Here is a 144179-nt window from a genome sequence, read left to right as displayed (position 1 = left end):
ACTCCTGGTTCCTGCACCTTTCAGGGGAGTGGAAGGAGTCTAGGGGGAGTACCTCCCCACAGTCTGGAGAAGGGAGTATGTGTCCAGGGGAAAGGAAAGGACAGGCTCCTTGTCTTTCCTGTCTGGCTGTGTGAAATCAGTGGGCACACAGAAATGGGAGACTATCTTTGAATACTGGTGGATCTAGAGCTTAGTCGTTTGCTACTGTTATGGTTTAGATATTAGGTGTCCCCCGAAGGCTCATGTGTGAGACAATCCAAGAAGGTTAGAGCTGAAATGATTGGGTTATGAGAGTATTAACCCCATCAGTGAATTAATCCCCTGATAGGATTAATTAAGTGGTGACTGAAGGTGGGTAGGATGTGGCTGGAGGAGGTGAGTTATTAGGAGTGTGTATTGGGGGAATATATTTTGTATATGGCAAGAGGAGTCCCTCTCCCTCTCTCTCCTTTCTGATCATCATGTGAGCTGCTTTGCTCCACCACACTCTTCTATCCTCATGTTCAGCTTCACTTTGAGCCCTCAGGAATGGAGCTGGCTGGTCTGTGGGCTGAGCCCTTTGAAACCATGGGCCTCAATGTAAACATTTCTTCCACTAATTGTTCTTGTCAGGTCTTTTAGTCACAGCAGTGAAAGAGCTAAAACAGAAATTATTGTCAGGAGTGGGGTCATTACTCTGACTAACGTGACCATGTGATTCAGAAGCTTTGGAGCTCTTTGGAATTGTTGGAGGAACTTTGAGATGTTTAGCAGTGCAAGCTGGAAATGCTTTAGATTGTTGTCAGTAGAGTTTAATGAGCAATTGTGTTGGGAGCTCAGAAGACCTGAATGTAAATAAGACCATGGACAGTGAAGACAGGACTCAGAAGGATTCATAGCAGAAGGATGACTGTATTGGAAACTGGACTAGAGGACATTCATGTCATGTTCTGGCTGAGAAGGTGTCTTTTGCCCACGTTCTGAGACTTTCTGTGAGGCTGGTTTTAAAAGCAATGGATTTCTTAATCTGACCAAAGAAATTTCTAGGCAGCATAGTATTCAGGAAGTGACATCGGATATTGCTGTTGGCTTTTAGCCAAGTTTATGGTGACATTCAAGACCAAAAAAGAGCAGAAAAGTTTGAAAAACTTTGACTTGAAATGGGAGTAAACCTGGGGCAAAGGACGTTGGAGTTGTTGAAGACATTATCATCACTAAAGAAATTGTAAGACTTTATCTAGAGACAATAATGGCTTGAGAGCATCTCAGGAATTGGCAAGACCACATCCAACTCAGGTTCAAGGGAGTAAAAGTAAACTATAGGACTTGTCTGCCTAGCTGGATTTCAGTCTTGCTTTGATCCAATCCCTTCTTTCTATGCCCCTATTTTTCTGAATGAAATTTTTTTTCCTGTATCTTTATATATTGGATATTTGTAAGTTGCCTTTGATTTTTACAGGTGCTCACAATATGATATTGCCTTGAGTCTCAGAAGACAATTTGGACTTGAACTTTTGGGCAATCTTAGAACTGTTGAGACTGTTGGGAACTCTTGAAAATGAACTAAATGTATTTTGCATTGTGAGATGGTGATACCAGTCTTGGAAATCAGAATCAGGTCCTCCTTCTCCAGGTGTTGAAGATTAAACATTTCAGAAACACTGATGCACGCATAGAAAGCAGGCTTTCCATTTATTTGTTTGTTTGTTTAAGAGACAGTACAGAGATAGCAGATATCTCTGGAGAGAAGCTGAAACCCGGAGCTGATGCCCAATGGAAAGGGTGTGTCTTTTCTTTCTTTCTTTCTTTCTTTCTTTCTTTCTTTCTTTCTTTCTTTCTTTCTTTCTTTCTTTCTTTCTTTCTTTATTTCTTTTTTTAAAGACACCCACCATCTCTTTCTTTCCTGCTTCTGTGTCAAAAGGCTGGAAAGAGCATCCTCAGGGGGTAATTGCTTATGTTGGAAAGTCCAATCCCCCTTCCTTCTGCAGTGGTAGCAACTGGTTGAGTGGGGAATTGTGAGATGGAGGTGTTAGCAACACATTTCCTTTTCTTTGATAATTACTCCTCTTCTTTCTGACCCAGTAATGTATTATATACACAGACTACCTGTTCCTTGCCGGTGTCTCAATGGTCATGAGCTTGTGGGGGCTAGGGGCAGAATGTTTTGGTTTAGATATTAGCTGTCCCTCATAAAGTCATGTGCGAGACAATGCAAGAAGATTAGAAGTTAAATGATTGGGTTACAAAGCCCATCCTCTGATGGATTGACTGAGGGATAACTGAAGGTGGGTAGGGTGTGGCTGGAGGACATGGGGTGAACCTTTGGGGAATATATTTTGTATCTGGCAAGTGGAATCTCCTTCACTCTGCTTTTTGATCATCATGTGTTCTGCTTCTCTCTACCACATTCTTCTGCCATGGGCCCTGAGGAATGAAGCCAGCTATCTATGGACTGAGACCTCTGAAACCATGAGCCCTCCAGTAAACTTTTCCTCCTCTAAAATTATTCTTGTTGGTTTTCTAATCACGGCAGTGAAAAAGCTGACTAAAACAGCAACTGGTGAGTTTTGGATAGTCTCAACACTGGTTGCCTATTAGAATCACCCAAAATGCTTTAAGAATAATCATGCATAAGCTAGTTCCCATCCCAGAGATTCTAATTAAATTGCTTTGGGTTAGGTGGAACATGAACATTTTGCTCTAAGCTTCCAGATGATTGCAATGTGCAATTGAAAACTCTTGCTAGCTCTTGACATGTGGTTCTGGGAATAGTGGCTCCCCGTACCTGGGAACTTGGTGGAAATGCAAATTTCTGTGCTCAACAGAATCAGAAAATTTGGGGCATGAGGCCAGTCATCTCTGTTTTTCAAAACTCCTCATGTGATTCTGGTGTGTTCAGTTGAGCATCACTGATGTAGTTGCATAAAAAAGTTCATGGAAAGAGAAAAGCATGAAGCTTAAGGAGATAGAACAATTGACAAGAACTCTCTAAATAATAATAATAATAATAATAATAATAATAATAATAATAATAATAATAATAAAACCAACAACAAGAAGAACTTTTGACACTAACATTTCCCTATTCGCTCACAGAATCTCTGGATGGCACTTTTATTGTTAGAAGTGATGCTGTCTCAGCAACTCTTAAAAGAACCAGCTGCTGGATTTGGAGCTTACATTGGGAAGGGACCACACAGGAAAGACTAAAGGTTTTTTGATGCCCAGCATTAGGATCCCTATGTACATCATGGCCAAAAAGAAGGCATAAGGGAATGGTTATTCTGTAGAACTTGATTCAATGCGGAACTTGATTCAATTTCTCCTTCTGGGATTCAGACAAAAAAAAAAAAATACTTGAAGAGGAGAGGATTACAGTCACAGCCTCCAGAAGAGTCAGGTGGGAAAATAGTACATCATAAATCTCCTTGAGAAAGCTTCCCTAAATTGGGGATCCTTGCTACTCAGGAATGTATTAATTTCATGGGTACCTTGGGGGACAGCTGCACCTTGCCTGAGGGCATGTTTTAAAATCTGCTGCTCTGTACAAGTATAATCATCATGTAAATATCCACAACTTTTGGCATGGAAGACATTTACATCTTCCAATGCAGCAGAGCTCAACTCTCCCTAGATTTAATGTCACTTAGGGCTGGTTGATAGAGCTTGCAGGGCTCCATCCCAGACTTTATAATTTACTTGGTCTTGAGCTGGGGCCTGAGCATATGCATTTCTTACAAGTTCCCTGGAGTTTCTAGAGCTGCTAAAACAGAGACTTGTAACATCACCCTTGTGTGTCTCCTTGTGTCTTTTGTCAATCCTATCAGTGCTATTGTGGTCTAATGCTGGTGTGGCCTATAAATTTTTATTTTAACCAATTTTGTCCCATTGTCCAGATGCAGAACCCCTGTAAAAGCTTAAATTGAGCATCAGATTTACCACTTGTGGCACTTGTAAAATAATAATTTTTAGAGATCTATTCTTTTGAGAAAAGTTATAGGTGAATAATTAGAACATTTGAAAGTATTTTTAAATTCATTGTAAAAATGGCATAAATTTTGCTTAAAAGTTACTTCTACTAAATGTTCAACTGAATGCAATATTACATACATAACTGATGTAATATAAAATTAATTTTCTTATACATCTTATATATGTAAACATTTTCTAGAGCTAGGTTGCCATTTCATTTTGAGAAAGGCACTGCATTTCAAATTATCTATCAATGGTGGAAAGTAGTTGCTCTGTAAATAGGACAATGGGATAATGCATACTGCAAAATAATGTGCAGTGTACTGCTTGGATGTTCTGGGCTGCAGAAATGATGTCGACCTGCCCTCATTACTCTCTGTTTATATATAGAAATGCATCTTTGCCTCTCTCTAGCCTGCTTTGAATTCTGTGAGACTGACCTCTACGGGCCATATTAACAGGGCTATGTATTCCTTTTGTTTCCCATTGGATTTGCCCAATGGAAGTCTCTGCCAGAAAAGAGACGTGAGGTCAGCACATGTATTCTCCATGATTCTCAGGGCATTGGATGAACATTGCTGAGGCTGAATGTCTACCCAGAGTCACAGCTCTGCTGCTTCAGTGCTCACCAGTTTTGCTAGAGGTTGATGATGATAATAAGGTATGTAATAACTACCATCTTCTGTAGAAATCCTTGGAACTAGCAGAATCTGGTTAGCTCCCATAATTCTGTCTATACCTTTGGAAAGACTTCCATATTTACACACCCTGGATGTGAATAAAATGATAATCATATAATAGGGAAACAATCCACTGAAACCACTGAATGAGGAAAGCACCCAAGATTTAGTTATAAATTCTGGGCAGTGGGGGTTGAGGGTTTGATACATGCATATGAGGAGGACACGATTCAGCTCATAACACCTGCCTCACATCTGTACCTCCTGTAACTTGAGCCAACAAGTCCCCTTTGTTCAAAACACGTTATTTCCTGTTATATAAATTCCCAGCCAGGTGTGGTGGCTGTAATCCCAGCTGCTTGGAAGGCTGAGGCAGGAGGATCACAAGTTCAGAGCCAGCCTCAGCAACTTAGCAAGGCCCTAAGCAATTTAGCGAGACTTTGTCTCTAAATAAAATACAAAAAGGGATAGGGGTATGATTCAGTGGTTAAGCACCCCTGGGTTCAATCCCCAATACATTAATTAATTAATTAATTAATTTTCAACTGATATAAAGACACCAAAGATCACACAAAGCTGATCTAGTTACACCTTCAAGGCCTCCCAATGGGCACCAGACAAGTAAAACCTCTTACCACTTCTACCAGAAATGGAGCTGGCTCCCCTCCCAAGTCCACCCACCAAGAACTCGGGGCAGTGTCCCTCTCAAAAGGCAGTCACATGCAGCCTCCCCATCCAGAGTCAACTGAGAAGGGAGTAATGGCACCAAATCCCCTTCTGTCCCCCTCCATAGCAACCTCAGAAACAAGGAAGATGTTGGCAATGACACACAAAAGTTATAAGCCCTTTTCAGGACAAACTTTTACAGCAATTGTTTGAAAATCAGTAAAGTAAAGAGTCCAACAATGATGGAGGAGGGCTCACATCACAAAGGTTCTGTGCCTCCTGCTGGAAATGCAGACCAACTTCCACAAAATACACTGGCAAGAAGAATAATACATATCAAACCTATATCTAATCAAACCACCATTTTACAAGTACTATAAAGTACTATAAAGGAGAGAAGAACAGGTTGCAAAATACAACAGGAATGCAAGGAACTATTGCTAATTTTCTTTGGTTGCAATATGGTTTTGTGGGTAGTGTTTTTTTAATGGACCCTAATCTATTTTTTTTTTTTTTGTACTAGAGATTGAATCCAGAGGTACATACCCACAGAGCCACATCCAAAGCCCTTTTTATGTTTTATTTTAAGGTAGGGGGCTGGGGATGTGGCTCAAGCAGTAGCGTGCTTACCTGGCATGCGTGCGGCCCAGGTTCGATCCTCAGCACCACATACAAACAAAGATATTGTGTCCGCCAATAACTAAAAAATAAATATTAAAAAATTCTCTCTCTCTCTCTCTCTTTCTCTCTCTGTCTCTCTCTCTTTAAAAAAAAATAAATATTTTAAGGTAGGGTGTCACTAAGTTGACTAGGGCCTCTCTAAGTTGCTGTGGCTAGCCTTGAACTCGCAATCCTCCTGCCTCAGCCTCCTGAGCAACTGATATTACAGGTGTGTGCCACCAGCTCCTGATCTTTTAAAGACAGGCAGTTGCTCCTCAACCTAGAATCACAATACATACTGATATATTAATTGCAAATTGAAAATATCCTGAGTCAAAAATGCATTTGCGGGCTGGGTATATAGCTCAGTTGGTAAAGCGCTTGCCTCACATGCACAAGGCCCTGGGTTCACTCCCCAGCACCACCAAAAAAAAAAAAAAAAAAAAAAAAAAAAAGCATTTGCTACACCTAATCTACTGAACATCATGGCTTAGCAACACAGTACACTATGGTGTTGGTTATTTACCCTGGTGATCAAATGGCTGACTCAGAGGTGTGGGTCTGAGTCATCACAGCATAGAATCATACTGCATATTCTAGTCCAAGAAAAGATCAGAATTCAAAATTCAAAGTATGATTTCTACTGTATATGTATCATTTTTACACCTTTCAAAAATTGTAAGTCAAACCAACATAAATCCAGGACTGTCTATATAGGAAAATATTTGCAGATGATGAGCTACAGTGTCAGTTTTGCTTCAAAATAATCTGAGCTACGGAAATGATAAAGATGGAAGGAACTGGTCATGTGAGGTTCGTTGTTGGAGCAGGTAAGCTTCATGAGGTACATATTCTAGTCCCTCACTTTTATGGGTGTGTGTGTGTGTGTCTTTGGAAGATTTGGTAATAAAAAAGGGGGGGTGTGCTGGGATTGTGGCTCTGGTAGGTAGAGCACTTGCCTAGCACACGTGAGGCACTGGGTTCGATTCTCAGCACCACATAAAATAAATAAATAAAATAAAGATGTTGTGTCCATCTAACACTAAAAATATTTTTTTTTAAATAAGGTTTTCTTTAGTGAATGGAAAGGACCCAAAGGTGAAAAAAAGTCTAAATTCTTTGCCAAAGTCCTAATGTCTTTTCCAGGATAGTCTGTTTACCAAGTAACACTTTTTATATAAATTTCCCCATTTGACTTCATAGAACATGTCCACTTGACACATCCTCTATTCAAACGTTATTGGGAATTTCTAAAACATAGGATACATATTCTGTCCACAAGTTGAATAAAAAAGTTTAGTTCACAGAAAGTTCCATAGAAATTCACAGAAAACATTAACAGATGACCAATGTATAATATATTTGTATTTGTTGCTTATACAACCCGAGCCTTTAAAATTTTATTCATCCTAATTTCTATAACCTTAATAGAGGAAGGCCGTTCTCTGCCTGACGTGAAAGATAAAAACCACAATGACAGATAAGCTACATAAGGATATAAAAAAAATGGTTTTATTTTTGGTACTAGGGATTGAACCCAAGGGGGCTTTATCACTGAATCACATCCCCAGACCTTTTAATTTTTTAAAAGTTGAGACAGGTTCTTGCTAAGTTGCTTAGGGCCTTGCTAAGTTGCTGAGGCTGGCCTTGAACTTGCAATCGTCCTACCTCAGCCTCTGAAGTTGCTGGAATGATAGGCATGTGCCACCATTCCTGGCAAGGATGTAGAATTTTAATAGATTAAACTATTATCTTTTTATATGACATAAGAAAGGAATCTTTCAGAAATGACAGAAAAACAGATTAATATCTTTAATATTTAATAAAAACTATACCCCTATTTTTTTAAATTAGCAAAAACTCTGGGTAAATAATTCACAAAAGAAACGAAACTAATGTAGGCTTGTTGGTTATACTAGAGGATATCCAATTAAATTTGAATTTCAGATAAATGACAAAAAATTTGTTTTTGGGTCATACTTAAATTAAACATTATTTGTTGTTCATGTATAGTTCAAATTTAGCTGGGCATCTTCAATTTGTATTTACCAACTCTGAAAATGCTAAACTAATGGCTCATAACTTTGAGAAAATAATGAATTGCAAGGCATGGTGGTTCACACCTGCAATCCAGCAGTTTGTTAGGCTGAGGCAGGAGGATAGCAAGTTCAAAGCCAACCTGAGCAATTAGTGATATCCTATCACAAAATAAAAAATTAAAAGGGCTAGGGATGTAGCTCTGTGGTTAAATGCCCCTGGGTGCAATCCCCAGTGCAAAAATTAAATAAATAAATACATTACCATTTCAAAAAAAATAATTCTGGGCATTGTGTGGAGTATTGTAATATTGTTATAACTTTGACTTGTATTGTGGGAAGAGTGCTTGAAAGCAACTGAACAATGATCTTTTCCTTGGGAGTAAGGTAGTTCTGCAAATGCTTCATTTAAGTGGTAGAGAATCCACAATCACACTCTGTTTTGTTTGACAGTCATTCACTGGTTATGACTTGTTAGCACATCTCTGAACTATTGGATTCCATGCTTACAGGTACCGTGAGGGAAAACAGAATGAACAAGTGTCTTCTAAAATCAACAACATGGATGAAAAAACAAGCAAAAAGAGTTTACAATTATGAATTCAACACAAATAATGAAACTGCCATTGTAAAATTGATGGATAATAAATGTGTCATTTTTGGTATGAACTACTACTTACTACACAGTGGAACCACTTGGCAAAGTCCAATGATGGAAAAAAATAAAGAGTAGAGCTGATGTGCCCCCAACCAAAGATAGTGGGTGTCTGTAACAATTTCAGGGGTCGAGTGGATAAACATAATTGTGTGGTTCCCAAATATTCCACTTCTATTAGAGGTACAGAATGGACTTTGTTCCCTAAAATAACACATTTGTGAACCAAGACAGGAGAAACCTCAAAACTTTGTTGGCCTTTAAAAGAGACATTTGCTTAGCATACCTAAAATGAGGCAATGACAACCCAATGGAGGAAGACAGTATAATACTCTCAGACCTACAACTTTTCAAAATGATGTCAAGTTTTTCATTTTAAGGGCAAGAATGTCAAGGATGTCAAAACAAGATACTACATGAAAAACCACACATATTGTCAAAAATGTAACATAACCTTTGTTTGAAGTGCTTTGCTCCTTTCCACCAATGACAATTAATGAACGGGTCATGAAAACTCTTTTCTTTGTATATTATGTAAAATGTGTCCACTGTTCTAATTATAGGATGGTATGTGTGTCTGCGTGCACGCACATGCATGTATGTATGATTCTAAGCTACAGGTACCAGGAGGAAAACCAGAATAAACAAGAGTCCTCTGAAATCAACAACACTGATGAAAAATCAAGCAAGAGGTTCATATAATTAGCAATTGAATACAAATAATGAAATTATGAAATGCTACATTGTCCCATTACCCCCTTATAGGACTCCCTGCATTTTGTTTTCACTGAAAATAAAATGATAGTTGAGGTATAGATTATTCTATGATTTCCAAACTATTTTAATGCACTTATGCTGCTGAACTATTCTCAGAATTGAAAGCTTGGGACTTAATAAGCTAAGAAATACTCAGGAAATTCTCTTGCAGGTTGGTTATGGACACATTTTGAAAAAAAACACTGTGAAATGTGCAAGTTAAACAAGGCAGTCAGGGATGGGCAATCATGGAGAGGGAGCAAAGTGCATTCAGAGCACATGGCTCTTGGGACTGGAGGGACAGATGCAACAGCAGAAGCAGGTGGGAGAGGAGGCAAGAGAAGAAAAGCTCCTGAGGTCCTGTACAGTTCTTTCCCTCCAGCAAGCTCACCTGGTCTTTATTAATTGCCTCTTCTCACCCTGCAGTTCTAGCTGTCCCATTTGCAGCAGACTTCTGACACTGTACTCAACTCCAGATGTCCTAAGGCTTCTTTTCCTTCCCATGGAGGAGGGGGTGACGTGATATCAGCCCATTCCCTTAGGGTGCTATTGGAGTCCCTTTCAAAGCAGAACCTGCAGATTGCAGCCAAACTCCCAAAAATCAGGGCCAGGAGAAGAAGGAATTAACAAAGAGTACAACTTAGTATCATCCCTTAAAAAGTCCAGAGAGAATTTACATATAAGTATCCAGCTGTAAAATGATATTATACATACACTTGCATAACTGGGTGAGACTAAAAAAGTGAACTTGCATCTTCTCTGAGGGTCTTGGTTCTCCATGGGGCCTGTTAACCTGTTTAGTATCTCCCCACTATTTGGAGCTGGTACTAGTTCTCATCTCAAGAATATATGTAAGCCACCAGGAGTGGTGGCACACGCCTGTAATCACAGTGGCTTGGGAGGCTGAGGCAGGAGGATTGCAAGTTCAAAGCAATGGTGAGGCATTAAGCGACTCAGTGAGATCCTGTCTCTAAATCACATAATAAATAGGGCTAGGGATATGGCTCAATGGTTGAGCGCCCTCTGAGTTCAATCCCAGGTATTCCCCGCCTCCAACAAAAAAAGAATATATGTAAGCCTCTTATAAATATAGGAAGTGGAGGGGAGGGTCCACATATATCAAAGATTGGTACAGAGGTGGAGTCATCTTTCAATAATAAGTACACCTACAAGGCTCAGCATATGAAAGTATCATCTTATTCTGTCATCATAACAATTTTATGAGATATATACTATTACTAGCATTCTATAATATGTGATCATGCAATACTTAAAGTAAAGTTAAATAACTGGTACAAGGTGTGTAGCTAATAAATTTGGAACTGGGATTCAAACCAATCTTCTTCTGATGCATGTTTGTGTTATTAACCTCTGTGGCCTTCTTGTTACATTTGTCACTTGAAAAGATTGCAGCTCCTGTGAAGTAGGACCTTATGCTACTCACGCTTACTCATGGTTTTTGGCTTCCAGATAGAGTGGTTTCTAGTACTGCCTTTCCAATATGGTAGCCAGTACCCAGTAGCCACTAGCCACTTAATGCTCCTAACCACTTGAAATATGGACAGTCTGAATTGATATGAATGTATGCTTAAACAATGGATTTAGAATTAGCATTTAAAACTTTATTACTATTTTTTAAAATTTATTCTTTTTGTGGTGATGAGAATGCAACCCAGGGCCTTATGCAAGGTGGGCAAGTACTCTACCACTGAGCTACTTCCTTGGTTCTTATTACTATTTTTAATATTTTTGCATTTTGGACATATTTGACTAAAAATAATTTTTAAAAATTAACTGGCGTTGTTTCCTTTTGCTTTACCTATGTGACTCCTGAAATATTATATATATGACTCACATTATATCTCTATCAAATGGCACTGTTCTAAGAGGAGCTGAACCAATTCATTTGCAGTAAGTCCTTCCTTAAGAATTTGAATTACAAGACTGCCAATAGTTGCAGCTGAGAAAAAAAAAAAAAACACATAATTTAGGTGAGAGAAAGAGAGAACAGAACTAGAAAAAGTGTATGACATCAACTTAGGGAGAGAAGGTGGCAGCTGGGAATCGATCCCCCTCTCTTGCCATGTGCTCAGCGACCTTGTGAGTCATAGGAAACCAGGTGGTGAGTAATGGAGCCGTGGGGATATGGATCACACTTGCTGCTGGATCATGCCAGTCCCTGGCAGGTCATAGACACACAGGGTTGAGCTCTCTAACCCTCTTTTCCCCAGTTTTCTAGTCATTGAAGCCTATGAGTGTTAGATGATTTCAGTTTGTCCTCCTGAAAAGGCTGAGGACTAGGAAGTCTCCCTTGTCAGTGTCAGGAAATGGGGCAGAAATGAGATGCAAATCCAAATGTAATCAACTCACCTATCAGAAGTCCTGCAATAGTAACCTTGAAATCCCCTTCTCTGTTTTTGGGCAATCAGTGTGAGCCAATGTCTGGTATGAGCACCATTTGATTGGGAGCTCATTGAACCTACCTGCACAGCACTGAATTCGTCTTAAAACCTAAAGGGACATTAGTGCTTTCTGTCAAACAATAACAAAAAATGTTTCTGCTTGACCAGATAGTTTAGAAAAATGTTTACTGGTCCCTCAAAATGTCAGCAGCCACCCCCCTACTGCCCACGGTCTAAGCAAGAATATATCAAGAGATTTTTTTTTTTTTTTTTTTTTTTGCCTCAGAATTGGAAAGCAGAACCACTCGGGCTGAAGTTCTGACTTTTGTGTCTTTCTTTATTTCATTTCCATTTCTTTATGCCAAGAACATAGGCTTGTTATCAAGTTGCCTCACTAATGGTGCTGCTTGGTAGCAGGGAGGCTTTTGTGAGACCTGAGGAGATATACTAGAACACAAGCTATTCATTGTGAAGCATTTTGAGAGTTTCGAAGGGGCAAAGATTAGAGAAGTGGACTGGGACATTTGTTTCCTCTCCTCCATCATGCCAGACTAGGTACAAGGTCCTTTGCCTTGAGCATCTTATGTCTCATTGCAGCCTTGGCATGATTATTATAAGTGCAGTTATCTCTATCTCTTCATTCAGGAAATCAGCATTTCCTTTGTTTATATAACATACCAATGCCACCAATTTGCCAAAGTCTCACAGCTTGGTTCATTCCAGAATACGGGTTGAGGGCTCCAACTTCCTGCTGAACCCTAAGCAGCAGAGAGGAGGAGGAGACCAGCCCTATCCTAATTTCTGACACATTGGACAAACAAGTAGCTTATCTGTGGGAAATAATTATTTTCCATATGGGATCCTCACGGACGGGAAAGGCAGGGAAAACTAAGGGCTTAACAGTATTCTTAAAAATTCTGCACTCGGGGCTGGGGATGTGGCTCAAGCGGTAGCGCGCTCGCCTGGCATGCGTGCGGCCCGGGTTCGATCCTCAGCACCACATACCAACAACGATGTTGTGTCCGCCGAGAACTAAAAAAAAAAAAAAAAAAAAAAAAAAAAAAAAAAAAAAAAAAAAAAAAAAAATTAAAAAAAATTCTCTCTCTCTCTCTCTCTCTCTCTCTCTCTCTCTCTCCTCTCTCACTCTCTCTTTAAAAAAAAAATTCTGCACTCAACAAACAAAAGGCTTGTGTGAGCTCATAGATCTCCAGTTTGAAGATTGTAGGGCAACTTTGAATTTGAATTACAGTAAATAGGACTTTGAAATCTAAATCCAAGATCTGCTTCATGGAACTGGGCAAGAGAGGGAAGAGATCCTATTACTTCATTTTACTCTGAGCCAACTGTCATTTAGTATGGCAAAATGGGAATACTTTTGGCAATGCCTGTTTCAGAAAACCAGAACGCTGGGCTGTTTCAGCCTGGCTAACCTGTCTCATTTCTCTCCTCCTATCACCTCAAACTCAAGGTAAATAGGGTAGGTTATGGGTACCACAGAACACTTACTGTTCCTATGCTCAAACTTCCTAGCTTCAACTCTCACCCCAAACCACATGCACTATGTGAACTCCAGGACTTCTGCTCACAAAGCCATATCAGGAAAGCAAATATGTTCTGACATTCTCCCAGCCTTTCTAGAAGAGGAAATTGAGGCACAATCCCATGGCACCTGCAATTATGTATGAGTTCAGACCTTTCCTCACAGAGCGGCAAAGGGCAGGGGATGACAGAGGAATCTGCCATTCACTGTAGACACTGAGTTAACTCAGACAACAAGGGTATGCCTGACTGCAGATAGATAATACAAAGGCAGACAATTCCTCAGCCACTTAAAATGTATAAGTAAGTATACTTGAGAGTAAAAGATAATCCCTTTGAGGAACCAGTAATCTCTTATGGGTTGTCAGAATTCTGAGAATGAAAGTGAACCCTCTACAATAGTGATTTTCTCCACACATTTCCTCCTGCTCTCTGGGCAGTTCAACTGGAGAAACTTGGGTGCTTCGCACAGCTTCAATATCTTTCCAGATTCTGCCTCTTGCTATTGTCTCCTTGACAACTGGGAAAGCAGCACCATTCAGACTGATGACATCCAAACAAGGAAGAAATGTCCCATAGGCTGAAGGTCGAAGGAATGGAAACAACCAAATTACCCCCCATAGTGGTCTGGGAAAAGAAATATGGCAGTTTTTTAGGATTGGATAAGAAATATTCCTTAAGATCTGTTGTCAAAATAATGATCATGAGGCAGCTGAGAGTGTAAAGAATGTTTTCATTTAAAGCAATAAGAGATTTATATCTCTTCATGCAGTCATGTGATGGTTGGGACTCAGATCAGTTAGTGAGATGTACATTCCACTATTTATTCTCTGCATTTTTTTTTCATTTTGTACTGTGCGGACACCTATAGAAAAGAAACTAGAAATATTCTGTCTTTGCTTTTGTTAATCTTGGTGCTCATTGGCTGATTTTTCTTAGAAAGTTGGGGAGTGGAGGGATTGGGGGAAGAGGTAGAATTGGTGTTAGTTCATTAGTTTATGGCTTGGATGACAAAGAGGCAAACTAAAATATAACCTCTTGCTGAACCAGATGATATAATTTAGGGTATCATAAGCAGAATTGGTCCAATGAATTTGAATGCTGTTAAAATGCCACCGTTAAAACAGCAAAGTTGGTACACCCAAGAGTTATAGGAGCCCTTACTCTCACAATAATTTGGAATAAATTTTTCAAGATCAATCGAGTCGTTTTGACAAGCCACCACATTTATTCTCATTGAGTATTTGAGCTAGGAGGGAATTATTTAAATACGAGATAAAAGAGAGAAGGAAGTTGGAAGTGAGATTCAGCATGAATAAAGTACAATGCTGAATGAACTCATGGACAATGGAAGCTGATTGTTCATGAGAAAAAGCTCCTGAAATAGAACTGGGAAGGATCTGTCTTTCTTTGCAAAATAAAGTTAATTTTCTTTTTCATTTCTTCTGTGTTTAACAGAACAAATTACTTCTTCTATAACCTCTGCACTGAACACTTCCAATATCCACTCACCACTTAAAATTTTCTTAATGTATTAATACATTAATGTGAATCTCTATGAAGTCCAGAGCATGACTGTGGCAAATGGCTTTTCCAAAAAATGGCCATGAGCCATATATCTGAGACAACATGTTCTTTTTTTTTTTTGGTTTTGTTTCCCTCTTTATTTTATTTATTTTTCTTTTTTTATTGTTGGCCATTCAAAACATTACATAGTTCTTGATATATCATATTTCACAGTTTGATTGAAGTGGGTTATGAACTCCCATTTTTACCCCCTATACAGATTGCTGAATCACATCATTTACACTTCCATTGATTTACACATTGCCATTCTAGTGTCTGTTGTATTCTGCTGCCTTTCCTATCCTCTACTATCCCCCTCCCCTCCCCTCCCCTCCCCTCTTCTCTCTCTACCCCCTCTACTGTAAATCATTTCTTCCACTTGTATTATTCTTCCCTTACCCCTCACTTCGTCTTGTATGTAATTTTGTATAACCCTGAGGATCACCTTCCATTTCCATGCAATTTCCCTTCTCTCTCCCTTTCCCTCCCACCTCTCATCCCTGTTTAATGTTAATCTTCTTCTCATGCTCTTCATCCCTACTCTGTCCTTATTTACTCCCCTTATATCAAAGAAGACATTTGGCATTTGTTTTTTAGGGATTGGCTAGCTTCACTTAGCATAATCTGCTCTAATGCCATCCATTTCCCTCCAAATTCTATGATTTTGTCATTTTTTAATACAGAGTAATACTCCATTTTGTATAAATGCCACATTTTTTTTTATCCATTCATCTATTGAAGGGCATCTAGGTTGGTTCCACAATCTTGCTACCGTGAATTGTGCTGCTATGAACATCGATGTAGCAGTGTCCCTGTAGCATGCTCTTTTTAGGTCTTTAGGGAATAGAAGGGGAGTAGCTGGGTCAAATGGTGGTTCCATTCCCAGCTTTCCAAGAAATCTCCATACTGCTTTCCAAATTGGCTGCACCAATTTGCAGTCCCACCAACAATGACCAAGTGTACCCTTTTCCCCACATCCTCGCCAGCACTTGTTGTTGTTTGACTTCATAATGGCTGCCAATCTTACTGGAGTGAGATGGTATCTTAGGGTGGTTTTGATTTGCATTTCTCTGACTGCTAGTGATGGTGAGCATTTTTTCATGTACTTGTTGATTGATTGTATGTCCTCCTCTGAGAAGTGTCTGTTCAGGTCCTTGGCCCATTTGTTGATTGGGTTATTTGTTATCTTATTGTCTAATTTTTTGAGTTCTTAGTATATTCTGGATATTAGGGCTCTATCTGAAGTGTGTGGAGTGAAGATTTGTTCCCAGGATGTAGGCTCCCTATTTACCTCTCTTATTGTTTCTTTGGCTGAGAAAAAACTTTTTAGTTTGAGTAAGTCCCGTTTGTTGATTCTAGTTATTAACTCTTGCGCTATGGGTGTCCTATTGAGGAATTTGGAGCCCGACCCCACAGTATGTAGATCATAGCCAACTTTTTCTTCTATCAGACACAGAGTCTCTGATTTGATATCAAGCTCCTTGATCCATTTTGAGTTAACTTTTGTGCATGGCGAGAGAAAGGGACTCAGTTTCATTTTGATGCAAATAGATTTCCAGTTTTCCCAGCACCATTTGTTGAAGATGCTATCCTTCCTCCATTGCATGCTTTTAGCCCCTTTATCAAATATAAGATAGTTGTAGTTTTGTGGGATGGTTTCTGTGTCCTCTATTCTGTAACATTGGTCCACCCGCCAGTTTTGGTACCAGTACCATGCTGTTTTTGTTACTATTGCTCTGTAGTATAGTTTGAAGTCTGGTATCGCTATACTGCCTGATTCACACTTCCTGCTTAGCATTGTTTTTGCTATTCTGGGTCTTTTATTTTTCCATATGAATTTCATGATTGCTTTATCTATTTCTACAAGAAATGCCGTTGGGATTTTGATTGACATTGCATTGAATTTATAGAGAACTTTTGGTAATATCGCCATTTTGATGATGTTAGTTCTGCCTATCCATGAACAGGGTACATTTCTCCATCTTCTAAGAACTTCTTCCATATCTCTCTTTAGGGTTCTGTAGTTTTCATTGTATAAGTCTTTCACCTCTTTTGTTAAGGTTAATTCCCAAGTATTTTATTTTTTTTGAGGATATTGTGAATGGAGTAGTTGTCCTCATTTCCATTTCAGAGGATTTGTCGCTGATATACAGGAATGCATTTGATTTACGCGTGTTGATTTTATATCCTGCCACTTTGCTGAATTCATTTATTAGCTCTAATAGTTTCTTTGTAGACCCTTTTGGGTCTGCTAGGTATAAAATCATGTCATCTGCAAATAGTGATAATTTAAGTTCTTCTTTTCCTATTTTTATGCCTTTAATTTCTTTCGTCTAATTGCTCTGGCCAGTGTTTCGAGGACTATGTTGAACAGAAGTGGTGAGAGAGGGCATCCCTGTCTTGTTCCAGATTTTAGAGGGAATGCCTTCAATTTTTTTCCATTCAGAATGATGCTGGCCTGTGGCTTAGCATAGATTGCTTTTACAATGTTGAGGTATGATCCTGTTATCCCTAATTTTTCTAGAGTTTTGAACACAAAGGGATACTGTACTTTGTCGAATGCTTTTTCTGCATCTATCGTGATGATCATATGGTTCTTATTTTTAAGTCTATTGATATGGTGAATAACATTTATTGATTTCTGTATATTGAACCAACCTTGCATCCCAGGGATGAATCCTACTTGATCATGGTGCACAATTTTTTTGATATGTTTTTGAATCCGAATCACCAGAATTTTATTGAGGATGTTTGCATCTAGGTTCATTAGAGATATTGGTCTGTAGTTTTCTTTCTTTGAAGTGTCTTTGTCTGGTTTAGGCATTGGGGTGATGTTGGCCTCATAGAATGAATTTGGAAGTTCTCCCTCTTTTTCTATTTCCTGAAATAGCTTGAAAAGTATTGGTATTAGTTCCTCTTTAAAGGTTTTGTAAAACTCTGCTGTATACCCATCCGGTCCTGGGCTTTTCTTAGTTGGTAGTCTTTTGATGGTTTCTTCTATCTCCTCAATTGTTATTGGTCTGTTTAGGTTGTCTATATCCTCCTGACTCAATCTGGGCAGATCATATGACTTAAGAAATTTATCTATGCCTTCACTATCTTCTATTTTATTGGAGTATAAGGATTCAAAATAATTTCTGATTATCTTCTGTATTTCTGAAGTGTCTGTTGTGATATTGCCTTTTTCATCCCGTATGTTAGTAATTTGAGTTCTCTCTCTTCTTCTCTTTGTTAGCATGGCTAAGGGTCTGTCGATTTTATTTATTTTTTCAAAGAACCAACTTTTAGTTTTGTCAATTTTTTCAATTGTTTCTTTTGTTTTGATATCATTAATTTCAGCTCTGATTATAATTATTTCTTGCCTTCTACTTCTTTTGCTGTTGTTTTGCTCTTCTTTTTCTAGGATTTTGAGATGAAGTATGAGATCATTTATTTGTTGGTTTTTTTCTTTTTTTAAGGAATGAACTCCAAGCAATGAATTTTCCTCTTAGAACTGCTTTCAATGTGTCCCATAGATTCCGATATGTTGTGTCTGTGTTTTCATTTAACTCTAAGAATTTTTTAATTTCCTCCTTGATGTCTTCTAAACCCCATTGATCATTCAGTAACCTATTGTTCATTCTCCAAGTGATGCCTGATTTTTCCTTCCTTCTTTTATCGTTGATTTTCAGTTTCATTCCATTATGATCAGATAAGATGCATGGTATTATCTCTACTCCTTTATATTGTCTACGAGTTGCCCTGTGACATAATATATGTTCTATTTTTGAGAAGGATCCATGTGCTTCTGAGAAAAAAGTGTAACTGCTTGATGTTGGGTGGTATATTCTATATATGTCAATTAAGTCTAGGTTGTTAATTGTGTTATTGAGTTCTATAGTTTCCTTATTCAACTTTTGTTCGGAAGATCTGTCCAGTGGTGAGAGAGGTGTGTTGAAGTCTCCCATGATTATTGTATGGTGGTCTATTAGACTCTTGAACTTGAGAACAGTTTGCTTGATGAACATAGCTGCTCCATTGTTTGGGGCATATATATTTATGATTGTTATGTCTTGTTGGTGTATGGTTCCCTTGAGCAGTATGTAGTGTCCCTCTTTATCCCTTTTGATTAACTTTGGCTTGAAATCTATTTTATTAGATATGAGTATGGACACTCCTGCTTGTTTCCGCAGTCCATATGAGTGATATGATTTTTCCCAACCTTTCACCTTCAGTCTATGTATATCTTTTCCTATCAAATGCGTTTCCTGTAGGCAGCATATTGTTGGGTCTTGTTTTGTGATCCATTCAACTAGCCTGTGTCTCTTAATTGGTGAGTTTAAGCCATTAACATTTAGGGTTATTATTGAGATATGGTTTGTTCTTCCAGCCATATTTGTTTATTAATGTTACTAAACCTGATTTGTTTTCTTCTTTGATTATTTTCCCCCCTTTACTGTCCTACCTCCCACTGTTGGTTTTCATTGTTATTTTCCATTTCCTCTTCCTGTAATGTTTTGCCAAGGATTTTTTGAAGAGATGGTTTTCTAGCTGCAAATTCTTTTAACTTGTGTTTATCATGGAAGGTTTTAATTTCATCTTCCATCCTGAAGCTTAATTTCGCCGGATACACGATTCTTGGTTGGAACCCATTGTCTTTCATTGTTTGAAATATGTTATTCCAGGATCTTCTAGCTTTCAGAGTCTGTGTTGAGAGATCAGCTCTTATCCTGATTGGTTTACCCCTAAATGTAATCTTCTTCCTTTCTCTTGTAGCTTTTAAAATTCTCTCCTTATTCTGTATGCTGGGCATCTTCATTATAATGTGTCTAGGTGTGGATCTCTTATGATTTTGCACATTCGGCGTCCTGTAGGCTTCTAGGATTTGGGATTCTGTCTCATTCTTCAAGTCTGGGAAGTTTTCTCATATTATTTCATTGAATAGATTGTTTATTCCTTTGGTTTGGACCTCTATGCCTTCCTGTATCCCAATGACTCTTAAGTTTGGTCTCTTTATGTTATCCCATATCTCTTGGATGTTCTGCTCATGGTTTCTTAACAGTCTTGCTGAGCTGTCTATGTTCTTTTCAAGTTGAAATACTTTGTCTTCATTGTCTGATGTTCTATCTTCTAAGTGTTCTACTCTGCTGGTAGTATTCTCAATTGAGTTTTTAAGTTGGTTTATTGCTTCCTGCATTTCTAGGATTTCTATTTGTTTGTTTTTTATTACCTCTATCTCCCTGAGTAATTGATCTTTTGCTTCCTGGATTTGTTTATGTAGTTCCTTGTCAAAGTGATCTTTCATTGTCTGATTTTGCTGTCTCATGTCTTCCTTGAGACTCCAGATCATCTGACGCATGTATATCCTGAACTCTTTATCTGACATTCCATCTGTTGCAGCTATTACCTCTTCTAAAGTTGAGTTGACCTGCATTGCTTGTGGTCCTTTCTTGCCTTGTCTTTTCATACTGCTCGCGTTTCTTTCTGCTTGGTAAAACTGTTGTGTTTTTGAAAATTTCCCCCTATTTATTTATATTGCTCTTGTATAGTTGAAAAATCTCCTTTGCAGGGCGGGTAGTGGCTCTGCTCCTCCTCCAATTGGGGTGATCTGTCTACCATGCTGGTGGGCCGCTAGGCCTGTTCTGCTGGTGGGTCGCAGGTCTGCCCACCCTGCGGGCGTGGGTGGCGGCTCTGCTCTGCCCCCACTTCAATTGTGGTGACATGACTACCACGCCCTCGGGTCGGTGGGCCTGATCCGGATGTGGGCGGCAGCTCTGCTCGGCCCCTACTCCAATTGGTGTGACGTGTCTACCATGCTGGCAGGCCTCTGGGCCTGTTCTGCCGGTGGGTTGCAGGTCCGCCTACCTTGCGGGCTCGGGTGGCAGCTCTGCTCGGCCCCCACTCCAAATGGGGCTACCTGACTGCAACTCCGGCAGGTCGCTGGGCCTTTTCCGGACACCGGCGGCGGCTCTGCTCCGCCCCCACTCCAACCAGTGTGACGTATCTGCCTCGCCAGTCGGCCGCTGGGCCCGTTCCGCCGGTGGGCCGCCAGTCAGCATACCTTGCGAGCTTGGGCGGCGGCTCTGCTCAGCCCCCACTCCAAATGGGGTGACTTGACTGCCACGCTGGTGGGTCGCTGGGCCTTTTCCGGGCACAGGCAAGGGCCCCGCTCAGCCCCCACTCCAATCAGTGCAACGTGTCCACCACGCTGGCAGGCCACTGGGCCTGTCCTGCCAGTGGGTCGCAGGTCTGCCTACCTTGCAGGCTCGGGCGGCGGCTCTGCTCGGCCCCTACTCCAAATGGGGTTACTTGACTACCATGCCATCGGGTTGCTGGTCCTTTTCCAGGCGTGGGCAGCTACTCTCTTCAGCCCTAGCTGCAGTTGGGGTGACGTGATACCACGCCGGTGGGTCGCTTGGCCTGTTCTGGGCACAGGCGGCAGCTCCACTGTGCCCCTCTGGCCCCCACAGCACCCAGCAGGACCCGGACTGAGAAGCAGTTTCCGCGGGTTCCCCAGCCCTGGGCCAAAGCAGCTCCGGGAGCCAGAACCCGGCCCCTCCGAGCTCGGTGAACGGTCTGCTAGGAGCAGGCTCGAAGAAGCAGTCTCCGCGGGTTCCCCAGCCCTGGGCCAAAGTAAATCCGGGAGCCAGAACCCGGCCGCTCAGAGCTCGGTGCACGCTCTGCTAGGAGCAAGCTCCAAGAAGCAGTCTCCGCAGGTTCTCTAGCCCTGAGCCTGAGCTATCTGTCTGCGAGACGCAGGCAAATAACAGCCTGAAATCACCTGTTCCGTAGCTGAATGCTGGGACAACATGTTCTTCCAGAAGATTGTGCTTTACCCTTAAGAACAAGAGGCAATTTTCCCTTGAATCTGAGTGGGTTGATGTCTACTTTAACCAAGAAGGTGCATGGAAGGATGCAGAATGACATCTGAGTCTGGGTTCAGGTTTCTCCTGTTTCTCTTTCTGTGTCTCTCTGTCCCTTTCTCTTTTTCTCTGTCCCTGTCTCTGTCTCTCTTCCCAGGCATCTCTCTCAATCTCTGTCTGTCTCTATCTCTATTTCTATCTCTTTTGAGACCTTCACCCTCAGAATCTGGCTGTCATGTGGTGATTAAGCGGAAGCCACATGAGAGGCCATGGACAGCTCTTCCCACCAATAGTCCTGGCTGAGTTGACCGTGCCAACAGCCTGAAGGAACTGCCAAACATTTGAATGAGGAATCTCTAGATGGTCCCAACTCAGTCTTCAAACATCCTAGGGACACTGAATGGAGCAGAGATGCCCTGTCTTCCAGTCTTGCTGAAAAGGTGGACTCATAAACAATAGCAATGTTTTGCTTTGACTTCATGTTCTGGGGTATGGTGTTCCACAGTGTCATCACCTTTCTCCAGCTCTCCTGCTGCTGTGTCTGCATCAGCTTTACCACCTCACCTAATCTTGCTCTAGTCACCGAACTGATGTTGGAAGCTGTATTAGTTTGTTAGGGCTGCCGTAGCAAAGTACCACAGATGGGGTGGTTTAAGTAACAGAAAACAATTGTATTGCAGCTCAGGATGCTGCAGGTCAGAGATCAAGATGCTGGCAGGGCTGCAGCCCCTCTGAAAGTGCTAGGGAAGCACCTGTTTCATGCCTCGTCCTTGGCTGTTGGTACTCCTTTGTTACTCCAGTCTACACAGTACACAGTTTTCTCCCTGTGTACATGTCGGTCTCCAAATTTCCCCTTTTCATAAGGACACCATTCATATTGAATTAAGGGCCGCCTTAGTTCTGTATGACTTCATCTTAACTAACTGTATTTGCAATAACCTAATTTCCAAATAAGGTCACATTATGATACACTGGAGGTTAGGACTTCAACATAAGAATATCTGAGGGACAAAAGTCAAACAAAACACTTCCTTTGAGAACCCATAGGTCCCCATTGTTTCCGAGCCCTGAAACTCTAGTTCCCATATGTCTCTCACCTTATCCATGTCCCTGGCACAAACTAGGAGGCTCCTGGTCATTTTGGCCTTATTTCTTGCCCTCAGCTTCGTCCTTCTTCTTGTTCTATTTCATAGTAACCTTTCCAGATTCCCTGCAAGGTGGGTGCACCTGTTCCAAAATGAAGCCTGCTTAAGATTTGATAGTAGCTCAGCACCACTGGGCATTGGTGTGTCAGCCTCCTGCTGACTGGACCTCAAAATATAGGCTCTTGCTGGATGAGAGTCACTGCTGAACTGCTTACTCCCTAACTCTGAACCACCAACTCCAAAGGTGGATCATCACTTTTGGGTGTCAGTGTAGGGACCACTGTGACAGGGCTTGTGCCTCCTCTGCATGGCAAGTCTAGTGCTAGCCCTGCTTAGCTCAGGCTTCCCCAGCTAGGACAAAGGCAGTGTCAGACTGAGATCTGTGCTGCAGGACAGATACTTCTGCTGATGTATGTCTGGCCTCTCGAGGTTAAAGGCAGCTAAGTGGCTTCATTCATCATGCTAAACCTTTTTGCATCTATCTTTTATAGAAGGTTCCACTTGTAGGACATGCAGACATGTTGGAAGAACATAAAGTCATAGATTATTTAAATTGTCTTTGTTTACTGAGTGCCCGCCTGAGTCAGGCTGTGTCGAGCATTATCCCTTCATTGATGTACTCAATCCTTTGTGAGATGATGTTTTCCACATTCCCCAGGAGGAAACTCTCCAGGGCCAGATAGAAATGACTGCTCTGTGGTATCTGATGCCTGAGGATTTATCCCCAATCTGCACACTCACCCTCTCCTGTTCATGTTGATTTACCTTCCACACAAAAATCTTACTCCCTTCTCCCAATGTAGAGATCATGATAAAAGTTTCCCTATCCGAATTGGTGGATGCTCTCCTGTGTTCCTCACTCTCCAGGGCCGGTATTACTCCAAAGATCCAGTCCAGCCCCCAGGCAGAGGAGGCTGAGGAGAAAGCAGCAGGCTGACAATCCACTCAGGAGCCTGCTCTTGGGAACTCCTGCCCCTAGGTGGCAGTGCAGCACTGTCCTGGTCCCCTCTAGGCTAGAGCTGGGAGCTGAATTCAATTCTCTTCCCCCAAATCTCCAGGGCTTTCCCACTAGCCTGAAGTCAGAACTGATTCTGACCACTAAGTATTAAATTCCTGTCAGAGTATAACAGAAAATTTATTTTGAATATTGGGAGGCTGGCATAGCCTAAAAAAACACTAGAGCAAGAACAACTGTGCAATCAATAATCACCATGGTGGGCAATGAGAGACAGGATGGGAGAGAGGTACAGGGTGAAAGCTGTCATCAAGAATGTGTGTCCAGCACTGAAGCTGTAGCAGAGGTCAAAAGTGGGGACCAGTGTGTCTGAGGTGACACCAAATGGCTTCATGTCCAGGTCTGGTTCTATAGGGCAATGGACAGATCCAGAAAGCTCAATCAGCAAGAGGAGCCATAGGTTCTACTACTAATTCAGTTATAATAATGAGGAAACTGAATATCAAGAAATTAAATTAAAGGAACAGGTGGAGAGAATATAAGATACAAACAGGAAATAAAAACCATCTTCTGCAACATGGTGATAATACTCAGGAGATCTCAGGGCTTGGGGACCACATGCCTCCCTTCCACGGGAGATTCTGTTTGCTTCAGGGATGCACCAGCAAGACAGTTTTCAAGTAGTTTAAATGAAAGTAGGAAGTCAAGGTTAAAACCACCTATTGGCATAGCTCTTTCCTCCTGGCTGTGCACCTTTACCAGGGGAAAAAAAAAAAAAAAAAAAACTTCCCATGATGAGTTAGAACATCAAACACAGTCATCTTGACTGTAGGCCCTAAGTGAGAACTAGACTTACCTTGACTTGTAAGATGTGGTGCTTTTCTTTTGGGTATGCTAAGAAGAAGGGAAAAAGCAAAACAAAAAGTCTACAAAACAAAAAAAAAATAGCTAAAAAACCCTGAAAAAAGCTAATAAAGTATGGTTTTCTAGAATATTCCTTTGTAATTAGTGTGGGCTTCAGGGTATGCAGATAACTTATGGAAACATTTACTTCTGACATTTAGGTACACAGAATCATTATCTCATCCTTGAACCCAGATATGAGCTTCTTGGGTCTGAAATCGCCATGGATAGGGAAGGTGTTCTTCCATTTGGCCACTGGAGGGATGATTAAAAAACAGAACCAACTGTATGAAAAGAAAACGACCGATTTAAATTCATGCTAAGGTGAGAGTGAGTATTCTGAGAGTCCAACCTACAAATGGGGTTTGGCTCAAAAGTGCTTGGTGGCAGAAGGGCCTGGATAAGAGTTAGACCAGAAAGGCTGGGTGCACAGCAGGGGTGGTCTTGCTGGCCACATCTGATTTTATCCACCAGCCCCTGCTCAGACATCTCTGAATCATGCCAAGTCCCTGTGGGCGGCGATTACCAAGTTCTAATGCCTTTGTCCTGACATCAGCTCCCACACATGGTCTGACAAATGGGCCACATCACCTTCTTGCCCCTCCTTCTTCCTCCTCATCCAAGGCTGCTAAAAACCATAATGCTTCTCAGTTTGTTTTTTTGTTATTTCCTTTGTCTGTCTTCGTCCTTAGCAGTTTATTTTCTTTTGTTAGAACCTTTGGATTTTTCAGAGCACACCCGCCAAATGTCTTGAGATGCTATAAGCCAGTGATTTTGCATTGGCACGGCTCTGCTCCCAGCCCGTTAGCTACAGTTGCTAGGCTGGCTTCTGCCGCATGTCACAAAGAACTCTGCAAAAGCCTCGGTAAACACTATTAAGCCCTAAACGGATGATGATAGTGAAATCGGCTCTAAGCTGTGGCTAATGGAATGATATATTCATTGTTCTGTATAAGAACAAGGACAAAGAACTGGACACATGCCATGTTTCATAAGCAAATGGAGTTATGCAAAAACTGTGTGAGGAAACAAATGGCTTTTGCTGGCCTACAAACTGTCTGTGTACAGGGCAGGGCCCAGGTGGTCCTGCCACCTTAGCCGTGCAGGCTGACTGGAAGTGGTAGTACTCAGCTGCCTTGAGTTTGTCCTTCTGAAGCAAGAATTAGTTACGATAGAGGAGATAAAAATTGATTTGGGTCTGGAAAGTTGGAGACTGCCTCTAGGGGGTTGAAATGCTAATCTCCCCAGAGTACTTCTTCCACCAAGATTTCCTACCTATCCTACCTATACTGTTCCTCCCAAAAGGATACTATTGAAACACTTCCTAAGTGGCTCATTTGGGTAGACAGGAAACTCCTGGGCTGCTGCTCCCTTCCTGCCTAGGATCACTCCACCTTTGGCCTCTTTTTCCCATCTGCTTCTCACCTCATGGCCATCCCATCAGCATCTCCTGGGCCTAACCTATGCAGGATGGAAAAAGGAAAGGGAGAGATAAGTGGGGAAGACGGCAGGAGAACAAAGAAAATCTAAGATGGATAAAAAGGGAAGGATGCTCCCACTTCTTGGGGTACTGCGTTACCATCTATGCCCCTATTTCTTCCTCCCAGAAGAAGTCTGTGATACTATTATTTAAATAAAACCTGCTTTCTATGTTTGCCTCTGCGCTTTGGTGTTCAAACTTCAACATTTGGGGAAGCAGAACTCATGAAACCAGTGGTAAAACTTCTGACAGCTTCCTACACCTGCTCTGGAATTTGGAGTTGTCAAACGCTCATGGAGAGTAAAGGAGAGTCCTTTGGAAGTAGGCTAACTGGAACCTGAGTCTACGGTGGGAATTTCTGAGATCTCCCAGTGGAGACAAGATTCCAAGGAGCACCCCAGTTTCAGGGGAATTACAGACTCTGCTTCTGTTTCCTCAGCATGAAAGGAATGGCTGAATTTAAAATCTCTTAAAATGTTGATGATTTAAAAAAAGAGACAAGAGTAGTATTTCAATCAGGTGTATAAGGAAAACATTTTCTTATTTTTCCCTGAATGAGTTTGGTAGGCATTTTAGAACATGCTGAGGAATCCCTCCAAATGTGCAGAAATTAGAGTCAGATCTTGACACTTACTTTAAATTTTCTCCATTGAGGCTCCTTCTTTTATGGTAGTGTTTAGAATTACATTACTTCTCACAGGAAAAGAAAACCTCAAGGTTCACTAAGTAGGAGTACCAGGTTATTACTACATTTCTATTAAGTGGTCACAGCCCCTGCTTGAATATAACCATGATGAACTCACTGCCTTCTCAGGTCACATGGTCTAACTTTTGGCTTTTTTACATGCTTTTTACATTCAACATAAATGTGTTCTCTTATGACTTCCACTCAGTGATCCTAGTCTTAGCTCAGTAGGTAGTATAGATCAAGTTAAGATAATTGCAATGGTTAATCTTGGTTGTCAATTTGACTGGATTGTGAGACACTTGTAAAAACTGGTAAAGCACCTTCTGGGTATATCTGTGAGATGGTTTCCAGAGACAATTGGGAAAGACCTACCTTGAACATGGGCAGCACTGTCCGATAGGCTGGGGGCCTGAATGGAACAAAAAGAGGAAGCTTGCACATGTTTGCATACTGGACACCTCTTGGCATTTCTTAATGCTTCTGTCACCTCTGGACATCACACTCCAGATTCCTTAGCAGACTTGCACCAGTGGCTGCCCAGGGATTTTCTAGGACTTCAGTCTCAGATTGGGGCTGCATCATTAGTCTCTCTTGCTCTAAGGCTGCTTCCAGTTTCTTGGAATGAGAAGCCACTGGTTTCCCCAGCTCTCCAGCCTGCAGGTGCCATTTAGAACTATTTAGTCTCTGATTGTGTAATACAATCTAAAAACTATAAATACATGCATATATTTCTAATTCATATATATATATATATATATATATATATATATATATATATAATTTATAATTTAAATGCATGCACACACACACATACATATATATCCTATTGGTTCTGTTCCTCTAGAGAATTCTGACTATAATACTCTAATATTCCTTCTTTTACATTATCTGTGCATTATATAATATTATGTATTTATATAAGTGTTATGCATAATCATATATAATATTTATGTATTTATCATATACAAATATGCATAAGCATATATAATATGTATACACACACATATATATGTATATATATATATATTTATCTGCCTTAGACTTGTTCATTTGGAGGTCAAATTAAAATGAGAGAATATGGAATAAAATCAACTGCCATTTCTGTGACCTGACACAGGTACCTCTGCAGACAGGTCAGTTTCCTTTAGGTCACAGGCTACCATAATGTCAACACATGGATTCTTGGATATTGTCAAAATTTTTCATTGGTCATGGGCCCTTGATTCAAGAATCTCTCCAGTTCTTAGAACCCCTGGGCTTTCGAGTCAGGGAGATAGCAGCTGTAGTTCTCTTGGGTGCACAGCTGAGGGAATGGCTTCCAAAGTCCTCCATCAAATCCATAGTGCATTGTTAAAGAACATGGTCAATGTAGACCTGTGGGAAAATACCGATCTCTTATGACTTCTCTATCAAATAAAACTCTTGAAGACAATGATCAAATAATTTCCTGAATCTTTATTTTTCTTGCCTCCTTAGAAAAAAATAATCCTTCAACTCTTTCACATGTAGCACGACTGGAATTTCCTCTTCCTGTAGTGTTTCCTCTGAATTGGTTCCAGCATGTCTAGATATTACCAAGTGTAGAATTTGATAGCGAATGAAAGAACAGTCCAAGCAGGGTGGGGCGGGGAGCATGGTTAGGAAGTCCTGAAGTTTTGCTTAAGGCTTCTTTCACTGGTATAGTGTTGCAGTCAAACACGTTAAACTAGGATATTTCCATATTGCAAGGCACAGAGTAGCTGATCCAAAGGAGATAACATATAAGTCTAGAAAGTTCACACCAGGAAATTACTATGTGAGAAATAACACTTAAGAGAACACTGGTGGGAGCCAAATGGATGTTAGTGAAGTCCCGTGAAGGTGCTACCCATGGGAGTGATGGGAATTCATGTTTGTGAGTTACCAACCTCCTTTAAGCACTGGGCTCTGTCCCTTCGGCCCTTAGTTTACATATGTACTTACCCTTGGCATGAGTGGCTATATATGGCTAGCTCCAATTTACAAAGCTGTGGAGTTCAGAAAAGAAAATGAACTTTTCCAAACTTACAGCCCAGATTCACACTCTCTTGCTTTGAAACAAAGCTTTCTTGAAACTTTCCTAACACACATACACCTTTTTCAGAAATAAACATCTGCAAAGACAAAATAATAACTACAACAATTATAGATCTGAGTAGTCCAAATGTGGATTTCTGCCATTCTTTTGGATTCTCCATGCTTTATAATTCTTTAATGAATATTTATTGCTTTTGTTTCAATGAAAAAGAGAGAAAAAAGGAAGTATTATTTTTAGTTTAAAAAGAAATCATGTAAAAGTGTTCCTGTTTCAAGGGACCTGAGCCAGAAATCATCTTTCTTACCTTGCTGTTCATTGCTGGCTCTTCTGACCTCAAAGCATTCCACATTTCAATCTTCTTCCTTTTAATGTGTGTGGAGAGTAATCTAGTAGGGGGTCTGATAAAAGAATTTGAAAATGGGCTTTTTATATGTGAAACCTGACATACTCAGAACAGAATCGTGGCCGTGCAGCTAGTAATTGCTCTCAACCTCAGAGAAGAAGAGACTTCCCCACTCCGAAAGATGAAGGTCTCACCAATTGTAAAATCTGCTCCAATAACTGATTAGTGTTTAGAACTGCTACTTCTTTCCCCCTTCTCTTTAACCTAACTAACTCCTGTGTGAGTTCATAACCCCTAGCTTAATACTCAGTAGAAGATAACAGTGGCTTGTCATTTGGGGCTTTTAAGATCAGATGCACCTGATTCATGTTTCTGGCCACTCAGCTTGCGCTCCAAGGCTTGCCAAAACACCCCTGGACCTGGACCCAAGGTTCAGATTGACCCTTAGAAGACCTCTCAGGCCCCTTTGAGGCAATCCTGCCAGGCCATTGTTAGATTTTTGCCATATATTTTTATATCCAGCATGTAGCTGTTGCATGGTTCTCTCCTCTCTATGCAGTCTTTTGTATATGGAGTTTATGTTGTGTCTCTTTACCTCTGAACTGGGAGGCAACATGAGCAAACCAGAAAGATATGCAGAGAAGCATAGTATGTAAGTCAGCTTTGTCTTGCTGTGACCAAAATACCTGACATGAACAACTTAGAGAAGAAAAGTTTTATTTTGGCTCATGATTTCAGAGGTCTTAGGCTATGGTTTGCTGGCTCCATTGCATTGGGCTTGAGGGGAGGCAGAACATCATGGTGGAGGAAAGCTGGTCAACTCATGGCAGCCAGATGAGGGGAGAGAGAGAGGTGGAGAGGAAGGGACCAGGGGCAAGGTGTAGTCCGCAAGGGCATGTACCCAGTGACCTATTTCATTCATCCATGCCCTACCTGCCTGCCCCTTTCACCTTATGCCAGTAGTCTATTCAAATTATTAATCTATTCCACTGGATTAATCCACAGATGAGATTAGAGCTCTTATAAGTCAACTGTTTCTTAAAAGCCCCACCTCTGAACATTGCTGCATTGAGGACCGAGTCTTCAACCCATAAGATTTTGGGGTACATTGCAGACTGAAATCATAACACAAAAGGACTAGAATTCAACTTTGGCTCAATTACCATATAACCAGTGAATGCTAACCATGCAGAGCTGTGATGTACTCATATTTAATATAACCTTATGGCTGTTATGAAAGGTGCACAGCATATTGATTACACATACAATAAAAGCAGGTAGTATTTGCTATCATTCAATCAGTTTTCCCCCAAGGAGTTTGATGTGAAATTGAACTGTCAGTTTTTCCTATTTTGGAATAACTTTGATAGATCACCTGCCTTGGGGTGTTATTGGAGATATACTATTGAATCCTATCTTCTTGCTCCTGCCTTTACAAACCTATGTAGGTTCCATAAGGAGGAGATTGATGTTGGGCCATTTATTTTTTTTTTACAAGTTGACCATGGGGATCTGTGAACACCTAAGGAAATTTTGAGGCTGATTGCACCTAGGATCTAGTAAAAAAAAAAGTAGTTTCTTCCTCTTTTATTTTCAAGATTAAATGTAATAAAAATGCCATTGATTCTTTGTGAAGAAATAAAAATAGTTTTAATTGTTATGAAATGAAAAATATATCTTCCCACATATTTCAACCAGTAAATTTTATCTCCCCATAGGGAAGGCCATGTGAAATGTCATGTCCTGGTTGGAAAGTATTGCAGTAAGAATTATATTATTTCTTAATGCACTGGCCCAGGCATTAGTTAATTTTGTCAGAAAGTCATTACAAGAAAATATCTTCTTTATGAAACGAGGCTAGTTTTTATACAACGCTTTTTATTGCTTGCTTCTTCTTAATCATGCTAAGAAAGTCTTTAAACATTTTCATTTTCAAATATAAAGCATAATATATGGAATATATGCAGTATGGTAATATATAGCATTTATTTTTAAAATTTGATACTTTCCCTGGTAGCGGCAGAAGTTTTTAAACTTTGTTCAAAGCGGCTTCAAATTTCTCCTAGGAAATCATACTCAAAATTAAGGTAGAGCTGCCTAGAGGCATCTGCAGAGATCACAAGACTGCATGTATTTCCAAGGGAATTATTGTGAAAAATACTCTAAATCAAGCTATCTGTAGTTGTACAACTGGGGAAATTCTTGTAGCGCCCTTAATTACTGTTCTCGCCACATTTCAGGTCATCATTTTCCTTATCTGGTGCACAGAATAAAACATCAGAAAATAAAGTATACTAGTTTGAGAAGTTCACTCAAAATGACTCAGTGTGCTTTCATTTAAAGAAAGGGTAGCACATGGTTGAATATTAGACTGGCAAAGAATCTTAGAGATCATCTAAAATTCATCTCCTATACACATCTTCAGCCTACATAGGTGTCTTGTTTACAAGTGAGGGCGGGGGAACCTACTGCTGATGGTCCACTTTGTCTGTAGGTCTCCATCTGGTATGTGTGCTTTCCCTGATTCCTCTACTAATTTTTTTAAAATTAAAATTGAGATTAATTTCCTGCAGATATTTGTAACAAAGAATCCTCTGTCAGATGAGTAGCTAGAAAATATTTTTCTCCCCTTCTGTAGGCTGTCTCTTTCTGCTCTTAAATGTTTCTTTTGCTGTGCAAAAGTTCTTAAATTTGATGCTATCTCATCTATTACTACTTGGTTTAATTTCCTGAGCTTTAGGAGTCCTATTGAGGGAGTTATTGCCTGCACCTGTGTGCTGGAGTGTTTTTCCTGTTAGTTGCAAAAGTTTTGATCTAATTCTAAGGTCTTTGATCCACATTGAGTTAACCTTTGTTTCTGGTAAGAGATAAAGATCTTCTTTCATTCTTTTACATGTGGATATCCAATCTCCCTGGCACTATTTGTTAAATAGGCTTTCCTCCAACATATGTTTTTGGCACCTTTCTTAAGGATCAGATGACTGCATCTCATGGGTTTGTCTCTGAATCTTCTATTTTATTTGATTGGTTAGTGTGTCTGTTTTTATGCCAGTACCTTGTAGTTTTGATAGTAGGGACTTGCACTATAGTTTGAAGTTGGGTGTTGTAATGCCTCCAGTATTACTCTTCTTTTTGCTCAGAATTGCTTTTGGCTATTCTGGGTCTTTTATTCTTCCTTATGAGTTTTAGGATTGCTTGTTTTCTAATTCTGTGAAGAAGAATGTTATTGGTATTTTGAAGGGGATTCCTTCACTTTTGGTAATATGGCCATTTTAACAATATTAATTCTACCCATCCATAAACATGGAAGGTCTACATCTTGTAGTGTCTTCTTCCATTTCTTTTTTTCAGTTTTCTGTAATTTTCAAGGTAGAGGTCTTTCATCTCTTTGATTAGACTCATTCTCAAGTATTTTATGTTATTTTATTTTTTTGAAAGCTACTGTCAATGGAATTGTTTTTCTGATTTCTTTTTCAGCAGATTTGCTATTGGTGAATAAAAAAGCTATTAATTTTTGTATGTTGATTTTGTATCCTGCTATTCTGCTGAATTTGTTTATCAGCTCTAGAAATCTTATGGTGGGGCTTTTTGCACTATTTAAGTGTAAAATCATATCATCTGCAAAACAATTTGAATTTTTACTTTCCTGTTTGAATCCTTTTTATTTCCTTCTCTTGCCTGATTTCTCCGACTAGAATTTTAAGTACTATATTGAATAGGAATGGTGAGAGTGTTTTTTTCCCCATTCAGTAAGATGTTGACTTTTGAATTGTTATATGTATAACCTTTATAAAATTGAAGTAAGTTCCTTGTATTCTTACTTTCTCTAATGTTTTTAGAATGGGTGCTAAATTTTATCAGAGTTTTTTTCTGCATCTATTAAGATGGTCATATGATTTTTGTCCTTGATTCTATTTATGTGATGAATTACACTTATTGACTTGCATATGTTGAAACACTCTGCATCCCTGGAAGGAAACCAACTTCATCATGATGTATAATCCTCTTAATGCCTTGTTGAATATGGTTTGTGATTTTTTTTTTTTTGGTGGAGAATTTTTGTTGTTGGAACTGGGGATAGAACCCAGGGCTTCATGTATGCGAGGCCAGTGCTTTGCTACCAAGCTACATACCAGCCTGGTTTTCTAATATTTTATTAAGGATTTTTGCATTTGTGTCCATTGAGGATATTGGTCTGTAGTTAGCTTTCTTGATGTGTCCTTGTCTGGTTTTGGTACCAGGGTGATAAGAGCTTTATAGAATAAATTTGAACATGCTCCTCTTTTCCTCCTTCCTATTTCTTGGAGTAATTTGAGGTGCATTATATTCTTCTGTAAAGATTTGGTGAAATTCAGCTTACAATTCATCTGGATCTGGTTCTGGGCTTTTCTATGTTGGAAAGCATTTTATTTCTGCTTCAATTTCATTGCTTGTTATCCATCTGTTTAGGACTTCTATATTCTCTTGTTTTAGTTTTGGTAGGTCATTATGTGCCTAGTATTTTATCAATTTTTTCCTACATTTTCTATTTTATTATAGTATATGTTTTCAAAATATTCCCTAATGATCCTTTGGGCTTCAATGATGATAGTGGTGATAGCTCCTTCTTTATCACTAATTTTATTACTTTCCATATGTTTTTCTCTTTTTTGGGGGGGCTAATTTGGCTAAGGGTTTAACAATCTTGCTTATCTTTTCACAGAATCTTTTCTTCATTATATTGATTATTTTTTTAAAAAATATTTATTCTCTATTTTATTGATTTCAGCACTGACTTTTACTATTTGTTTTCTTTTACTGGTTTTGGAATTTGTTTGTTTTCTTTTTAGGAACTTGATATGCATCATTATGTTGCTTATTCGATATTTTTAAATGTAGGTACTTACAGCTATAAACTTTCAACTTAGAAACAACACTTTCATAGTGTCCCAGAGATTTTTGATATATTGTATCTCTACTCTCATTTGGTTCTAAGATTTTTAAAATCTCTCCTCTGTGATCTTCTGTGACCCACTCATTATTCAGAAGTGTATTATTCAATCTCCATGTGTTTGTGTAATTTCAGTAGTTTTTCTTGCTATTAATTTCAAATTTTATTTCACTATGATCTGATAAGATTCAAGACATTATTTTAACTGATATTTGTATTTGCTAATACTTGCTTTGAGGCCAAAATAAAGTCTTGCTTCGTAATTCAATCTGAAAAACTACTTCTTTTATTTGGAGAGTTGAGAGAATTCATATGCAGTATTATTATGTTTATTATTTCCTGCCTTTTTGAATTATTTCTAATGTTTAATTCAATCTTAATTCTCATTTGCTTAGCTATTTTTCTAATGAGATTCATCCTTTTGGGATCTCTTAAGTTTGTTTATTAACTTCTGTATGAACTGTTTCTTTAAGTGTTTTCTGTAATTCTGACTTAGTAGTCATGAATCTTTGCTTCTGCTTATCTTGAATGATTTTTATTACAAGTTCAGTTATGAAGGAAAACTTTGCTGGATATAGAAACCTCCCTTGGAAATTATTTTTGGAATGAGGTATTCCAGGTCCTCCTGGCTTTTAGAGGCTTTGCTGAAAAATGAAAATAATTTTGATTAGTTTACCTCTAAATATGATCTGATGATTTTCTCTAGAGGCTTCTAAAATTCTCTCTTGTTTTTGTATGTTAGGTATTTTAATGATAATATGTGGTGAAGAGGTTCTATCTGATCTTGTCTATTTGGTGTTCTCAATACATCCTCATTTACTCTATCTTGAAGCACCTCATTCCCAAGAATTAGAGAATTTTCAGAAATTATTTGGCAGAACAGATTATTCATGCCTTTAGTTTTTTTTTTTGTTGTTGTTTGTTTTTTAATCTAAGATCTCTTTTTGGTTCCAGTGATTCTTAAATTTTGTCTTTTCATGTTGTCCCAGATTTCTCATATACTCTGATCACAGTCACTTATTTTCTCTTTTTTATTACTAAGAGTTCATGTACCACACTGTCAGTAGTGAGGAAAACGAGCTTCACCTAGCAGCATTTCAAAGGCATTCATTATTATAGTGTATTCTGATGTTTGTTGATGGGATAAAGCAATGTAGATTTAATTCTTACTAGAGAGGGAGACTTAGGTATGGTCTCTATGGGATGACTGCCGGACACAATTTTTGCCCAGCAATATCAGATAAGTTGGGCACTTTTCCCTCATTAAGTGGCTTTGCGGATTCTGCATTAGTTTAACCTATTCTGACTTTCTTTTCTACCACAGTTAGCAAAATAAGCTTGTCAGCTTTGCTTCTCCCTCTTTCTCTTTGTTACTTCTCTCCACTGACCCTCTCTGGTCAATGATTAGGGTCAACAAATTCTTTTCTGTATTCTATTCCAGTGTTTCTGAGTCCCTCCAAGTGTGTGACTGTCCAGTTTGGCCTATGTTATGCCTTCGTGCGTTTCCTCTGACACATGTGTCTCTCTGATCAGCTGTCTTCTCTCTGTGGAGGAGTGGAGATTTGTGCCTAGTTCCACCCTGTTATCTTCCCAACCACTCTTTGTTATTCTTTAACAATTTCCTTTGTTCTTCTGCATGTGACAAGGAAGACATGTCCATAATAAGGTATCAGAGGTGCTTTTGACAGAATATCCATGTTTTAGTCAGCTTTTTTTTTTCACTGCTGTGAGTAAAGGATCTGATCAGAACAACTATAGAGAAGGTAAAGTTTGAGGGCTCATGGCTCCAGAGGTCTTAGTCCATAAAAGGCTGGCTCCACGCCTCAGTATTCAAGGTGAGGCAGAACTTCATGGCGGAGTATGTGGCAGAGGAAGCGGCTCACATCATTGTGATCAAGAAGCAGAGAGAGAAACTCCACTCTCCAGATACAAATATGTATCCAAAGCCGTGCCTCAAAACTCACCTGCTCCAGCTACACCCTACAACTTCGCTTAATCCCATCAGGGATCAACTCACTGATTAGGCTAAGGCTATACCCAATCATTTCTCCTTGAACTTTCTTCCATTGTCTCACATGTGATTTTTTGGGGGGACACCTCACATCCAAACCATAACAATCCTGCAGGGCAGTGTTTCTCATGGATCAAAATTATTAGAAGGACTTTGTGTACTTGTTAAAAACACAAATTTCTGAGTCCTGTAACAACCCTACTGAAATCTAAGAGGATGAGGTCCTGGAATCTACATGATAAACAAGCTCTCCAAATGCTTTTTAGGTTCAGACAATTTTGAGGAGTATTGATTGGGGTTTTAGTGTTATGTGTGTTTATGAATATGTGGTATAAGTAATGGATATATGGAATAAAGTAGGCTGTAATAGCACCAGTTTTTTTGAGTTACCACAGAGCATTTATGAGTTGATCTAGTGAGGAAAACCGTAATGTCTACAGCATTGTGACTCAACATGGGTTCTGGGGGCTGTTTATTAAAAGTTTTCCATGAGGAATGTGTATCAGAATATAAACCATTTATCTAACACTACTTTAAAAATTATTGTATATATTTTCTAAACAAACAAAACTTTTTCTATGAAGGAAGCAGTATGTAGATTTGTATTCTGGCACAAGTTCCTTATCACACATTGCAGGCAGTCCTTTCTTAACATTGGTCAAAGGCACAATATACATGCTGTCTTTCCAGAGACCTAAAACCTATAAAAATACTTTATAAAATGGCCAAAATATGAAAAAAAATTCAAAACTAAAAATTAACAAACTTTTCATTATCTCTAAAATTTCAGAATGGGTCAACTTAAACACAACTTCTATATAACTCTACATAAATCGTAAGTAATGTGGCATGTGAGAATACATTAAAATGTTTGCTGTGTTGTTAACTGATGTCTCAAAGTTCAGAATACAAAAATGACTGAAGTCTGTGGGAGCTAAAGATGGCCCAGTTCAAGGCTTCATTCCTCACTGGATATTGCATACCTCAGATCTGGCTGCAATTTTGCTGTGATTGGCCATTTTGAGAAGCTTTGATTTTTGCAATAATTTATATGTCAACAAAGAAACTTTCATTCTCAGGGTCTGTGCTGATGCTTCTCAGGAAAACAAATACTGTGGAAAATGGGAAAATTCTATCCACTCTAGAGCATCTGGGTGATCACAGTGAGAACCTGTGGGAAGGAGCTGAGAAGCTCTTCTCCACGTGTGGGACTTTGGATAGAAGAAGAGGCAGGTGGGAAGAGGCCAAACATATGTCCTCACAGAGCGTAGTCTAGACTTGTTACATCCCTTCACAGAGCATTCAGGGGATGCAGATAATCTTGGGAATAACGACTATGTATGGAGACCTGGTAACTAGGTATTGATATTTTATATTATGATCATTTACTTATGAGGAAAGAAAAACTTAAATATTTAAAATATGCGTACAAGTTCATACAGAGAGTAAGGAATTTTAATCTACATCTGCCTTGTTGGGAGCCCTTGCTTTTAACCAGGAGGTCATATGCCCATCAGGCACTAGAGCTAAAAAGGCATGTCACTGTTTTTTTTTTTTTCCAGCACTGAGTTTCAGGTCTAAGGAACAATTGTGATATTTCCCTGAAGGTGCTTTATATATGGAAGGTTGCCTTGAGAGTGAGGGAGGCCTTTCACTCAGGACTGGTTGTGCTTTCCTCAAAGATTTGACATGGTAAGTTCTTGAACATCCTATTTACAGGTATTTTATGTCAATCTGTTGAAAATTTTGCCTGTATATGTACAGTTTTGTATATTTGGTAAAATCATCAAATGTATTTATTGTAAACAGACAAGTTAAAGAAAAAATAATTAAAAATAATTGTTAAATATGAAATCTTTGAATGGACCTGTATCTCTTTCATTGGATACTTTTTTTTTTCTTGAAGAGGGGAGGCAGAGCTGATTTTAAATGTCACAGGCCTTGAGGCAGCCATAGGTCCAGGTGAAGAAAGACACAGAGACAGAATCTGACATTTATTAGTTATTGTCCCCGAGTAAAGCATTTTATTTCAGAAAGCTGTTGTTAAAGCTTGACAGATGTCTCTATCCTCTGAGCTGTTAATTCAAAACATTAATCATTCATCTCAATCTCTAGACTTGCAAAAAATTCTGTAGAAATGTTAAGCTTACATCTTAATTACATGACTCAGCCTGGAATTTAGGTCAGAGAACGCACACTATATTTGTAAGCCATTTCCCTCACAGGAAGCTAGAACTTATAAAATTGCAAGCTTTAAGCTCACCTCTTTTGGATGCTGTTTGGTGACTACCAATGATTTTTCAAAGGTAGTGGGGCATTTCACGTCAATAGTATTTTAAAGTCAAATTTAGAAACCTGACTAAACATATCATTTATCTTGGATGATTTATAAATTTTTATTTATTTGTAGTCATTCCCTCTAATCATGGAAGGACAATATTCATAATGTCATGGGATGGTATACCCAATATACAAATATAGCTCCACACTCATAAATATTACTTAGGTATATGAGCTTTATGCAAGTACATTATATTTAAAAGGGTTTTTGATACTTGTGTGATATATTAAAATGATGTATATATTATGTATAATCCATAACATGGATTCTGGAGGTCAGTCAACTGAGAGTAGGTTTGTCTAACCAAGGATTTCCTATTGGTACATAATGACTTGGTTGAGCCCAAGTTGTTCTGAGTTAAGAGAGCAACAACTCTCTAAATGCTGGAGTCCTTGGGAGGCCTTTTTAGCTTTATTGTATAACCTGGCAAGCTTAGATACATTGTATCTTTCAGGTCATGTTTCCGTTTAATTTTTGTAATTGTTAGAATTTTAGAATGAAAAAAACTGTAAAAAATAGAATAAGAATAGGAAATATCAGAAAGCATATGATGGGCTGAAGATGAAGATGAGGAAAAGGGAAGAAAAAGTTCGAGAGCCAATCAGGGGTGGGAGAAGATTTTATACCTGCTTAAGGTCTAGGAAAGTGATAAAGTAAGAGTTAAATTAAGAGATAAATTTTGGGATTGGGCTTGTGTAAATGAATGCAGTCATGAAAAAAAAAAAACAACAACAAAAACTGTGTTTGTCTACAGAGAATCCTTTCTGAGCAAGTCTAAGAGATTTTGGGGAAGAAAGGATATCCAGAACATGGGGCCAAGCAGCTCCTTCTGGGGTGGGGGGGTGGATTCCAAACATGGCCTGAGGAACAGACTTCTACTGATTGTGGAAACAGGCTGCCTGTCCCAGGTGATCATTCCAGTGGAACATCTGGCATCATGGGCCACTGTTCTTCCCACAAGGACTCTGCAGATCACTTAGGGTTGAGTCAAAGGATATAAATTTGGCATTGCTGAAATCATTGTCTACTTGGAAAACTCAAAGATGGCTAGTGTGACTGGTATCCTTCTGCTGACAAACTTAAATGTATTCGATGAAGAAAAAAAATGTTCCAACCTGCCTCGATGAAAGACCACACACATTCAAGGCAATTTTGATTCAAGCTCCTTTTTGTCATTTTACTCAGAAAGTATCTTTCTGCCTCAACAGTTGTTCCTGTGCTAGGTAAATGAGTTTCATAAAAAATGTAATAGAGTGCTTAACTAGGAAAATTCTATCCTGACATTGAAATTTCCTTTATTTTTTTCTCTTAAAATGGTATGTTTAAAAAAATGTATAAATATATTTGAACTAATAAATATGAGCTAAAGGGTGCCTGGATACCTAATGATTTAGGAATTCAGGAGAATACAACATTTTTGGTTGGATTTAAATCTCGTCTCAAGAACAATGCTGCAAATTATGTTGGTTTTCTCGAGAAATAAATTCCCATTTCTCCTCAACAATCAAGAATTAAGGGTCAAATCCTACCTGCAGGACACATACCCAAGGCTCCTGCAAAGCTGGCATGGACTTGCTCCCATCACCTATTTTAGCCTATGAAATAGTAGAGAAAGACAGGAATGGTTTTCCTGATTGCTAACAAATACAACCAAGACTATGGGAAATGGAACTTATGGTAATTTATGAACTATGCATATCAATAAGTCATGCTTTTCTTTGTACATTTCGGTTATGGAACACACCTTAAGGCAACTGTTTGGTCATTTGAAATTACAAGCAGCAAGCACAGCCATGTAAGTATAGCCTGTGGCACTAGCTGGACCTAATGAAGCCAGTCAGGAGAGGCAGCCAAACCCCATAAGCCAGGATGTTTAGGGAGGTTGGGTCCCTGAGATCTCTGGGAAAATGATCACCATTATATATAAATCAACCAAATGCTGAATTTCTAATGAGAATTTCTTAAAGTCTTTTCCATAAGGGAGTAGATAGAGTGGGACCTTCAGTCTATGCTATGTCAAGGCTTGCAAGAAAGGCTCGTGGAGGGTCATTTTTCATGGCCTGGGACCACCACACTATCTTATTCTGACAGGGCTCCATAAAAATGGACTACTGATACCAAGCGTCTCTGTCAGGTCCTCCAAGTGGGACAATGTAGGGCCTGACTACCAATGCCAAGTACCTGCATCTCATTTGATAGTCATGAGAACCTTGGGCTCTTGACATGTAGATACCATTGTAACTCCATGTTATACATGAAGAAATAGGTTCAGAGGAGGCAAGAGGCTGGCAGACCCAGGCATGAACTGCAGACGACTATCCCTTTTATTCCCCCACCTTGCTCCACAGTGTCTTGGGAGGATCTGGCTGAGAGGCCATAGCTCCACCACAGAGGACTAGCTTCCACAGATTCCACAACACCTCTCTACCATGTGCTGTCCAGGCTCTCATTGTCACTTTCTAAATTGACCCAAATGCAACGCCCTGGAGACTGACTGCTGCGGGTGGTCCAGATGTCACATTTGCTTCCATCTTAGTCACCAGATTCCTTTCTATTCTAACATGAGAGTTTATCAGTGCTAGGGCTCAGAAGTGATGAAGAGATAGGAGATTTAATCCTTAAGCCTCATACTTTGATTTCTATTCACCACTATTCATTATTATTGGATTTCTTCTGTGGGCAAGAATGGTTCTAGGATGTGGATAAACATATGCTAGACAGTTGTTATGGATAAAGAGTACAGAAAGAAAAATTGAACAAAAAGTTTTCAATACTTGCTCTGAGATGATAGATAATTTATTTATCTTAAATTCTTCATGTTGTAAATGTGTATAAAAATGTGGGGTCTGAGGAGTTTTTTTTCCCATGTATTTAAAGTTTCCAGCACAATTTTTTTTTTTAAGTAGCAAAAAACTTTCAAGCCCTGTAAACAATCTTTCACTGTTGAAAGAGAGACCAGTAAGAACTAAATACCTGTTGGAGTGGCATGGGGTGGAGTGTCGGGGAACATAAAGTTTCTTAAACATGCTGTACTTACTATTTTAATACAACCTGGTTTTTCCCAGTTTGTCTTGCTCTTTAAAGTTATGTCTTTAAATTGCCATTGCTATTAACAGGTATCACTACATCCCTGGCTCTAGTCTGTTAATACAGCAATAAGTCTTTATGATAATTGGGCTAACTTAGAAAAAACAAATACAGATAGAATTTGTGTACAACCTCCAGGAAGTCAAAGGAGTTGTTAGGGGACAGAGATAAGTACCTCTATGGGAAGTTGTCTGACCCTGCAAGGCCCAGAACAGTTCTCCCAGAACATATAACTGAAAGAATATTTTTTTCTTTTCTTTTCTTTTGGTGAATAGATTTCCTTATTTTCTTTCTGACACTTATGGAGTGCAACACCTCTGAGAAAAACTTTGCTTGTGTCATCTATCTCTGACTTCTGGAGTCCATATCATCGGGGTAATTGCATTAGTTTTCTATAACACAGTATTGAAAAACGGGTAGCTTAGGTAACAGAAATCTATGATCTTACAGTCCTGGAGACTGAAAGACCAAGATCCAAGTGTTGTCAGTGTTGGTTCATTCCCAGACGGTGGAGAATCTGTTCTAGGCTTCTCTGCTAACGTCCTTGATTTGTTCCTTGATTTGTAGATGCAGTTCCGTGGCCTCTGCCTTTATGTTCATGTGAAGTTCTTCCTTTGTACCCCTTCATGTCCATATTTCCCAGTCATATTGGATTAAGGGTCTACCTTTACCCCAGTATAACCTCATGTAAATTCATTATATCTGCAAAAATGACACTATTTCCAAATAAAGTCACATTCTTAGATACTGAATATGAAGATTTTATCAAATGAATTTGTTTTATAGTAGGAGGGGTGGTATTTAACCCATAACAAATGTTTCCAATGGGAATTAGATTTTATTAAGACTCCCAAAAGCTCTCAAACAAAGATGGTAACACCTTATCACATGGTGCTTGTCTTCTAGCCAAAACTATCCCTTCTCAAATATTAAAATAACCATGAATTGACCAGAGGGTTCTCCTTAAAATGCAGAATCTGATCCAATGGGTCTGGAATGAGGCCTGCGAGTCATATTACTAACAAGCTTCAGAGCAAGGCCCCCCCTGAGCAGCAAGGGCCTACACTCTCTGAACAGTCATAGGATGAGGAGAACGATTTGTACAAACTATTTATATTATAGTGTAAGGACAGGAGTACATATGTTCGGCAGTGTGAGTGCTTGCTCATGCTCATTGCTGATGGGACTCTGCGTGTCCCCGTGCTCAGGTAATGGAGAGAGAAGCATTAATAGAGGATGCCTTCAACTGAAGCAGGTAAACAGCTGCAGGCACATATGCTAATGATCACTAATAAGCCCACTCATGGCCTGATTTCTCTGTCCATCTCACAGAACATCATTAGCCAGACAGATTGTGTCGGCTGCTTACTCTAATTAGCACAATGATGAGCTGCAGACAGAGTTTCAGAGCTGGAAAGGACTTTGAGTAGATGGGGCCCAGCACCCTCACTTTCAGGTGGGGCACCAGATTCCAGGGAGGTAACAGTCAGGACTGACTCCATACTATGAAGATCAATGTCGTCCCTTCAATAGGGGACAGAGGCAAGACATCTGACCTTATTCTAATAAGAAAATCCTGCCTTTACTCTTAACTCCATGGATCAAGATGATTCCAGTGGATTAATTCACTTGACAGATTAATAATTTGAAAGGACTACTGTACTGGGTGGTGAGGATAGTAGGCAGGAAGGGTGTGGCTGGAGAAGGTAGGTCACTCACTACAGGAGTGTCTTGGGGGTTTATATTTTGTCTCTGGTAATTTGTTCTTTTTCTGCTTGCTGGCTCTCACGTACCAAGAAGCTTTCCTGTGTCGTGCCGTTCTGCCACAATGTTCTACCTCTTCTTGGGCCCAGAGATGGAGTTGGCTAACCATGGACAGACCCTCTGAAACAGTGAGCTCAAAATCAACTTTTCCTCCTCCAAGTTGTTCTTGTCAGGTATTTTGGTCACAGCAATGGAAAGCTGTAAAAACAGGGCTGTTATGTCTGAATCTACAAGAGGATAAGCAGAAGTTGAAGGAAAAGCAAGCTGAGTTAAGGAGAAATGGTACTGCCCTGGGCCTGCTACATACCTTAGTTTCCACCAGCAGATTCATAGTCTCATGTCAAGGCATCTGTGATATGTTACTATAATTCCAGTTTAGCAAACTGCAGGGATACAGTCATCATATGCTGAAAATGAGAGAGCACATGTGAAATGGAAAGGCAGAAACTGAAATCCCTGGCTGTGCAAACCAGGAAAAATCCTTACTATTACCAAGCCTTTTATCCCACGTTTGTAAACACAGAACTGTATTATTTCTTTGTAAGATTTTTAAGAAATAAAGTTACTTCTGTCAAGTGCATAACACAAGATAACATGTATGTGGAGAATTCTAGCGCCCTCAGTAAAAAAGTCTTAATTATGGACTATTGAAATTGTAACTTTGTTTTTATTTGTTATAATTGTTTTGGAAGAAAATTTCTTGGGGGACTACCTGGAATCAGGTGACATCAGTGTATCAGTGCCATAGTTTGTTAAGACTTCTATTTTCACAATAGCACTAAAATGGTTCTTAAGCAGGGCGATTTTGGTGCCCCCACCTGGGGCACAGGTGGCAATCTTTGGAGATATTTTTAGTTGTCGCAGTGGGATGGTGCTACTGGCATCTAGTGGCTATTGGCCAGAGATGCTGCTAAAGGTTGCACAGTGGATCTGTCAGACGCTGTAACCAAGAATTATCTGGCCCCAAAGATCAAATGACAAGTTTAGAAATCCTACCCTAAAGTCTGTCAGCCAGATAATATCAGAATTATCTAATTTTCCTTCAGTGACTAGGATATACATTAATAAGCCTTAGGGATTTTATTTCTAATGGGATTTATCTATTTAATTGTGTGCAGCAGCAGAAGCCTACACTCTATTTTGGTCTATATGTGATACTATGACTATATGTATGTAACATTTCATGTCCTTCAAAAATGAGCAAAATAATCCAAATGTGCCTCAATCAGGAAACAGCTATAAACACTGAAGAATAGTTTTTGCCTCTAGTTATATGAGAGGAAACTGAACCAGAAGGTTGACCTTCTTGAATGAACCAATTTGCAGATTCATTCTACTTAGTTTGTACTCTCTGCATTTTTTTTTTTTTGTGATGATTGGATGAGAACCTACATCCAATAGAAAAGGAAGACCTGTTGGGGTGTAGATGCTGAGCTGCTCTCTGCTTCTCAGATAAGGAAATCAAATTGGGACTTTAACAATATTTCACATTGCAAATACTGTGGACCATTAGGGTAACTTCCAAAGGGAATGCTATGGTTTGGAACTAAAAATGTCTCCCGAAAAGTTCATGTTTTAGAAGTATGGTCCCCAATGCAGAAAGTTTAGAGGTGGGACTTTTAGATTATGAGGGCTATAACCTCATCAGTAGATAAATCTGTTTGATGAATTAAACAATTGAATGGATTTCTGCGGGGAACTGTAGACAGATGGGGTGTGATTGGAGAAAGTAAGTCGCTGGGGGTGTGCCCTGGGGGATTTTATCTTGTCCCTAAGTCATTGCTCTTTTTGCTTTCTGACTGCCAGTGACCTGATTGGCTTTCTTCTGCCTTGCTCTTCCATCATGATATTCTGCCTCTTTTTAGGCCCAGAGTAAGGAAGTTGGCTGACCATGGGGTGAATCTCTGAAACCATAAGCCCCCAAATGGACTCTAAGTTGTTCTCGTCAGGTATTTTGATCACAGGGATAAAAAGCAAACTAACACAGATAGGGAATTGGTAATGCCAGAAACTACTGTATTGGAATAACCCCCATGGAAACGAAAATTGAAGAATATCTTGGGGAGATAATTTCAATTAAATATCCAATCAATATCACTTTTTGGTACATAATATTATGAATTGATTTGGAAGACTCACACAAAATTATATAAGCTACTACACAGTTATCAGTCTTAAGGATATTGTAATCTGACCACAGAGGGGAAAAAAAAAAAAAAAACATTGTCATGATTTACTCCTCTAAAAATGAAACATATTGTTTGCTTTCCTGAAATGCTCTAGATTTTGGTGGATGTGATATTCATCATTCCTCACCTACATAATCTCTTGCTGTGTTGTGTTTCTATTCCATGAGAGCAGGTGGCCATTGAACCTGGATCTGTGTGCAGGTGAGGAAGTACTTAGCTTTGCATAATGCTAACCCATCATAAAGGCCATAGAAGGACTATCATAAGCCATCACATGGTTCTTCCAGATGAAAGACATGAGAGATTCCAGTAAATTGAGATGAACAGAGAGGTTCTTTTGGGCTAAGGAAGAGTTGAGTGTAATCAATACAATATGTGGTTTCAGTGGGCTTGTTTGTGGAGTGGGAGTAAAAACGGACAATTAGGAATGAATGATGATTTTGATCTGAATTCAACTGCATGTTTTCTGTAAGAGAAGATAACTTGGTTGAAGGGCAAAAATTCCTGTGAAGCAAACCTGAAGTATGCTTTTGTGAATTTAATCGATGTCCCTCTTCCCTACAGCATTGTGTTGAACTGTTGAGCACCACTACTGTTCATTATGTTGAGCACTGGAGAAATCTGATCTTAGTCACAACATGGTTTCCTGTACTAGCCACACAGTATCATCTTAATTCTGGAATGTTGGGCTGCCTCCAGGACTCTACCTTATCCCTGGGGATATTAGCCATTGCACATCCAGACTTATTTAGGTACTAAACTAAACTTTTCAAAATAAATTTTGGGGTATGTCTTATTTTCCCCAAGATGCCATCAGAATTTCAAAATAGCTTCATTGTTCAAGGACCAGATGAAAGCAGCAGTTTGCCAGAATTTGAATGTTCCTTCACAGCAGCCAGCAGAAAGCATGTGCCGTAGCCTTTTGTGAATGCAAAGACATTTTAAAAATAGAACAAGAGTGTTTTCTAGGCAGCTTTAGGGGGAAAAAAAAAGGTTGGGAGCTAAAAGTGTCCTAAACATCTTGTGACTAATTCTTTCTTCCTTTCATGTTCCAAGGTGGGCATTTGCCACCTTTTACATTTTCAAGAAATCTTGATCCACCTGAAAAATTAAAAGCAGACCTCATCTCAAGCACCATCTTTGAGGGTTTCTAACAATGCTTTAATTTTTTTCTTTTCTTTCTTTTTTTTTTCAGAGATGGAGAGATAAGAAGACAGAGAGAAGATGGAATCTAGGTTTTCCTCCTTGCAGGCTGTGTGTGTGTGGGGGGGAGGGGGGGTGAGTGGGTGGGTGGGGAAGACAAATGAGCTTGAATTCTGAAGCAATTGATTCGTTCTTCATTCAGATCCTTATCGAGAACCCAATTAATCGCCTGCTAAATCTGAACTTGCTCAATTACATTTCCCGGACTATCGCTAAAAACTTAAGTAGCTTTAATTAGTTTTTATTGAAAAGCATAAATAATGTAAGTATTGACTTGCTTGGATTTAAATTTTGGTTATTGGAAATAGTAAGGCATGCAGGCACTTTCATTATCGCCTGTGTCTGGTGAATCACCGTGGGATGGCTTTTTAAAGATATCCTATAAAGATTCCCTGGTCTGTTATATGAGGTACCACTAAAAGCCATGCTAGCCTCGTAATTGTGAACTTAACAGTTTAAATCTGTTTCAGTGTTGGTCTCATGAGGGAAAAAGCAAATCTAGGTTTCTATTCTCTTGTATTCTTTAACCTTTAACGACACCTTACTTCTTGTCTGAAAAAATTCTGAATCGTGGGGATAGAACCCTACATAGTTTGCAGAACTAGCTGAAGGCAGAAAGCTGTCAATGTGTCAGCCAAACTATGTTAGGTGTGATGACTGAGGTTCCCTTATGGTCCACACTGGGCACTCAGGGCTTCAGCAGCCACTGGGCAGGCCATGGTGTATTCTTTGCTTGGTTAGGATATTAGAATGATACAATTTAATTCTGAACAGAAGTGGAATCCTGAATGTTCAGCTTCAGCTTACCAAGATGATTAATAACCATTCAAAGGCATGGTTAGCCCTTTAAGCTCACTGTGTAATCACTGTAGCCCGGGTGCTATTGTTTGTCCTCTTCTAAAACATTCCAGTAAAATCTGGCAGTATGCACATTGTCTAACAGTATCTTCCACTATAAGAGTTCTTTCCAAACAGCTTATACATTTATCTTGGAAGCAAATATATTATCAACTTGCAAGAATAATTTCAGCATTGAAAACCATGGTTAGGAAATCAAGTCTGTCTCTCTGTGTTGAGGCAATCCAGGAAATCTGGTCTACGTTGCAAAGGAAGGCTGTGTGCAGAATTGCTTTGATAAACTGGTCTCTGCTTTTATAGATCAGCCTCTTTTTCAAGGCTGCACACACATTACTTCTCTGAAGATGGAGCCAGAGATATTTCACAAAGACAGCAGAGCTTATGAGAAAAGAAGGGGAGATAAACTCCTATCTTTTCTGGGAAAGAACTGATAAACCATATTTTTCTTGCTTGCAGTTTTGGAGTTGGACATCTGCAGCTCATTAGTTCTCTACGACTATCATTCAAATCAATTAATTGAAAGAATTAAAGCACATCTTAAGGATAAAAATACACTTTCTCCCCCATTTTCTTTTAAATTAGCATCATACTGTGCCACATTCAACTGAAAAGATGTATCACAGTTTATAATCTTTTGTCCTAAATGTATCAACATATTTTTTTATTTTCTTGAAAGTCACTACCCAGTATTTTATTGAGACTGAAATATGCAGTTTCTTCTTGCTGAAATCTTCCTTCTGTCTTTTCTTTCCCCCCCATCTCTTTGTTATTTCCTGTATTTTTCCCCCACATGATTTTCTCAAGCTCTCTCACTCCCTACATCCTAAAGTGGATAATATTGCTATTTTGGGTCACAATCAAATATAATAGTTGAGAACAAGAAAAATATCTTTATTTTGACTTACAAATTGAATTCTTAAAAAAATAGACACCTTCCCTGGCTTGGTCTATCCCTCAAAGGGAAAAAAATCATATCCCCTACTCTGATTTTACAACAGTTATCTCTTATTATTAGCTTTTTGTTTTAAACTGATCAAACTTTTGCAATGTATGTTTTCAGTGCTTTCACTATCAGCTGAGTATTAGAATTGTTCAGTTCACTGCATACACTAAAATCAATAGAATCTTTGTGAGAGATTGCTGAGAGCCATAGCTAAGTAGGAATGACGCATGGCAATTTCCTTGTCAGCCTACCCTATGTTGCTTAGAGGAAGGACTCTCCATTGTGGAAATGGGCTTGCCTTGGACCCAGGTCATTTGCAGTGACATTGCATGTATGTTTGAGAAAGGTGACCCTGCTCAAGGACCAGGGTGGATCCGGGTTTAGGGAGGATCCTGCTGGATTAGGGTGGGTCCACATTTAGGGTGTATCCTGCTGGGAATAAGGAGTATCCTGCTCCTTGGGTTTAGGGCGGTTCCAGGTTTAAGGTGGACCCTGCTGGGAATAGGGCGTATCCTGCTGCCTCAGGCGCCCGCCCGCTCCTTGAGTTCCCGGTGAGTTCTCGAGGGATTCAGAGAGTATTTTGGGATGCAGAGCTCAGTGGAGGTGTGGATTTTCCCCAGAACCTGCGTGTAGAGTGCTGGTGACAGTTCAAGAATAAAGAGTTGCTGTTTGAATCTACAAGGTGTGAGTGGCTCGTGATTTTGTGCCCAGCCAGACTGCGGCAAGAGATTAAATCATAGTGTGAAAAAATCAGATTTTCCTGTTTCTAGCTTCTTTAAAATAGCAGTTATTAGGACCCCTGCTAGTGTCAAAAGGACCAGCTAATTCTGAAAACAGGAATAAACATGGAATGTTTATTACAAGAATGTTAATAGCTGATCCTGTTTTTTGAAGAATATATTCTAGATACATATTCACATATATAATAATGTATGTTTATTGTACAAACATACCATAAATATGTAATATAATATGCTTTGTGACATACAAATATGTTTAATCTTTAAGTGAAAAAAATAGTTTCATACCTAAACCTTTCAAATATGAGCACATCTTACCTTCTGATTGACTCCTGAGTTGGCTGTTGAGCCTGAAGGCAAATCTGGAAACAGCAGCTTTAGCATTTTGCACAGTAGATATTCAATGTATCATGCCTGACCACAGAGCTGAGGTCAGAAAACAGAGGCCTTGAAATTGACTTGGAGATGTTTTGCAACTTCTAGATGATCTAGCGAGAGATAAGGACACTTTTTGAGAGGGTGTTGTATGATTAACCTCTGTGTTTGGGTGAGATGGACTTCCTCTAAATGCACCACTAAAAACTGCTATCTGTTTGCCCCTTGCTATACTTTAGATACTGTTATGGTTTGGATGTGAGGTGTCACCCAAAAGCTCACGGGTGAGACAATGCAATGTTTGGAGGAGAAATGACTGGGTTATAGCCTTAACTTGATCAGTAAATTAATCTCTCATGGGATTAACGGAGTGGTAAACGGAGGCAGGTGGGATATGACTGGAGAAAGTGGTTTATTGGGGGCGTGGCTTTGGGGTATATATTTGAATCTGGCAAGTGGAGTCTCTGTATCTGCTTTCCGATTACCATGTGAACTTCTTCTCTCTGCCACACTCTTCTGCCATGATGTCTGAGCCTGAGGAATGGTGCTGGCTGTCTATGGATGGAGACCTCTGAGAACATGAGCCCTTAAATAAACTTTTCCTCCTCTACAATTGTTCTTGTTAGGTCCTTTAGTCACACCAGCAAAAAAGCCAACTAAAACAGATACTTCAGTGACCTTAGGTACTGGCACAAATAACTTGCTGGTTTGAGTCATATGGAACCAGAATCACCTGCTCTGATTTGTCGAATTTGCAAGTGTGCATTGCCAAAATTATATCTAAGTAATATTTGTGCATGAAACATTTTATTGATGAATATCTTATAAGAAACAAAAGAGAATTATCTTAAGTATATTATGTCGATTCATGAAATTATCTATTGAATTATTGATTAATTCCAAAACTTTTTCTTGAACAATTATGTATCAGACACTCAAGACACTGAGAACACAAGGAAACCCATTTGGTAAGCTGAATAAAAGCACATAAAATGCTGAGAAGAGGGCTGGCTATTAGAGACCTTAGAGAGATACCATTTAGTTAGAAGAATTTACTTATATAAATAAATTCAGAAATGAAATAGAATAGACTAAAACAGATGCCTCAGAAATATAAAGGATTATGAAAGTTTATTATCAACAATTATATACCAAAAATTAGATAATATAGAAGGAATGAATGAATTCCTAGAAACATACAACTTACTATCTGAACCAAGAAGAAATAGAACACCTGAAAAGTCTAATAACAAATGAGAAGATTGAAGTAGTAATTAAGAACCTCTTATCGGCACCAGATGGCTTCATATTTGAATTTGGTCAAATAGGCAAAGAAAAATTAATACAAATTATTTAATTGTTAAAAGACAGAAGGAATATGAAGCCAGCATCACTCTAACAACGCCACTCCAAAAACACAGTGTTTTTTGTTAGTTTCCTTTCTTTTTTTTTTTGCTTCTTTTTTTTTTCTCTTTTTTTTATTGGTTGTTCACAACATTACAAAGCTCTTGACATATCATATTCCATACATTAGAATCAAGTGGGTTATGAACTCCCATTTTTACCCCAAATACAGATTGCAGAATCACGTCGGTTACTCATCACATTTTTAAATACTGCCATATTAGTGACTGTTGTATTCTGCTACCTTTCCTATCCTCTACTATTCCCCCTCCCCTCCCCTCCCATCTTCTCTCTCTACCCCATCTACTGTAATTCATTTCTCTCTTTGTTTATTTTCCCATTCCCCTCACAACCTCTTATATGTAATTTTGTTTAGCAATGAGGGTCTCCCTTCATTTCCATGCAATTTCCCTTTTCTCTCCCTTTCCCTCCCATCTCATGTCTCTGTTTAATGTTAATCTTTTCTTCCTACTCTTCCTCCCTGCTCTGTTCATAGTTGCTCTCATTATATCAAAGAAGACATTTGGTATTTGTTTTTTAGGGATTGGCTAGCTTCACTAAGCATAATCTGTTCTAGTGCCATCCATTTCCCTGCAAATTCTGTGATTTTGTCACTTTTTAGTGTTGCGTAATACTCCATGGCGTATAAATGCCACATTTTTTTAATCCATTCATCTATTGAAGGGCATCTGGGTTGGTTCCACAGTCTAGCAATTGTGAATTGTGCTGCTATGAACATCGATGTGGCAGTATCCCTGTAGTGTGTTCATTTAGGGTCTTCAGGAAATGGTCCAAGAAGGGCAATAGCTGGGTGAAATGGTGGTTCCATTCCCAGCTTTCCCAGGAATCTCCATACTGATTTCCAAATTGGCCGCACCAGTTTGCAGTCCCACAAGCAGTGTACAAGAGTACCCGTTTCCCCACATCCTCGCCAGCACTCATTGTTCTTTGACTTCATCATGGCTGCCAATCTTACTGGGGTGAGGTGGTATCTTAGGGTGGTTTTGATTTGCATTTCCTTGACTGCTAGAGATGGTGAGCATTTTTTCATGTACTTGTTGATTGATTGTATGTCCTCCTCTGAGAAGTGTTTGTTCATGTCCTTGGCCCATTTGTTGATTGGGTTATTTGTTTTCTTATTGTCTAATTTTTTGAGTTCTTTGTATATTCTGGATATTAGGGCTCTATCTGAAGTGTGAGGAGTAAAAATTTGTTCCCAGGATGTAGGCTCCCTATTTACCTCTCTTATTGTTTCTCTTGCTGAGAAAAAACTTTTCAGTTTAAGAAAGTCCCATTTGTTGATTCTTGTTATTAACTCTTGTGCTATGGGTGTCCTATTGAGGAATTTTGAGCCCAACCCCACAATCTGTAGATCGGAGCCAACTTTTTCTTCTATCAGACGCAGTGTCTCTGATTTGATATCAAGCTCCGTGATCCATTTTGAGTTGACTTTTGTGCATGGCGAGAGAAAGGGATTCAGTTTCATTTTGTTGCATATGGATTTCCAGTTTTCCCAACACCATTTGTTGAAGATGCTATCCTCCCTCCATTGCATGTTTTTAGCCCCTTTATCAAATATAAGATAGTTGTAACTTTGTGGATTAGTCTCTGTGTCCTCTATTCTGTACCATTGGTCCACCCGCCTGTTCTGGTACCAGTACCATGCTGTTTTTGTTACTATTGCTCTGTAATATAGTTTGAAATCTGGTATCACTATACCACCTGATTCACACTTCCTGCTTAGAATTGTTTTTGCTATTCTGGGTCTTTTATTTTTCTATATGAATTTCACGATTGGGATTTTGATTGGCATTGCATTAAACCTATAGAGAACTTTGGGTAATATCGCCATTTTGATGATGTTAGTTCTGCCTATCCATGAACAAGGTATATTTTTCCATCTTCTAAGATCCTGTTCTATTTCTCTCTTTAGGGTTCTGTAGTTTTCATTGTATAGGTCTTTCATCTCTTTTGTTAGGTTGATTCCCAAGTATTTTATTTTTTTTGAGGATATTGTGAATGGAGTGTTTTTCCTCATTTCCGTTTCAGAAGTTTTGTTGCTGATATACAGAAATGCCTTTGATTTATACGTGTTGATTTTATATCCTGCCACTTTGCTGAATTCATTTATTAGTTCTAGTAGTTTTTTTGTAGACGCTTTTGGGTCTTCTAGGTATAGAATCATGTCATCTGCAAATAGTGATAATTTAAGTTCTTCTTTTCCTATTTTTATGCCTTTAATTTCTTTCGTCTGTCTAATTGCTCTGGCCAGTGTTTCGAGAACTGTATTGAATAGAAGTGGTGATAGGGGGCATCCCTGTCTTGTTCCAGATTTTAGAGGGAATGCCTTCAATTTTTCTCCATTCAGAATGATGCTAGCCTGAGGCTTAGCATAGATAGCTTTTACAATGTCAAGGTAAGTTCCTGTTATCCCTAGTTTTTCTAATGTTTTGAACATAAAAGGATGCTGTACCTTGTCAAATGCTTTTCCTGCGTCTATCGAGATGATCATATAGTTCTTATCTTTAAGTCTATTGATGTGGTGAATAACATTTATTGATTTCCGTATATTGAACCATCCTTGCATCCCAGGGATGAATCCTACTTGATCATGGTGCACAATTTTTTTGATGTGCCTTTGTATTCGATTCGCCAGAATTTTATTTAGGATTTTTGCATCTAGGTTCATCAGAGATATTGGTCTGTAGTTTTCTTTCTTTGAGGTCTCTTTGTCTGGTTTCGGAATCAGGGTGATGTTGGCCTCATAGAATGAATTTGGCAGAGCTCTCTCTTTTTCTTTTTCCTGAAATAACTTGAAAAGTATTGGTATTAATTCTTCTTTAAAGGTTTTGTAAAACTCCACTGTATACCCATCCGATCCTGGGCTTTTCTTGGTTGGTAGTCTTTTGATTGCTTCTTCTATTTCATCTATTGATATTGGTCTGTTTAAGTTGTGAGTATCCTCCTGACTCAGTCTGGGCAAATCATATGACTTAAGGAATTTATCGATGTCTTCACTATCTTCTATTTTATTGGAATATAGGTTTTCAAAATAATTTCTAATTGTCTTCTGTATTTCTGAAGAGTCTGTTATAATATTGCCTTTTTCATCCTGTATGTTAGTAATTTGAGTTCTCTCTCTTCTTCTCTTCATTAGTATGGCTAGGGGTCTGTCGATCTTACTTATTTTTTCAAAGAACCAACTTTTTGTTTTGTTAATTTTTTCAATAGTTTCTTTTGTTTCAATTTCATTGATTTCTGCTCTGATTTTAATTAATTCTTGCCTTCTGCTACATTTGCTGTTGTTTTGCTCTTCCTTTTCTAGGGCTTTGAGATGAAGTGTGAGCTCATTTATTTGTTGGTTTTTCCTTTTTTTGAGGAATGACCTCCAGGTGATGAATTTCCCTCTTAAAACTGCTTTCATTGTGTCCCATAGATTCCGATATGTTGTGTCTGTATTTTCATTTATCTCTAAGAATTTTTTGATTTCCTCCTTTATGTCTTCTGTAACCCATTGATCATTCAGTAATGTATTGTTCATTGTCCATGTGATGTAGGATTTTTCCTTCCTTCTTTTATCATTGATTTCCAGATTCATTCCATTATGATCTGATAACGTGCATGGTATTATCTCTACCCATTTATATTTACTGAGGGTTGCCCTATGGCATAATATATGATCTACTTTTGAGAAGGATCCATGTGCTGCTGAGAAAAAAGTATATCCACTTGATGATGGTTGATATATTCTATATATGTCAGTTAAGTCTAGGTTATTGATTGTGATATCGAGGTCAATAGTTTCTTTATTCAACTTTTGTTTGGAGGATCTGTCCAATGGTGAGAGAGGTGTGTTGAAGTCACCCATGATTATTGTGTTGTGGTCTATTTGATTCTTGAACTTGAGGAGAGTTTGTTTTATGAACGTCGCAGCGCCATTATTTGGTGCATAAATATTGATAATTGTTATGTCTTGTAGGTGAATGGTTCCTTTTAACTGTATATAATGTCCTTCCTTATCCCTTTTGATTAACTTAGTCTTGAAGTCGATTTTATTCGATATGAAAATGGCCACCCCCGCTTGCTTACGAGGACTGTGTGCGTGGTATATTTTTTCCCAACCTTTTACCTTGAGCCTGCGTATGTCTTTTCCAATCAGATGTGTCTCCTGGAGGCAGGATATTGTTGGATTTGTTTTTTTAATCCATGTTACCAGCCTATGTCGCTTTATTGGAGAGTTTAAGCCATTAACATTCAGAGTTACTATTGATATATGGTTTGTACTTCCTGCCATGTTTGATTATTTATCTCTTTTTTTCTCTAATTTAGTTTGTTTCTCCATGATTAGCTTTCCTCCCATCCTCTGTCTTTACCGAGGTACTTCCCGCTGATGGTTTTGGTTATTGTTTTTCATTTCTTCATCGTGTAGAGTTTTGCTCAAGATGCTTTGCAATGCTGGTTTTCTGGCTACAAATTCTTTTAGCTTTTGTTTATCATGAAAGATTTTTATTTCATTGTCGTATCTGAAGCTTAATTTTGCTGGATACAGAATTCTTGGTTGGCATCCATTGTCTTTCAGTGTTTGAAATACGTTGTTCCAGGATCTTCTCACTTTCAGCGTCTGTGATGAAAAATCCATTGTTAACCTTATTGGTTTACCCCTAAATGTAATCTGCCTCTTTTCTCTTGTAGCTTTTAATATTTTCTCTTTGTTCTGTATATTGGATATCTTCATAACAATGTGTCTTGGCGTTGGTCTACTGTGATTTTGTGTGCTCGGTGTCCTGTATGCATCTACAATTTGTATATCTGTTTCCTTTTTTATTTCTGGAAAGTTTTCTGTAATTATTTCATTCAGCAAGTTACTCATTCCCTTGGCATGAATCTCTGTGCCTTCCTCTATCCCGATGACTCGTAAGTTTGGTTTTTTTAAGTTATCCCAAATCTCTTGGATGTTTTTCTCGTGATTTTTTACCAGCCTATCTGAGTTGGCTAGACTCTTTTCAAGATGACATATTTTGTCTTCATTATCTGAGGTTCTGGTTTCTACTTGCTCCACTCTGTTAGTGATACTCTCGATTGAGTTTTTAATTTGGTTTATCATTTCCTTCATTTCTAGAATTATTGTTTGATTTTTTTTATAATCTCTATCTCCTGATAAAGATGCTTAACTTCTTCTTTTATCTGTTTATGTAATTCATTTTCAATGTGATCTTTAAGGTTCCTTTCCATCTGTCTAAGGTGTTCCTTGAGTTCTTTATATGGCCATTTTTCTGATGACTCCAGGTCCTCCTGAATATTTAGGCTGTCCTTCATTGTTTGTGCTCCTTTTCTTCCTTGCTTTTTTATGCTCATGATACTTCTTGTTCTGTTTGACTGCTGAGTTACTGTTTACTCCTATAAATTTATTTGATGCTTGGGAGGAGAGTTATTAGAAGGGAAGGGAAGAAGTCACTAAAGAGAGTGAGTGTAGGCAGGTAGAATTCAAGAAAGGGGGAATAAGAAAATTGAAGAGAAATGAAAAGACAAAAGAAAAAAAAGTGAAAAGAAAGAAAGAAAAAGCGAAAAAATAAAAATTTAAAACCAAAAAAATTATAATGATAATAAACAAATGGAAATTAAAGTTTAAAAAATAATAGTAATAATAATAGAATAAAAAAAATTAAAAAATTGAAACCATTAATAAGAAAGTTGAAGAGCAACAACAACATCCGCAACAAAAAGTGAAAATAAAATTAAAAAAATATCAATAATAATCATTAAAAATAATAATAATAATAATAATCATAATAAATGCAGCCATAGAGCTCAATTAACTTCTCTTCCAGTAGGTGGGAACTGGGCCAGGCTTCTCTTCTTGATGGGTGGGAACCAATCACTGTTCCTCAGCTCTTCTTCCCAGACTGTGCGGGTCTCCAATTCTGAGTGCCTAGGGCCTTCTCTTGTGGTTCCTCAAGCCAGGCCCTGCTCACCTGTGAAGCTCGCCACAATACTGGCTATATGCCGGGTCTGCTGCTCCTGGGAGCCCTGTTTCCATGGATGCCTGGGCACACCCTTTCTGTTTGCCTCCCTCAGACCCTAAGATTGTAGGGCTTGGGGCTGAGGACCCCCAGCGAATTTGTTTGCCCTCAGGTAGCAACTCCCCTGGTAGCTGGTGCAAGGGACCTCTGTTGTCAGCAGAGGGATACCCTGGGTCTGACTATCGTGCTCAGTTGGCTTTTACCTCTGTGAGTTCAGGTGGGCCGACTAGTTATTTCAGCGGGATCATTAGTGCTGAGTCACGAGAAGCAGGCGAACCAGAACTAGAATGCAGCCCAATCCGGGCTCGGTGTGTTCTGAGAGGGGCAGACTGTTCGCCCGGGATCCCCTTCAGCTCAACAGTGCCTAGTGGTCCTGAGCGAACAGTATTTTGACAGTTTACTTCTCCCTATGCTCGCGCAGCTGAAGGGGTTAGAGACTTGATCTCTCCGCGTCCGCCGCCATGTTGGATCACTTAGATTTTAAATTGTCACTCATCTTATCAGCTGTTCCATTTAACTCGGCAGCTCACTCGCGCGGTGAAGAGTCTGCTCTATGGTGCTCCGCGGGAAGCGGCGGCGTGGTTGCGGCCCAGCTGTGGCCTTTGGGACCCTCGGGGAGGGGGTGTGGGCTGGGGGAGGGGAGGCAGTGCCTCGGGGCCTCGCGGGTCGGGTACTGGACCCACGGGAGAGCGGGCGGGGTGGGGGAAAGAAATTGAGATCTAGATTTAGGGAGTGAGCGTGGGAGGAGAGACGGCAGGGGAGAAGCAAAGCAGAAAGGCAGAGAGGAGAAGGAGAAGGGGCCGAGGGAGCCGGGCAGCTCGGGCTGCAGCCTTACTGCTCGCGCTGAAGTCGTGAAGGACTCACTCCACCTTGGCTGGAGTCGTGGCGGATTCACTCCACCTAGGCCCCTTTCTTGACACGGTGCTGAGTCTTTGTCAACAGATCTCCTTTAATGATCTTTACTTCATCTTTTAGGACGCGGCAACATACGCTGCGGGCGCGGCGGCGCGGAGCATGGAGCGGCTTACTCACTTCCCGCCTCCATCTTCTCTAATGTCTAGTTTCCTTTCTAACAAGAAAAGAAAACTGAAGGCTAATATTTCTAATAAACAAGTATGCAAAAATTCACAATAAAACACTAGCATATTGAATTTGACACCACATTAGAAAGTTCATCCACTAGAACCTAGTGGGATTTACCCCAGGAGTGGTTTTTACACATGAAAAACAAGCAATAAGATGTTTCACATTACTAGAATGAAAGATGAAAGCCACATTATCACCTAATGAATGCAGGAAAAAATGAACAAGTTCAAAATCCATTGTGGTTAAAAAAGAAAAGAAAAACTCTCAGCAAAATGGATGTAGAAGAAAGTTCCTCAATGTTAGAAAGAAAGACCATTTACGAAAAGCTTACAGATAACATGATCAATGTGAAAGAACTGAAAAACTTCCTCTAGGATCTGGTACAGGGAAAAACTTCCCACTCTAATAACTTAGTGCTGGAAGTACTAGAAAGTGCAATTAATAAGCAAAAGAAATATAAGGCATCCAAATTAGAAATTAAGAAATAGAAGTATCTATTTGTGGATGAAAGACCCTATGTGCAGAAACCCTAAATAAAAATAGAACTCTTAAAAACTAATAAATGATTTCAGCAGAGTTAAAGGCTAAAAAATTAATTTACAAAAATTAGTTGCTTTTTCTTACATTATAACAAATTAGCTGAAAAACAAATTAAGAAGACAATTTCACTTACTACAGCATCAAAATAAAATACTTCAGAATAAATTTAATCAAAAAGATAAAAAATATTACCTTTAAAACTATAAAACACTGATGAAAAAATTAAAGAAGACAAAATAATTTATTCATGGATTGGAATAAGTTATTTTGTTAAAATGTCCATTTTGCACAAGTATAATGCACCATTTAAAATATGAAAAATAAATAAGTCAAACTCATAGAAGTAGAGAATAAAATGGTGGTTACCAGATGTGGGGAATGGGGAGTAGATGGAAAATAAGAGATATTGATTAAAGGGCAAAAAGTTTCAGGTAGAGAGTAGGAAAAAAGTTTTAGTAGTCCTGTGCACACAATAATTACTAAAAAGTAGATTTAATGTTTTTTACTGCATGAAAAAGATAAGTATATGAAGTGATAGATTGTTCAATTACCTTGGTTTAATCTTTCCACAATGTATATATGTATCAAAATATCACATTGTACCCCATAAATATATATAATTATTGTTTGACAATTAAAAATAATAATTTTAAGAGGGAAAAATGTCCATACTACTTACAAAGATCTACAGATTCTGTGCAATCTCTATCTAAAACTCAATGACATTTTTCATAGAAAAAACAAAAAGGGTTCTGAAATTTATGCAACTGTAAAACATCTCAAATATCCAAAGCAAAAAAGAATATAGCTGGAGGCATCATACTTCCTGATTTCAAATTATATTACAAATTGATCACAAAACAATCTGCCATTGGCATAGAAAAGGTACATAGACCAATGGAACAGAATAGAACCCAGACATAACCCCATTCCCAGGACAATAAGAACACACAGTGAGAAAAGGAAACTTGTTCATTAGTTGATGTTGGGAAAACTGGATATCCACTTTAAAAAGAAGGAAACCAGACCCTTATAACATACACAAAAATCAACTCAGGACTTAAAGATATGAAACCATATAATTTGTAGAAGAAAGCACAGGAGGAAAGCTCTATGGCTTTGGTCTTAGCCATGATCTTTTGAATGTGACACCAAAAGTGCAAGATAAGAAAAGCAAAAGGGAGCAAGAGGGATGACATCAAACTGAAAAGCTTCTGCACAGTAAAAGAAAAATAAACAAAATGTAATGGCAGCTTATGGATTGGGAGGAAGAAAATGTTTCCAGGATACGTATCTGATAAGGTCTGATAAGGGGTTACTGTCTAACGTGTTCTAGGAGTTGCTGTTCAAAGTGTGTAAGGAATTTATATAACTAAATAGCAAAAATTGATTAATTAATTCATTAAAAATAGGAAAAGAGTTCAAATAATAATTTTTTTTTCCCAAAAAAGACATGCAGCTGACCAACAGGATCATGAAAAGGTGATCAACACTGCAGATCCTCAGGGCACAAATCAAAATCAGAATGAGATATCACCTGTTAGTAAGGTGATTATCAAAAAGATAAAAGATAACGGTTTTTGGTGAGGGAGTGGAGAAGAGGGAACCTGAGAATATAAATTGGTACAACCATTATAGAAAGCAGTATAAAGATTCCTCAAAGAACTAAAAAAAAAGATACATCAAGGAATAATTGGAAAAATGCTCACAAAAACAGCAGTTCCTCCTTATCTATGGTTTTTGCTTTCCAAAGTTTTGCTATTCATGCTCAACCACAGTCAGAATTTTCTGGAAAATTCCACAAATGATTCATAAGTTTTAGATTGTGCAAAGCTGTGGATAGTGTGATGAAATTTGGCACCATCCCATTTGATCATACCCTAGATTTGAATTGTTCCTGGGTCCATTGAATCCCCACAGTAGACAACGCCTGCCTGGTAGTCACTTTGTTTAGCCTTCTGGGTTATCAAATGAACTGTCATGGTATTGCTGTACTTGTATTCAAGTAATGTTTATTTTATTTAGTCGCTCCCAAATGCAAGAACAGTGATGCTGGCAATTCAGATATATGAAAGAGAATCCATGAAAATATTTCCTTTAAATGAAAAGGTGAAAATTCTCAGTAAGGAAAGAAAAATAATCATATGCTGAGACTGCTAGGCACTTCATATCTCTGAGAGAACGTAAAGAAAGAATACAAAATGTATGTTAGTTTCATTGTCACATTTCAAATTTCAAAAGTTATAGCCACAGTGTGTGATAAGGGCTTAGTTAAGAAGGAAAAGGTATGAAAGTTTAGGATTTTTCTATTATTCACTTGGGGTCTTAGAACATATCCCCTCACTGGAGAGAGGGTCTTACTGAAGTTTCATTGACTACCTGAGGGATGGCACTGCTGTACATGGAGAGGCAATATGTTATCTCCTACTGAAGTGCAGGGAGCTAAAAATGAGGGCTGTGGTCAGTGGATTTGTCATGCAGGGAGGATGCAACGCTGTGTGTGTGTAGTGCTGTGGCTTGGGGTCAGGTTTATCTTGAGAGTGAATGAGTTGGCCACATATGAGGTGTACCAAATAGGTGGAGAGAGGTCCCTAATGGGGCATCATCCCTCACAGAGACAATCCCAGAGCCCATGTTTTTTAATTCCAGGGGTGCTTTCCTACAGAAGTTTCACTTTCCTGACCCTGCTTGTGAGCATCTGTGAGTCCCACTGAGACAATTGGCATGTTGCCTGGGAGATGGTGGAGTCAGTATGGGGAAGAGACTGTGCGGCTTTCTCTTTAAACTACATGTGATTTTTTTTTCTTCCTCTTAGAGGAGCTCTAAAGAACAGTAGAAAAAATAGATTACAGAAAAAAAAGTAGTGAAAATATCCAATTATGGTTAAATTTTAAAAACCCAGCTTGAAGTCCAGTGGGAAACTGAAATTGGGAAGTGAGAAAAAGATATACTTTAGACCTGATGCAGTTTGGTTTATAAGCTCAATTTGAATGTTTACTTCTACAGTTTTAAACATTTGATTGCCACTTTCTTTCCTAGACTGGCTTAAGGTGGGTTTCCTTCTCCCAAGTGCTGTCTTTGGCTCCCTTTGCTTTTATTTTTGATCATGTGGAAATCCCCTCACACACCTCCTCTGCAGTATCTTCTTTACTCTTGGCTGGATTTACCTTTTGAATTAGATCCTTAACTGTACATTCCACTTTACCTCAGTATGATCTTTGTTGCTTCTGAAACCTTACATGCAAAAAAAAATTTTTTTGATTTGAATTTTGATTTTCACTTTGCATCTGTGTCAAGTCCGTGTAATCTAAAAGCAATACCGAAAATAGAATTGAGAGAGAAATTTAAATACAATCCACAAGTCTCAGAAGTAATCAATGTGATAAAAACAAATGTTCTGCACCAGAAGAAAAGACAGGGGACTGGAGGAAGAGAGTTACAGAACTGTTGTTTTTCCTTTAAAAGGGTTGGCTCCAATTTGCTTGTTCTCCTCAGTTTTTCTGACTTCTTTGGAACCATGGATTCATCAGTGCACTGTGCCTCTGTGATGGCTTCACTACCTCCTCTCTGTCAGAGAGATGGAAGCAACAGAGCAGAATTGGAACATCAGCTTTTTTAGAGACAATGAACTGATTGCCCCACCAACAATGTGTAGCCTTGATTTTTCTCTGTTGATAGATGCACATGCAGGGAACCTTGGGGAACAGGACAGGGGTCTTTGGAAACAGAGACTGGTTGTGCAGTCCTGGGCAGCTTCTGAAGTGCTCTCAATAGGACGTCCTCAGACATAAAAAGGAGAGACTCATACCAAGAGCATGGGTGTATTTTGAACACAGAATGAAAATGTCTTTAAAGCACAATGCCCAGGGCTTGGCATACAAGGTGCCCTCTGAACTTTGCTTTATCCTTCCTTAACTCTGGTTTACCTATTCTGGGTGACATTCCAGGCTTCCCTAGATGGGGTTAGGGATTGGTGCGTACCTCATAACCAGCTGTGCATAATGTGTGTGTGTGTGTGTGTGTGTACCTAATCTCTTCAGTGAATCCATCTATTATTTGGAACTCATGAATATGTTATTATAACTAAATGAAAAAACATGTATGTATAATTGTGTATATAATCATGTGTTTAAATACACAGAAGTAATCATCTGTGTTTCATAGTTAGTATAACCTTCAGAGGGAGAGATGAAAATAGTAGTAATTCTTGGACTCCTGGTTCCAGTGTTTCCTGGTACTTTGAACTTAAAATGCAAAAAATGGCTGGAACTCATCCATCCCTTGGCTGGTACCATCAAGGGGAATTGAGTCATTATGGTTAATTGTATCTCTGTAGTGAGATTCCCTGCCACATTCCACTTGAATTTTGGAGCGTTTCTTATTGTATCTTATTTTTCTTATAATAACTACCTCCTAGGTATTGTGAGCATGAAATAACTCAGTACCTAGCAGTGTTTACCGTGGCGGCTGGGAAGCAGTGTTCCCTTAGCAGATTAAAGCCAAGATTCTCTTAATGGAGAAATCCATTGTTATTAATGTATTGGTTGTTACTAGTATTAACATTATTATTAAATGAGTAGTCTCAAGACCCCTGAAGCTACCCTGATTTCTGTTCCTGTGATCCTGTTTTCTATCCATGGTGATTCTATTTGTATCCTTTAAAAATTTCCTTTTTGATTTACATTAGCCAGAATCTTTTTTTTTTTTTTCCTGATTACTCTAAGCAGGATTCAGGAGTTTGATCAGCAAAACCTATTGTAAAATTCTTTCCTACTAATGTAAAATTTTATTTACCATGCTTGAATAATGGTTTTCTTCACCAGTTAGTGGGGGAAGCTTTAGTTTTCCTGTATTTAAAAATTCAATGTTAGCCTTCTTGAAGTAATTTATTGTAATTTTTTTGATTTGTCATTAATTTAGCCTTCCATTCCTTGACAATTAAGTGGAAAGAAGAGGAGTTGTGGGAATAGGAAACTGAGTCATAAAACATTCTAGGGGAATTTACAGTGGTAATCATTTTAAAATATGAAAAAAAAGTGATTCTGGAAAACTTGCTTCTAGGATATGCACTTATTATCTACTTCTTCCTGTTTCTTATTAAAACTCTTATTTCATCAAATAACTTCCCTAAGGTGGAGTATAAACTGTGGGTGTCACAAGAACCATCAGTTATTCCTGTACTGATAGATTTCAAGCCATACACGAACTCTCCTGTATTTTCACTGAAATGCGTCTCACACTTTTTAGTGTTGCTATTTTCAGTTATAGGAGGGGAAGTTCTGTCAATAAAGATCTATTTGGAGGTTGTAAACGCTTTGAGAACACTCTGTGTGAAACTGGTTCACTTTTTTTCTGTTTTTATTTCTGTTTCAATCTTTTCTCTCATTCTTGGCCTTATTACATTTTGAGTTATTTGTGTAAATCAAGATTACCATGCTTAAATTTAGATAAAATTATGTTAGCATTTTATGTCCATTTGATTTTACATTGGAAATACAAGTCATAGCCATTTCATTCAAGCTTTCAGTTGGGTTGGAGGCAACAGAGCAATTTGTCATCATGGAGACTGAGCACCTCCAGGGACATGAGTCCTCAGGTGTGATGCAGATACCAGCTGTTATATACTTTGAGACTTTAGTGCTTTAAGTGCATTGTTAAATTTTTTTGTAGAATTTCAGAACCATTGTACACCCTTTATACTGATTTATGAGCAAAGTACATTCATATTATACTCAATGACTGAACTACACAGCTTTTCCCAAGGTATAAGTTAGGTTCCCATTGTTATGCTATATCATCACTGAAAACATGTCATATGCCTACATTTATATTTTTGAACTAATAATGCATTTAATTTTGAAAATCCTGTGATTGTGTATCAGTTATAGAAATACAGCTGGGTATGTTACTAAAGGAGAGCAAAGCATGAGAAGACATCTATATTTGCATCACTCTTGTAGACTTTCCTGACATTTGAGCTAAACATCATTCAATATCTTTCCAAGAAACTTTTTCTCTTTTTTTAATGTAGTGCTCATACCAATTTATTTAGTCATCATGCCAATTTTATCTATATTTTCAGGGTTTTAATATTTTCTATTAAATCAGTTTTCCTTATATGGTACAATCTTTACAAATATACATCTTAATTAGAGTGAGTATATATCTTTCATTCATTTAAGCATTCCTTTATGTTTGGTCACTTAGTCTTGTTTGCCTAAAATATATAAAAAATTAGAGGAGGATATCGTCCATTTCATTATTCTCCATAATTCTGAGAAGCATAATGAATTGTGCAAATGCGTGACTTATTTTGTTTTTCTAGATATATACTTTTAGGCCTGTGGCTGTGGCTCAGGGATAGAGCACTCGCCTAGTATGTATGAGGCCCTGGGTTTGATCCTCAGTACCACATAAAGATAAATAAATAGAGATATATACTGTCAATAAATCATAATAATTTTTGAAAAAATTTTGAACTATACTTACCTTTCCTCTCATTACATATACGTCTTTGTATATTTATTATTGCTCTTTCTTTAAATACTCATATATATATATATATATATGTATTATGCATGTATACAAACATGTATGTATGTATATATATGTATTACATAATCTCTGTATGGACATGTAGGTGAAATAAAACAAGTAAAAGAAAAAGGGAAGCTCATTATATACTTTACATGTCTTAGAGTTTTCATAATGCCTCAAATTAGATAACATCATACTTTTAAAAATGCATTATTATACTTTTTACCTTTATGTGTGTTTTTCTTCCTACCTCAGTGGTCTCTTCTATCAGGATCAAATTAGATGTTTCTACTTATAGACTTCTAAATGCTGGAGTATCCTAGGGCTTATTTCTTAGATTCTTTCTCTAATTGATTACCTTCTCAAAATCTCATACAGCCTCATGCCTTTATAATTTTTTGTGTACATATAAGAAAATATCTAAGTAAAGCCCACTGTCATGTACATCTACAAGAATGGGAGCCTAATTAGAATAAGATATAGTCCATTCTTGTATAATTTAATAAAAATGTTATATATGAAATAATGTGGGGCTGGGGATGTGGCTCAAGCGGTAGCGCGCTGGCCTGGCATGTGTCTGGCCCGGGTTCGATCCTCAGCACCACATACAAACAAAGATGTTGTGTCCGCCGAGAACTAAAAAATAAATATTAAAAATTCTCTCTCTCTCTCTCTCTCTCTCTCTCTCTCTCTCTCCCCTCTCTCACTCTCTCTAAAAAATTAAAAAATAATGTTATATATAACTAAAAAGAACCAAAAGAAGAACCAACTATACATGCTATTTATAAGTGACTTTTCAAATTTACATTAGAATTCTATAACCAACAGCTACTTAGACCTCCACTTGCATGTGCAATAGACATCTCAAAATATTCACATCCAGAGCATTTTCACTAAATTACTCCACTCACAGTCTTCCTCATCATTTAAAAGCAACTCCAATATACTTGCTAAAAACATTGGGGTCATCAAGACCTCCTTACCTACCAAACAAGTGATCCGCCACTGAATCCAATCAGCCACACTGTGTAAATATATTCAGAACCTAAGAGACTTTGCTACCTGCTCTGCTCTCACCCACCTCCAAACCACTACCATCACCTGCTTGGACCACTGGCCTCTCTGCTTCCATGCTTTTCCCCCTGCAGTCTGCCCAAAACACAGACACCCACATGATCCTGTTGCAAAACAAGCCAGGTCATCCTATTTGTGTGCTCAAAACTCTCCAGTAGATGATAATTACATTTATATACAAGTGAAAGACCAAATGACCTACAAAGCTAATCATCCCAAGACATTGACTCTGAATATTCTCTTGTTATCCCCTTTCATGATCATGCTTGCTCCTGCCTGGCTCCTCTCCCAGGGCTTTCACACATGTGTCCATTTCCTGGATCCTCATTCCACATGATTCTCCCTCACCAATTCCTTGAAAAATAAGGGTTTTCATCTGTTTTGTTCTACAATATATGCCCAGTACTTAGAAATGTGGTTGGAACATAGTAGGTGACAAATAAATATTTGGTGCCAAATAAATATTTGTTGCATAGATGATGAAGGATTTGTACAGGTTAGGTTAATTACTCCAGAATTGCAATTTGGCAGATTTAGAAATTAAACCTAGGTCTGGTTGGCACTGTATCCATATAACCTGAAATAATTTGGAATATTCTCACTTTTCTAGGAAAATCTGAATTTATCTGTTCTTTGAAGCTTTGGTAAAATCACTTGTAAAAATATTTGCGTTAATGTTTTATTTGGGGGGATATTTAAAGAGTTATTTTTTTTAACAATTGTATAACTATTCTGGTTCTTTGTCTCTCTCTCTCTCTCTCTGTTAGTTTATCTAAGCTACAATGTTTACAAATTTACTTCTTCAGATTTTCATATAAATATGAAATAAATTGGCATAAAACTGTCTATGTATGTATGTGTATATATATGTATATAATATATATATATATATATATATATATATATATATATATATATATATGATTTTTTTCAAGGGTCCCATGACCATCTTCTAGTTCAGTGGTCTACTGGAAGGACTCATGAACTTCCACAGAAAGTTATGCTCACAAATAAGATTTATTAAAACAGAAGATACATTGTAGGAATAGGAGGGAAAATATACATAAAATAAGGAATCAAAGGTCAGATTCAGGCTTCCAGGTCCTTCCTTCTGTGAGAGTTACATGGTCTCTTTGGCTAAAAATCCCAGAGATGGGCAAAAGATATTCTCCTTCAGGGAAACCCATTTATGTTTTGTAGTCTAGAGTTCTCAAAATGTCTTATGTAGCTGTATGACCAATTATGATGTTAACCTCAAACCAGGTACACTTCCTAGGTTTTCTTTTTTAAACGAAGCTGGCAGTTGAATACAATCTGGTCACTGACCTGGGCAATCAGAGTAACATGCTAATCGTTAACTTTCTGAACATATCAAGAGTTATCTTCACCAAGTGACAATGCCAGGATACCATAGAGAAAAGCAAGAACTGAGAAGAGCAGATGTGCTATTTCATTCCTTCCTCTTAATCTTAATCATTGTAGTATCTATAGTTTTTCTTTCCTTCATAATACTGTTTATTTTTGCTGACAAATTTTGCTTACTCATTATAGCCAGAATTTAATACTCCTATTTCAAAGAACATATTATATCTTTTAGATCCTCTGTAATATACTCTATAAAGTTAGATATTCTATTACATTACATAAAGTGCTTATTATAAATTTTACAATTATATAACATTTGCTATATATTCACTATTACTATGTAATATATTCTGTATGTTTTCTACATAAAATATTATAAAATCTATCTATTCTAGTTTAAGATATTCTATATTATTTATTTCTTCTTTCATTTTACTCATTTTCCTCTCTATGTTCTTTGGGATTATTTTGAGTAATTTGATTTATATCAATTTGATTTATATAAAATATTATGTTTGGCCATGTTTGCAGAAATATTGCATGTATGACTGAAAATAATGTGTATTCTTTAAGTGATGGATACTCCTAAATACTTGTGTTACATAAAAGGTGCTAAGGTTTTTCTAATCAAAAACCCCTCTTTTTTTTTGTTCTTGTTTGTTTATTTGATTTATAAAATACCAGGAAAGTTGTGTTAAAATTTTCTTCCCTTCTAGTTTAACTCCTCCTCATAGTTTGTCATTGTTGGTTTTATGTTTTGATGACATATTCTTCCATGCAAAAAGTTTGCCGTCATCTATCTAAATATTTTATGAAGCTTTTCTCATTATGTACTAACACCTTATGTGTAGAAATGCACTTTGTCTTGAGTTCTCTTCAGTTTGATATTACCATTGCTGTAGGAGGATTCTTAAGGTTATCTTTACCTATGTATTTCCCTATCATTTTACCTTTAGTTTGCATGTTTGGGTACCAAATTTATTAAATCCCCTTGGCCAGTTTTGAAATCACTTCTCTAGTTTTATTTAACTATTTTCTTATTTATTTGTTTGATAATATCTTTATAAACTATACCCAACAGTAAAAACTTTGAAGATTTTTATCACAAATATTTTAAATTTGATTCAATACTACCAAATTGCAGTTGGGTATCAATATTCTCACCAGTCATGCAAATGGATTTGCTGCTGACACTTGGCATTTTCCAGATTTCTAAATTTTGTAAATATAATTTATATATCCTGGTGTACAATTTGCTGTAATTTCTATTTCTCTAATTACAGTCTTCCCTTGACATTCTCAGATGATTTGTTCCTGGACATCCCCTCTCCTGCCACTCTTCCCAACAGCAGATATCAAAGTCCAAAAATGTTCCCTTCTACAAAATGGCATGATATTTGCTCATAACCTCTGTGTACATCCTCCTGTATTCTTATACCATCTCTAGGTAACTTATAATATCTATTATAATTTAAGTGATGTGTAAATAGTTGTTTTGCTGTGTTACATGGGAATAATAAAAATAAAATAAAATAATATCTTTACCTGGTTAGCAGATATGTGATTATTTAAATAACATTTTTGATCTATGTTTAGTAAAATCCCTGGATGTGGAATCCATGAATTTGAATGACTGAGTGTACTATTTAATTTGATAATTTTTTCCTATTTTGTTTGACTTTTAGGTTTTCTTATCTGGATTATCTTCCTTCCTTTAACTGTTTTTTAGATTAGTACAATTTTTAACAATATTTTTTTCCAAAATTCTAGGGCTTATTCTATTAATTCTTTATTTGGAATATTATATATATCCTCTTGCAATCTGAATTTTTTTCTACAAACTTTGTTGAATGGGTATCCTTATATGAGTAAAAGCTAGAGGTTTATTATACAACAAAGAGCCTCCATTTAAAAATATGGTATAGTGCACTTCAAAACTTGTAGGTGTGTAGTTCTCATGTAAAGTGTTCTGATTGCAAAAACAAAAACATTTGAGGAACTCAAGGTAAATTAGGGAGTTATGGGGTATGTTTATCATCTTCATTGTGGTGATACTGTTACAGGATGTGTGCAATTGTCCAATGTACTAAACCACATACACTGAATATGTGCAGTTCTTTGTATATCAATTATATGCCAATAAAGCTGTTAAAGAATAAACAAAACATGTTAAATTTTAAACTCTATCAAATTAACCATTGTTTTGGTTGCAGTCTACACTTTTGACATTTTGTTTTAGTCCTTTTCCTATTTATGTCAGAAAAATTTCATCAACAATATTTCTTACTAACTTTGAAAATACAATTTTACATTTACTTATTCAATTTATCCAGCATTCACTTTTAAACATGATATTTAGTAAGCAATGCCCTTTAGTTTTCTCGATGAATAATGAATCCATTTTCACTGCACTATCTTGATAAACTACCCATCCTTTCTTCACTTAACTCTAGTGGCATCTTTAATTAACATGGAATTTTTGTATACATATAAGTCTATTTCTGGCATATCCACCCTGTTTCTTTGTTCTATTAGATTGTTCTTGAGGCCAATAGATGTATTATTTTACCACCACTTTGTAATATGTTCTAACATCTGTCAAGGAAAGTTTGTTCCTTTTGATCTCATTTTGCAATATTGACTTAGTCTACATTAATATAATTTTCCTTTGAACTTTACCCCTTTTCTTTGCATATATTTTCTTTGCCTATATATATGTATATAAATTATCATCCCATTTTTACATATTCTAACCAAATTTAGGTCACATTGTATATTAACTTGAGTCTATTTTCACCTCTGATCTTTTTCCCTATTTCATTTGGTATTCTTGCATGTCTGCTAATCACTCTCTTGAATTTCATCACAGTTTATAAGTTCCATATTTTAAAAACTAATTTCTTATTGGCAGCTCTTTAGATTGTTTCCAATTTTTCACTAGTATAAATCATGATGTAAAGAACAGCATTGCACATGCATCTTTTTAAACATCTGTGATTGATTCCTTAGGACACATTGCTAGAAATAAAACCCCTTTATCAAAGTATACACTAACTTTAGAAGCTTTCTCCTTGTGCTGCCTAATTACCCTTTAGATAGTTTGAACTCAGTTACTTTTTCACTACAAGAATTTGAGAGTGCCTATTTATATTTCTGTGTACTCTATGAAATGGAGAATAATTATTATTTCAATTGTTATAAAAGTTTTTACTTATGTAGGAAAAATAGCATAGGAAAATAGCGTAATTCTTACTCATAGATGTTGAGCACTTTAAGAATATTTATTAGCCATTTGAATTTATGTGTGCATTTATTTCTTCTATTTAGCCTTCCTCTGAGATGCTCAACTTCTTACAAATTTTTTTTTCTGGAGGTTTATTTCTAATGTTTAAGGTATTTCAAGTCATGCATATGTGTGTGCACGCGCACACACGTGCATGTGCACAGACACACAAACCACACACACACACACACACACACTCACACATGATGCTGGAGATATGGTTGCTTGGTTGCTGGAGGTTCCATCAGGGTATCTCAACACTAGTCATATGGACATTTGGAATGGCTAATTCATTGTTGAGGGAAACTGTCATGGCTATTGTAGGATGTTAGCTATATTTTTGGCCCCCGTTTCCTATATTGTCAATACTACCTTTTCTTTTCCCAAATTATATCAACAAAAAAATGTTCCAGACATTGCCTAATGCCTCTTTGAAAGAAAAATTATGCTAGTAGAGAAGTACTCCATTAGAGAGTAAAACACAATGTCCCTGACCTTGGGGAGCAACTGAGAAGAAACACAAAAGAAGCAAATATATTAATACAATGATGTGTTCTCTGAAAAGTCATGCTGTGGAGACAGGAAGAAAAGAACAGGAGAACAAGAGGGTCACGGGGGAGCAGGAACATGTGTACCAATGAGGGCTCAGAGTCTGGCAGAGACCAAGAGGGAGTGAGCATGTGGGTGAGGGGATTTGCTGAGGAGCAGGCTGGGTACTGAAATGGAAGTGAGAGTGTGAGATATTAAGACAAGTCAAAGAGGAAGCAGCAGCTGCATTTTGGATGCTCTTGTGGGCTGGCTCAGGAGTTTTGATTTTACTCAAATGAGAAGAAAAACCAGTGGATGGCCTTGGATTAAGAGAGTTGAACTATCTTTCCTTTGATTATCAATCGATTATTGTCTCTGAGAAATTATTGAGAGATTATTGTCTCTTTTCCTTTTTAACTTCTTGAATATGTAATTTAAATAGAATAGCTCTTTTAGCCTTCTCTTTCATTTATTTATTGGTTATTTTTAGTTTTATAAATGACAGTTGTTATGGTTTGGATGTGACATATCCCCCAAAAGGTCACATGTGAGACAATGCAAGAGGTTCAGAGGAGAAATGATTGGGTTATAGCCTTAACCCAATCAGCGAATTAATCCCTGATGGGATTAACTGAGTGGTAATTGGTGGGTGGGTGTGGCTGGAGGAAGTGGTTCATTGGGAGTGTAGTTTTGGGGTATATATTTTGTATCTGGAGCATGGAGTCTCCCTCCCTTCCTCCCTCCTCCCCTCCCTGCTTCCTTCCTTATCAAGATGTGAGCTGCTTCCCTCTAAACTCTTTGGTCATGATGCCTGCCTTACCTTGATCCCTGAGGAGTGGAGCCTGCCTTCTATGAACTAGACCTCTGAAACCATGAGTCTGAAAACAAACTTTTTCTTCTTTACAATTGTTCTGGTCAGGTCCTTTACTTGCAGCAACTAAAAAGCTGACCAAAACAATAGTAGAATCCACTTTGACTAATTATACAAGCATGGAATATATGCAATTTATTTCATGTGTTTTTTGTTTTTACTTTTGCATATTAAGCTTATTTTATTCTTCTATGCTATAATAAGATTCCTAATTTCTTTCATTTGTGTTCTACTTTCCTATTTCAGCCACTGGCAATGCAGTTACATATTCCTTATGTCTATAACAACTTTAAATTAGGCAGCTAAACTTTTTGTTTCCATTTGATCTTTCTAGACCTCAGACTGTTTTATCTTTATGGTTTTCTTTGATGGCCTCAACATGTATCACACATACTTGAATTCTGTGGAAGATGTTACTCAAGAATTTGTCATGTAAGACCTCTTGTTAAAAAGAAAATCTATATCGCTCTTTGTTTTGATTTTTCCAAGTTGCCTCTATTTCATAGGTAGCCCTTTTTAATGTACATTACAGAGAAGAAAGCCAATGCTTTGAAAAAGCTGATTCAGAATGATTCTGCCCAGATTGGTTATTGGTAGGGAAAGGGTCACATTTAATGTAAATTTCGTTTTCAATTTAGACATTTCATTTCAGTGCGCTGCTTTTGCATCTTTGCTATAGTCCCACAAAGGTGGGTAGAAGCATGTTCTCTAGTCCTCAGAATAATGTGTGAACTGGAAGTACCAATGCCCCTCCAGGGTCATATCCATGAGGTCCAGTCTGAATGCTTTGAGTCAACTGTGAGTCCAGATGTGCTGTGTAGACCCTTTACTTCCAATTCAAGTCTCCTCCAAGTGGGAATATGGATGGGCTTTATTTCCTTCTTAGAAAAGATATTTTCTCCTCTCTTTAGTTTAGCCATCTGTCATTTGCAGTAAACATTTCTTATATTTCCTTGTACTGACCATCTCACTTCCCCAGTTTCCAGGCTTGTTGGAGGGCAGAGAATAACTTTGTTTTCTGTTTTCTCAATGGGTATCTGGAAAGATAGGAATTGTGCCTACTCAAAGACTTGTGCCTACTCTGCCACCTTACCTTGGAGATTCTTTATCCTAATCCATCTATTTATTTGTGTGTATATAATTTCTATATGGATAGAACATTTCTCAGGTGTTTAAATGAGTCATTAGACACAGGTGAAATGTGAAGGAGCAGAGCACTGCCTACAGTGGTTGCCAAACTGCAAACCTGAAAGAAAGATTCAATGCTTGGACAGCTCTGGAGGGAGCTGACTGCTCCAAACAGAGTATAAAGCAACTGATTGTGGTTAGTCTGGCTTGAGCAGGAATGAAAAACCTTTGTGCATGTCATGCTGGTAGACTGCAGGATCTGAGCTTGGATAACATTTTGAATCTTCCATATACCTGTTATTTTTCATTATTTTACTGTTTTGAGGTGTGCATGCTTCTTACATGTGGAATTTCTTCTCTAGAACGAGATTTAATGTTTTACTTAAAATAATAAATTAAAATTTAAAATATTAGCTGTTAGTAGTAAAGCAATCTACTTTCAGTGATTGCCATTTTTTTTAGAAGAAGAATATTTTTATTGGTTGTTCACAACATTACAAAGCTCTTGACATATCATATTTCATACATTAGATTGAAGTGGGTTATGAACCCCTAATTTTACCCCAAATGCAGATTGCAGAATCACGTCGGTTACACATCCACAATTTTACATAATGCCCTATTAGTAATTGTTGTATTCTGCTACCTTTCCTATCCCCTACTATCCCCCCTCCCCTCCCCTCCCATCTTCTCTCTCTACCCCATCTACTGTAATTAATTTCTCTCCTTGTTTATTTTCCCATTCCCCTCACAACCTCTTATATGTAATTTTGTATAGCAATGAGGGTCTCCCTTCATTTCCATGCAATTTCCCTTTTCTCTCCCTTTGCCTCCCATCTCATGTCTCTGTTTAATATTAATCTTTTCTTCCTGCTCTTCCTCCCTGCTCTGTTCATAGTTGCTCTCATTATATCAAAGAAGATATTTGGTATTTGTTTTTTAAGGATTGGCTAGCTTCACTAAGCATAATCTGTTCTAGTGCCATCCATTTTCCTGCAAATTCTATGATTTTGTCATTTTTTATTGCTGCATAGTACTCCATTGTGTATAGATGCCACATTTTTTTATCCATTCATCTATTGAAGGGCATCTGGGTTGGTTCCACAGTCTAGTTATTGTGAATTGTGCTGCTATGAACATCGATGTGGCAGTATCCCTGTAGCAAGCTCTTTTAAGGTCTTCAGGGAATAGTCCGAGAAGTGCAATAGCAGGGTCAAATGGTGGTTCCATTCCCAGCTTTCCCAGGAATCTCCAAACTGCTTGCCAAATTGGCCGCACCAATTTGCAGTCCCACCAGCAATGTACAAGTGTACCCTTTTCTCCACATCCTCGCCAGCACTTGTTGTTGTTTGACTTCATAGTGGCTGCCAATCTTACTGGAGTGAGATGGTATCTTAGGGTGGTTTTGATTTGCATTTCTCTGACTGCTAGAGATGGTGAGCATTTTTTCATGTACTTGTTGATTGATTGTATGTCCTCCTCTGAGAAGTGTCTGTTCATGTCCTTGGCCCATTTGTTGATTGGGTTATTTGTTATCTTATTGTCTAATTCTTTGAGTTCTTTGTATACTCTGGATATTAAGGCTCTATCTGAAGTGTGAGGAGTAAAAATTTGTTCCCAGGATGTAGGCTCCCTATTTACCTCTCTTATTGTTTCTCTTGCTGAGAAAAAACTTTTTAGTTTAATTAAGTCCCATTTGTTGATTCTTGTTATTAACTTTTGTGCTATGGGTGTCCTATTAAGGAATTTGGAGCCCGACCCCACAATATGTAGATCTGAGCCAACTTTTTCTTCTATCAGACGCAGAGTCTCTGATTTGATATCAAGCTCCTTGATCCATTTTGAGTTAACTTTTGTGCATGGCGAGAGAAAGGGATTCAGTTTCATCTTGTTGCATATGGATTTCCAGTTTTCCCAACACCATTTGTTGAAGATGCTATCCTTCCTCCATTGCATGCTTTTAGCCCCTTTATCAAATATAAGATAGTTGTAACTTTGTGGATTAGTCTCTGTGTCCTCTATTCTATACCATTGGTCCACCCACCTGTTTTGGTACCAGTACCATGCTGCTTTTGTCACTATTGCTCTGTAGTATAGTTTGAAGTCTGGTATCGCTATACCGCCTGATTCACACTTCCTGCTTAGAATTGCTTTTGCTATTCTGGGTCTTTTATTTTTCCATATGAATTTCATGATTGCTTTATCTATTTCTACAAGAAATGCTGTTGGGATTTTGATTGGCATTGCGTTAAACCTATAGAGAACTTTTGGTAATATCGCCATTTTGATAATGTTAGTTCTGCCTATCCATTAACAGGGTACATTTTTCCATCTTCTAAGATCTTCTTCTACTTCTCTCTTTAGGGTTCTGTAGTTTTCATTGTTCTGTAGTTTTCATTGATGGTTGATATATTCTATATATGTCAGTTAAGTCTAGGTTATTGATTGTGGTATTGAGTTCTATAGTTTCTTTATTCAACTTTTGTATGGAGGATCTGTCCAATGGTGAGAGAGGTTTGTTGAAGTCACCCATAATTATTGTGTTGTGGTCTATTTGATTCTTGAACTTGAGGAAAATTTGTTTTATGAATGTTGCAGCACCATTATTTGGTGCATAAATATTGATAATTGTTATGTCTTGTTGGTGAATGGTTCCTTTTAACTGTATATAATGTCCTTCTTTATCCCTTTTGATTAACTTAGTCTTGAAGTCGATTTTATTCAATGTGAGGATGGCCACCCCTGCTTGCTTATGAGGACCGTGTGCGTGGTATATTTTTTCCCATCCTTTCACCTTTGGCCTGTGTATGTCTTTTCCAATCAGATGTGTCTCCTGGAGGCAGCATATTGTTGGATTTGTTTTTTTAATCCATGATACCAGCCTATGTCGCTTTATTGGAGAGTTTAAGCCATTAACATTCAGAGTTACTATTGATATATGGTTTGTACTTCCAGCCATGTTTGATTATTTATCCTTTTTTAAAAAAATTTAGTTTGATTCTCCATGATTATCTTTCCCCTCGCCCTCTGTCTTTACTGAGGCACTTCCCACTGATGGTTTTGGTGATTGTTTTTCATTTCTTCCTCGTGTATTGTTTTGCTCAAAATGCTTTGCAATGCTGGTTTTCTGGCTGCAAATTCTTTTAACTTTTGTTTATCATGAAAGATTTTTATTTCATTGTCATACCTGAAGCTTAATTTTGCTGGATACAGAATTCTTGGTTGGCATCCATTGTCTTTCAGTGTTTGAAATACATTGTCCATGACCTTCTTGCTTTCAGTGTCTGTGATGAATAATCTGTTGTTAACCTTATTGGTTTACCCCTGAATGTAATCTGCCTCCTTTCTCTTGTAGCTTTTAATATTTTCTCTTTGTTCTGTATATTGGATATCTTCATAACAATGTGTCTTGGCGTTGGTCTACTGTGATTTTGTGTGCTCGGTGTCCTGTATGCATCTTCAATTTGTATATCTGTTTCCTTTTTTATTTCTGGAAAGTTTTCTGTAATTATTTCATTCAGCAGGTTACACATTCCCTTGGTTTGAATCTCTGTACCTTCTTCTATCCCGATGACTCGTAAGTTTGGTTTTTTTATGTTATCCCATAACTCTTGGATGTTTTTCTCGTGATTTTTTACCAGCCTTTCTGAGTTGGCTAGACTCTTTTCAAGATGATATATTTTGTCTTCATACTCTAACGTTCTGGCTTCTACTTGCTCCACTCTGTTAGTGATACTCTCAATTGAGTTTTTAATTTGGTTTATCGTTTCCTTCATTTCTATAATTATTGTTTGATTATTTTTTATAATCTCTATCTCCTGATAAAGATGCTTAACTTCTTTTTTATCTGTTTATGTAATTCATTCTCAATGTGTTCTTTGGCTGCTTGAATTTGCTGTCTTGTATCCTCTTTAAGGTTCCATTCCATCTGTCTAAGGTGTTCCTTGAGTTCTTTATATGACCATTTTTCTGATGACTCTAGGTCCTCCTGAATATTTAGGCTGTCCTGCATTGTTTGTACTCCTTTTCTTCCTTGCTTTTTGAGTCTGCTCATGTTACTTCTTGTTCTGTTTGACTGCTGAGTTACTGTTTACTCCTATAAATTTATTTGATGCTTGGGAGGAAAGGTATTAGTAGGGAAGGGAAGAAGTCACTAAAGAGAATGAGAATAAGCAGGTAGAATTCAAGGAAAGGGGGATAAGAGAAATGAAAAGACAAAAGAAGAAAAAAATAGGAAATAAAAAAGAAAAAAAATTAAAAAATAACAAAATAATAAAAAATTAAAATTAGAAGAAAAAAAATTTAAAAAAATTGTAAAAAAATTTTTTTAAAAACAACAAGAAAGAAAAATGAAAATGAAAGAAAAACCCAAATCAAAAAAAAAAAAGAGAAAAGACAAAAAGAAAAAAAAACTAATAAATGCAGTCTTAGAGTTTGATTAACTTCTCTTCTAGTAGGTGGCGCTGTGCCCACCAGGCCAAGTTTTTCCTGTCAATACGCGGGAACCAATCACTGTGCAGCAGCTCCTCCCAGACTGGGCGAGTCTCCAATCCTGAGTGCCTAGTGCCTCCTCTTGTGTCTAGTCACTTCCCACTTTTCCTCTAGCCAGGCCCCTCTCATGGGTGCCGCTCACCACAATACTGTCTACACGCCAGTTCTGCTGCTCCCGGGAGCCCTGTTTTCATGAATGACTCAGCACACTCTTCCAGTTTGCCATTCCCTCAGACCCTAAGTTTGTAGAGCTTGGGGCTGAGAATCCTCAGCGAATTTTACTTGCCCTCCGGTAGCCACGCCCCCGGTAGCTGGTGCAAGAGGCCTCAGCAGTCAGCCCTGGTGGGAGCGGTCGTCCGCGCCGCGGGACCCGCACCACCTCTGATTCCCTCGGGCTGGCTATCGTGCTCACGGGAGAGCTGGGAGGGGCCCTTACGGGAGAGCTGGGAGGGGCCCTTAAGGTTTCCCCGATGTGTGGAGAGGGAAGGCTAGGGAATTACACACCTGTAGCCGCAGGTTTCAATGAAGTTATCTCCTCCGCCACAGTCTGATGAGGTCAGTTCTCTGCCATGGTGGTGTCTCTTGCAAATGGCGACAGTTCGTTTCCCTTTGCCAGGCGACCAATGCAACGGGTGGGTCTTTACTGTCTCTCCCAAGCCCCGTTTCAAACCTGTGGCCACTACCTATGAAGGCTCGGTAGGCATTTACCTCCGTAGGATCAGAAGGGCTGACCAGTTGTGTCAGCCGGATGGATTAGTGCTGAGTCACAGCTGTTTGTCTGCGGGAAGCAGGCAAATGGGAGCTTGAATACAGCCGATCCGGGCTCAGTGTGTGTTCTGAGAGGCCCAGACTGTTCGCCCCAGATCCACGTCAGCTCAGCATTGCCTAGTGATCCTGAGCAAACAGATTTAGGTTGTTTACGACTCCCTATGCCCGCACAGCTGAAGAGGTCAGAGACTTGATCTCTCCGCGCCCGCCGCCTTGTTGGAATCAGTGATTGCCATTTTGACAATGTTTCTTTCAGATGTATTTTTCTATTTTTCTCCCTCAACATATACAGCAAACACATTATTGTAAATAGTGATTTTTAAATTATCTTATTCTTTACAAGTAAAATTTCCAGATGTCTCCTTATGTGGATAAATAAGTTTGCATCATCATCTTTGCTAGATGAAACATATTCTTTTGGATGGATTGTCATGACTCATTAATTTCCTTAATTTATTTTTATTGATGAAAACTAGGTTTCCATTGCTTGGGATTATACAATAGCTTAAATACACTTCTTCTTATGTCAGTGTGGGCATGTTTATCTAATAGTTGTACCAATAGTGTTTACTTTCCATCCCTACAAGAAACACTTGAGATAATCAACTTATAGAGATTATAGACACTTCTCAAAAGAAGAAACACAAATTTCTTCCAGTACATGATTAGTTGCTTCTAACAACCGGTTGTGAGCAGGACCACAATGGCAGGGAGCATATGGTGATGCAAAACGACTTACTTCATGGCCAGGAAGCAAAGGAAAAGAAAAGAAGTTTTCACATATGAGAGAAAAACCTTTGACCCTTGACATTCTAAGGCGGCTTATTTCACTCAGTGTGATGTTCTCCAGTTCCATCTATTTACCAAAAAAAAAAAAAAAAAAAAAAAAAAAAAAAAAAAAAAAAAAAAAAAAGCCATAATTTCATTCTTCTGTTTGGCTGAGTAAAACTCCATTTTGTATATATATATATCACATTTTCTTAAACTGTTCATCTCTTGATGGTTATCTGGGCAGTTTCATAATTTGGCTACTGTGAATTGTGCTACTATAAACATTGATATGGCTGTATCACTATAATATGCTGATTTTAGTTCTTTTGGATAAATACCAAAGAGTGGGATAGCTGAGCCATATGGTGATTCCAATCATAGTTTTTAAAGAAATCTCCATAGTGCTTTCCATCAACAAGGTATGGGCATACTTTTTCCCCACATTCTCACCAGAATTTATAGTTATTTGTATTCTTGTGATTAATATTCTGACTGGAATGAGACGAAAGCTTAGTGAAGTTTTGATTTATATTATCCTGATTGCTAGAAATGTCAAACATTTTTTTTCATATATTTGTTGACAATTTGTATCTCTTCTTTTGAGAAGTGTCTGTTTAGCTTTTTTGTCCACTTATTGATTGGGTTATTTGGGTTTTTTTTTTTTTTAAAGAGGGACAGAAAAGGTGAGGAAATGTGGAATGAATTCAACAAAATTATGCTATACACATGTATAAATATACCAGAGTGAATTTCACCTTTATGCATATATATAAAGCACAAATCAAAAAAGACAAGTAAGTGAAAAAAAGATCGGTAGAGTAGAAGAAGGAGAATGGGGTGGGAAGAAGGTGATGAAAGGAGGAGAGCACCAGTGACCGAAATGGAGTAAATCAAATTCCATGCATGTATGATTTTGTCAAAATGAACCCTATTTATAACTATAATACACTAATGAGGGGGGAAATGAAGAAGGGACCAATGTCTCACTATTATCTTTTTGAGCAAGAACATTAAACATTTCATTTTAAAGAGTCCACCATCTTCTAAGAGAAACACAGGGTGGGGATCAAAGTTTAACACATGAACCTTTCAGGGAACACATATCTAGTAGGATCTATAATACTATAATAGCACTATTATAGGAAATATTTGTCAAAGTAGTTACACCAGGTCAAAAGTATACAGACATATATTTTTCATGTGTTTATGATGCTTATTATAGTGTGTATAATATCTATATAAGTATCAATTAGCACTAATTAACAGAATCTTTCTGTTTTTATAACATGTAAACACCTACATTTTGTTTTCAATTGCCTTATAGAAAAATGTACCAATTTTATTCTTAGAACATATTTAGGCAAGTGCTATCTACAAATTTTTTAAATAATTGGGCATTATTAAAAAAAAAGAAAATCCCCCAAATTAACATATGATGCACCTGTACACGAACTCAATGCAAAATAACTAAAATGAAGACTACACACCCTATGGATTTATAGTCATTTTCAACACCTGAGACACTATCACCCACAGGATAGAATAGTGAGATAGAAATTACATCTGAGTGGATTTTTTTTTTGACAAGTTGTTAGCTCCCTAATGAGCTTTTAAGTTCTTTTAATGTTGTAGGTACAGAAACTTGTTTCCATATTAATTTTCTCTAGAATGTCTATTCAAATGCTATTCACTTATTATGTTCCCTTCAAGTACTTCTAGTCATGCTACAGGGATGCCTTTGCCAAATACATGAAATTCATCCTGCTAATGTGATGTCTTGCTGGGGGCGAAAGTACTGCTAATGAATGTGAGAATTCGAACAAGAATAATAGAATTCGGCACTTGTGCCTTCAGTCACATATGAAGGAGAAACTAGGATTATAATTAACAGGAGTTTTATAGCATCCATTAAACTATTGATTTAAAAATACTGTGTTCTATGTCAGATAAATATAATGCATAATAGCGTATGGTATGTACAGCATGCACCTCTTACTTTCCCAGAAAACAACATCGTCTACTAAGTGAAGATCATAGGTGGTAGAAGCTTCTTACAAACTCTGTGGTTACCCTTCCCTTTAAGTAAGAACCTGGCTTTTCGCTTAGCAACTGCGAAGGATCTTGCATGGAGAAACTGTCCCAATAAATGAGTGGCTGTGAAATTCAAGGAGTCAGAGCATCACACAAAAGCCTAGGGGTCATTGTTTTTTCCTTTTAAAATTATGTATTTTTTCCTAACGACTTCAGGCCTTTTTGCTGTTTACAAAATATTACAAAATGTTCCCAACTTCCCAAGAGGAAGGGCATCCTGTAGATGGTTAAGTGGAAAGTTATACCAGGTAGAATCAATTAGCACTAATTAACAGAATCTTTCTGTTTTTATAACCCACCAGATCAGTGGAGGTGTTTAAAGGTCTGAGAACTGTGGTGAGCAGCCCTGTCACAGTTCTGGGAGGTAAATGGTCCAATTAGTGAGCAGCACTCGGCTGCCAAGGTCAGGGAAGTTTCTGACCTTTCCTTCATGATGATTTTCCACCTCTCTCTGACTTTGAAAAACATGCTCTCTCCTGGTGCCTTGAATTGTAGGCTTAAAGTCTGTAATAGTTGATTCTTTTTGCAGTCTCACCCTTTTCTAAAAGAAGGGGATCAAGAGATTTTGGTTTCCCCCTGCTTGGATTTTTTTTTTTTTTCTCTAGAGTAAAGGCGAAGAAAGAGAAGAGTGGTGGGAAAAATTGTCTGAAAGCTAGAAAGCAGGGAGGAATCAACTTCCATGAAATGTTATTTAAAATGCCAGTGTTAGGATCTGCATAAGTTCCTAAGTTGACTGTGATTTAAAAATGAAAATACTATAGAATGTGAATTTTTTTTTTATTATTTCTTGGATGCAGGTGCTTAAAGACAATGATTACACATTAGTTGACAATTTAATACATTAAGTAGATACTTTATGTCAAAACAAAAATGGAAGGATCAATTATAGGACCTGGTGATACAGTTTAAAGAAATTTAAAGCTAAAACTTTTACGTGATAATGATTGGGTCTATCCTACTTCCTCCCCAGGAGTCAGGTCACTGCTCTGTCTTTCTGTCTGTCTGTCTTTCTTACTCATTGTACATATTTTTTATTTGCTAACTGGAAGATGTGAAAACTTTTGCAAATAGGGACAAGATATTAGGTCATTTACTCGCTTCTTATACTCTTCCACATTACATAATTGCTAAGAGCCACAGCCAAGTAATATGATGCATGGCATTTTTGGTTGAAAGGTGACGCCAGCTAGCCATTGAGATGATATGACTATGTTAAGATTTACATTCATATGGAAATTGGACTCCTGCTGTCCACCTCGGCCTGCTACGGGACTCCTGGAGAGTTCCCATTGGTTGGGGAAGTGCGGCAGGAGGGATTTCCGGAGGAGGAACCTCGATTGGGATTCTTAGGGGGGCGGGGCGAACGGGGCATTGGCGGCAGTTTCAAAAAATAAAGTTTGTTCCTGCTTGAGTGGCTTGTGATTTTGTGCCCAGCCAGACTGCGGCACATAATTATGTTAGCAGCTAATGAAAGCCATGGCTCTTCTTGCATAAATATATGTGCACAAAGTATCTGGGGGCTCAAGGATCCCCTGAAACTTATCCATGATTCCAGAATAAGTGAGCGAGGTCTCCGAGAGTGAAGAATACGTACTGTGTTCATCTGCTTTAGCTCATGATAACTGATAGACATATGTTAGCTGGGGGATTCATAGATTTCATTCTTTCCTAACTCCTCAGATTGATAAATCTATCAATACCCTTTCTACTCTACTAAAAACCTGATCATAGACTCTGGGATATCCTATGACTATGACTAATTACAATTAATTGCTTTGATTTATCCCCTTTAATTTTTTTCCTTCCAAATGAAGTGGCTGTAGGAACATAGGTGACAACATTCTGCTATGACTTCTTGAATTCTGTGCCTCTGCCATCAGGCTAATATTCATGTGATTCTGATTGGATAAAACAGAGTACCCTACTTATTTGATTCACAGTTATGAACACCTGATTCATGCCATTCCATATACTAAGTACAGAGCATACAACAATGACTAAGAGAGATATGACCTTCACTTTTGAGAAAAATTACATATAGAATGATGAATGATTTAGGATTTGTCATCAGGAAATAACTATTTTATGACATATGAACCAATGATCCATCCATCCTAATTTTGTGGATATAACCCTTTAGGAGGATTCTTTATCATAGTAGTCTCCCCCATCTGTTTTGGCCTGTCTGTAAGGGCTGAAGACATCATTTTAATTCTACTTATTAATCTTTCTACCAGATCAGACATAACTCTGTGTCTTGTATAAAACAGCATCCTGAAGTCACGTGCTGATTGATCAAAGATAAATCAGTTATTCTACTGACATTTTCATTTGATCCAGTATCTCAGCATAATGATCAGGGTGTAAGATTTAGATACTAGATGTAGGAATAGAAAAGACATCAATACCATGACAAAAATAAGAACTCAAGAGAAAAATTTAGCCTCTGAAAACATAGCTACAGACAATAGGAAACACAGCTCAAGTCCTAGCCAGACCTATCCAAAAACTTTATGTACCTCAGTTCCCAGTAACTGATAAATCACATACAGCTTTGTGTAAAAAAAATGCAGGACACGTTCAATGCAGGGGAAAGTGCATAGAAAATTCATATAATAAGCACCAGAATAAAATTCAGATATAGTAGAGATTTTGGAATTATAAGACCAGGACTATGAAATAATTATGATTATTATCTTTAGGGTTCTACTGTGAAAGTGGACAATGTAGAAGAGCAGTCAGGAAGAGAATCAGCATGAAGATATGTCAAAGAGAAATTTTCAAAACTGAAATGCAGAGTGATGAAAAAAAAAGAAAAAACAACAACCAAGAAACCAGTGGGATAAAAGAAGAATATCCAAAAGTGGTTTAGCACTTACAATAAATGTAACATATATCTGTGACGTATTTAATAAGGAAATAATAGAAAAAATACTCGAAGCAACAATTGCTGAATTTTTTTCCAGAATAAATGCCAGACACCAAACTACATGTCTAGAAAACTCAGAGAACACCATATGGGATAAATGGCAAAACTCTGCACCTCTGTATGCCATATTCAATTTTAGTAATATAAATGGAGAAAAAAATGTGAAAGAAGCTGGGGTTGGAGAGATACTTTACCTATAAAGGAACAAGGAAACAGATTAAATTGAACATCTTCTTGGAAACAATGTAAACAAGAAGTGTGTGGAGTAAATAATATGAAATGTGCTCTGTATGGTGGCCCACCTTTGTAATCCCAGCAGCTCAGGAGGCTGAAGCAGGAGGATCACAAGTTCAAAGCCAGCTTCAGAAACTTAGTGAGGTTCTAAGCAACTTAGCAAGACAACCATGTCAAAATTAAAAACCATAAAAATAAAAACTAAAATCTGGGCTGGGGATATGACTCAGTGGTTAAATATCCCTGGGTTCAATCCCTGGGGAGTGAGGGGGGGAGGGAGGGAGGGAGGGAGGGAGGGGGGGAGAGAGAGAGAGAGAGAGAGAGAGAACACAAAACATTGAATCCATTGACCTAGAATTCTATATTCATAAGAGTTGCCTGTAAAAATGAAATGGATGTAAAGATTTCTCAGGCAAAACATGGGGGAATTCTCAACAGCAGATTGTCCCCGCAGAAAATATTAAAAGAAATTCTTTAGTGAGAAGAAATGATGAAGGTTAGAATATCTGACATACAGAAAGAAAATTTTGGGCAAGGAATAAATAAAGGGAAAAAGGGGACCTTTTATTATCCGTATTCTCAAGTGAGCTAACAGACAGCAGTTCATTTAAAATACCAATACCAACAATAAATTTGTTGACTATTCTGTGGATGAGTGAATTTAATTATAGCAATTTTATAAGTGAAAAAAAAAAGGATGGAATTGGGAATACTCCTTTATAATGAACCTGCATTGTCTGTCAAGTGGTATAGAATTATTTGAAAGTGGATTTGAGTTAGTCATAAGTGTATATAGCAAACTCTATGGCTACCACTAAGAAAATTTCAAAAAGAAGTATAATTTAGAGGGTGAGAGAAAAGAGAAAATGAAATCCTAAAATACTCAGTAAGAACCAGAAAGGACAGAAAAAAGTGGAAGATAATAGGCAAAACAAAACAACCAGGCATTATGTAAAAAAATTTCACATATGTAGGTTTTAATATAACTATCAATAATCACTTTAAATATCAATAGTGTGAATCATACCAATAAAAAGACAGATTGTCAGTGTGGATATAGGTACACACCTATATGTTGTCTACAAGAAATCTATTTAAATATAATGACACAAGTAATCTAAATATAAGGGATGGAGAAAGATATATCATGCTATCACTAATAAAAAGAAAGACGGAGTAGGTTGTCAGGTGGCAGCTTAGTCCCTAGGAAGCAGAGTCAGATCCTGGCAGGTGGAAGAAAATGTAAGATGCAGTTGGAATAGTAGCATTTTTTTTAAAGTAGAAATTCTTTATTCAGAAGCAGCAGCAAGTCCCAGACTCTACCTCTAGTCCCATTTTTCCCAGCCAGCTCCATTTAGCCACTGCCAGTTCCATTTAGCCCCTTGAACCATTTCCATAGAGCTTATCTATATGCAGGTCAGACAATGCACATCACCAACAGGTTACAGAAGTGGGTGCATGTTCACAAGCAAATGTTTATGAACTTGAGTACTCATGTTGAATCAGGGTGTTCATGACCTTGGCTATATACTAATGGCATAGCCCACAGGAAACCTCAGTGAGGCAGCCTAATTATAGCCAGTTTGGTCTGCTCTACATAAGTGTATTAATTTTAGTCAAAACAAATATCAGAGAGAGAAAAATGATCACAGATAAAGAAAGACATTTATTATGTATTGATAAAGGGGTCAATTCTCCAAGAAGATATAACAACCACCCTAATTAGTCTCAAAATACATGAAGCAAAAATGATATAAGATTGCATGAAGAAACAGATAAATTCCCTATTACAGTCAGAGACTTTAACATCCTCCTATCTGTAACTGACAGATCAAACATAGAAAATGAGAATGGACATAGCTGAATTGAACATCAGCACCAATTCACTTTTTATTGATCAATATTTATTGACCAATCCATCAAAATACAGTAGAATACACATTCTTTTGAAGCTCATGTGGAATATCCACCATGATAGACTACATTATGGATCATAAACCACAACTAAATGAATTTAAAATTAATAGAAATCACACAAAGTGCACTCTCAGAATTTAATTTTACAAACCTGGAAACCAATATCAAAAAGACTGCTGAAAAATCTCATAAGCTTGAAAGATTAAAAAATAATGCCTCTATATACAATTGTTCCAAAAATTTCTCAAGAGAAATTTAAAAATATTTTAAAATCAAAGTAGAAATACAAATTACTAAAGTTTGTGAGATACAGTGAAAGCGATGCTGAGAGGGAAATTTTTGCAATGGCTAGATATATTAGAAAAGAAAAACAAAGAGATAAATTCAATAATCTTAGCTTCCACCTTAGTAAACTAGAAAAAGGAAGAGCAAATTTAATCTAAAGTAAGAAGAAAATGAATAATGAAAATCAGGGAGGGAATCAATGGAATTGAAAACAGAAACACAGTAGAGAAAAACAAAAGCTGGTTCTTTGAAAAGATCAAGATCATCCTAACCAGGGTGACCAAGAAAAGAGAGAGAAAAGGAGAAGGAGAAGGGGAAGGAGAAAAGGAAGAGGAAAGAAGGGGAGGAGATAGAAAACACCAATTACTACTGTCTAAATAGGCTTATGGCTATTGAACAAATTGAATAAAAGTGATTAGACTTCTAAAATAGAATCAGGCCCAGATGTTTTCATTGTTGAAGGTTGTCTACTATGTAAAGAAGGAATGATTTGAATTCTCTGTTATCTACAAACAAAATGCAAGCAGAAGGACCATTTCCTAACTCATTAAATGAGGCTAGCATTATCATAATATCCAAAATAAATGAAGAAATTACAAGAAAGGAAAACTACCATCCAGTATCTCTCTTGGACATAGATGTAAAAATATTCAACAAAATATTCCTAAACTGAATCCAGTGATATGTATAAAGAACTATGCCCTATGACCAAGTGGAATTTTGGTTTCCAGGAATGCAACACAGGCTCAAGGTTTGAAAACCAGTTATTGTTATTTATCACCATCAGCAGACTAAAGAAGAAAAGCCATCTACTGGTCTGACTCTGTACCATGTATAGCCAGAGGAATGAGACGTGCCCCATTTATGTACAGTGTGTCAAAATGCATTCTACTGTCATGTATGACTAATTGGAACAAATTTTAAGAAATGAAAAAAAAATAAATGCAGAAAAGTACATTTTATAAGTTCAAACCCCCTTTCATGGAGAAAATATTACAACCAAAACTCTTAACAAATAAAAAGCTTCCTTAATTTGAATTTCCTCAACTAACATTTTACTCAGTGATGAGAAATAAGATGATTCTCCACTAAGACTGGGAACAAGATCAAAGTTTCTTACAACTCCTACTCAGTGTCACACTGGAAATCTTATTTAAGGTAATATGAGAAGAAAAGAAAATGAAAAGCCTACAGATTGGGAAGAAAGAAATAAAACTGACTTTTTGATGGATGACTAAAAGCAGATAAAATAATAAAATAAAGTTTGCAGAAGTGTACATAGCATAATAAAACTACCAATTCCTTATAAAACATTAATAAAACACACATATACACACATTCAGACACACATACAGTAACTAAATATTTTCAGTCTATTAAATTTTATTCTATTTTTCTATAGATCAACAATGTTTTTCTGAAAAAAAAAGTGACCAAGGAGATACCTTTGAATATTTCCTTAAAAATAATAGGAGTGGCTGGATGTGGTGGCTCATACCTATAATCCCAGCATCTTGGGAGGCCGATGCAGGAGGATCACAAGTTCGAAGCTAGCCTCAATAATTTAGCAAAGCTCTAAGCAACTTAGAGAGACACTGTACCAAAATAAATAAAACATTTAAAAGGGCTGAAAATGTGCTTAAATGGTTAAATGTCTCTGGGTTCAATCCTTGGTTACTCCCAACCCCTGCACCCAAATAACAGGAATGCTGCTGTGGTGTCAATGTGAGTGTGTGTTTACACATGTGGGTTTCTTTAAATAAATGGAGACTCTTATCCTATTAGGAAAGGTAAATATTTGGGGATAGACTCTTTATTCAAATCCCAATACTTATAAAAAGCTTAAAAACAGCATACTACAGGGACACAGCCACATCAATGTTTATAGCAGCACAAATCACAATAGCTAAACTGTGGAACCAACCTAGATGCCCTTTAATAGATGAATGGATAAAAAAATGTGGCATATATACACAATGAAATATTACTCAGCAATAAAAGAGAATAAAATCATGGCATTTGCAGATAATTGGATGGCATTGGGGAAGATAATGCTTTGTGAATTAGCCAATCCCAAAAACCCAAATGGGGAATGTTTTCTCTGATATAAGTAGGCTGATTCATGGTGGGGTAGGGAGCAGGAGCGTGGGAGGAATAGACAAACTCTAGATCTAGGGCAAAGGGGTGGGAGGGCAAGGGAGGGAACACAGGGTTAGCAAGGATGGTGGAATGTGATGGACATCATTATCCAAAGTACATGTATGAAGACAGGAATTGGTGTGAGTATACTTTGTATACAACCAGAAATAAAAAATGATAGTCAATAAATTTTGGCATAACTTATGTGCCAAATTTTAACAGTAGAAACAAATTTGAGTCTGTTTAAGCAAGAAAAGGAAGTGTTTTGAGGCCAGAAACACATTGAGGCAAACAATTGAAACTCAAGAGTAGAATCTCATGCATAACTGAGAAAATCAGCATCTTGATAATACTATTTTCCTACCTTATTTCGGCTTTACTCTTTGTGCTCTGTGGACCTGCTTTGAATATGTTCAGTTTATGTGTGAACATACAGATTCTTCTACTCTTGGTTCCTGAATTTTCATATTACTGGTTTAGTCACGTACAGAAACCAATTAACTACATTATGAATTTCAAATATCAGAGAAAATAGAGATGCCCACTATACACAAGAGTAGTTTTCAACATGATTATTTATGGAGAAAATGCAATTAGATACCACTTCATACCCACTAAAATGACTAAAATTGCACTATGAAAGTTGATAATAATTGATGTTGATGAAGATGTGCATCAATTGCAAATAGAATATAGTGCTAGTGAGAATAGAGAACAAATCTGGAAAACTGATGAGCTCCTTTAGTCAGCAGGCAGTTGCCTATAGGCTTAACAATTTTAAACCTAGATTGCTTATGCCTCCATAAAGATTTACTTAAGAATTTTCAGACATAGCACCTTTTTCTTTTTCTGCCTAAGAATCTGAAACTGAAAAATCTAGATGGCCATGGATGGGGAAGAAAGAAAGTATGGTTAATTTGCTGCATGGAACGTTGCTCAGCAGTGTAGAAGAATAAATACTAACACCTACAGCAGCATTGACAAGTCTTAGAAATATGCACAATGGAAGAAATTAGACACAAAAGAATCTCAGTTCAATTTTTCAAAAGTCCTAGAATAAGCAAAGTTAATCTATCATGATAAAAATATTAGTGGGCTAGGCATGATGGTACTTGCCTGTACTGCCAGCAACTTTCAAGGCTGAGGCAGGAAGATTGCAAGTTCAAAGCCAGCCTCAACAACTTAGCAAAGCCCTAAGCAAACTTAGCCAGATCCTTCCTCAAAATAAAAAGTACTGGGTATGTTGCTCCATGCTTAAGCACCCCTGGTGCTCATATATATGTTGATGTTTGTGAATGTTGGGGGGTTGACTGAAAAAAAGGATGAAGAAATGATCTAAATTATGGTAATGTTTTATGTGTTGACTGTATTTTAATTGCCAGATGATACATTTGTTCAACTCATCAAACTATATGCTCTTGAGCTATGCATGTTACTGTCTGCAAACTGTATTTCAATAAATGAAAATAAGCAACCTTATAGTTTAAACCTTATTAAGTTGCTCATTTTCAACCACTTTTAGTTCTGAAAATAGCACTTTATATGGTCTGATCTACCAATAATGTTCACCCCAAAGAAAGATGTGAAATGAACTTGGAGACTTTTATACAACTGCTACCAAAGAGATGGGAAGAGGAAGAGGTGACTTGAGGAAACAATCAAGTTACTATGGGCATCAGGTCCTAGAAAATCATTGTGTTAGAGTAGGGGTGATGCTTCTGTGCCTTTTTAGATGTGTATACATGAGTGTGCATGCATGCATGTTTAACGAATATGTCTTTATGTGTGCACAAAGGATGTGTGCATGCATTGACTCCACAAATGAGTCAAGTTATGAAGGAACTTCTAACATGTCCAGGGCACCATACACTCATTGCATACAGAGGACAATAATTCAGTCTTTCCAAAGACAAAGGGTATATTTTAATCAGATTTTGCATCACTGTGATAAAAATACCTGACAAAAACAACTTACAGGAGAAAAAATTTATTTTGACCCATGGTATCAGAAGTTCAGTCCATAATGGGCTGAGTTCATTGCTTGGGCCCAAGGTGAGTCAGTACATAATGGTGGAAGCATTCAGCTGAGGAGCACTGCTCAGCTCATGGTGGGATCAGGAAGCAGGTTGGGGAGGGGCCACAAGGAAGATCCACTCTTCCAGGGTATGTCCCCAGTGACCTACCTCCTCCAGCCATGCTACACCTGTCTACAGTTAGTGCCTTGTCCATTCAAAGTAGGATGGACTGATTAGGTTACAGTTTCCCAGTCCAATCATTCTACCCTCAAACATTCCTGCATTAACACAGGACCTTTGGGAGACACCTTATATCAAACCATAGCAGGGTGATTGAGCTTCATGATTTAAGCTGGGCAACCTATCTGAACTAATTGCATTTATTTGCATTGTGATTTGCTCAGTGATTTTATGGCACTCTTCTGAACACATGGATCTGTTTGCTCCATGTGAAACGGTTTTCATTCTGAAAATCACAAAACTTACTTTTGCTCAGAATATTGTTTTCTGGTGGTTGAGATTTATTTTAATGCAGAAAAGCTGGAATCAATTTATTAAGAGTTTTCAGTAAATCCTTTTCAGATTGCCAGGGATCTGCTGTTTGAATGCACATGTGGAAAAATATTGAGAGTAGGTTGTGAAGATGTGTTGGATTATTGGGAAAATGAAAATAGTAAATAGTTAATTGAGTAGAAAATAGGTTTGGCAAGATTTTATGAACTGGGTAGAAAAGTTTAAAAACTAAATTCTGGAACCATTCTCCATTCATAGGATAGAATTTGTATTGTTCAAACACAATTCAATGGTCTGTGACTGCTATGGGTCACTTGTGACTCTGATCAAGGCCTGGGAATATATTCTGAGTACATGTGCTGAGATGAACACTATGGACATAGCATAGACAGACCTTCCTACTCTTTTTTTTTTTTTTTTTTTTTTACATTTTTTTTATTGGTTGTTCACAACATTACAAAGTTCTTGACATATTATATTTCATACATTAGATTGACATGGGTTATGAACTCCCAATTTTACCCCAAATGCAGATTGCAGAATCACGTCAGTTACACATCCACAATTTTACATAATGCCATATTAGTGACTGTTGTATTCTGCTACCTTTCCTATCCCCTACTATCCCCCCTCCCCTCCCCTCCCATCTTCTCTCTCTACCCCATCTACTGTAATTCATTTCTCTCTTTGTTTATTTTCCCATTCCCCTCACAACCTCTTATATGTAATTTTGTTTAGCAATGAGTGTCTCCCTTCATTTCCATGCAATTTCCCTTTTCTCTCCCTTTCCCTCCCATCTCAAGTCTCTGTTTAATGTTACTCTTTTCTTCCTACTCTTCCTCCCTGCTCTGTTCATACTTGCTCTCATTATATCAAAGAAGACATTTGGTATCTGTTTTTTAGGGTTTGGCTAGCTTCACTAAGCATAATCTGCTCTAATGCCATCCATTTCCCTGAAAATTCTATGATTTTGTCATTTTTTATTGCTGCATAGTACTCCATTGTGTATAGATGCCACATTTTTTTTATCCATTCGTCTATTGAAGGGCATCTGGGTTGGTTCCACAGTCTAGCTATTGTGAATTGTGCTGCTATGAACATCGATGCGGCAGTGTCCCTGTAGCATGCTCTTTTAAGGTCTTCAGGGAATAGTCCGAGAAGGGCAATAGCAGGGTCAAATGGTGGTTCCATTCCCAGCTTTCCCATGAATCTCCAAACTGCTTTCCAAATTGGCCGCACCAATTTGCAGTCCCACCAGCAATGTACAAGTGTACCCTTTTCTCCACATCCTCGCCAGCACTTGTTGTTGTTTGAATTCATAGTGGCTGCCAATCTTACTGGAGTGAGATGGTATCTTAGGGTGGTTTTGATTTGCATTTCTCTAACTGCTAGAGATGGAGAGCATTTTTTCATGTACTTGTTGATTGATTGTATATCCTCCTCTGAGAAGTGTCTGTTCAGGTCCTTGGCCCATTTGTTGATTGGGTTATTTGTTATCTTATTGTCTAGTTTTTTGAGTTCTTTGTATACTCTGGATATTAGGGCTCTATCTGAAGTGTGAGGAGTAAAAATTCGTTCCCAGGATGTAGGCTCCCTATTTACCTCTCTTATTGTTTCTTTTGCTGAAAAAAAACTTTTAAGTTTAATTAAGTCCCATTTGTTGATTCTAGTTGTTAACTCTTGTGCTATGGGTGTCCTATTAAGGAATTTGGAGCCCGACCCCACAATCTGTAGATCTGAGCCAACTTTATCTTCTATCAGACGCAGAGTTTCTGATTTGATATCAAGCTCCTTCCTACTCTTTAGATCACCACTTGGTTTTTGGCTGAGTGAAAAACAAACCCCCAACAGCATATCTGATAGTGCTATGTCAGTTGTATAACTCTATTTGGGGTGTCTGTCAACTATGAAGAGGTCTTTTTCTGGGCAATACAAAGATTCCCATTTTGGGAGATAGTTGAGTCTTTTATTGCTTTAGGTAAATTTGATTTAAAAATCCTGCTGGAGGTTCCTAATCTAAAGTGGAAAACTAAATACAAACAATGAAATAATAAAAAAAAAACTAAGAAGAAATACAACTGAAAACCAGTTTTAAATGCAACATATCAATAGTAACAGTGACATTAACCATAGCAATTTTATAACCATTATAATGGTCAAGGGGACATTCTAAGCACATTAAATATATAAAATAATTTTACTATGAAATGAAATGGATTCTGCTGTCATATGTAACAAATTAGAATAAATAAATAAAATTTAAAAAATATAAAAATTCATATATTTATTATCAATAAATTCATGATCATGCCTAAATTATCATTTAAATATATTTATAATTTATACAAGTATACATATCTTTATTATAAATATGCATATATTCATAATTAATATAAATCAATATAAATTAATGATAAATATAAAGGTGAGATTAATACTAATATTATCCTCAGTTTGCAAGTATAAAAGTAAGTCACAGAGAATTTAAATGACTTCTCCAAGACAATACAGTAAATAAGTAGCTTTAATTTATAAATACTATAAATAGTATAAAACATAGTTTGGCTAAAGCTTGTTTCTTGCTCTCTTTCTGATTATTCTATTGCTATTTAAGCCTATCTCTAATATTGTTTTGATTTTCACAAACTAGTACTAATTGAAATAAATATGAATGCATAGTTACATTAATACAAATGGACATGTACACACCTACACATACGTATTCACACTTGCATATAATTTCTTAGGTTTCAGAGTTTCACAGGAGAAAAAACAATCATTGTGGAGTCACTTTTGAGGTGTAATCCTTATTCTACTTCCCCTGCCTCAGAGACTTTGGGCATGTCACTCAAATTCTCTACACCTCAGTGTTTCCTATATGGACCATGAATTTGATAACATTTTCCTTGAAGGATTAAGGAATAGTAGCTGGAACTAAATAGGCATTAAAAAACTTGGCACTTTTTACTATTTTGTTATTAATTACTTTTTTATTTTTAATATGGGGAATGGAACACAGGCTCCTTTAACCACTGAGCCACAGTCCCAGTCCTTTTTAATATTTTATTTATTTTGAGACAGTGTCTCTCTAAGTTGCTTAGGGCCTTGTTAAGTTGCTGGCTTTGGATTCATGATCCTCCTGCCTCAGCTTCCAGTGCTACTGGGATTACAGTTGTGCTTTGTTTTGTAATGAAGGAATGATTCTTTTCTAGTCATGGCTTATTGGACTTATTCTGCTTCTCTGCCCCAATTATTCTTTGTATGACTTTGCCCTTACTCTCTGAGGCTACCAGACATATTTATAGCTGTGTTCATATATCAGAATTTGTTGTCCTCTTAAGTTTTCAGTTGCTACCTCTTTGAAAGTCACTTTTGAGGAGTGAGGTAAAAGATAAAATTGATTCATTACCACATTTTTTAATGCAATACAATTGATTCTCCTTAACTCTTTCCAACATGACCTGCATTGTCACCAGAATCTGAATGTTCAGTGGTGGTGGGGGGTGTTAATCAGCTTTTTAATGCTGTGATAAATACCTCAGAAAAACAACTTAAAGTAAGAGGAACACTTTCGCTCACAATGTCAGTCCATGGTCAGCTGGGTTCATCGCTGTTTGGCTTGTAGTGAAGCAGAAACATCATGGCAGAAGGGTGAAGCAGAGGAAATTTGTTCACTCTGCGAATCCAGGAAGCAGAAAAAAAGAGAGGAAGGGGCTGGGGACAAGACACAGTCCCCAAGGACACATCACCAAGGACCACTCTCTCCCACTAGGTTTCACCTCTAACTGTTTTCACTGCCACCTGCAAATGTCATCAAAATATTAATCTACGAATAAGATCAGATACCTCATGATCTAATTACATCCCAAAGCCTCACCTCCAAACATTGCTGAATTTGGAGCAAGCCTTTCACAAAGAAACCTTGGGTGAACATTGCAGATCCAAATTTTACAGGGCAACTAGAGGGAATGATACAGTGAGAACTGGGTCAACCTCAAAACCAAAAAAGGTCCCTGAAACCTATGCTTGAACATCTGACATTTTTAGTTTCAGTACTAAATTCCACAGTTCGTTGGGCCTTCTTATTGGAATTAGACATAATTTCTTTTTATATATTTGAAGTTGAGTTGCTATCATTAAATAACAAGACAAAACCAGACAAAAAGACTTCATTTTCACTCATTGTTCTGAATAAATGCATTGGTATTTACAAATTAGTAATGATATTTTATTTTCTGTTCCTGTTTTTATACAATTTTTGAATTTTATGCAATGTTTTTTTTTTAATTCTCCAGTTGGAATATGACTGTGACCTAGAACAAGATTTGCCTGAAATATCAAATGCCTCTGGGCATTTTAGAAACACGTCTCCTATTCACATTTTTCATCTTTATGCTCATAAGTATCTCTATAGTATAAATCTTGAAAATTTAATGCAAGTAGGCAAAAAATATCTTAAAGGTCTTTCATAATTGACTCCTCATTGAGTTAATATGTTTCTCTCTTGATTTCTAGGGCTTGTTTGTAATCTTGTATTGAATTCTTATCTTTCCTCCTGTTCTTCCATCTATCCATCCACGTATCCATCCATCCATCCAGCTATCATCATCTATTTGCTATCTCCCTATTTTATCTACTATTGTGTAGCTGTAAGTGGAGGATAGACCCCACGCTTCCTCTTCTTCTTCTAGGCATCAGTTACCAGCACCATGTTTTTTAAAGAATGGAACTTTAACATTTTTTTTTCATGTGTGTTGCTTTTAACAGAAATAAACAAACATGGGAAACAACTATTTAGCTTTTCATTGAATATTTTTCTGCTTGTTCTATTTCTTATCTTTCATCACAAGAGACTGGCTTACAAACAACCTGTAGGTCTAAAGTACAAAAAAAGCATTCAAATAAATTAGTGAGAAATGAGTTGGAAAAAATGCAAATTGGTTAATATGAGAGGAAACAGCAATAAAATTTCACATATCCTGGCAAGAACCATGAACAAAGTTAAGCTATGTCCATGACACTGCAGGAAGGAAGGGCTGTTACTGGAAAACAAGGTCAAAATTTATTAGATTTCTGAATTTTCAATGGCAATTATATTTGTCAAGAAGCACTGGTTTTATTTTTTGAGTTCCTGCAGCAAGCATCCAGTAATCAGTGAGAACTATGTATTTGTCCACAAGTCTGCTTTCCTGCAAAAGTAGAGGTCTTTCTTTGGGGAAACAAACATTCAACTGGGGAAGCTTTGTATGCTGCTGTGACTGTGCATAGACTTCAGATCTTTATTCACTGCTGTACTTGAACCATCTGCATAATGTGTCTCACATGAAGTTGAGAAATTTCGGATATGAGAACTATGAGTTTTTGAAGAACTGGGACATTGCTTGACTTAACTTTCTTTTTAATAGTTACAATTATGAGGATTCCAAGTTGGATTCTCTGAGCCAGGCTTGAGTACATCTCATAGATCAACTCATTTCTTGTTGACAGTTGCCAATGGTATTGTTAGGCACGTGGATTTTTCATTTTAATATATCCTGAAAATTTCTCTGTCATTATTATTATTATTATTATTATTTTGATACTGGGGATTGAGGGGATTGAACTCAGGGGCACTCAACCACTGAGCCACATCCTCAGCCCTATTTTGTATTTTACTTATAGACAGGGTATCACTGAGCTGCTTAGCGCCTAACTTTTTGCTGAGCCTGGCTTTGAACTTGTGATCCTCTGTCTCAGCCTCCCAAGCCACTGGGATTATAGGCGTGCACCACCACACCAGGCTCTCTGTCATTGTTTTAGAGATTTGTTTAATTTTTCTTACAAAGGAATAGTATACTGTTGTGTGAATATAACATAAATGTAAGCATTCCTTTAATTCAAAACCTTTGAGTTATTTCTTGTCTTCTGCTTTGTAAACCTTGACAAAACATAACTAACCTGGTTCATACAGTGCTTCATATTTATATGATTTACTATTGGCTAGATTCCAGAATCATGACTTCTGGCTCAAGAGGTATCTGTGTGTCTGTGTGCATGGGTATGGTGCAGATGTTGCCAAGATATCCTCTAGGAGGTCTAACCCATGCAACATATGACCATATCTGTTTCACCATGGGATTTTTTTTTTCAGATTTAGGCAGTTTTTCTGATTTAATGAATGAGAATTACATCTTAATGCAATCTTCATTTGTATTTTTCTCTATTTGAGCATAGTTGACATCTTAGGAATTGGTTTTCTGGACATAGATTTGTTAATTACTAATCTATATAGATGGAGAAACTAAGAAACTGAGCAGAGAGCTGCTAACAGTTTTACTAGAGCTTTTGAAAATCTCATAATTCTAAGAAGACAAAATTAGATTTTAGTGCTAACCTAGGGAAGAAGTGCCCTAGCACATAGCTGAAACACTTAAGATCCCTGGAGGGCTTTGCCTTCTGAGTGAGGATAAAACAGAAGTAGCCTTCAGAAATCTGAAAACTAACTTTAGACCAAGGCTGTCTCCGTAGGATTAAGGTTCTCTGCCTTGACATTGGTTGCCACCCAGGAATATAAAGAATGCTCTTTGGAGGAAGACAATATTCTTCAGACCCAGTACAATAATTTAGTTGCAGAACAGAGAATATCACATCCTTCATTGTCATCCAGTAACCAGTGAGCTCTATGTATTTTCCATACACAATGTCTGGTATTTCAGAAAAAAAGTCTACAGATAGGACCATAATAAAGATTCTGCAGCAGAATGAAACACAATGGTGATTCAAATATGACATGAGATAGAGATTTCAAAATAACTGAATAATATGTAAGAAGTATAGTATAAAATATGGGTAGTATATTTAGATATCTGAAATCTGTAAAAGAAAATGTGAATTCTACCCAGGTATAGTGGCACATGCCTGTAATCACAGCAACTTGGGAGGCAGGAGGATCACAAGTTCAAGCCAGCCCCAGCAAGTTAGGCAGGTCCTAAGCAACTTAGAGAGACCCTGGATTCAAAATAAAATAAATAAATAAATAAAAAGGGCTGGAGATGTGGCTCAGTGGTTAAGTGCCCCTGGGTTCAATTCTGGTCTTAAAAAAAAAGAATTATAGAATATAATCATATAATAACTGAAATTAGAAACAAAACATTTTTATAAGATATTAAATGAAGATGAAGAGAAAATTAAAAAAAAAACTGGTAGATAGGGCATTAGAAAATACCTAAAAAGAAGCTTGGAAAATGCAAAAAAGAGTGTACGAAATAAATTAACACAAATGATCACAAAAAGTGTAATTGGAGGCTCAGATGGCAAAGGCAATATTTGAAGTGATGAAGACTGAGTAATTTCCAAAACTGCAGGAATGTATCAGCTCATATATCCAATAAATTTTGTAGAATCCATGACAGATTGAAAACAAAAGAATAAGGCAAAACAAAACGTGAGGTACATCAGGTACAAAAAGAAAAACTGCCAAGAACAAAAGCAAAAAAGAAGGTTTTACCAAGTGAAAGAAAAAAATTCAAAAGTGCAACAGAGCAATGGTATCTTAAAGTCTACGTTAGAATAGTAATGATATGCAGCAAAATATGATGAGGGTACATATATTTCAGGTACAGAAAGGAAACTCAAACTAGAATTTCACAGGCAGTGCAAATATCTTTCCAAAATCATGGGAGAAGGAAAATAAGGAAAACAAAGACTTACGTAATTTGTTACTGTTTGACACATTAAAGAAATTTTTTTTTTTTTTAGGGTGAAGGCGAATAAATCAAATGGAAGATCAGAGCTGCAGAAACTAAATAATAGGATCATAAAGGATTTGAATGAATTAGAACTTTGTAGCTACAGCCAAAAAAGGTCCTACTTTTTAGAAATCTGCTTCAATGATGAAGTCACATGTAGAATCAAAAACCTTGAATGTCTGAGTTTTTTTTCTTCTGTGTGTGTGTGTGTGTGTGTGTGTGTGTGTGTGTGTGTGTGTGTATGTGTTACAATGGGGACCCTGCTAGAACGCATATAGAAAGAGACTAGGGTTTGGAAGATGGGGAGGAGTGAGAATGGAAGGATTCTCAGACAAGGTGGGAATGTGGGTGATTTCTTTATAGAAGAAAGGTGGAAAAATTAAAGTCACATTGAATGAAGTTGAAAATTCAGAGTGATATATATTTTAACTTAAATACTAGGGATATGAGTAAAGTCAACTGAGGATGACTTTTTGTATGTGTGGTATTAGAGATTGAACTCAGGAGCAGTTACCACTTATGTGTTTCCTAATTCTTTTTATTTATTTTTTATTTTGAGACAGGGTCTCTCTAAATTTCCCAGGCTAGTCTTGAACTTGTTGTCATCCTGCCTCTGTCAATTGAGTAACTGGTATTTAGGTGTGTGCCACTACATCTGTCTTAAGGAAAACTCTTGAGAGTCCTAGAATCACAAAAACTGTGAAAATATTTCTGAGTTTATTATTTTATATTATTCTAACAGTTATTATTATTTTTAAAAATACCACCTGATTAAAAAAAGTCTATCCTTTCATTTTTTTGATAGGCATCTAGGCTGATTTCATAACTTGGTTATTGTGGGTTGTGCTGCTATAAACATTGATATGACTGTATCACCATAATATGCTGGTTTTAGTTATTTTGAGTAAATACTACCGAATAGGAGAGCTGAGTCATATGGTGCTTTCATTTCTAGGTTTTTTTTTTTTTTTTTGAGGAATCTCTCTACTGCTTTCCCGAGTTGTTGTATAATTTGCAGTTAGACCAACGATGTATGAGTGTGCCTTTCCCCCAAAAACCTTGCCAGCATTTGTTATTATTATTTGTATTCTTGATAATTGCCAATCTGACTGGAGATGAAATCTCAAGGTAGTTTTGATTTGCATTTCCCTGATTGCTGGGGATACTGAATTTTTTTAAAAATATAAATTTATCAGCCATTCCATTTCTTCCTTTGAGAAGTATCTTTTCAGATATTTTTCCTCACTTATTAATTGGGTTATTTGTTTGTTTTGTGACTGTTTAATATTAATACTCCTGGTATTAATCTACTATTAGAGGAGCATCTGCAAAGATGCCCCATTCTGCAGCCTAGCCTCTCTTTTCATATTCTTATTTTCTTTGCTGGGTAGAAGCTTTCAAATCTGATGCCATCCCATTTATTGATTCTTAGTTTTTGTGTGTGTGTGTGTGCTTTAGGAGTCTTTTTAAGGAAGTTGATGCCTGTACCAGTATGTTGGAGTTTTGAGTCTATATTTTCTTCTAGCAGTTGCCAATTGATATTTACACATGACAGAGTTTTACACAGCCACAAAGAAGAATGAATTTATGGCATTTGCTGGTAAATGGATGAAATTGGAGAATATCATGCTAAGTGAAATAAACCAGACTCAGAATGTCAAGGATAGAATGTTTCCTCTCATATGAAGAAATCAAAATAAGGAAGAAAAGTGTGGGGGAGTATCCTATGAAAATAGGAGGAAGATCATCTGAGAAGAGAAAGGGCTTTGAGAGTATTGAGAAAACAAGAGCATTGAGGGGAGAAATGAGAGGAACATTGGAATGAAATTGCCCAAGTTATGATATATACATATGAATATACCACAGTAAATTTCACCTTTATGTGTATCTCTAAGGGGCTAATTTAAAAAACTATAAATAAATACAAGGAAGACCAGTAGAGTAGAGAAAGGTGAAAAGGGGGAGAAGAGAAGAGAGAGAAAGGGGAAGTTCTGGAGACTGCAGAGGAGCCAATTATATCCCATGCTTCTGTGATTATTTAAAAAATGACCCCCAATATTAAGTATAATTCTAATGAACTAAAAAAAAAACATAAAAATCTAGCATATGAAATAAGTACATTTTTCTGTTTTATTCCATACATTTATTGGAATTGATTTTTAAAAGCATTTTTTGTCTGAGAACTTAATCATGTTCTGACATTGTGCTAGTTACAGGGGGTTTATCAAAGTTTAAAATTTTGTTTTCTTGGGCTGGGGATGTGGCTCAAGTGGTAGCGCGCTCACCTGGCATGCGTGCGGCCTGGGTTCGATCCTCAGCACCACATACCAACAAAGATGTTGTGTCCGCCGAGAACTAAAAAATAAATATTGAAAATTCTCTCTCTCTCTCTCTCTCTCTCTCTCTCTCTCTCTCTCTCTCTCTCTCCTGTCTCACTCTCTCTTTAAAAAAAAAATTTTGTTTTCTCTCATGAAGCTTGCAATCTTGTAAAATAATCATAAAGGTAGGAAAAAGAAACCTACAAGACAGTGTGTGAAGAGCTTATGGTAGAAGACCCTAAAGAGCACTACAGAGAAACTGGTCAAGGTCCATCCTATGGAATAGGGTGTTCTTCACTGACTATTATGGTATTTGAGAGAAAGATTAAGGCCTAAAAGAGAGGCATCAGGTGAATGAGGGTTTTGTGTGTAATGGTGAAGAAATACAGTGTCTTGACACATGCTCTGAGCATGGACAAATGTCAGGGAATGATGCTGGATAGAAATACAGTAGTCTTCTTTATCTTGAATGATCTTAAAGAAGAGAGTAATACAATTTTTGCATTATAGAAATGTGACACTGGACCTTGTACGTGACCTATAAGTCTAGAACCAAGAACCAACAAAGAGGTAGATTCAACTGTAAAATGAAACTCTGGTGGGAGCCAAAATGGTGGACATCTGCTCAAGAACTAGAGATGTCTTAATATTATCTCACTTTATCTTCACGATAACCCTAGGCGTATTATCATTATTATTATACAGGTACCAAGCTTATGCCCTGAGCTTAGTTATGCTTAAGTATGTAATACATTCAACTTTATTTGTTCTTTGCATTTATTTTCAAAATATTTAGAATCTCCTTTCACTATTCCTGGAGATGAAATTTCAGTAAATTGAGTAATTTCAGGTAAATGAACTCCTTTCCATTCTCCACCACAGCCATTAGCAGAGGATATGCTTAAGGTTTACATAGCGGTGTTGTTGGGGGTACAGGGACATTATTTTGGAGCTGAAATCCTCTTAGTCATTCTGGCTCCTTTTCAGTACCTGGGAGGTGATGCCCAGATGTCACATCTAGACCATTATCTCTTCTGCAAGGGTCTCAGCTTTAAAACCTTTGAAGCCAATATTTTCATGTTTTATTTTATACTTTACCATTCATTTTGAAAAGGCATTTCTGTGAAGTGAGCCTTCGCTCCTGATCTAGTTGTTCAATAGCTGTGGCTAGAGGGTACATGGAAGCCTCAAAAAAAAATGTGTCAGTTAATCTTTTAAAATTTTATGCTGATACATTCATCCCCATATTTTCATGTGAAGAGGCACCGCTTATCAAAATATGTCAGGCAGGAAGAGCTGTAGGGAAGTGAGAGAACACATTTGAGAAGGAGCTGATATTTAGATTTCACTTTGGAACATATGTGGTTGGGGAAAAAGGATCTGCCTCGAACAAGAAGCTAATATCAATAGAAAGCCAGGCTGTAAAAAAATACATAAACAAGCAATTCAAACAAATTGCCTTTTCAGAAGCAAAATGGAAGGGTGAGGAACTGTGTAAGTTGATAATTATGTTGCCATGGTTACTTTTCCCGATTGGAACAATACGGTTGAAGAGTTGGTTATTTTAAGTCGACTTCAGGTAACAATTTATTGGGGAAAGGAAACTGATTTGCATCCAGGTGCATATTTTAAATCATTATCTCTATTGCATTTTGGCATAGGTAATGCAAATCATAACTAGAAATTAGTTATTTACCGTTTTAGAGTTCTGAAAAGTAAATATATATTTACACTTCAAGGAATCAATACTAGATGATTTCTTCCTGTTTTAAATATTTAGAGGATCATCATGGAGATAGTAATGAAAATGTCATAAGGTTAGGAGTTGGATAGAACCGTGGTAATATCATGTTACCACTGCTCACTGAGCATGCAACGAAGACTGAACTAATTAAACTCCTTAAACTCTCATTTTTTAATTTCTGAAGCATTGTAACAATCTTTTGCATGCCATAAGATGTGCACTAACCTGCTGGAATTCTTTTTTTATCATTATCCTAGAGTGTAATTCTTGTAGCACACAAATTAACTTGCATTGCTATGCGTAAATGTACACTTATTGAGCCCTTTCTCTGCAGATGGCACATTGCAAACACTGGGGGAGGAGAGTTGACATTGTGTGGTTCTTGCCTTTTCAAGTGGGTGGTTTGAGACACAGGAGCAGTGCCATTCAAAGTCACATCAAAGGCTGAGGCAAGAGAAAATTCAAGTAAACTGATTCTATCTCGTTTAAAAAATTTTGTGTTTTATTTACTGTGATGGTTGTTTTCGATGTATCCAGTTGACTGGGCCATGAGGTGTTCAGATATGTGGTCAAGCACCTCTCTGGGAGTTTCAATTTTTGGATGAGATTAACATTTAAGTTGATAGATTTTGAGTGGGCTTCATTCAATCAGTTGAAGATTTGATTAGAACAAAAAGGATAAGCCTTCAGGATGGTACATCATCTTTTCATCTTCCTTTGAGCTTCTACTGAAACACTGGTAGTCTTTGGGTCTTGATCCTGCTGGTCTTTCGACTGGAACTTACTCTATCAGTTCTCGTGGTTCTCTGGCTTTTTGATATAGACTGCAACTGTACTATCAGAAATTTAGCGTATCCTGGGACTAGTTATTTAATCTCCATAATAATCTGAAAAAATTCCATATAATCTTCTATATAATTTATTTCTTGTATATGTGTATAATATACACACATATTCATTCTATTAGTCTTATTTCTCAGAATAATTCTAATGTATTTTCCATGGACTTTAGCATTGATATTGATTTTAAAAAATATAACCTTGCTTACTGAATTTTTCAACGTTCTGAAATTTTGTATTCGGATCATTGTCTCACTAACCCTAGTCCTGATCTTCTTGCATAGGAATCCACATCAAACTGTCTATTTAGAAACTCAGAACCTTTCCCTGCCTCCTTCCTGCTCCCAACTCTTTAAAATTCTTCACATCATGTCTATCAAATCCATGCACTCCACCCTGACTGCCAATGTCTCTGAATCTCACCCAAACCAGTGCAGTCATTTCCTGTTTGGTTTATTTTCCTCTAAGCATGCAATCCTTCAATTCATTGTTGGCACAATTTTAAGGGATTATCTTCCTAAAACACTAGTCTGCAAGTATCGGTATTCTGCAGAACATGCCTTCCTTACTCACCATTTCCAATCTTCTTAGCTCTGTGCATAACTCATGCTTCTAGCTTTGTTTTATACCCATTGTTCTTTAAAAAAAAATAATCTTTTATTTGAGGTTTTCAGAAGGTGCCCAAGATCAACTATAGTGATGTGCTAGAAAGAACTCAGGAACTATTACACTTGTGGTTTATTAGTGAAATGATACAGATTAAAATCAGCAAGGGCAGAAGGTGCCTGGTGGAAGAGAATGGCAGAGGAAAGCATCTCAGATGTGATAGCCAGAAAACAGAGAGCTATATTGTCTGTTTTAATTTAAATACCATGCTGTTTCAATTACTGTTGCCTTGTAGTATAATTAAAATTAGCATAATTAATTTTTTCACTGTAAATACTTATTTTCAATCTATTGTATATTTTGTATCTAGAAAAAATACAGTTTGCTTAGCTTTTTGAGCTAATCTGACAATGTCTGCATTTTTATTTGAATATTTAGTCAAGCAATCACAATAAAAGTCAGCAGCAAGTCCTTACCTATCAATAATTTAAATAAAAGTGAATTTAATTCTTTAATAAAAAGACTCGAGTGGCTGAATGTAATTTAAAAAACAAGACCCAACTATATGCTGTCTGTAAGAGACTCACTTCACTTTTAAAGATATATGTGTGTATACACACACACAGAGAAAGTAAAGGAATGGAATAAGATATTCCAATCTAGTGGAAAACAAAAGGGAGCAGGAATAACTATATTTTAATTGGATAAAATGGACTTTAAATAAATAAGCTACCTAATTTCTTCCATGACCAGTTAATTATTCTCTTCCAGTTCAATGAGTTAGATGTTCTTAGAAATCAGGTAATAATTTAAGCACGTGAAGAAGATACAGAAAGGTAATATCAAGTACTAGGGGAATGGATACTAATAAACTAGTGTTAAGATTACAAATCTATCTTGTACTAGCTGTGTGAGACAGAGGGGAAATTGCTAATATGAGGTTAGAAGAAATTTTTTTTATTTGTTTAGACATACACAAATATATATATACTCTCTCACACACACATGCCTGCTTTCAGTTGAACTGCAGTACATGTATATGGTATATTTCTCTATTTATTTCAGTATTTATATCCATTGTTCTTGATAATATCCAGTTAGCTCAAATCACATGAGAAGCCCCAGTGAGAGCAAACAGGCTATGTTCATTATCTGTCAGCTCTCCCCCTAGACAGCTTTTCCTTCCAGGTGTCTGACAAACCCCACTTGTTTCTCATCATTCTCCCTGTTACCATCTCAAATTTGCTCTTAGTACCCCTACTTTGAAAAGTTAGATCTCTCATCTTTTGTGCTCTGATAGCACAAAAATTATCATCTTAAAAGCCATAGGATTTTCCACACTAGAATTTTAATTATATTCATACAAATTCCTCTCTACCTCTGCACTGTTGGTGAAGGAAAAAGCACATCTTCCTTATCTTTTATTTTCTATCTGAGTGTCTTGCCTGTAGAAGTTTGCCTGATGAGTAAATGAATACCATGAGGTAGGAAGTCATACCTGCTATGAAAGAGATATGGCTATAAAAGATTCTCATGATGCAAATAATAGGCTGAATGGCAGGGCAAAACCCTTAGAAATTAGAAGTCTCCAGGAGCTTGGTGCCTGAAATTTGTCATGTCTAATGCCAAATGACAGTGATATACTTGAGACTCCATTGCCAAACTTTATACAGTGTTAAAACAAGACGAAAGAGATTCACACCATTTGCTTTGTATGCAATAAATGTATATAAATTCAAGTTGGAAGATATAAAAAGCAATATTTAAAAAATGAGAAACTTATGAAAACTTTTAGCCAATTGGCATGGAATTCTAACTTTTTTTATTTTGCATTTATTGCACTTTGTTTCAAGAAAATGAAATCTCTGGAGCTCTATTCATCTAAACACTGGACTTGCTCTCTCTATTTTATCCTTCCACAGTTTTTCTACATGGATCTCTCTTAATTATCCTACAATATTTTGCATACAATTAAGGCCTCTAGCCAGAGTACCTCCTTTCTGCCTGTGTGAAAGGTATTTTCAGTAATGGTTCCTTAGTTCTTTTCTTAGAATCCCAGTGTAAGTTTTCTTCCACAACTCCCTGTGTGGCTTTATGTTATCCAGGAGACTTTGGGAGCAATGCATCTCTTCCAAGGATGCTAAATTCCAATCAAGGTAAATGCAACAGTGCTGGTCTGTGTTCCAGGTTTCATCTTGTGTATAAATCCTGAACAACCACTGAATAATAACAACTTCAGGCCCCAAACCCTGTATCTTCATGTTTCCTGGTTGGATTCCACTCATTTAAAAGTTCCACTTCTTAAAGAGAAGAAAGACTTCATACTTTTTTTTTTTTCTTTTTCACTGAAATTTTGTATACTGGATCTGGGATTCCTTAATACCAAGAAATGAATACTCATCCAGATTTTTCTCCAATTGTACCTTATTAAGTGTATGTTTTTGAAAACATTGCTTTCCTGGCCTCTTTTGTTTCTAAGACCTGTGACTAAAATCTCCATAGTCGGCACAGTATGTATTTGTTTAAAATATGAGCTTTTGCACAAGTGACTCACATAGTTTTTTTTGATGCCATGTACATTGGAGGAGCTGTTTAATTTTTGCCTATCCTTTCATATTTTAGGCTAATGCTTTTTATTTTTTTATAACTCTTAGCTTTTATATGCTAGTCAAGTTATGAAGAATTATTCCCAAATAATAAAGTTATGAGACTATACTTTAAGTCCCACCAAATAAAAGAAATTATAGAAAGCTATAATTGGAATTTATATCATAAGATTCCAAGCACGATATTCCTCATAAAATATCTTCTGTCTCAGGGACATAGGAAATTTGAAGTTTAAAATATTAAAGTTTCTAAACTTTAAATATTTGTTGATTGCAATCACCAAATCAGTTTCTACCACAAATGTTGACTTAAAAAAAAGTTGTAGTTTTAGGTTCTCTTTGAAAACCTTGGAAGATGATGCATTAATATTGTTTCAAAAATGTTAGTAGAAAAAAGGGCTGGACTGTCCTATAGGGATGCCCTGGAAAGACTCAAGCACAATCAGAGTCTGCAAAGAGATGCCCTGGCTGCATTTGAGTGGTCCAGGGGAAAGCTGCTCTCTATCTGCAGAACTTTGAGTGCTCAAACTGGACTCGAAGTGGACGACCCTTTCTTTCACTCCTCATACCCATGTTCCCTCAACCTTTCCTGTGGACACTTCTGCTACATATGTCTTTTCTTTGGGAAGTAGCCTTAATGCCATACTTTTTCATGGATTAAAACCCAGCTAAAAACTGCAGTAGTAGAACACCTTTTAACCCCTTGATAATATTTGCTATATTGAAATATCAATTCTGTACTCCAAGGCTCAGAGAGGATTCCCTTCTTCACTCCCATTGTCTTCTCTTATCTGCAGAAGCCTGAGCTGACCATGTTAAGATGGCCATGTCTTTCTTATTTAATTATGTCTCTCTACAGGTTGACACCAACAGTATTCTGCAGCTGCTCAGCAACTAGCTCCTATCTGGACAAGAGCAACATTACCTTATCATGGAATTTGAAAATAAGCATTTTCCCATCTTAGCATCATCCGTGAGCATTCACTGACTGCTTACTAGGTCATAGTTGAGAAACACATGCCAAATGATGAGAAACACATGCCAAATCTCAGCTCTGATATTCAGAAACCAAAGGTTTTTTTTTTTAGGATGAGAAATATATTCCATAATAACTATGCCTCAAGGCAGCTTAAACTCCTTCATAATAGATACAGCTAAGATTCTACTGGTTCCTACCCTTTTAATAGAATTAGGTATTACCAATAAGTGAATGTTATAGCCAGTAAGTTCTGAACTCCTATAAGAAAATTACCCAAGTCTGTATTTCCTAAGGGTGTATGCCATGAGATTTTTGAACTACCCCCCAAATATGCAATATACATAGAGGTTAATAGAATATTTTCCTTTTAAAATTGAGGTTATAATGCTTGCCCCTTAAAAGCTTTGTTTTCTTGTCGAATACTGTTATGACTTGCAGATTTGTAGTACTAAAAATTATAATTCCAAGGAAAGTAATAGTCTTCGTTTCACACAAGAGTGAAGATTTGGTTTAACTGAATATAAAAGAAAGACTTTTTACTGAGGACTTGTTTTCCAGAGATGACACAGGCCTTTTGGCTTTGAGTGTTACCACGGGTGGGTCATTGGGTCTCTGGATCATTCTTCCCACCTTAAAGTCTTTGTTATCTGTGCGTTTGTGATTTAAAATCTACTTTTCAAGTCAAGATATCTATCTATCTATCTATCTATCTATCTATCTATCTATATTTCAATTAGTGTATTTTAATTATGCAGAATACTGCTCATTATGGCATATTTGAATACATACATAGTATATTTTGATCCACCCATTCCTCATTACTCCTCTTACGTTGTCTTCACTCTTCTTAACCTCTTTATTCTTCTCTAATGGTCTCCCTCCTACTTTCATGTCCCCCCATCCCTCCATCAGATTCCACAGATGAGGGAAACCATGTCATACCTGCAGTGAGTCTGACTCATTTCACTTAACCAGATGATCCATCCAGTTTCCTACAAAGTCATAATTTTTTTCTTGCAGAGATATTTTTTTGAACACAAGACTGTCTTAGTCAGCCTAAGCTGCTCCAGAAAATTACCAAAGACGTAAACAACAACCATTCTTTTTGGGCGGGAGTGGGGGTGAGGTGGGGCTATACCAGGGATTGAACTCAGGGGCACTTAACCACTGAGTTACATCTCCAGCCCTATTTTGTATTTTACTTAGAGACAGGGTCTCACTGAGATGCTTACTACCTTACTTTTGCTGATGCTGGTTTTTGAACTCGTGATCTCCTGTTTCAGCCTCCCAAACTGCTGGGATTACAGACATGCACCACCACACCTGTCTCACTTTTATAGAAAGTCTGTAGTGTCCAAGAGCAAAGGACCAGCAGATTTGGTGTCTTGTAATACTCTGCCTTTTGTATAGTTGATGGCTGATTTCTCACTGTCTGAGTACGTGAGAGACAGAGAGAAAGGGTGAGAAGAGGAAAGCTATGGGAATTAGCTCTCGAATATCTTCCTCTGAAAGCATTAATTCCCTCACCAGGGTTCCACCTTCATGACCTAATCACTTTGGAAGCCTGGTCTCCTAAACCATCACACTGGCTTCACCATTTGTATTTGTAGGGGCCATGAACATTCAGTCCACAGCATCAACTTCCTACTTATCTTACCCAGCATTCCAAGAGAGAATTTAATTGGGGATTTCTCTTCAGGCTCATTTAAATGTCTGAGCTCACATCCAGTTTGTCAGACCCTCTATTCTTCACCACGATCACGTTGCTTCCTTCAGTTTAGGTTCTGAGAACAGATCTTGATGGTTTTCCATCTCCAACTCACTTTCTCATCTCTCAGCTTGATCACCATTCCTGACAGCTATATCATATAAGGGTCTCTGAAGTGTACCGTCTCCTTTTCCAAAAATGTATGACCTTGGTTCAGGTCTTTATTTATGTCTTACTTCAATATTTTCTGTTTTAGCTCCTTTAAATCTACTGCCCATGATGCTAAGTGATTTTTCTTAAAAAAAAAAAAAGGAAATAATCTTGGTTTTTTTTATTTTAAATTTTTAAAAATTTCTTTATGGTTTATTTTGTTTCCCTTTCATAACATTGTTTTTCTATTTTGTTTGTTTGTTTTCGGTACTGGGGATTGAACCCAGGAGCACTTTATCACTGAGCTATATCCCCAGCCCCAACCCTTTTTATTTTACTTTATCTTGAGACAAGTTCTCACCAAGTTGCTTAGGGCCTCACTAAGTTTCCAAGACTGGCCCTTAAGTTTGTGATCCTTCTGCCACAGACTCACAAGTCTCTGGGATTACCAGCACCAGGCTATGACATATTTTTCACTGTGGTAAAATACATGTAATAAAATTTATCATCAACTATATTCAGTAGCATTAGGTTCATTCATATTGTTGTGGAAACATCCACCATCCATTTCCAGAATTCTTTTCATCTTTCAAAACTGAAATTCTGTGCCAATTAAACAATGTCCCATTTATCCCTTCCCTCAGCATCTGCCACCACCATCCAACTTTCTGTCTTGGGATTTGAGTACCCTAGATGCCTCATATAAGTAGAAATTATAACATTTGTCTCCCAGCAGGTGGCTCATTTCACTTAGCATGATGTCTCAAGGTTCACCCATAGTTGCAGCATGTTGCTATGTTTTGAATGTGTTTTTTCCAAAATTTATGTGCTGCCAAGTGAGAGCATTAAAAGGTGATTAGGCCATAAGGCCTCTGCCCTTGTGATTGGAATTAGTTGTCCTTATCAATAGATTTGGTGGAGGGAGTTTGTGAAGAAGCAGCACTTCTTCCCTCCATAGGATACAGCCATGAATAATGAATGCGCCATCTTGGAAGCAGAGAGCAGCTCTTGCCAGACAGTGGCACTGCTGGAATCTTGACCTTGGATTTCCCAGCCTCCAGAATGGAAAGAAAGGCATTTCTTTTCATTGTAAATTACCCCAGTTCTGCCACATATCTACATATAATTTTGCTTACCAATGTCCACCAACAGACACTAATGTTGCTTCCATGTTTTGGCTATTATAGATAATGCTGTTACTAACATGAATGCACAAGATATCTATGCAAATCCTTGCTTTCCTTTTTTTTCAGCTTATACACAGAAGTGGAATTACTGGATTATATTATACACTTTTTTTTTTTTTGAGGACTGCTGGACTGTTTTAGCAGCTGCTATACTATTTTACATTTCTACCAAGAGAGCACAGGGGTCTAATTTCTTTGCATCATTACTAATGCTTATTACTTTCTGTTATTAAAAATCAATATTTCTCTCCTTCTTTCCTTCCTTCCTTCCTTCTTTCCTTCCTTCTTACTTACTTCCTGCAAGCATCCTAATATATCCTCCTGGTTTGTTTTATCTTTTTCATTGGTTATCCTGACAATTTTTCCATGTGCCATCCAACAATTTTGTATATCTAGTCAGAGAAATTTCCCCTCAAGTATTTTTCCATATTTGAATAAGAATATTTTCTTGCTGTTGTTGTTCAGTTTTAAGCATCCTTTATATGTTCTGGATATTAATTACTTATTAAATATATGGTTTACTAATGTTTTCTCCCATTCTATGTATTGTATTTTTACTGTATTGTAAAGGTGTTATGGTATTGTAATGCTGTCATGGTTTGGATGTGAGGTGTTCCCCCAAAAGCTCATGTGTGAGACAATGCAAGAAGGTTTAGGAGAAGAAATAATTGGGTTATGAAAACCCAAGCACTGAATTAACCCAAGCACTGAATTAATCCCTTGGAGGGATTGATTGAGTGGTAACTGAAGGTGGATTGGGTGTGGCTGGAGGAGATGGGTCACTGGGCATGCCATTGGGGTATTTATTTTGTATCTGGGGAGTGGAATCTCTCTCTTTGCTGTCTAATCAGCATGCGAACTGCTTCCTTTTGCCATACTCTTCCACCATGATGTTCTGCTTCACCTCGAGCCTAAAGAAGGGAGTCTACTGTCTAAGAACTGAGACCTCTGAAACCATGAACCTCCCCAATAAACTTGCCCTCCTTAAAATTGTTCTTGTCAGGTCTGTTAGTCACAGAAGCAAAAAACTGATAACAACATTAGGGTTTTCAATTCACAAACTATTTACTTTCTTCAAAGTGCAATTTGTCTTTCTAAAATTTTATTTGCTTTGCTTTTGATGTCATATCCAAGAAACCTTTGCAAAATCCAATATCATGAAGCTTTTTTCCTTTAGAGTCTTATAATTTCAATCATTACATTTAGGGTTATTTTTATATGGTGTTTCATATAGGCCCAACTTCCTTCTTTTCATGTGAATGTACAATTTTCCACCACTGTTAGCTGAAAAAAATATTAAATGTTCTTTCCCTATTAAATAGTCTTGGCACTTTTGTTGAAACTCATTTGGGAAAAAATGTACATAAGGGTTTATTTCTGGTCCTCTTTTTTGTTCTGTTGGTCTTAATGTCTATTTTGATGTCAGGACCACATAGTTTTGAATACTATAGTTTTTAGGAAATTTTGAAATCACAATATGTTTGTACTCCAGCTATTATTTTCCCCAATATTTATTTGGCTATTCAGGGATCCTTGAGATTTTATGTGAATTTTGGGATGGATTTTCTATCTAAAAAAAGTCCTTGGAATGTCGATAGTGATGGTGCTAAATTTGTAGATCACTTTGGGTTACACTGACATCTTAATAATATTAAGAGTTTGAATTTATGAGAATAGATATATTTTAATTTCTTTCTTTTCAAATTTTAACATTCATACTTTTTATTTTATGAATGTTTTGTATCCTTGGTTAATTGCCAAATGTTTATTCTTTTTGATGTTACTGTAAATTATATTGATATTTAATTTACTTTTCAGATTATATATTGTTAGTGTACATAAATACAGCTGATTTTTTTGGTACTCAATTTATATCCTGTTACCTAGCTGAATGTGCTAGTTACAGAATAAGATTTGCAGAATCTTTGGGGGTTTTCTACACATAAGATCATGTTATCAGCAACAGAGATAATTTTACTTCTATGTTTCCAACTTGGATGCATTTTGCTTTTTTTCTTATTTGATTATTCTGGCTAGCACTTTCTGTAGTATGATGAATAGAAGTGACAAAAGTAAGTATCCTTGCCTAGTTCCTATCTAGGAGGAAAGTTTTCAGTCATTGACCATTGAGTGTGATATTTACCATGGGTTTTCATATGTGCATTTCATTATGTTGAAGTATTTTCCTTTATTCCTAGGAAATAGAATAAAAAACAGCCACATCAATGTTTATGGCAGCTCAACTCACAATAGCTAAACTATGGAACCAACCTAGTGTCCTTCAACAGATGAAAGGATAAAGAAAATGTGGCATATATACATGGTGGAATATTACTCAGCCTTAAAAAGTAATGAAGTGATGGCTTTTGCGAGTAAATGGATGAAGCTGGAGAATATCATGTTAAGTGAAATAAGCCAATCCCCCAAAACCAAAAGCCAAATATTGATATGTGGATGCTAATTCACAATGTGGGGGGTGGGTGGTGGTGGTAAGAAAGAATAGTTACTTTGGATTAGGCAGAGTGAAGTGGGGTAGGGGAGGGCAGAGGGGTTAGGAAGGATAGTAGAATGAATTGGATATTATTACCCTATGTGCATGTGTGACTACACAACCAGTGTGATTCTACATCATGTGAAATCTGAAGAATGAGAAATTATACTCCATTTATGTATAATATGTCAAAGTGAATCCTACTATCATATATAACTAATTAGAACAAGTAAAAAATGAACAGAAACCCAATTACTTTTTAGTCAATGATTTTTTGCATGTCAATTTAAATGATCTTTCATTCTATTAATGTCCTGTCCTACATTATTTGATTTTCATGTGTTGAGACATCTTTACATTGGAAGAATACAAATCATTTGGTCATGATGTGCAATCCTGTTAAAATGCTGTTCAACTTGTTTTGCTACTATTTTGTTGGGGATTTTTGCATCAGTGTCATAAGGGTTCTTAGTCTCTCTCTCTATATATATATATTAGAGACTTTGTCTGGCTTTGGTTTCAGGGACATTATGAATTTATAAAATGAGTAAGGTGGAGTTCTTTCTCTTTGTTTATTTCTTTATAGAATAAAAAATATCTTTGCAAAGGATTTGTTTTGGCTACTTATTAAATGTTTGGTAGAACCAACAAGTTAAGCCTATAAGTCCAAGACTTTCATTTTTTTCTTTTTTTGGAGATTTTTTGATTCTTTATTCTATTGTCTTACTAGTTATTGCTGTAGTCAAGATTTCTATTTCTTCATGATTCAATCTTGGTAGGTTTTGTGTCTCTAATAACCTAGCCATTTCATCTAGGTGAATAACTTTGTTACCTTGCAATTGTTCATATTACTTTTAATAAAACTGATTGCATAATTGGGAAGAACCGGCTTTCTGCATTGAATCCTTTTATTGTTAGATGATAAATTACAAACCCCAATTTATAAAAGTTTCCATGTAAGGAGGTATTCAATAAGAAGATTTCTCATTGTTGGTCTCCCTCTGCCCTGTCCATCACATATAAAATAATGTAGACAATCAATAAGAATTTAATGACTCAAAGGGTTAATCTCAGCCCTGTTAGTTTCTTTAGTCAGATTCTTTGACCGTGCACGTGTGTCTTCTGGTTTTCCTGCACCTCCTGAATTAAGAAGGACCAATGGTGTTTCCATTAATGATTATGTTGAAGAAGGGAAATTTTAGCCCTGATAATCTCTAAGATTATTATTTTTTTGAGTTCCTTTGATGATTGTTTATGAAATTTCAATTTATTAATAAGATAGTTGAATTTCAAGATTATTGGGACTATAGGCATATATTTTTCTCATTTAAAATTTCTATGAAATAGAACATTAGTACACAGATGTAGATTTCAATAGCATCTCTAGTTATCTGAAATTGACATAAGTAAACACTGTAAAATTTTGTCTCTTATGTATCAAGTGAATTGGAAAGGACACCACTGAAGAAGGATCTAGCATCGATTCCATGACATATTCTGGGGACATACAATACCGAACATATGAAAGCACAGAAGTGTGCATGGCAATCTTACTTTATTTCTTTGTATGACAAGGCCAACCCTCTTTCCAGCCTTGTCCTTTAGAACTGGCCAAGGAAAACAAGGTGGGGGAAGCAAGCCTGCAAGTCTGTATTTTTCATGAGGTTGATATTAACATATGCACTGGTGATCTGTTTCTCAGCCCTAGGGTCAAACTCCAAAAAATACACATAACAGATTTTGATACCTGGGCTAGTCACTTCCTAGTGTTGGAAGGTGAAAAACAGGGAGCCAACCGTAAGTTTTCTTTGATTTGGGATTATCTATAGCATCACAAGGATAGAAACCAAGTGTACCTGCAGTTGTTTCATTAGGCTTTTCTGTTTTCTATATTGTCCACAAAAGCCCTATCCCATCTTTAGTACATGAGGGACCATCCTTGCTTGTAGGAGATGGCTTTACTTTTTCATGGTCTCAGAGGGGTTGTTGTATACTTTGAGGACTCCCTGGTTCTGTTCTTCAGGTGACATGGCAAATCTAAATAAGAAAGCCTGAAGTAAAAATGAGCTCTTATGATAGCCTTAAATGGTACACATATGCTACCCTCTTAATCTTGGAGGCTTCTTTTTTTCAGTTTCCTATTGCTACAACAACCATAAAAACAACATCAAAAATTGTGGATTAGGAAAATAGTGTTTTGTGGATTATCTGAGTTCACCTGAGCAGTTCTTCTGCCCGCCACCCCCTTGTGTTGGCTGGGGTTGCTCAGGCTTTCAAACACCAGAAGGTTTACTGGTGTCTAGAACTTTCAAATGACCTCACACACATGCCTAGCAGTTAATGCTGCTTAAAAGATGGCTCTTTCTCCAGAGTTCTTAACTAGTTTCCTTGCAGCAAGGTGACTGGATCCAAGAGAATAAAAGCAAAACCTACCAGGACGCTTAAGGAGTATAACTAAAACCGGTATCTAGACAAAGAAATCACGGAGTCAGCCCAGATTCAAGAGGAGGAAATAGACATCATTTCATGGTGGGAGGGCTACATGTACATACAGGCAGGGAGCAAACACCGGAGACCATCTTCAAAGAGAATCTACCCATACTCCAGTCCAATTTTGAGATTCCTCTAGAATACCTTTACTGAGTCTTGTAAGCCTCTAATTCCCAGAGTGAGGGTCAAGATTGAAGGTGTTATGGCTGGGTATGTATGAAGCCTTTATATGTCTGTCTGTCTGTCTGTCTGTCTGTCTCTCTCTCTCTCTCTCTCTCTCTCTCACACACACACACACACACACACACAGAAAAAGAACAGTATGAGAACCAAGCCCTATTACTTTCTGCCACTGTCACCCCATCACATGAATCTTTAGCTGGATGTTTCTTCTCTGGACCATAGGAAACACTATTTGCAAATAGTTCATTGAATTTTTAAAATATTTTTAACTTTGACAATATTCCTTATCTTAAACCAGGATTTTCCTTTTACAAAGAAGACCTGAAGTGACCAAAGGGAGCAATCTGTGTGTGAGGACACTCGGGTCTCTAACTGGACCGCTTGCCTGGCAGCACCTGGCTCTTCAAGTCATCAGAGAAGGGATTTGCCTGGGTTAGTTGCTTGTCCTCTTTTGAACTCTTTTCTCACATATATGACCAAAGGTTTTGACTTATATTCTGTAAAACTGTCAAAAATTGATCCTATTTTCCAGGTTTCACCTTAACATTATAGTCAGTCAAATGGATGTTTTTGTCTGAAGTCTTCATCCAGCTGTGTTTGGCCTCAGAGAAACGTCGAGGATGACTGGCTGAATATTTTATTTTTTCCACAAATGCTTTAGCATTATATAAACACGGATGTGGTGTGCACTCAGGCATCATAAAGAACTGTCAATTTTCGTTTTTGAAAAATGAACTCAACCTGTTAGGAATTCAAGACTAGATAATGTTGTTTGGCACTGCACCTTGATGAATAATTCAGCTAATTTACACCATAGTTATTTGTACATTATGAGTGCACATGCTTTGAAAGTATTTCTGTAACTTTGCCATATTGCCTATTAAATGCGTTCTGAATATGGAATGCCACATGTGAATGTTAAGTCCACGTTTGAAGAGTACCTAAATCAAGACCATGGGACCTTGTGAACAATCATTGCCACTTTTACGAATATTTTTATATTACCGTGGATAGAAAATAGGTTCACCTTTTAGATGGGTTTATGGAAACTGTTTAAACATTTAAGGATACCGAAGGAAAATATTTCTCTCCACTGTTTTTTTGGAGGAGAGTACGATCTCTTAATTCTATAGCAATATTGCATTTTGAATATATGCTTTTATTATCAGTTACCAACTTTAACATTTTTAGGGTTATCTTAATAAGTGCCCTTTAATTATTTACATTAGTTAAGGAATTGTTCCTAGGAGTGAGCCGGAGTGGTGAGTGAGTGAGAGAAGTGGGAGGGACAAGGGAGAATTCGATCGTTCTATTCCTGAGGACAGGCATTGTACTGATGGGTTTCTGTGTGTCCATCCCACAGCACCTGACCTAAGAGAAGGTGCGAAAACACAGGGATGAACAAATGAGTACCAGAATCTCTATAGGTATCTATTTCAACCTAATACACAGTTATTTTGAAATAAAAATATCATTGACTATTCACAAAAAATTCTTATATATCAAATAGCAAACATGCTCACTGATGCATGCCTCCAATGTCTCTTGTTCTCTGTAACCAGGATCTACAATAAAATTTTGATGGAAGTTTCCCAAGTCACCTTTAAGGTTATTATTGTTTCTGAATTTTACTTTCACCTGTTGCTATAGCTAAATTTTCTTGACTCATGAGAGATATCACTATTGGATACTTCATATAGTTAAAAATTTGTCTACAATACAATTTGAATATTGTTTTCAGAATTATTTTACATAGCTAGACAGGAGATGTTTTTTTCAGAAAGAAAATTTATATTATCATAAATAAAATTGGGCCTTTTGTATTTAATATTATTCATAAAACACTATGTATTTTAATATACTTTCATCTTAAAAAGACAAAGGCTACTCAGTCTTCAGTCATCCATAATCAGTATTAATCTTAATCCCCTACTTTTATTTAGGTCAGTTTCATATCACTGTCACTTAAGTAATGAAATCTGTTGTTAACAAAATTCTCTTTCATCTTTCCAAAATCCATAGTCCGTTAGTATCTCTGAGAAATTCATCCAAGAGCAAAGTGTTCAGTACTTCAATCAATACAAGGAAACATGCAAAATAAATTTAAAGTAGAAGATAGCTTCATTCAGGCCAATGTTTACAGAATCATGCAGGCTCATATGTTATTTTGTTGGAATTTTGACCAAGGAAGTTGGAGAATGGGTACATGTACAATCTTCTTACATGATGAAACTAACATGTATTAAGAATAGGTAACAGGTAAAGCGTTGAGCTGAGCTAGATTTTTTTCATAAGGACTTGGAAATTTACTGAGAATTCATGCAAACTCAGAATAATTATTCAGACAACTATTGAGTCACTATTATTCATTTTTTCCAAGACTGGACAAGTGATTACACAGTCATAGATTTTAGGATGGTTGAGAAGGACCAGAAAGATGAATTAATCTTTAGGAAAAGCAAATAGAGTTTCTCATGGACTCTTATATTAAAATCTTCAATCATTTACAGATCATGAAAAACATGACATAGGCATGGGGTATGTGGTCAAAGGATGCTGTCCTTTATGTAGAAAGTGCTCCAAAGAGGTGTCATTGTGTCCCCTCCTGGTCCTTCACCTTGGTTTCTATAGGACTTTTTTTCTATCATGATAATTCTTGAAATAATCAAAAGGTAGATATGACTTATAAGAGTGAAAAGGCTCATGTTTATTGAAATGTCATATATGACAATTGTGTATTTTCAATGACCGGATTTTGTTGGTATTTTCTGTTGCTCATGTTTTCTTACTTGGATGTAGTCCTTGTTGTGGTTCTTGATCCAGTTTATATAGACCTCCCAAAGTACCAAGTACCTTTGCATTTAAATATAAATAAAATTATTTCTAGAATTTACTCCATCTGGATTATTCATGCTATTGCTCTATTCAATTAGTATAAGCATCTTAAAGGTGACAGTCACGTAGAGAATGTACCGATGAGTAATTTTGATTTTTGTTATTTTCCTAAAATGTTGGAGACCTAGAGACTTTTAAATGATAGTGAAAAGTGCACAACCAAAAATTATTGTGATCTTTTTTGAAATGATGCCATTATCTCACATGAATGCTCTACTTAAAAATAGAGGCAGAAAATCAAGAAAAACCCAGGAAGGTAACCTTTAATTTGAAATTGGATGCATTGTGATGCTCATGCTGTAAAAATCTGATGGTGTATTAATGTCCTCACATATATTATCTCAAATTGTACCTTTCAGTTATAATGGCTGTTCCAATAACATAATAGCCACTCACCTGTAATTATAAGTTTTCAAAGCCTGAAATGATTCCAATTGTTTTTCTCTGTACTTTCCATGTACAATGGCTTTGTGCAGCTACAAGTTCCAAAAGGCTTATTTCAAGTTTCTCTGTTTCAACTATTGAATTATGTTGCAATTTAAGTTAGTCTTGGGTGCACACAGAACCCTGAGGACAATACCAAGGGCATTTATCAGATGAAACCTCAAACTTGAGGACTTCAGTGACTTATGTCAGCCACCCTGACTTCTACCTACACATATCTAATGAATTTAACCTGAGCCCCTGCTCCCTTTAGTTCTGTGCCTTGTCATGAGATGTATCCACTCTGCCCTCTCATTCTACCTCATGACCAGCTCCTCCAAAGGGGGTTGCTCCTGCAACGGAAGCAAAGGGCTCACTCCATAACTTCTTCAATAGATTCCCTTTCTTCCAGCAGGTATGCCTGTAAAAAAAATGCTGAGGGTTCTTTATCAGTTTCAGATTCCAAACTATTCATATAACCCCCAATTCTGCAACAGAAAGGAGTAGACATCGCTTCAGAAATCTGGAGATGAAGGTGTAGAGAGAATGCTGTTCAGGTCCTGGATACTGTCCTCAGGAGGGCTCAGATAGTGTCCTGAGTATCCAGGTTTTATAATATGAAATAACATGGGTCAAGTTGAGAGGATGAAAGTAGGGCTGGGGATATAGCTCAATTGGTAGAGAGCTTGCCTCACATGCATAAGGCCCTGGGTTTAATCCCCAGAACTATTAAAAAAATTGAAAGATATAAGTAGGAAAAGCAGGACTTCTTAGTGCTATTGGGGGAGATGGAAAGTGTTAACTTGTAGCAGTAGCTTGAGGCAATGAGTTTGTTTCCCTATCTTCTCAGCACTATACAATATGCACATTGTGTATAGGTACACACATTTCACACATGTGCGTGCAGGTGCTGAATATTCCACATAACCTAGTTCAAGTGGAGCCAAATCCAAGGATGAGTTCTCTCTCGTCACTGAGATTCAAGGAGAGGAAGTAATTTTTCACTTAGGCAAGATTGAAATTGGAAAAGAAGCTTCATGACAGAAGCAAATCTCTGTTGGGGAACAGGTGTTAGAGAAGCAGGTTAACGATGATTTATACCTGTGAGTCTCAGTCTGGGGAGAGCAGCAGCCCCTGCAGGGCTTGTTATAATGGGGACTGCTGGGCTCACCCTTGAGTTTCACATTTCATAGGTCTGGGTGAGGAACAGGATTTGCATTTCTAACAAGAGCCCAGATGATGAAAATACTGCTGGTCCCAGAGTCACACTTTGAACACTAGTGATTTATGTTGCCACCTCTCAATCTCCGTGCTTGCTGCAGAAGTAGAGGCAAGTGGACTCAGAGAATCATTTTGGAGGTTTAACCAGGATTCTGAGTAAAAAGACTTGTATCCAAGTCTCCTGTGGAGTCTGTAAGCACCAGGATTACCTGGACATTAAGATAGAATGGTGGAGAAAGAGCAAAATTCTACCATCAAGTGAAGAGAGTGAGCATCGTATCTGTGTCCAGACAACTGACTGAGACCTTTGGTTTCTGTGGGTTTATTAGGTCTGGGGTATCATTAGAAGGGTCAGCTGTCCTTGTTAGCTGAACTTCCTCAATGGCCATATGAAGTGTGTGGTAAATGTGAAAGGACTCATTGAGCAGAATCTGTGGGGAATGTGCTCAGCTAATCTTAGAATGGTGCATTCCAGGAGACTATATTTGGAGCCCAGCGATCATGTAATATCATGGTCCTTTGCATTACATAATAGATCCAGCATCGGAAAGCTAATGTGTGGGGACAGACCTCCACAGCTATTCTGTGTCAGCTCCTGGATAAGGAGAGAGAGGATAGAGAACTTCTCAGGATTCCACCAAATTGTGCCCAAAGCTAAGCAAATTCCCTCTTCCTTGCTGTGGTTGCCTTATTGGAACTAGCCAAAGAGGCCATGAAACTTGAAACCCTAACAAGAAAAATGGAAGAATGAAAAAAAGGACTTGACATAGTAATATATATGTTGAAGTAGGTTTTTGTCAGAAATACTGTTTTAAACCAGTGGGCAACAGTACTGGAAATTTCAGAATTATTTTATGCTCTTGATCGGAAGGAGAAATGGATAAAAATTATAAACATGCCTCTATGTTCACATACATTTGATTTGACATAGGCAAGGGGTAGAAAAATTAAGAAGAGCTTGGAAATTAAATATTAATTCATATTTATTACTTAACAAACTTGCAAACAGCAGTCAAACCGTGCTGGGAGCTAGAGGTGCTGGAATAGTAAGCAAGATGGCTACCTCCCTGGTCTCCTGTGCAGCCATCATGGATAACATCGTGAGGATTCTGCAAAAATCAAGAAACAGAACTACTACATGATTCAGCAATCACATTACTTGTTATATACCCAAAGGAAAGCAAATTACTATGTAGAAGACATGTCAGCACTCATATATTTATTAAAGCATTATTCAAAAGAGCCAAGATATGGAATCAGCCTGTGTCCATCAACAGTTTAATGGATAAAAGAAAGTGTGGCATATATACACCATGGAATACTATCCAACCACAACCAAGAATGAAATACTGTCATTTTCAGCAACCTGGATGAGACTGCAGGATATTATTTTAAGTGAAATAAGCCAGGCAGTAAAAGACAAACACTGTACACTCCCCATTTGTGGAAGCTAATGATGCTGATCTCATAGAGGCAGAAAGTAGAATAGTGTATGATATGCAGCAAAGCGTGAGAAAGTGGGAGAATGGAGAAAGGATGGTTAATGGTTATAGGGTGCAGTTGGATAGGAGGAATAACTCATAATGTTCTGTAGCATAGTGGATAACTATGGTTGACAACAATTATTTTTATATTCCGAAATAACTAGTAGGGAGGATTGTGATTGTTCTCAACATAAGGAAATGATAGATAAATCTTTGAGACGATGCTATGCTAACCACTTTGATCTGATCATGACACATTGAAATATCACACTGTATCCCACAAATGTGTACAATTATTGTGTAAATTAAAAATAAAAAAGATATATATTTAAAAAAAAACAGTCCCGCCCCCACCCCACCCCCAGGGAAACCATGAACTCATCAGCTGTCACTCCTGTTCCCTCTTTCCTTATCACCTGGCAACCACTGCCTTCTGTCTGGATATTTACTATAAATACAAATATATAATTAAAAAATAAAGGGAAAACAAAGGAAAGAAACAATTGATCTGGAACTACAGCAATAGGCATTGCCTAATCTCATCAGAAGAATAATATATTGTAGGATGTTAGGTGACCATTTCCAGAAGAGCTTCAGATTGACAATCTGATTTTATAATGCTGCTGATTCCTGTCCTTCATGATTTCAAGTATGTGGCCTGAACCACCAATACCCCAAACACTGGGCAGAGGATGCAGCTGCTAGACCCATCTCCACTATAGTACCTGGAAGAAGGGAGGCTGCACTACTACTGTAATTCCTTGCCTCAGATTCATTTTGTAATCACTCTGTTCCTGTGGGTCCCTTCCTTTTGAGTTTTATCCAGGGCACAGAATTTGAGTGATAAACTTGTGCCTCTTATCTTTGCTTTGGGAAAGAAAGTGTCTGGCATTATGGGCTGTTCAAAGTGGAAGGTGTTCTCTGCTTCTACCTTAGATTCATAAGGTGGACAGTTTCTTTATAAAAGACACCCCAAGCTGGGTGGCCCATTGAAGGAACAGAAGAAAAAATAGGCAACCACTACTATGCCCCAAGAATTGAGAATGGGTTGCAGAGGCTACTAGAGGACAGCTTTCTCCTGGAGTTGGAGTAATTCATTGTTGCAGGTCTATTCTGTGTTCTCTCATCTGATAACCAGTGTTGGGAGTCGCTGGGTCCAAAGACTAAATTCCCCATCCTCCAAGAAGAACCGTCCAATGGTGAGCCCTGCTGGCTCACATGATCCTTACCCACCAATCAGAGCCCTGCTGGCTCACATGATCTTTACCCACCAATCAGAGCCCTGCTGGCTCACATGATCCTTACCCACCAATCAGAGCCCTGCTGGCTCACCTGATCCTATCCACCAATCAGACTAGCCCTGCTGGCTCACCTGATCCTTACTCTTCAATCAAAAAGCACCCCATGCCAACTGTCAAACCACCCCTGGCTCTATAAATATGCAGAGCTGTTCCTCAATAAACTGGCATTTGCTCCTATGACAAGCCTTGTTCATTCTTTCAAGCAGGGTTCTGCTTTAGGGTCTTTCTTTCTACAAATATTCCCCTTTACATGAGCACTCATCTCCACAGTTGAGCCAGAATGTGGACAATGGTGTCAGATCTGGATTTAGGTTCTGCTTAATGTGAAGCTTAACATAGCAGCTGGATGGGGGACCTGGGGACTTCTTTGCTGAGCCTCCATTTTCTTTATGTAAAATGGGAGGATGATCCCTGTTTTCAGTGTAAGGACCTGGTCTACTGTACACACTCAATGTCAGCTCCTGAATTTAGTAGAACCTATAAATGTGTGGGTCTTGTTCTCCTTTTTTGCCCAGAATTTATGCAGAAAACTATCATTTCCTATATTAATTCCTGTAGTGGCAAAGAACAAAAATGCTAATGCTTTAGAACTCTCAGCACCCTGCCTGGATCAACAAAAGTAGTTTCAATTATTTAAAATTTATCATTACTTGACAAACACACTGGGAGGAATAACAAGGCTCCTTAACTCAGATTGCACTGTCTGGTTACATCAAAGCATAGGAGCATAAAGGACTTAGTACTATTATTTCATCACTTGAAAAAAAATCAAAGCTGCTAACTATTCCTACACCCCGAATCTCCCCCAAACAGTCAAGCTTCTTATACCAAAGGGAATCTCATATTCATTTCAGGGTTTGTGAACATCCTTAAAGATCTCCTTGCAAAAACATTTGATACACATAAATAGTTTCCCAAACTGAAACTGAATCATGCTATGCCTCCTCATTTTATTGATTGCTGTTTGATTTTATCTTTCACAAGAGGTTGTAGATACTTTTCCCATTGTCATTGATATATTCTATCTCATTCTTGCAAATGTTTGCATGATTCTCCAATATATGTTTTTTTATATATATATCAGGAATTGAACCCAGGAGTGATTAACCACTAAGATACATCCCCAGTTCTTTTTTATGTATTTTGAGACAGGGTCTTGTTAAATTGCTTAGGGCCTTGTTAAGTTGCTAAGGCTGGCTTTGAACTTGGGATCTTCCTGCTTCAGTTTCCCAAGCTGCTTGAATTACAGGCGTGCACCACTGCACTTGACCATTATGTATTTTTTAATTTAACTTATTAACTATCCCTACATGCCTGATTTTACAGGAAGCCTCAAAAGTTGACGATGAGCTAGGCACAGTGGTGCTTACCTGTAATCCTAGCAGCTTGGGAGGCTGAGGCAGGCGGATTTGCAAGTTCAAAACCAGTCTCAGCAACTTAGAAAGGCCCTAAGCAACTCAGCTAGAACCTGACTCTAAATAAAACTAAATAAAATATTAAAAAAGCCTGCTCGGGTTGTGACTCAGTGGTTAAGTGCCCCTGGGTTCAATTCCCAGTACCATGGGGGGCGGGGAAGTGATGATGAGTTACAATAAAACTAAGAAGGTGTACAAGAAGAGGGAATCAAATCCTGACTCTTGACTCTACCCAAGTCCAAGTTCCTTTATTGACAACTCTCCTTAGGGTTCCAGAATCTGTTTCTTCTTATAGAGTGATTCTCAGCTCAATAAAGACACAAGTTTGTAGGAGGCTTCAACTATGATCATGTTTAGTCAAGAGCATTGATCATTAAAAAGCAAAGTGTTATAATATCTTTGCTGATCACAGCTATGATATTAAGTAATGCTCTCATAATTCTTTCCAAACTGTCACCTGAAAATGACAGAGAGTGTGTCCAGAATAAATTGAAAGTCTTTCAAAGGCTGGCACGAAGTTGAAGCACGCTTCGCTGGTGGGCATGTTGCTAAGTGCCCTTGGCAGCTCCAATTTCTCAGACTACTCCAGCTTCTCCTGTGGAACTCTGCAGCCCTGGGTCTGTGTCTGCCTAGGGCTGGCTTTCATTCCTGGAGTGAATCAATACTGAAAGAGTGATTTTTCAAAGGTCTCAAGTCATTTGTAGTCTATTTGCGTCCAGAATGTTATTTCAGCTTCTCTCCCACAGAGCAAATATCACCAGAGGCAAGACCATATCTTTTTCATATCTACACAGAAAAAAGAGAGGACAGTTTAGCACCCTCAGTAAAAAATATAAAGATTTGAGGGTTTGGGGAGTTTTTATGTTTTCTTCCCCTGAGAATTTAAGAAAACTAAAGCCAAAGAGCAGAGATGCCTGGAATGGCAATTGCAATTCTTTGCTAAATTTAGTGTATGCTTGACTCAGTGGACTTTCAACAAGACTGGATACCTAGCAGGGTCTGTGAATGTCCTAGCTAGCTCCCCTGATCATTTCCATGAATTCCTCAAGAACAGTGAGTTTTGTTTACTTTTCAGGTAAACAGACTAACTTTGGAACTCGCACATAGATGCAGAGCAAAACCAGTTACACATAAGAGAATTTTTGTCCATTTAATTCCACATGGATCTGTGCATTTTCATGTCACATCCATATTGAGTAACTTTTACATTTTTAATGAGAAGAAAGAAAGATAATATGGATAGACACAAGACATAGTGCCGGGCAATATTTATATCATACTTCTTTTATGTTTTACTATAGCTATATAATGTATGTGGTATTATGAGCATTTTACTAATAAGTCTTGTGAGCCTCAGTGTGATTAGGACACTTGCCTGACAGTGAAGAGACAGGAAGCAATCAACGATTTCAAAGCAGTTCCCGGTGTGCCTGCATCAAGTTCTCCTTCCACCCAAGGCCACATGAAGGCCTTGTTGATGTAAGCAGACAGAAGTCAAGTTCACTAGTGTCCTGCCATGTCGATTTCTATGTAGACTGACAGGAACAACTGAGAAGTGTTCTGTTGTATGATCATAATTATTTGCCGGGTGATGCACATCTTAATCTTTTATGGAATAAATAGAGTTAAAGACAGCCTGAATCTTGAGGAAAATATCTACAATTCTGTGTATAACATTATTCCTTGTGGGTGTACTGTGAATAGCAAGAGTCCTGTTCTTAGTGTACTTGACTGTTAAATACCATTGTAGCTAACTCCCTAGACATTTAGAATTATAATAAGACTAAAGAAAATTTACATGTTGTTAAATGTTAGGCATTGTCACATATACTCACTGGAACCCTATGGCCTAGTGTTATTTATAAAAACTTACGTAAAATGATAAAGAAATTGAGGCCCAGCTGGGATAGATAATTTTTCCAATGGGACACAACTAGAAGGAAGCCCATTTGAGATAAAAATTTAACCTTCTGAACTTAAATCTCATACTGTAGTATGCTTTTGGTCTTTCTTATGTGGCTGGAAGGAGTATAGATTTTTTTTTATATCTCCAAAATTTTAATTCTTTTTATCAGTTTTATTGGGATATAAGTCACAGAGCATACAATTCTTCTACTGTGCACAATTTAGTGGGTCTCAATATATCCACAGATATGTGCAGTCCATTCACAGTCAACTTTAGCATGTTGCATAATTTTAAAAAAGATCCTTAGTTTTTATATATGAGAAAACTCAGTGAAAGGGATTTGCTTAAAATTACACATAACAAAAGGTTTCTACTCTATTGTCTTCATTTTATGGTTGATGACTAATAAAAATGACAATGTCTATTGGGCTACTGTCACCAACACTTATTTATGTTCTGCTCAGAAAAGAAACATGGGGTGTGCTAACATTATATTTGCCCCTGGGGGTTGAAGTTCTTTTCTGTTGGAGTTCTTTTCTGCAGTTCATACCTGTTACCTCTGGGACTTCTCTCTGGCCCTCAATTTCCTCATTCACAAGCAAGTTTAATGATATTCATAAGTATTCAAATGAGAGCCCTGTATGAGCAGTATGACCCTGGCAATGCCACAGCTCTCCCAGCTCCCTATTCAGCCAGTATATCTTCATGATTCCCTCTTCAGTGTTGATAACTTCCAGGTTTTTATATTTCATAGTTTCCAAACCACCAGTATCTGTGCAATGGTCACTGTTATCATGGGATTATAAATCTAGAGTCTCCAACTCCATGAAATAAATCTGCTTTTCCTGAGGCCTTTGAAAAATCCTAGGATTGTTTCTGCAGAGCATTGTTATAAATAGAGTTTTAGGCATCCAGGCTGAGAAAGAAAGATCAATTCCAATTTGATGAGGCAACAGAGGTGGCATTCTGAGATTATTTACTTGCTTATTCATGGGAATTAATGGGGGCATAATGTGTGCACACTGGAAAAACAAGACCACACATACATTTCACAAACTGATTTGATTGTGAATATGCAGAATAACAACAACAACAAAAAAACATTTTCACCTCAAACATGATGAACATTTAAGCTAAGTAAAAAGGTTGGATGACATTTACCTTTTATCTTTTTTAGCTCCCTGGATGAAGCTTCTTATTTGATTGATGTCTGGCTGTCTGTCATGGGACTGTAGACTTTGATAATGTCACACAGTTTCCTCAGACTCTGAAGTCTTGGTTCTGATTAATTGAGACCCACCAGCCCAGTCTTCAAGTCCCAATATCCATTTCACTTCAGTGCAAATTCTTGCTACCTAATGAGAATGAAATCTGGTTCCAGGAACATGTGCAGTGTAGACGGGGTCTGAAGCAAGCAAAGGGGGTTCTCCAGGTAGATTAACTTTCAGCTTCACTTCCCCCTTGGCAGGGAGGTGGAGTCAGTGTGAAGAGTGTCCATCCTTACATGTGAGTCTCATCTTTGTACCATGGCTTTGCCTGATATAGGTATGAGCAGCCAAGTTTCTCCCAAACCTCTGTCATTTCCCAGATCACAATTAGTTTAGCATTCACCCTTCTTCTTGCCTGTCCCCAAACATGGCCTTCTTTGATCAGCATGCTTTCAATTCTGTTATTTCACTTATAAGCTAACTTTAGCAAGCTACTTAACTTTGTAAAATCTTATTTTCCTTTTCTTGGAAACAAAAGATTGTTGGACAGTTTAAAGAGAGAATATCTATGAGCACATTTGAAAAACAATGCCTACACCTTAGTGGGTATTCAATAAAGAGCATTGTTTCTTAATATATCCTAACATCCTACTGTCATTAACTGTTCTCACATCTTGGTGCTGAATTTTACAACTACTTAAAACATTGGGTAATGATCTTTATGACTGCTGTTAGTTTTCCCCTTTCTTTTGGAAAGTCTTAGGTATCAAGTGGTGCTAAATGTATCCTTCATTTCTGAACAGGAGTGTTCTCCTGCACTGACCAAACCTTCCAGGCGGTGGTGGCTACAGAGCTATCTATGTTCAAGCATTAGCAGAAGGGAAGGATGATGATAGTGGAGAATGCTATTTTATTCTAAGCGACCTACCTATGAGCAAGCAAGTTGGAGCACTCTGTCTGCCACAGGAATGCCTTGGGAAGGGAAGGAGCCCAGGGCACAGAACTTGCTGGCTGGGAGAAATGCAGCCAACTGGGGCCCTGCTTAGTCATGCCATTCTCTGGTGATTCTAGGTAGCTGTTCTCTCTCCAAGAGTTCATGTGTCCACTTGTCAGGAGCTGTGAGAGGATACTGGACAGCACCACCCAACCAACTGTGAAACCTGGGAGACTGCTTGGATTGGACATTGTCCTCCTAATAGCAGCCACTAAGAAGGACTTCCAGGCTGCATGCCCTGTAAGGACAGGGACAAGGAATGAGGAGACTGAAAACCTCAAGGAGCCACCTGTGACTTAACCTTTAGAAAAAGATCTGCTCCCAGCTCCACTCAGTATCCTGAAGAGAAAATGGACAATGCAGCTCTTTTGGTATTTTCTTATCAAATAGAAAAAAAAAACAGCATTTTTTTTTCAGGAAGAAATATTGTGGAATTGGAAATGGAGAACTTTCTGGTGGAAGTTTGAATCCGTTCTCAAGAGATAGCCAATTAGTCCTTCAAATTTTAGTTGGGATGTATGACATTCCTTCCACATCTTATAAATGAAAACAAATTAAGGTATACACACACACACACACACACACACACACACACACACACACACATACACATACATACACACACAGAGAATAAAAATATGGTCTGCAGACAAAACAAGCAACTTCCCAACTACAAGTATTTATTGAATGTGATATATTTGCCATTTTCTAGAGGAAAAAGACCCAATCTTTGGGAAGATTTATCTGGTTGGGAAGAAAAAATGGTAGACAAACAATTGATATCAGACTGAAATATAGTTTATAGAGAATGCAAGTTGGGAAGGGGGGATTGAGGATAAGGCAAAGAGAAAGAAAAGGAAGATAGATGTGTCTGAACTTCTCTAAGAAAATGGGCTCTTTATTGAGACCTCAGAACCAGAGGGTGGCTGTGAGCCTTATATAGATTGTTCATCTGTAATGATTCGTTGTGATTTAGAAAGATGAGTACTTAAGCCATGCTTAAGAAAGACGATGCCCAGTGCTGGCAACAATGCAAGGAAACTGGCATTCACCGAGTGCTGGTGACAATACAAATCCCTGCAGACCTTTGGGACAGCAATTTGCCAGCATAGGTCAAAAGCCATTATGTGTATATTGATTTTAACTCAGAAATTACACTTAGATGTTTATTTCCTAAGGAAATCAAGATAAATATTATATCCATTCAACATATCGAAAAAAATCCACAATTAATACCAAAAAAAAAATCATGCTGCCCATTGTCAAAATTGTAAATAAAAAAGATGACTGTTCATCTCATGACCCTGCTTGGCAGTGGAGCAGTGACAGGTGTTTCCCTGGTCTTTGTCTCATGAGGCCTGCAGATGGTTCTTGAAAGCTGAGGGTGAGGTATGAACAGAGTAGGAGGGAGGCTGAGCAACCTGGGCTTCCTGTGGATTCCTGTCTTTTAATTGTAGGCTTTTCTAGCTGGTTCTAAGTACAGACATATATTTAATTAAGTGTTTATCAAGGTGCACATTTTTGTTTATTCCATCCCCACTGTGGCTTGGCATGATACTGTTCAGTGGTTTTGACATACAGACTTGAAAGCACAAAAGTCTCCCAGTTTTTTTTTTCTGAAAGTCATTTCATTGTCTTATCTTTTGAATGACCATTTCAATGGACATGCTGGAAATTTAGTCATATGGAGATGGGCAATTCTGGTGTTGTGATGGGATGGGAATACAGTTAGCAGTGGAGGGATTATTATATAGTCATCCTCTTGCCTAATTCTCATGGCATGGACTACCATTTTTGAATATGATCTCTTTAGACTCTACTAACTCGGGCATCTTAGAACTCAAAGAGGATACCAGTACAAGCTGTAAATATGTAGCAATGAGACTATTACTTGTATTCAATTTTATGTATGTACAAAAGCTCTGACTGCAATAATGAACAACAGAGAGATATCTGCACAAGAAAAAGAAAAATGCAGTACACAAAAATACTTAGGCTACTTGTGCTACTATAACAGAATCTGATTTCTTATAATCATCCATTTTCCAAAATTTAAAATATTCTGGCTGTGGTAGTTTCATCATGAAAAACTGATGTTAAACAAACTAGGATGGAAAGGATCACTTTAAGTATGTAAGCCAGGACTGAGGATATGGCCTCACTATTGGCTACAGTGTAGGTATTTCAGCAGCTTTTTCCTTATGTTCTGAATGCTTTGGGGATTTTTATTGCCTTAAGCTCCACAGATATGATTCTAGTATAATTGTAAAGTAATAAAAATTCAGTAAACAACTCATAGTAGGCACTGTGTACAATCATAAAATGTCAGGGATCAAGAAAACTGTGTCAGGTGCTGACTTTTAAACGGATCACTGTCACTTTTTAATGAAAACATTTGTTTAGCCTCACAAACATGCAAGACATTGAGTGTCCTTGCTGGAATAAAAATGAGGATTGCCTTCGCTCTCTTCCTGAGAATTGCAATTCTCACCTTCTCATGAAGTGATAGAGCTCTCAGATTTTTTGTTGAGTCCATCACTACAGATGCAAAAAAAAAAAAAAAAAAAAAAAATCCCTAGTATCCCTTCTAGCTAAGAGTAACCAATTGAATAAGATCAGGTCTACAAGATTGCAGCTTCTGTAGCAGCTTCTGTAGAAGTACATCTCTTCCTCCATCCTCCATCCTAAGATTCAGACGTGAATGTGCCAGTAAGCCACTCCTCATGGGAAGAATGAGAACATTACTCTAGGGCAGAATCCAAGGAACTTTTCACATTATGGACCAGATCATTAGTACTTTAGGTTTTATGGGCTGTACAATCTCTATTACAACTACTCTAGTTTTTTTTTTTTTATTGTAGGTCAAAAGTGGCTATGGACAACACTTAAACAGTTCTGTGTGGCTAGGTTCTAATAAAATTTTATCTGCAAAGGCAATCTTTGAGCCTCATTCGCAAACCTTAGTTTGTGAATCTATGCTCTAGTGATGATGGAAAAAAAAAATCAAAATAAATTTGTCTCAGGAAGGTGTCAGTGTTTTCCCATTGAGACCCTTAATATATAAAAAGCATAGAAATTCAATGCAGGGAACTGGTATATAGTGATCAATGTGTCTGAGGGGCCAAGTAAGGGAATGGAATAGGGAAACTCTGCAAAAGAAACAAGAAACCACCCTGCCAGAGGATGGAAGGACATAGTGGAGGACATTCTCACCAAGTTCAGCGTCTGTGCCAACCATTAAAAAAGCCAGTTGCAGTCCTAGACCTTTTATGAATCCATGCTCAGAGAAATAGATATGTATCTTGCTGCAGACATTGCTTCTTGCATCTGTGTGACATGTAATCGAGCCTGCATCACAAGAATGTATTTCATTAGTCTGTGATTTGGGAAACTTCATATAAAAAGATGAAATGACTACCTCACGAGGCTATTTTCACTCTTATGTTCATTATAGCAATGTTTAAAATAGCAAATAAATTGAAACAACCTACATGTCCATTGAAGAATGACTGGGTAATGAAAATGTGGGATACACGCACACACACACACACACACACACACACACACACACACACACGGGAGTTTTATCCAAGCTTAAATAAAGAGGAGATACTGACTCCTTCCATTTGGCACAACATGGATAGACCTGGAGGCAATTATAGTGAATGAAATAAGTCAGACACAGAAAGGGAAAATATTATATAATTTCACTTTATATGTTACTATAGTTTGGATCTTTAATGTCCCCCAAAGGTCCCCAGCCTGAGGTTAAAGACTTGGTCCCTAGCCCATAGTGCTATTGGGAGGTGGTGGAACCTTTGAGAGGTAAAGCCTGATGTGAACAAGTTAAGGCCTTGGGGGTGTGCCTTGAAGTGGTTATTGGAACCTGGGTCACTCCCCTTCCTCTCTGTTTCACTTCCTGGCTGTCATAAGGTTAGCAACTTCCTCAACCACATGCCCCCTGCCGTGATCTGCTGCCTCACCACAGCCCCAAAGGAACAGGGCCAACAAACCACGAACTGAAACTTTCAAAACTGAGCTAAAATAAACATTTCCTCATTTTTATTATTTTTGACATCTGTTATAGTAATAAAAAGCCAACTAACATGTGTAGAAATACATACATACACCACACCCCAGACATATGGTATATGAGGTATCCCCACAAAAACTCATGCATTAGACAATGCAAAGAATGTTCAGAGATGAAATGATTACATTATGAGAGCTGTAATCTCAACAGGTATTAATCCACTTGATGGATTAATAATTTGAATAGATCATCGGGTGAACTATAGGTAGGTGGAGCATGGCTGGTAGAAGGAGGTCACTGGGAGCATATCCTTGGGATTATTTTTTATCCCTGGCTTCTTTGCCCTCTCACACCACTCCTCTCTCTCTCCCTCCCTCCCCATCTCGCTCTCTCTTTCTCCACTGTCTCTTTCAACTTCTTTGAGTTGAGCACCTTTCCTCTATCATGCCCTTCTGTATGGTATTTTGCCTCTCTTTGGTCCCACAGCAATGGAATCAGCTGAATATGCACTGATAACTCTGAAACTTTGAACCCAAATAAACATTTCCTCCCTTAAATTGTTCTCATCAGGTATTTTGGTCACAATTATGCAAACACACACACACACACACATATACACACACACACACACACATACACACATCTATATGCACACAGTGCATATAGATGTGTGTATGTATCTATATATATTCTCAAATGCACAGAAATAGAGAATTAAACAATTGTTACTAAGGGTGGAGGGTTGGGACAGGGGAATGGGAAGCTGTAAGTCAAAGGAACAACGTAGCAGATATGTAGGATGAACATACACAATATCAAAACTATAGTTCATAAAGGTATTGTATTTGGGATTTTTGTAAAATAATTAGACTGCAGCTACTTTTGTCACAACAAAGAAGAAAGTATGTGAGATAATAAATATATTAGTCTATTTCATTATATTAACCATTTTACTGTTTATATTATCTAGCATCAAAATACATGCAATAAAATTTATTTATAATGAAAAATATCTAATCTGGTTTAGAAGCACACATATCTGATCCTCTTGCTTAGGATTCCAGTGAAGCTCAGAATTGTCTTTTAGAAATAGGAAAAGCAACTCCAAGTTTGGATGGGAATTGGGGGAACAAAGTTCTCATCAATGTCTCAGGCTTTAGTTTTTCCTTTTTACATTTGACATTAGGTGTTGTAGAAGGCATGGTTTGAGACAGGCAGGTCGTGTGGCAGTTTGAATCCGGCTTTTTCTATTCTGCACTGGTTTCTTCACCAGAGGTAAAGTGTGAAAAATGTGGTGGGCTAATGGCTGGTTGCTGACCCCTGAGCTATTCCCTGAATAGCTCACTGAGCACTCCAATGTCACCTCTGTGTAGTGATTTCTGATAAAAATGACAGTGGACTGTGTGATCCCTACCTTCAGTGTGCTTAGAATGCAAAACAGACAAACATCATATTGAGGGAGTAAATGATTTTATTTATTATTAGAATTATTAGAATGCAAAATAGACAACTATCATATTGAGGGAAGAAATGCTTTTATTTTCCCACTTGGCCACAGAAAAGTCTTTATCTGCAGTTGGAATTCTCCTGCGTCAGTTTCCCCATGTTCTTCTGCCTTCCCCATTCCTCTTCATCCTGTTTGCTCTCCCTTATCTCTTCGCTGTAATCATGAATTCAATTACCTCAAGTTCTCTTCGAAACAGTACAGATACAGATGCACCCGGAAATAGAAAGAGGAGAAGGAAAGATGGAACACGGCTTTTCAAGGCTTACGCCATGCTCATTTTTTATCTAGACTACACGGTAGTCATTTTAGAATATATATTTGAAGAAATAATTGCAATACAAACATAGATACAACAAGGGAAAAAAAGAGTAAAACAAGAGCAACATTTTTCTTCATTGTGCAGTGCTAGAGGAACGGCAATATTTTTGCTAGTGTGATGCAGTATTACTGCTTTCTTCTCTGTTTTATATTAAAGAGGCTAAGATAAGTAGAAACAGAATTGGGGCTGCTCTTCCAACGGCTGTGAAATTTTATTGGGAAGACTGACACTATTTTTGTCACAGTTTCACCTTGCAGTATAAATACATTGGAAGGTCTCTTCCATTAAATTTCAAATGTATTTACACAGCTGGGCTCTTGGAAATGTATTTACACTGGCATATATTTTAAGGTAGAATTTATATATATAAAAAAAAGAAAATAAAACGTCAAAAGCTTTCTAAGTGATGACATCCCCACGATAAACATTTTGCCTATTTTCCTGAAGAAATTATCAGGCAGAAAATTGAATTTGAAATTTAGAATGATGAAATTCACCTGGTGTCTAGAAAAACGATTGAAATGAAGGCTTCTCCAGTGAGGAGAGTGAATCCTTGAAGGTTTCTGTAGTATTATCTCATCATGAGAAGTGGAGAGGAAAAGAGCAAGAGGAATGCATTCTTTGTCCATTTTTTTTGTGTGTTTTTACCTTAAATTAAAAATCTCCCAATATATAGCTTTTCTATTTATTTCACAAAATACAAGCCTTCATTTCACAACTTTTTCAAACACCCAACCATAGGCTCTGTATTTAAATGTTGGTAGTCTAGTTGGAAACCAATTTATAGTCCAAATCTGCACATAACTTGCTGCTACTGTTTGTCTGCTTAGAGGGGATAATTTTGTTTCAATTCATCATCAACATATTTTCTTAAATGATGGTTGTTATGGTCTAGCTCTTAAATGTCCCTCTAAGGCTCATGTTTTAAAGGCTTGGTCTCCAGCCTGTGGTGCTGGTGGGAGGTGGTGGAACTTTTGGGAAGTATGAGAGTGGTAACTCAAAAAGGGTTTGGGGACTGTGGCCTCTTTGTCTTTCTCTGTTTGTTTCCCAAACATCATGAGGTGAGCTGCTTTGTTCCACAAAACTCCTTGCCATGATGTTCTGCCTCCCCATGGGCCCAAAGCAATGAAGCCAAGTGACCAGAGACTGTAAGTTAAAATAAACCTTTCCTCCTTCTAAGTTGATTATCTTTTGTATTTTGTTATTGTGACAGAAAGCTGATTAGTACAGTTGTCATATGCAGTGCTACTAAAATTCTTATAAGCAGTGGCCAGTCAGCCTTTATATTAGGATTCTCTTCTAAATATTCAGAGGCAGATCCCCTCTCTTCAAGTAGTTTAAACCTCATAGTCTCAAATGTTAGTTCAGACACAGGTGAAGAGCCTTTAGTGCTATTAATTTGAAGAGATTTGAAGATTTTGAACCACAGTCTGGTTTCTTTGATGCGTCTTCTCTGAGTTATGGTAATTCACTTCTTGTAAGCTGAAAACTCTGTAAATGGAGTCATCTTATCAGTGTCACCCTCTCCACTTGCAGAAGAATCTGATTGAATTGATTTTGAAGACAAGAGAAGTATGCTTGAATTTTCTAATATTTCCATGAATGCCCTGCACTGTCATTAATTTGCTTATTTAGCCCTACATTTCTGGCTACTTGACTTTATGTTGGATCGACACTCTTGCTTTCAGACTCTGAGTTGCACAAATTGCTTTTAACAGTTTGGTACAATGGACTACGTTTTTGTCTTCAAGATTGTGATGTTTACAGAAAGCATTTCCTGCTATAGATTTTATTTTCTCCTTTATAAGTGAGATACAAGAATGGGAAGGAAAATAAAAATAAAATGCTATTTATTCACAGTTAAAAGTGTACCAATGCCAATTAGTTTAAAATCAGTTCAAATTTCAGCTCATAACATTACACATTTAGACATTTCCTGTGCCACCCAGAGAAATGTTCACTCATCTCTGAGTTAAAATATCTATTTTTCTATCACTATGTATGACACAAAGAAAAAATTTATATAAATCTTTTCATTTTAATTTTACAATGCAACTCACACATCATTTCTAAATTATTATTAAACAATTATAACTAGAATTTTGTTCTTTTCAGGGGGAAGAAAAGACAAACAAGTTTGACAAAAATGACATTTTTTTTCCTGAATACAAAAATTGTTGCATGCTCAGTGAATTAAATTTTAATAACACAGAAAGAAAAAAAAAGTATAACTCCCTCTGAAAAGAAGAACACTTTGTTCTTATAGTGTAAGTGTACATATTTATAAATTTTACATGGTGTTTTGAAGTATATTTGACATTTACTTCATATGAGAACATTTTCCTCCATGACATTATATCTCTTTTAAACACTTTTTTTTTTTAAATGGTAGAGTCACATTTAAGGATTTTTAACAAAACACAAATGCATAGGGTACCATTTCTGCCATTTTTTGGCTTTCATTTTTTTCTTTTAATTCTATTTTGTTTTCTCTCTGCTTCTGTGTATTTACTTATTTATTTTTTTCTTGATGTGTGGAAAGTGTAGATCCTCTTTTAAATTATGTTCTAAGCTACTTAAAAGACATTTTCAATTTTTCTCCATTCAGAATGATGCTAGCCTGAGGCTTAGCATAGATAGCCTTAGTGAAGCTAGCCAATCCCTAAAAAACAAATACCAAATGTCTTCTTTGATATAATGAGAGCAACTAAGAACAGAACAAGGAGGAAGAGCAGGAAGAAAAGATTAACATTAAACAGAGACATGAGGTGGGAGGGAAAGGGAGAAAAAAAGGGAAATCACATGGAAATGGAGGGAGACCCTCATTGTTATACAAAATTACATATAAGAGGTTATGAGGGGAATGGGATAACAAACATGGAGGGAAATGAATTACAGTAGATGGGGTAGAGAGAAAGATGGGAGGGGAGGGGAGGGGGGATAGTAGAGGATAGGAAAGGTAGCAGAATACAACAGTCACTAATATGGCAGTATGTAAAAATGTGATGTGTAACCGATGTGATTCTGCAATCTGTATTTGGGGTAAAAATGGGAGTTCATAACCCACTTGATTCTAATGTATGAAATATGATTTGTCAAGAGCTTTGTAATGTTGTGAACATCCAATAAAAATAAATAAATAAATAAATAAATAAGACATTTTCAAATAAAACTTACTAGTATTATCTACTAATGAAGAGATGTGATTTAGCTTATGTTTTAGAAACCGTTAGACTTAACAAAGAAATATGTCTATAATACAGAATGTAAGATAAATTTACCTTTTTACATCTCTCTTTGGTAATTATTGGTACAAGATGAGATGATAGTTATTAATGTTTAATTGTGTGCCTTTTAACAACACTTTTAATTGCTCAAAAGCATAACCAAATAATAAATTACTTGGTAGGTATTTAAGCTTTTTGTAAGGATCACTGTTATTCATTTTATATTACAACATAACATTCTCAAGATTTTTAATTGGTTCAAGTTTCTGTGAACTCAGGTATTCTTTAGACTATTTTATATTTTAAATTACTTATTTATTTTTAATTTAAATATAAAATTGTGTACATTTACAGAGTACCATGTGATGTTTTAATATATGTATGCATTGCACAATGCTCAAATCACTGCATAACATTCATATCTATCTCTTCAAACACCATTTCTTTGTGATAATAACATATTTTTTTCTTCTAGCTTTTTTGAAATATGAGTGAATTATTGTCACCTAGAGTAGCCATGTAACAATAACCTACTTCTGCAACAACAAAATCCTTACTCCTACCTATCTCTAAGTTGGTATCCTTTGGTCATTGTCATTGTGCCCACAGTTTCCTTTCTAGCTTGGGACACCTATGCATCAATATCATGAAGGATTTTTTTTTTTTTAATACTTGGAATTGAACCAAGGGGTGCTCAACCATTGAGCCTTATCTCCAGTCCCTTTTACTATTTTATTTTGATACAGGGTCTCATCAAGTTGCTTAGGGGCTTGATAATTTTTTTGGGCTGGTTTTGAGCTCATGATCCTTCTGTCTGAGTGGATCCCTGAGCCAGTGGGATTACAAAGTTGTGCCACAAGTAATGCATTCATTATGATCTCACCAGAACCTTCCAGTGGATCCTCTCTGAACAGGACAAAGACATCATTTCCAACAATTCCACCCTCATCTTCTGGTGTCAGCATTTTCCTTCTGTCTTATAGATAATGTCTCTTAACTCTCCACTTTACTCCTCATTTGTCTCCTACCCTTTACTACCACATCACTGAACTTCTCTCTGAACTTCTTGCAATGTAACATTCCCTGCCCCCACCACCCATGCCAGTTGCCAAATAACTCCAATGGTCAAGGCTGAGCCTTCATCTTCATTGCATGCAGTTCATCATTGGACACAGCTAATGGCCCCTTCCATGCTGAAATCTCTTATCACACGGTTTCTAGGACACCATGATCTACTGATTTCCTTCCTACTTCATTCATCTCTCTTTTTTTTCCATTTATATTTTCTGTATACCTTACTGTGTTCTAATCTCACTAAACTTTTAACATTAGAATGCTTCATCCCTCCATCCATGAAGCCCGATATTATGGCAGACTCAGATCAATTATGCAGTTGACATCTCAATTGAATGGTATTTTATTTAGTGAAAACTGCTGTGACCAAGAGATCTGACAAGAACAATTTTAGAAAGGAGGAAGAGTTTATTTAGCACTCATGGTTTCAGAAGTACCTGTCGATAGATAGCTTGATCCATTGCTCTGGGCCCAGGTAAGGCAGAACACGAGGGCAGAAGAGTGTGGTGAGGAAACAGCTCAGGACATGGCACTAGGAAGCAGAAAGAGAAAGAGCTCCACACTCCAGGGACAAACTACATATCTCAAAGGCATGTTTCCAGTGACCCACCTCCACAGTCACACCCAACCTGCCTACAGTTACCACCCAGTTAATCCCTATTGGGGATTAATACACTGATTAGGTTAAGGATCTCACAACCCAGTCGTTTCACCTCTACACTCTCTTGCAGTATCTCACACCTGAGCTTTTGGGGAACACCTAATATCTAAACCATAAGAAATGGACAATTGGGCATCTTACCTTTGCTATGGCCAGAAAAATTTTCTAACTATTTTCAGTCCATATCTGTGACCCTACCTCCATCTTCCTCCTCTTTACAGCAGCAACTACATCTTTATTTGATTGGACCAAATGATTTGAAATCACTTTTTTTATACTCCATTTCCAATATTATAAACAAATACTCTACCTTCAAGTCTTGTCTAGAATTTGGCCATTTCTCAACTGATGCCTTTACGTCCTTGTTATAATCCAATAAAATCTCTTAACTGGGATATCCTAATAATCTCTCCACTGATCAATTGAGTTATAATAACTAAAAATAATCTCTCAACTGATCAATTCCACTGCTGTCCTTGCTCTCTCCCTTCGTTTTAGTTTATTCTTAGCATAGAAGTCATTTAATTTCTTGTAAAAATGAACCTCAGGAAATGTCACTCCTCTACTTTAAGCTTCTGGTGCCTTCTCACTTCACTCCCTGAGATATCCAAAGACTTTGCTATAGACTGGATGAGACCAGCTGTCTTGCTTCCTCTTCTCTCATTATATCTTCTGCTGTAATCACCTTTGCTTACCCCTCTGCAACCACTCTGGTCTGTGTGTGTGCTTTTTTGTACCTGACAAGCAGCCCCTCATCCAAACTCCATCGTTTCTTCTACCTGGGATGATCTCCTCCAGACACTGGCAAAGCTTGCTTCTCAATAAACACTTTCCATTCTTTCTCTAATATCTCCTTGCAGGATGAAATCTGTTTTAAAATTTGCAACTAGTACTTTTGTCTCTTGTATTCCATATCTATGGCCTTAAAAACAGTAAACAGCTGCAAAATAAGTGGTGGATAAAATTTTTAAGTTAATGCACACAAGTTGGTCTACTAATGTGACAGAGACCATCTTTCAAAATTGTGAATGCACCACTGAATTTCAAACTCATTGGCAAATAAGAGTGGAAGTCTAACTTAGATTAATTACATAAATGCAAAACCTTGTGGAATGTCTGATTGTTCACCTCCCCCTTTCTCTTCCCCTACACATTGCAGTGGGCTTGGATGCATCTGTTCCCCTTAGTGTCTGGCTGGAGCCACTTGTGTACAGGTTCAGTGAGCTTAGATTTGTCTGTGGATATGCCACCTCTCATTTTCAATCATGTTTCAGGATTGATACTTTATTTTTGAAAATGTGAAATGAATGTTATTTCATACATAACTTTATGGTTTGAAGAACAATGCATGTTTGTCATGAGGATTAAGTTTATTGCGTCTACAGGTGCAGAGTATCCCTGTCTACCGTCACCTACTATCTAAACTTTTCTGAAAGATGAGCTATCCTTATACTTCAGTGCTTGTACCTAGATGAAGAGACCATATTTTCATTTTCTCCTGATTGTTGATAGAATTCTGATTTTAAATTTAATGTTCAAGTCTGTTGATGATGCTGGCTCAAGGTCAAATCCCTGATCTATCACTTTCATATATTTCATGTGAGAGCTGAAGCAAGAACAGAGTTCTATTTGGCCTTACAGGAAGGTGGGTGACTTATTCTTTGAGAATATTAATGTATCCTTATTATTTTCTATATAGAAAAGAGTGAATGGACAACTGCAATCCACAGGCTACAAAATTTATGACATTTATTTATCATAGAATATCTTTTTGATGATCTCTAAAACCTTCATATCTACTTGCATCTCTGGAGTTGTCCCATATATTGGGATTTCAGTATGAATAACTGATGTATAAATTTAAAGGATTTATAGCAGCAAAAGGATACAGAATCTGAAAATTGTAAGAGTAACGTTTAAGTGCTGGTTGATTTGAGGTGCAGTTTCTTTGGTTTGGTGGTTTGGGGAGGTGAGGGTGAGACATAAATCAAATTATCATTCTTCTGGGCAAGGCTTTGTTCTCCTCTATCTAGAAGAACAATTGTCTGTATAAGTTGAAATCGCAATGTTTTGTACTTAAGATATATATATCCCCAGAGATTAAACCCAGGGGCTCTTAGCCACTGAGCCACATCCCCAGCTCTTTGTTTGTTATTATTATTATTTTAAAATTTTGAGACAGAATCTCAATAAATTGCTTAGGGCCTTGCTAAGTTGCTGAGGCTGGCCTTGAACTTGTAATCCTCCTGCCTCAGCCTCCAGAGCCACTGGGATTACAAGAGTGTACCACTCCTCCTGTCTTAAGATTCATATATCTTGAAGTTTGGTGTGTAAAATTCTAGTAACTAAGTTAGAAAGACTGATCCAGTCTTTAAATAATTACTCTTCAACTGGCAAGTTGCATCACACTGATAATTCTATACTGCTTTTATTTATTTATAAAACCAAAAATTATCTTGTAAGTTTCAGAATTGATTGAGAAAATGTTGAAAATAACTTATTTATGGAGGTGGTATACTTAAGTCTGAAAATGAATGCTGGTGATTATTAGAATATTATTTATGCTTGCAAATTTACTGTTTTGGTGAAACCAATGCAATAGAGCTTTTAATTTTTATGTATTATCTTACATTTAGTGCCTCTTCAATTATTTTGTTAATTTTTAAAAAACACTTAGTAGGGTTACTACAGTTTGGTATCACTGAACTGTCAACTCCGGTGATTAATTCATCCAACAAAAAAGTATGTAGGACTCTGGATGATGATAACAAAAATAGTTAACACAATTTTTGGAGTCTTCTATTTTATAAGAAGAAATGAAATGAAAATTGATATTTTCCAACAAATGTGGAATAATATATAATTCATTATCTGGATCAGAAATTGCCCTGTATTTTAAGTTCATAAACTATCCCATCCCAAAATCAATTTTTATAAACATGGACTATCTTATAATAACAATATTTTAGGGTTTCTTATAGATCAAACTTCTCAGCAAAGAAATTATGGTTAAACTACCTTTTCCACCATTAACAAACCACATATGACATTACTTCATCTAGTAAAAGTAAGCATAGTTTCTCAGCTCTTAGGGGATGCTTTTAGACTGTCATCCCAATTTGAGACAAAACACACAGGGATACGTGCTTAGTAGGATTTGCGTTATCCCCCAAAGTAAAGTTGCTATAAGCATGATCTGTGTGCCTTTTCATAGTAACCCTCCCTGGAATATTTTTAAGAAGACACAGTATAAACACACACGAGAGAGAAGCACATTTTAAAAGCAAAAACTTAAAATCTGGAACAATCCCAGGGAGCTGATTCTCTGGAAGATTAGATCAAAACGTGAGTTAGGAAAGGGAGAGGTGGACTCACTGATCACAGGCCCCGCCTGGCTGAGCGCAGCAGTTGCTGTTTCACTAATATGCCAAAGCAGAACCCCAGGCCTGTGGGTCTGGATACAGACAACTCATAAGTATTTCTGTGCACGAAATATTAGAAAGTGATTAACAACTCTCTGTGCTTTCATCTCAAGACTGTTATTTTCTCTCCCTTGCGGGGACAAAGCCCAGGCAGCTGTACCCTGTTATTTTACGAAGCTGTGTTACAGTATCTGGAGATTTTGCCATCTTCATCTGCTCCATTTCAGTGAAATAATAAATGCATGTGGGAAAATTACAGAAAAGAGAGGAAGTAAAATAATAAGATGATCCAAGGCCTTTGGCACTA

The sequence above is a fragment of the Spermophilus citellus genome (genome assembly GCF_964194105.1).
Source record: "Spermophilus citellus genome assembly, chromosome: 3".
In the NCBI taxonomy this organism is placed as follows: domain Eukaryota; kingdom Metazoa; phylum Chordata; class Mammalia; order Rodentia; family Sciuridae; genus Spermophilus; species Spermophilus citellus.
The sequence above is the reverse complement of the archived record's forward strand: the minus strand, read 5'-3'. Positions refer to the sequence as shown.